Raw genomic sequence first — 143,823 nt, 5'->3', positions numbered from 1 at the left:
GGAAACAGCACGACGGTGCGGCCACTCGAGATGCTGTGGCCCACTTCCTGCAAAACTTCCCATCCCTTTTGTGTTCTTCTTCCTTGCTGCCCACCCAAAATCGCTTCCCCCCTTCCCCAGTGTTGTATTTTCCTTGTTCTCGTGCTTGGCGTGCCGTGCCGTTCCCGTCATTGCTGGTGGTCCTAACGGTGATGTGCGTGGTCCGTGTCTGTGTTTTTTTGCGTTCCCAGTTCCCCTTGGCTTTGGTTTTTTTTTGTGAGCACGCACAGCTGTGTGCACTTGTCCGCCACCCCTTTTGTTTCGTGCCGTTTCGGGGTGGTTTTTCTTCCGGTTGGTTGCTTTTGTTCTTCCTATGTTCTTGTTCGTGCCTTCAATTTGGACGCTGCTGATGAGGAGTAATATTTATGTTGCAATATTATTCCTGTGCGCTTTTAAGGATACGTGTGCGGCTCGTGCCACGACTGCGGGTGGCCTTGAATGATGGTGGCTAGAGAGGGAGCACAGAAATTGAAAGGGGTTGCCAGCTTCCGGGAAGGCACTAACAAACACACAAAAACTTCCTTTCTCCCACAAATCAGTCACGATGCACTGCGATGCTGGGCTTAATGATAACAAACGCCTGCTTCCCAGCTCGCCGCACGTGCTTATCGCGGTGTTTAACCAACAAGCACCGGTGTTCGTGTTTTCACGCGGCATTTGGTAACCAGTCGCGGCAGCGGAGCGGAGATTGATCGTGACACACTTGGTGAAACATTTGCCTATCCGCTTTTTTTTTGTTCGCTTGCTTGGGGAAGAAATCTCTCCATTGAAATGACTCACTTAAGTACGCCGTTTATCTGTTTAGCGGGTGCTTGATCGATAAGCGGGGTTTTTATGTGAACGCTCATAAAGCGTGCTTTTTTGTTCTCTTTCCTTACAAATTGTTTGCTTTCGTGTGCAAGAAAACAAACAAATAAAAGATGAATTAAAATCAATTGTAGTAACGTAAAAGAAAGAAATTAATTTAAAACGTAGCACGCAAACGTAAACGTTATATGTGAGTAGCTAGTATGAGAGGTATGTTATAATTGATAAAAAAGGTAAAAAAATACTTCTAAAACTCCACTTTTAAGCATTTCATTTTCTACATTAGTTTTTTCAATAAAATTGCAAACAAACAATTCCAATTCCAAATATATTGTATTTTTATCAAAAAAAGAACATATTGTCCTTTCTTTGCCTTCTAGAATGGCAAAATCAAACCAAAATTTTACTTAGAAACAGACTTTGTTAAGCCCTTTCACATATGTTCCACTGTACTTTCTTATCTTTTAAACACAATTTCTCCATCCTCTTCAGGACCCCCCACCCTCCCCCCCCTCCAGATCGCCGCACAGTAACCGACTGGCAGTTCCGGCCGAACGTTACGTTTGCGTTTAATTGAGCATTATTAAACCTAACGATGTCTCGCGCCACGACGGATGGCTTCGAACGGATTATTAAAGGGTGATGCGTAATGAACGGCTGGTGCACTACAGGCCCAACATCCTTCCCATTCCTTTCCCCACCACGCGCGAGTTCATCAAAATGCAACACAACGTGTTAATGGGCTTGCGATAAAGCATAAGCGTCTGACCCGCAGCACGGCCGCAGAAGTGTCGCGTAATTAACTGCTCCGGTCACGCGCACGTCCTCCCCGTCCGCACACGCACATAAAACGCGTATCAAAAGGGTGTTGATGATTTTCAATTCGAGATTTTTATCATCAAAGTGTCGGGGGATGATTTAATGCGTGCTGCAGCGAGAGAGAGAGAAATCAAGAGGTGGCATTTCCTTCTGCTCGGTGGTTTACTTTCTTTTCGCAGAACTGTTACATGAAAAACACACATTTACAGTTGGATCATAAAAGTGCATCATGTGACGACCCGTTGTAATAACCCCCTCAAAACAAGCATGACAACAGGAGCAACGTTTGTGCTGATTTTGGTGTGAAATTTGATCGAATGTTCGAAATTCCCTTCGCTATGGGACAGTAGCTAAAGAAAGGGAGCGAAAAAAACATATAAAACAGACGATGTACGATGTCGCGTACTTTCTCTTCCAAGAAAAGGGTATGTTCTTGGTAGGACCTGCTTCGCTACTAAGGGTAGCAGCACGCCAGAAGCACGAAAACCCATGTTGTAATACGACCCTGGACAAAGTAAACAATGTCAGCAACTCTTTTTAGCTTTTTTAACAGGTTCTTAGAGTAATTTATTTAACAGTTCAAATGAAGCTGTTGCACGTTACAAGTGAAAAATTATTGATTTATTGAAACAAACCTTTTTTTACACGCATGAGTAAGTGATAAGTGCAACAAGTTGTTTGAATGTCTTCGTGGAAAACCACAAAACATCAACCGTGAAAGCATGCTGCAGCGTGGCCCCGCCGGTTGGAAAAATGGAACCACCAAAAGCATTATTTAAATTTATTACCATTTTCAGACCGGCAATTTGTCGAGACTCCTGGTGGCTGTGTAACTGAAACACGCGGAGAACGCGTTTCGTAAAATTCTCTTCAATTACACTTTGGCGTTTGGCCGTTCCATTCACAAAACCGTCCGCCCGCGTCTTGGTCGTGTCGGATACCTCACGTATCCGACACCGTGTCTCATCATCTTCGTCATTGCCAACGACGCGTTCATTTCTTGAATGAACGAACCAAACCCGTACAGTGTACAGTGGAATTGTCTCGCTGACCCCGGTCGCCGGTCAATTGGGACGGGAAGTTGAGAAGTCAACTGAGTTATCACGTCACACGACACGACACACAGCAAATGTGATCAATGCGCTCCATCGCGCACCCCCCAACAGGCCCTTTGGCTGTGTGCGTGTTTTATGTCTTACGCAAATCTTTCACCCCACACTGCGGGAAAGCGTAGTTCATTCATAAGGGAAGCAGAACGGTGCCACACTACCCTTACAGCCCGAAAAAGGGAATCGTAATGTTAGGTTGCGATGCTGTGCTGAGAGAGAGAGAGAGAGAGAGAGAAAGAGCAAACAGCAAACGAAGCGGCGAAGGCAACGAAACCTTTCCCGTTTGCAATAGTTTCTTATTAATCTCAATTAAAAGTAATTGTACTCGGCCGCGACATTTTGCTTGCCATCTTCGTCTTTGAAGTGTTTTTTTTTGTCTCGGCTCTCTCTCTCTGGGTTTATTTTTTGCGTCCCAGCAATCACAAGTCTGCGCCCCCAGTGTGCCATCGTAACAGAACGGGACGCAACGTGACCACATACACAATGCGTGATGTAATTTAATTGAACCGGAACAGATTAATTAATGTACGAAAGGTTTCGGTTGGGTCATGACGCCCGGCTGTCTTTCTTCGGTCAACACTTTGTGGAGGGATTTTTTTTTTGTTTGTCTCCTCCCACCCCGAAGCTACCGAATAAAAAAACGAAAATCCCTTTTCACACACATTTGGCAGTTTGATTGTTTTTGGGGTAAATTGTTTAAGAAACCGACCGGCAGGAGGCAAGCAAAGCAAAAGGTTTCGCAGTTCCGCAAACCGAAGCCGGGCACAATAACCGTGAGAGTTGTGGGCAGTTAATTGAAAATCAATTTTCAAATCCCAATTCCATTGCGGTTCGGTTAATCCTTCGAACTGGTTTGTTTCCGGTTGCTGTTGTGAGAGCCTGTAAAATTTCGGAAGTGCAACCTATAATCCCTTGTCCACGTATTTCCTTTTTGTGTCGTGTTTTCAATTCTTCATTTTTCGTAAAATTTTGCACACTTTGTTGTGTTCTTTTCGGTTTTACATGCAAATATTTGCCCAGTGGAAGGCAGGTAGTGGGACTGTTCAATTAAGTCGAGCATGTTATTTCAACACGCCAAGCTTTGTGTGTTGGGCTAAATAATCAACCCTAGGGTGGGAGTTGATGAAAAGCAAATAATAAATTTATTGAAGAAAAATATTGCACTCTGCATTTGAATGTCGTGAAGCACCTGGAGAACTCCACCGTTCTTTTGAGGCAGGTGTGAATGGTGCTGAAGTTTGAGTTCAGTGATAATGAACTTATTTCAGCCAGTGCTTGATTTAATTGGCACCAACGCACCTGAGACAACATGCAAAAAGGGCTCGTGTGTGGGTATGCTCTCTGCAGAAATTGAGCACATTTTATGCTGTTGGCGTGTGCGCATTGGGAAATAAGAGTTGTGGGATAATGATGCATTGCAAACGAAAAGAGAGCCACAATAAAACGATAAAGAGGGGAGTTCTGTCGCATTTGGTTGAGCAATTTCTATTGAAAATTCCTCAAAAACACGAGAAAGTTGAACGATTTTTGGCTGTATAATTTGCTCATAATTTAGCAAGGCCACACGACACGGTAATATTTCCCCTCACACACACACGTTCCCAGTTCAATGTCAGTTTGTGCGTTTATTGCACTTGGAAGTGTTGTCCTTTGAATGATATTTTGCATACAATTTGTGGTATCATAAAATCATTATTTAAATTTATTGACTTTGAAAGTAATGTACGAACACATTGATTCCACAAGCTACAGAGTTATCCTTGCCTGTTCCCTATATGCACGACGTCCATCGCCAAACCAAACCTGTTGAACCTGTCCACTGTACTCGTTTTCACACATTATCCTTAACGAGATACCGCATCAGCGTTCCAGCAGCTCAGGTTCATAGACCAATTGCCCGTCTGATTGGTCGCGCAGGGACACTAAATTATCGTAGCCCGAGCCGAAGAAGCTGCCCGCTCTCCTAGCGACCATTAAATGTGTTGAGCAAACTTGTTTTCGAAACCGGCGGTCGAATTACAAACACGCGCATTTCTTCACTCGCAAAAGGGAAAGCAAACGAAATGCTTATTCAATATGATCGCCCCAACCAATCCAACCTTTTACTACGGCCGATACTGCTGCTGCTGGCCACAGTTCGAACCTGTAGTTGTGATATTAATTACACTTCGCTTCTGTTCCTGGCTGGCGACATTTGAGACGTGCGCGCGCGCTTCTTTACGCTCCTAATCATCTCTCCTTGCGGGGACACTCTCGCACTGGACCACGAAAACGGCTTCCACGAAATGGACCTGGGATTGGGTTTTTTTTCTCCCTTCAGTAGTCGAGAAATTCGACCCCGATCCCGGGTGACAAATGTGAGATTGCTGACAAACGGCGGGACCTTCTACGCTCGCTAGACAACGTTCGAACCTTTCGGCCCAAATGCATGAGGCGGGTCAAACGAGTCGTGCAGGACATTGCTGGTTTTTCTTGATGTGTGTGTTTTTCTTTCTATGATAAGATCGGTACATTTCTAAGGATGTTCGGGAGGCGCGACAACAGGATTCCTATGATTTTGTAGGATAATTTTGTGTGTCTGCTAGTTAGGGTTTGTGGAAGATGCTATTACTCTCTCTGGGGGGAAAAAGTCCTTTCTTTTGTGGTGCTTCTGAGACTCTGAGGATGTATCAGTTTCTGATACACGGAATTGAATTTCTCGTTTCACGCATCGATGGGCGAGAGTTGTCCGTCTGGCTGTCAGTTTTACGACCACAAGTTGGAAATGGACAGGATCGAATATTTGTTGATGGTTGCTGTGGGCTGTGAAAGTGTCACTTGATCAAAGGACATTTTCCGACCAGCAACTAACTAGGACTTCTACATATGGTTGAATTTTGGAGATATTATTGTTTCAGGATAAAATCAGTTTTCGTGCTCGTTGTCATGATGTCTTCATTGCTTAACTTGGCTTCAAAATTTGACCTACATTTGTACAAATCCACACATCCACAAATTGAACGACCGTTAACCGGTATGTGTAATAAGCGTTAAATGAAACACTGGGGAACATGTTGTCATTTTGATGCCATCGTTCAAAAACTCCAATTCATACTCATTAAGTATCTATTAGCCCCGGAGTCAGCTAGCGCGAGGAAGATTCATGCTAACAAGAATGTGGAACCGCAAACATTTTTAAAACACACTCCCTTCAATATGGCAATGACAGTGCATTCTGTTGCCTGGAAGTGGAAACCTCTCAAAAACCTCTGCAAAGCCAGCAGAACGTCCTCCAGTGGTACCCTTATGCCTTGAAGCACACCAGAACACACTCCCTCGACGCACTGAAAGGCAGGACCTGCATATAGAGCCAAGAGATTTAAACACATCAATATGAATTAAAGTACAATAATAACAAACCAAACAAATGACCATCGTCTATTGCTAAGTGAACTTTCTTTCGGACAACGTCCCTTTGAAACCTCACTGAAACGTTCCGTTTTCCCCCTTCTTGCCCTAAGGTTCGCCTAATGATGCGGGTTCATTAGCGGAAACCGAGAGACAGAGCTGACGGTGATGGTGTTTATTTTTCCAATTACAATCATATTGTGGCTTTCTGGTGCTGGCCATGGTGCACGCAGTTCACGGAACGGGTATCGGACGAAGCCTCATACGGCCGTTTTCGAACCACCGTTTGATTCGATCATTAGCCGCAAGAAGGGCAACCACGACAACACCACACAGTCACCACGGAATCGAATTACAGATTTTTAATTGAGAACTCCATCAAGACACTCGCGCGGGTTCCCATATCGAAAGAATCACAGCCCTGTTCCTTGTCACATGCAAACGTCCAGTGGCCAGCATGTGTTGTGCTGATTGCCGGCATGTCGGGATGTCCCAGCGCTTGTTACTTGATATCCGAGCACCGACGAAAGAGTTCCGACCGATCACATTTGACTCTGAAACTGTGACGGTTAACTCTTGACGCCTTAACACCCCGCTGGGGGCGATGTTCATCTCACGGTAATGAAGTGGCGCAGCAAATGGTGGTCGTAAAGTTATGCTTGATTTGGGAATTAATTTCTTAGGCGCCACTCTTTCATCCAAGACGGGCTCTCGCTGTGACTGGGTTTCCTGGCTTATTAAAAACTAATAGTTACTAAAGATCACTCCACTCTCCACACTCTAAGCATGGGAAAAACTAATAAAAAATCAATTCTCCCTACATAGAACATTGAGTTGAACACGGCAATCGATTTAAACGCTACCCAATTATTCTGCCGTCCCATTTGCGTCACATTTAACGAGCACTCGAGTGAGTTTCAGCTTTCGTCGAGCAGGAAACCTTCACAGCTCCACATACCAGATGCAGAGAGAAAAAGAAAGAAAGTGCAGTGGAAACCCGGGGGAAACATCGATTCATCAACAAACAATCGGGAGCAATATTTTACCCGCATTGGGCCGTAGGCCAGGGAACGGTTGGGCCCATGTGTGAGCACTCATAAATTGCACCGCATGGATCTTCAAACTCCAAAGAGGCCGCCACCAAGTGTCAGCTGATCAAAGCTACGAACATTCGACGCTGGGGCAGATCTCACTTTTGTGGAGATCATTTTCGTAACCGAGATTGGTGTAGGACCTTAATTTTTCCTTGGTCTCATGCAAGAAGTCGTGGAGCGCCGTACTTCAAGTGAAATATGTGTAACCCACACTGTAAGCGATTCGGCGAATGGCGGTAGTTTTTTGATTTGTGAACAACATTGGTAAACATCGATCGTGTGCGGAAGGCGATAAACAAAAACTCCAGCGGCAGATAGCTGATTTTCTTTGATGCGGATCCGAAGTGTCAGGATGACCGATCGAACTTGGGATGTAATCATTTCGGGGAAGCAATCCACTTTGATGCTAATGGTTTATTTATTTGAACGAATTTATTAACACCTTTCGCGTGCATTCGTACAAACAAAGGTAGATAGATCTAGATGTTTGGCTCTATTACAGGGGACATTCGCTGTGTTTCTTTGTTGTGTGTATTAAAGCATCGTTCTCTCCATTAAACTCAAGTAATTAAATTTTCTTTAATTGTTTTACTATTTTTTAAAACAAACAATCCGTTGCCCCAACACCACGACGCGCGCTCGCAACCCAATCGTAAGCGAAGTGAAAACAACTACACCCCGAAACGAAGCGAAACATCAACAGCACAATCGTGTTCATTGATTATTTTCCCTGTGCTCGAAGCGTACGGAGAGGCGTTTCGGTGTGATATTGCCCAGACGCTCCCACGCAAGCAAGTTTATTTGAAAACCCATACCCATGAGATTGATTGCTTCAAGTGATGGGGAGTTTCGGTTGGGCCCGCTGTAATGTACACAAAGCAGTACGCAGTTTTCCAGCCGCGATCGAAGATCGAACACAGGATCGCGGTTTGCTTGCCCGCGTGGGGTGTTTACACGCATCATAAAACCGATGAAATAGAAGATTTTTCTTTGAAGTTTAAATTTTCCCACCAGCCTAAACCGTTTAGCACACGGACGGGACGGACGACCAGGGGAGGTCCGGTTGTTTTTTGTCAGATTGTAAACGCGTAACGCGTTCGTTTAATAGTGATACACTTTTAATTAATTTATTGCCTTCACACCCTTCACGCTGGAATTTCTTCTGGTGCATTGGGGGAAATGGTCTCTTTCCAGGTTCTAGATCGTAAACCTATCTCAGAACTAGCAAGATTGTAGCGTTTTTACAGGCTCATAATTTGTCACAGAACCCGTTTCCAGGATTCAACAATGCACAAAAAACTGCAGCGCGCGTCTGCACACACAGCCAGACAGTGTGACGCTTAAGCCGAAATACGATGCTGTAAAACTGTAAACAGGGCAACCTTCACATACTAAAACGGGGCGCAACGCAATGGAAAAACCACTTGTTCTGCCACATTTTTTCCCAGAACAGTGTCCTTTCGCCGACGTTGTTCGAAAAGAGCTTGCTTGATTTTTGTTCCTTTGCCTTATGAGAGCAGCGTAAATCCCTCACGCCAGACAGTGTGGCTCCCACAGCGAGAAGATCGTGCGTTGCCAAGGAAACGGATGGTTTATGATCGCGAAATATGACGCTAAACAACGGTAGGGAAAAGTTCTCAGGAAGGATTAAATGGAACAAACATTCCTATCAGCACAAAGCATGGGGAATTTTACATCCCGCACTTTTGGTTCTTTTTGAATTGGAGAGTTCCAGCATAATGATTTAATGGTAGCGTCTCTCAATAACGCGCGCTCATCACGTAATAGCACCATCAAGATAACAAGCATGATCATTGATCAAACGGTTTAGAGCCATCCCATCGCACCCAGCCCAAAAGCCCATCATCACTTTGCTGATCCAAACTGATCTTACAAATTTATGCTTGTCACCTAGCTAACGAGACACCGCCCAATTCTAGCGCAACATCACCACCCTCGAGCAAATGACCTTTTAACCGCAGTCCTCGAAAATAGAAAACCACACAAAGTGGTTGTAGTGCAGCGCCTAATTAACATCCAATTAACACCATCGTAAACAATTTGATAAATGAACCCACACCGCAAGCCCACGCTGGCTGAAGGGAACACTCCACATGCCCCCGCTCAAAGACTGGAATTGGTGCTACCGAGTGGATACTAAGAGTACAACTTCCAACTCTCCCCACCATGCCTTGGCGCGTGGCTAAACTCTTCCGTGGCGGTGACGGTTCCATGTGTCCCAGCCCTGGAGCAGTGACGATGGTAAAACATATTTATGTTATTGTTTTTTCTCTCTCTGTTCTCCTTCGGTGGAGGAGTGTCGAGCTGGAGGGTCTAAAATAATTAACTTCTTCATCATCCCAAAAGTGTTTCTACGCGGCATTTTCGGAACACCCTCGAGCGGTATGAAACGACACGAGAAGAGCATGCTTCTTCAGACCTGATGGGCCCTTTGCCCGAGCCATTGGGAAAGGGAGGGTTGAGATGTCGTTTGCCTTATAAGACTTTCATAAAACTATAAATAAGTTTAATCGGTTGTTTTACATGGTACTTATGTGTCTTGGGGAAGAATCTTCCCGAGCAAGTTGTTGATCGCAAAGCGCAAAGCTAAAGTGCTCTGCGGAGCTCGTTTTGATGCGACCGCAAGCAAGTGAGATGTGTAATTTATTGTACCCTTTTTGTTTAATTCTTGATCATTGTTGGGTTGTTGGGTAAATTGGCTGTACTTAATCCTCCACTGTGAACGTCACGCCCGAAAACAAGTGACGAGTGATATTATGAGGAATTTGTCTCCCACAAAAGGAAGCAAGCCCTCCGGGCGGTGCGTCTTCAAGGTCTTGGCTATCTTTCGGTGGGAATCTTAATTTGTGTATGTCGCATATGTGTACTTCAGTATCGACACTTGTTGTTGAGCAACTGGAAGATAGGGACTCTCTCTCTTCGCTGCAAGATAATCCCCCCAGCAATGGGACGTAATAATTATGCAGCAAGGAATGGGAAGGCTCAAGTGAAGTGGGAAAAACTGTCTTCCGGGTTGCTCGGTGAAATGTCATCCCCACAAACACGCAAGTACACCAATTGAGGTCAGTAAGATGTTGGTAATGATATGTGTACGTACCAGTTGAGCACCGAAAACTTGGAAACAGCAGCTCGGTGTTAATTGAGTAATGATGAGGATGTTTGTAGATAGAGTTTTATTCAATTGTACCAACCAAATTGATGTTGATAGAGCAAGCTATTGAAAGAAGGCACACAACATGCCCCCTAACAGCTCACATTGCTTTCTTGTGAACAGATGCCACAACACACCTTTTCCTTTGGCCAGCTTGCTTCACTGTTGTAACTGATCCAATTCACCCACCTGCGCGGCGGTACCTTCTCCGCAGGATGCAAAACAACATCCATTCTTGCCGTAGGGCTGTGTTTAGGTCCTTCTGGAGAAGCAAACAACGACAACAATAATGAAACACACTCCCCGAGCGCAATTCAAAGCCAACTTAATTTACTTCCCGACAAACGAGACATTTATCCTTTTTACCGGGGCGTGAAAGCGAGGCCGTCTTGGATGAGGTTTTCATCCTTGTCGGAGTGAAATTGAGCCGACGTTAGCCATACGTCAGTTGACAAACGGTCGGCTAGGTCCAGTAACATAGAGCCGTCGTATGGCGCACGTGTGTGTGTGCTTTGTCTGGTCAGAAATTTGCTGACATTTCGGGAAACAAATCACGGGACAAGGCAGTGCTTTAAACAATCGTTAAAGAACAATCGATAATGCGTTCGTTCCTTTTTTGGTGAAGCTGTTGTTTGTGGTGCGTATGGTGTCCCTATTTTTCCTCTGTTTTTGATCTGCTGTGATTGCGTCCTACACTCCCTTTTACGTCCTACGCCAAAGTTCTCTTTTCACCATTGTGGCGGCGCAGGGAAATAATGATAGGACATTAGCGCAACCCAACTGCCAGTGACTTCCCGGTACGTACCATGCCAGTAGTTGTCCTTTTTTTCTGCGCCCTCACTCTCGATCACTTTTGTGTAATCCCAGTGTTGTTTGTTCGTTTTACCGGTGTTTGCTGCTGCTGGTGTACAAGCAAAGAGAACAACAACAACGCACTGTGTTCATTTGTTCACCCCAGGATTTGAGGGTGAAGCTGAATACTTCATTTAGCTGGAATATGAACGACGGTACAACAATGATCGGAACGCCGCTGGTTCGATTGTTCTGGGACGCCCGAAATGGCCGATTGGCAGCCGTACTATTTTTTTTTTCACAAACCAAATGCTTGCCGGCGGGAGGCGTGCAGCTTTCCAGCAGGTTTCAACGTATCCTGTGCACCCAACATGCACACACACCGGTGCATTGTTTTGTGCGCTGTTGATCCCGGGTTGGATATCCCGACGGGGTAAAGAAACCCCCGACGGTGTGCTTGGATCATAGTAGCCTAGATAGTAGCACAGCGACGGAAGGCAAGTTTGACGTTTGTGCGTTTGTGTTGTGGTGGTTAGTTGACGTTTCTATTTCAGTTTTTTCAGGAGTACCGTAGCTGCCCAAGGACATCAAATGCCTCTCGGCCTCTAAAGGAGAGGTTGAACATTGAACCAAAAGTGGAATGAATCGAAATAAGAAATAGTTAATGATTTGGCTTTCAGCTTCACCTCACGGGACGCTTTCGTTGGAAGGTTGCAGAAGGTGCCCGCAGGAGACTTAAGCCTAATGAAGTCCTTGCCGGCTGGATCGTTCGGCTTCAAGCGTTGGAAAGGAAGAAGGTAAACTACTCAATTTACATCTGCTTACCCATGTGAGTTATTTTTTTGTGATCTTCACCGAACTGTAACTGTTGAAAGCTGCATCAAAGTCTACCAACCAAGTTCCTAACATCAACATTAACAAAAAACCATGTAAATCGGTTTTACGATCAAACCTCCAAAGTAACACCCAAAGAGGTAAGAGCATCGATTTTCACACGATTTTAATGCCGCAGCGGCACACAATTTTTGGGGCGCCACCCCGGAATGGTACACTGTCAGCGCTAAACCCCTTTCGGAATCGCTACCACATCCAGAGCAAACAGAAAAAATACGTTGGTCCGTTTTGGCTCGTTAAAATCTCGTAAAATCTATCGAATTTTTAATACCGATGTGTCTTTTTCACCTTGACGATGCCAGACTAGGGCGTTTTATTACAACCGTTAATGGGCGTTAATACTCCCTTTCGGGAAGAACCGACAGGCCTGATGCGATACTTGCGGCACTGGTGTACGAAGAGTTGATCTCACACCTTACCTCTCACGGTGTATGAAAAATATCAACGTAAAACATATCGCCAACCAGACCCCGTGCTGGACCTAGTTCGTTCGGTCACGCCGGTAATGGCTCTATTAAATCGGCCCGAAGTTGAGTTTTAATTTGGAGCATCTCTGTTTTACCTCCGTGTGTTTGATGATTGCCGTTAACATGTCAATGCTGCCGTGTCCGATGGTTAACTTTATGGCAAACTGTCATTATTTTCTATTCATTTTTTCAGCTATTATTGTTTGATGCGTTCTTTTTGTTTGCCGCTTTCAGCTTAAGGCGCCTGTAGCTCATCGGCGACGTTAATAAATTTCACAAAGCTCACAGCTTCAATCGTAAAAATTAGTAACTACTTTCCCAGGCAGTCGAGAACCATTAAATACAATTGTTTGCTGTTTGCTTTTGTAGAAGAGGCATGTGTCTTTGGCGTAGACGGCACACAAGCAAAACGTGATCACATCGTTACGTTTATTTGTTGCAATGTGAAGCGATGGTAAAGGGTTTTTTCTTAACAGAGGGGGCCCTACCTCGTTTGATGGGTTGTATGTACTAAGTGTGCACCATGTTACAGTTATTTCTAATGATGGTAGGCTGTTTTAAGAGCTGCAAAGGCAGCAAACACACGTTGGGACTTTTATTGATTGTACAAATTACGAGGCGATGCGTTGGTTTTACAAGCTTATTCATGTTTGATTGTCGTTAAGTTTTTATTATTGACAGCTCTGTGGTCATTTTGAGAACGTGAATGGTGCACTAGACACAACGTTTATCGCCTGCTATACAATAAGTAGTTAAAAGCAGATGGCCTAGGTGGCAAAGGTGTACTTGTTATGCACAATTCTTAACGGTCGATTTACTTGAACGGTGTGGTTATTTTAAAAAGTTTATAAATATTGTTCAAATATTAACTACAATATAATAATGCTATGTCTTTTTTAATATTACTTTTTGGTTGAGCTTCAACTGCTAGTGGCTAGTTAAATACTTACTTACTTACTTATCCGGCGCTACAACCGCTTTGCGGTCTTGGCCTGCCTCAGGAGTGTCCGAAACCGCTCACGGTCTCGCGCCTTCGTCTGCCAGTCCGTTATCCCGGCCTTAATGGCGGACGCCTCCACGCCATCTTGCCGGCTAGTTAAATAAAACATGAAAATATTGATAATGTCTTATATGCATTTATAACAATACGGGCTGAACTATGAAACTTTACACATCATACGTGAACTATTTGAGTTCTTCAAATGACAATAATAATTTATAATCAAATTGAGCTCTTCATCACTCATATTTATGATTGTTACTCCGAGTTTTGTATGGAATTTACGAAGAATGAAATTAATCATAAAAGTCACATTAATTTAATTGGAAATTAAGTTTACTTTTTGGAGAAGTATATGATCTCTCGTTGGATGCATAAAGCATTAAAAGGTTAGAACATTTGAAAAGAACTATGTGAAGCAGGCTCTTTCGGAGAGCCTACAATAATGTGAAGTTGCAGACAGGAATCGGACGCGCTACCGAATTGTTGTAGTCTGAGCCATATTACGCCATGTCTGAAATAAAGAGACAAACATAACCAAAATGTTTGTGTAACTTTCACACAACATTTGGCTCACTTTCTCTAGCTTCTTAGATATGATATTGAGTCTTTAGAGTCTTCAGTATTTTACATGGAATTAAGTGAGCTACCTTATCTCGATGCGATGATGTAGTAGATTGCCTGGGATGTTTTGTCCAGTAGTAGTGGAATGAAACTTAAACATCAATAACATAAATAGTTTCTTAATTTCAATAAGGAGATTCTCTTTTAATATGCCTTTCTCTTCAACGTGCTTGATCGAATCATTCATAAGAAATAGATTGCAATCAATATCACCTCCCCGTATCACAACACCCGTTCAATGTCAGCCGATAATGAGCAGTAGCTACCCCCATCTATTCTAGACTATTCTCTGGAAAAAAAACCCGGCTCAATATTTATAATCACACGTTTTGTGCTGCCTTTATCCCGCGGGATAATAAATCATCTAGCTTCCAAGGTCTTGCCTGGGGTTGAGTGGATCATCATCAAACGACTAAGCATCGAACCTAATCGACAGTTAACACTCAACAGCAACATACCGCCAGTAATGAGCGTGTACGAGACGCGTTCCCGAACTCCGTATTTAAACAAACATTTCACGTTCACAGAAAACGAGAAGGCACTCCTTTTGCCGATATTTTTATTTGTTGTTTCGATACCGATTTTGAAATACACACCCATTTCCACGGTTTCGATACACAGAGGCACAGGCACAGGCAACCGGCCAGAGTGCCAGTTACAAATGATTTATTTTAACATTCCAATCAAACAAATTGCCACTTTCCACCAGGACGCTGGAACTGGCAACGGCAGTACGCGCCCGAATGCAACGGCCACAGCCAAAGCCCTGCTGACAGGATTGATCTTCCGGGAGTCGCCGGTGGAAGTGTTTTTCTTCCGTCACGTTTTCCACCCTCTGCTGCGGGTGGGTTACTTTCTCCGTTCCAGGAAAACCGAGTGGCATGTTGAAGGTTAAACAAACAACATACCGAACGGGCGTGTGCGTTTGAGAGACTCCCTACCGACCGGCGGTGGCGGTGGTCTAGGCCAACATCAGTCCCGTTTTTAGGCGATTGCGGCACACTTTAAAGATTGCTTATTAATCGTGTTTATTCCGCGTGACAGCAGGTGAACGAGGTGGATTGATTTCACATTCTCCAAAAGCACATGGAACAAAAAAGAGCAGGAAACAAATCGGTGCTTCGTTTGATGTTCTTCCCTTCCGGGAATTCCCAGTGCTCGGATCGGGAACATTTGAAGTGGCTCTGTCGATGCGCGCTCGAGTGTACTACGGTGTGTAGCTGCTGTATTTGTGGTACCAAACAAAGCAGAAGAGAAAAGCATCTCCCGGCTTTGCCAGACAAATCGTCTCCTCGATCCCGGGCGGCAATGAGAAGATCAATATTTTGTTCCAATCTTTGTTGGCCTGCTGCCTTTTCCAATCTTTCCCTCCTGCTTCGTGCAGGATGCATCAGCGGATATTTCGGAAGTCGTGTACTTTGGTGCGGTTTGTTCGTTTTTTCGCCCCGCTGAACTAAACTTCATTTCTGCGAAACACCACATAAAATGCTGGAAGCGGAATTTGTTTTGTTTCGAGTGGGAGAGTCAGTGACTTCACTGTAAGTTGGCGTTTTGCTGGCACTTTCCCGATGGTTGCGCTTCGGAACACGGGTACGTGTATTTTCTATCGCACCAAAGCAGGCTACCACCAGCGGGAAAATCGGTGCTTCTGGTGCAGTTCGTGCTTAACAATGTAAATTCTATCCAATCGAAGCGCACGTGCGCACGGTTGCAAGGGACGGTTCGTCAACGTGGGCTTTTTATGTGTGTGTGTCTGTACCACACCGCAAAGTGTCATCGAATCGGCTGCACTGACATGCTGGTGTGTGTCCCCCAGAAGGACACTTTTTGCTGATACCTTGTTTGAAGAGGGATGGGCCCGGAAACAGGAGAAGTGCAACACTTGAGCGCAGCTTCCGGTGGTGAAAAGAGAGCATGCGAGCATGGAAAACAACTTTTACAAAATTTACATCCTTCAAAGTGTGGATTGAGTTGAGTGTGCTCTTTTTAGTGGTGTAAAATTATAAACTAATAATTCCTACGGAATTGCTTACAGGAACAAAAATTGCCGTTTTTATTTCAAATTTCAACAATTAAAGCCATTAAGACCATTGGATGTTTTCAATTAAGGTAATTTGTACGTCTTACTGCCACCAGCGGCTCATTAAAGTCAGCAATTACTTCCCTCTGCTAGTCTGTTCCTTCTTTCTTTCCTCAAATGTCACAACTCAACAAAAAAACCATCTCACCAATATGTTTCTAATTACCGATACTGCTTCTACGATCACACGATACCCTTACCTTATGTTTCTTATCACAACTCCTGTCAAAACGTTCCAGCACTAATCCGAGCGGACGGCGGAAGTTGATCCTTAGCTAGGAAATTGTTCCAGCTTGTTCGCGGTCCCTACCAGGGCCACGGTAAATCGATACCGTGTAGCAAGACCGTTGACAGTTTTGCTGACGGTGTTTGCTGTTTATTTATGCTTCATCACCACCACTACAACCACCACCGCCTCCACCACCGCCATCGATCGTCGTTTGTGTGGTTGTTTTCAAAGATGATACGCTTCAGCAGCATCTAAACTCACAGTCATGGTTCCCTTGCGGTCTTGAGTGAATCATTCGACCCTCAGTCTGCAAGTTCTGATTGTCTTCCTTTGTGTGTATGCGTTAGGGAAAACCCAACCAATGCATGACCTAAGAGAGCCCACGCGTAACTACTAGACGCTCTAAGAGGCATCTCTGACTGTGTTGGGGAATTTTGATGTTTTGCTAGCTGCTTACAAGATCATTGACAACATCCGTTGTTTGGTGGGAGATGTTTGGTAGCAGAATGATTGGTGTTTGTTAGTATTACGAGTAATTTAATAGGAGCGAAACCAGTTTACAAAGTGGCTTGTCTTCATAATCAGTAAATTGATTCTTGAAACTACTGTGTAGAGGACGAGCATGAATCATGAATTGAGTGAGTTATTTATGAATTCTGAGAGGTAATGAGTAATGGTAATGGTAGGACTAGCTTAACATCATAGTCGGTCTAGGCTCAAATCCAAGATGACCAAACAAATGAACTGAATTGGTTGGCTCAACGAGGCATAGATAGGTAATCAGACCTTATAATAGCTCAAAGGAGGTCTAGACTCGATCACAGTTTCCCGACTCAAGTATATCAAAAATATAAATCAATTGAAGATGCTTATAGTTTCTGATTTCAGAAAAACTTCATTAAATCCATTAATTTCTATTAAAATTGAAAGTTCATTTATCTTTTTTTGAAAGAACCTTGAAAGACATTAAAAACGATTTGAATTGAAATCAACTCATGCATTTAGATTGTCTTTCCCTGGGAATGGATGTAATGCTACTACACAAACTCATTGTTAGGATCAGTAATTAACATGTTAGAATCAAAAGTAATAATTTTATATGCTAGAGCCTTAACCCTCTTAGCAAGACGTCCGTCAATTTGCTTGTGCTAGCAATAGAATCAAAAATATTGTAGTGAAACCTACTTGAGCCTTTGCCATTGACATTAAAGGATTGAAATCAAATTTCCATACCAACCGCTTGATTGCATCAAATCGCTACCTCACCCATTGCCCACCTCTCTTCAAAGAACGTCCCAAGCACACCACAAAATTGCGCCAAACAGCCCGAGCGCAAGCAGCTGAAGTGCTTGCTAATATTTTGTCAATTAATTAAACAGTTTCTCCCCATCGGAAGCGTATTTTTTAGCGTGTCGATTGTTTCCAACCATTGCTGCCAGTTCGTCAACACAATTGAACAGGATTGTTGTTATTTTTTACCTCGTCTTGACTACTTCTAACGCCTTTTTACCAACATCGACGACCAAAATCAAAGGCCAGAGCACCAAAATGTGCCAGTAGTGAGCGCGAAAACGGAGTTAATTAATCCACCAATTTGCTTGCTTGCTTGCTTGCTTGGTAGCAGCGAAAGGCAGCGAACAATGCATGCATACGCACACCATACAATCCACTAGAGGCACCACAGAAACAGACCACACACACAATTTCCCATTGTGATTGCGCTCGGGGCGCTGATGACTTCTTCCGGGTGTTACCGGGTGTTTCGCGGTTTTTCCAACCCCGACTGTCGGCCGGGGCATTCCCTGCTGGTTACGGGAAATCTCCCCATTGTGTTGCATACCCGATATCGTACGTTTGCGCCAATTGGTGACCCTTTCGTCGGTTTCGTTCGGCTTTGACTTTTTTTTTTAAATAGGCCGTTTGTTTGCGTACATACACCCGTGCCCCCGTTTGGGAAAATCTGACCGAAAACTGCTGGCAACACAATCGATTTGATATTAATACAGCATTCTGTGGTCTGTTGTTTCGCTTTTGGGAGTGCATTTCAATTGTTTTTTGGTGCCGTTTTTCCACCATTGCCCTTTGGCGAATTAGGGGGAAAAAACAGGGCACCTAGTCCAGATTCCTCAGGGATTCTGCCTTTGATGAGGTCTAGCTAACAGCCAGGCCGAATGTTTGAATTGAGAAATGCATTATTTGCAGCTCTTTTTTTCTTCTCCTCATTCTGTGTTTTGTTTTCGCTATTGATTGTTCTTGTGTGGTTGTTTTCCACCAACTATTTTCCACTTCAAAGTCGACGCTGTTGCTGCTTCCAGGATTTTGGCGCGCATTTTTTGTAGGTATTGTTCTCAACTAAGTTCTCCCTGTCACACCCAGCGCCAGATGAGAGTGTTGGCCCTTTTTGTTAACATTTCTCAATTGATGAGGTTTGCTGTGTATTCTTTAAAAGGCCATGGCGTTACGAATATACCCGCCGGCTTTTGGTTTGGAGGTTTTGCAGCTTAATCTTGCCTAAACCTCACCCCCCTCCTGGGGCCAGCGGGCATGCGATGAAACGATCCTTTTTTGCTCGCCCTTACGCATTGAGGTCAGCCTCCCCTCGGGGTTACTGCATGGGTAAATGGACAGTTGTGAATCGATTATGCTCGAGGTTGTGAAATTTTACATTTTTGCTTGAAAAACCAAAACCTCCTGCAATGCGGCTTAGAATGAGCATCTATCTATCTCCTGCCACGATACGTCCTTCATCGATCATCTTCCTGATGGGATGAGATGACCTAAAGGAATTGGTTGAGCATGTTCCAGGTTTCTAGTATGAACCCCACCGGGCGATAGAACCAATTGGCAGACATTTTTCCTCGTCCTGGTCCAAGGAAACAGAGACAGAGCCAGTCAGTCAGTGAGAGGCCAAAGCGGAAGAGGCCACTCCCGCCAGCACACCATAATGTTTTTATCGATTTACAATGAAAACAAACCATTAACAGAGCAGTAATTAGTAATTGCTCGTCCCGAAAGATCCTTTGGTACGTGTTGCCCTTGACCCGACCATGTGTGTGACGATTATTGGGTACCATAAATGGTTCCAACAGGCGAACTATGCAGGATAAAGGACACTGAGGACCAACCAATAGATCCCGTCGAAGAGAATTGCCTGTTTTTTTGGCCGATCCCTTCGGGCAACGGTATTTACTTGAACACAAGGACACTGCACGAAGTGAGTAGAGGTGTTGGCATCCTTTACACCCTCCAAATGCAGCGTGTGTTGCAAATGTAAGAAATAAAATGTATCTTACTTCCATAAAAATGATAATTCCTGCATTAACTCCACGCGCGTTTCGCCCGTCCAGCGTGTGTGGCTCGTGTGGAACCGTATTCGCGTGACTGCAGTCTTGTGACTGCAGTTGCTTGGGCGTACGATCTGCGTACGCATCACACGAACGAACGCCACGAACTAGCACCCACACCCGAAAGGGCCAATAAAATCAGATCAGAGCTGATTGTTTTACACATTTAGTGGTTTATTGAGGAAGCCGATGGGCCGTAGCGATGGGAAGAAAAGGGCTTCATTATTTAAGTTTAGCATCATAGCTAGACATGTCATATGTCGTAGGTCCCGTTTGCGTTCAGGTGGATGCATTAAATTGTCCTTTTTTGGGTGTGTGTGTGTACTGTTACCAACAAAAAAGGGACGAAAACTGTAACAACATAATCAGATCGAGTCACTGTAATGTAGAGTAAGTAGGTTTTTTTCTATGGTGCGATCCTATTTTTTGTTTTTGTTTTGGAGCGTATGGGAGCGTAGGTACCATAAATGACTACATTTGTACTTTGTTTTTATTAAAGAAACGTTAACCTTCTTCTACTAGGCCAAGCAATCCTTTTTTATGTCACAGAAATGCAATAAAAAATTATATAGAAGCTGTAAAGTTGACAAAATCTGGTCTTTTTTTCAATATTTAATGACGTTCCATGCATTTGCACCCGGAGTTCCGTTACGACGGCCCAACGAGATGGTGCAATTTCAAGTGCAACCCTTTCACATGATCTCGTTTCGGTACGGAATGTGTAACAAACATGTAACAAGTGCAATAAATGCTCCAATAAACCGTACAAAAGCAACCCATTTTGAGAGAGCGAAAATAAACAAACCTTTGCCCCATAAAGTGAAGAATCGAATGCTCCAGTATGCTTTTACTCCTTTATTTATGATGCCTCTGTTACGGTACATTGTTTTAGTGTTTTTCAAAAATATAAACGCCAACATTGTCCTTTTTGTTTGTGTCGCACGGGAAAGAAGAACGGCTTCAATTAAAACGCTGCATCGATGAAGCCCTTGCTGTGAAGTGATTCATTTTTCGGTCGGACTTCCTGTTCCAATTCGCTGTTGATGAATTATTGCGAACAACGTTGGTTTCGGGCACACAGCCACAGCCTCCCCATGCTGCAACACAACGGTTAGACTGGGTCCAATCCCAGTCCTAGTGACAGCATAATTGCTTCAATTGACGCATAAACACGCATTCGCAATGGCATGGGTGGCAAGCAGCTATGCAGCCGCGGAAAACCGAACGGCGCAAGTCACGTCCTTTTTTTCAGGACGGGGAGGCGAACAAAAAGAAGGGGAGCAATGGAAGCTCCCATTCTCTCGTTCGCACTCAAACTGTCCCCATTTATCGGTCCGTTTTATTTTTTGTGTTGTTCTTTTGCAAAACAAGCAAAGAGTTGTTTCCCTATCGCGAACGAACAATATTTATCGTTTATCCTTGCCAACCTTCCCGTCCGTGTAGTATCAACCCTTAACAACATTCCCATCCCGAGATGGCGTGTGAGAGAATAGTACATTGCACACCGATGACGATGATGATGATGATGCTGATGGTGGGTGGAGCTTTTCTCGAGATGGCTAAACAAAACTCGAGCGAAGAGTTGCGCCACCAAACCGGGAAACCAACGCCAACGGGGGAGGTAAAACTGGGGTGGATAAAAATGCAAACCCCAGGGCTTTTGCGCGGAAAAGGAGGGCAGGAGGGGTGGACATCAGGCAGGGGAAAACTCTGTTTCCCAACACTTACAGCAGCGTTATAGAAACAGTTTGTGCTGGCGCAGTATCAACAGAGGCAACACTTTTTTTTGTGTTATCAGTGATTGGGAAGTGATTTGGGTACGGTGGACGAAACGGATGTACGGTAATGGTCAAAATTGGAAAAATTCTTTAGTTTAGATTCGGTATGATCATTACTTTTGAAACATATTTCTTACATCACGAAAAGTTATTATTAAAATTGAAAAACTTACAGGGTTTTCGAGGATTATATAGACATGTTCAGCGAGTTGTAGATTCGTTCAGGCATATAATAGACTCTTTCAGCGAGATATAGAATTGTTCGGAAGTAGGCGTTGACATGTTCGGTTATACGAACGAATCTACAACTCGCTGAACATGTCTATATAATCCTCGAACACCCTGTATAGATAAAGTTATATGCTTGAATTCATTAAAATGTTTTAAAATGGTAATATAGCGATTCAAACAATACACAATCGATACAACTATTTATTTAAGTTTGAATTTATCAAAAAGATCAAAATTATAGTTTTTTAAATAAAACAAATTACTTTTTTCCGGTTTATACAGACCACACTGTAAATTAAATACAATAGTCGAAATTCGACATCAAAAATATTGAAATAAAAAAAAGATAAAAATAATTTCCTGAAATTAAACTTAATAAACTGTGAACTTCAATAAAGCAACTGAACTTAATGAAGCAAATGTCCGTCAGGCTGTATAACACTAAATTAACCATAAGACAATGACAACAATAACAGTAATGACACTTTATAAAATCAGCAAAACAACACAATTATAATTGAAAGCATATAAAAAGACTATTGTAAATTATGAATAGTAAACACTGTTATTTAGCATCCTAAAATCTCGATCAATACAACGTGTACGCTCGTATATTCACTTTCACCACAAAAAGTGCTTGCCCAAACAACCATCAACAACAGAAGAAAGCAACAATAAAATTTAAAAAAAAAAACTGCTCGTTATGCACATTTTCCACCGAACAACTACGTGACCTACTCGCAAAACGCCAGGCACACGCTGGTGGCAGATTTTAATGAGGACAGGGCGTCATATTCGCCCATCCCTATCCCCATCCCCGTGCCGTGCCGTGTTGTTGTTATGCTCAATGTTAGCACAAACTGTTTCCTAACTGTCTGACAACATTTTCCAACAGTTTTCACGCTGGGTGTCGTCCCTCCCACTCACTCCCTCCCCGTCTCGTTCGTTCGATCGTGATGTGGGTCCCATCTGTGGGCAATTCGTGCTTAATGGCCAACCCCTCCCAAAAACCCATCAACTTCATCGAAGTCAGCACAATTTTCCCAGTGATTTGTGTGTGTGTGTTTTTTTCTTCCCAGTCCTTTTGTAGAAAGTAAGAAAAAAAATTAGAAAAACATAAAACAACGTTTCTTTTTTCCGCGTGTTCTCGTAGCTCGTAACTCCGGGTTTATGCGGGCTCATCAACGGCACCACATCACGAGTGGTGGAATGCTGCTCTACGTGACCTGACAGACATACGGATCACTTGTTAAATAGGAGATTTATTTGTCTCCCTCCACCAATTGGTTCACCTCAACCACGGTGTCGATTTCCTATTGAAGCATGCTATCACCATGGAGAGAGCGAGAGTTGAGTCGTGTAAGCCTTGAAGACAGTGCCAAACAAAGACCACCTCCGGTTTGGGAGAGGGAATAATCGATGCAAATTGTACCGTGAGAGGTGCAATAAACGGAACATTAGCGCGAGTCTCTGATTGATACAGGGAAAAAGGAGAAAGAAAAAAAGGATGAAAGAATCGATGCAAAGGCCCCAGGCAGTTTATAGCTCAGCTGTCCATTCAGAAAGCGGTTACCACGGAGACTTGTGACCTTTCTGCAAAGTATTCCAGCCGTGACAAAACACATTAAAAGAAGCTCAAAATTGAAGGAAACTGAAAAAAAATGACTCAATCAGCAGGGAAGGATATTACGTTTACATCTTTATATAGAAGATCACAGTCAGTGTTGTGTAAATAATTGAACACAAAACCAAGTGTCTCTCTAGGAAAGAGATGGCAAGCTTCCCAGTTTCCACATGCAATGCGTGGATTAACGTTGAAGCTACCTTATGCAACTTGTCAACGCACTCGCGTAGATCTTAATTATGACAAGGATTAGCGTGACACGATCATTGACACACAATCTGGCCAAGAACACTCCCCAAACCGATATAAACATAAATAGTACCACCGTTTTCTTCACTTCCTTTTGCTCCCCTCAAAGTTTGCTGGCTGTGTAGCTGGAAGATGGAAAATATTTGGAAAATTTGTTGGCTCAATAGCAAATAGCGAAGCGGGAGAAAGCTACTGCCATGCTGGATCTATGCGCACATAACGATAAATCAAACAGAGAAATGCGACTCCCTAACGCTAGCGTTCTGTGGAGCGGAAGAAGGAAGCAAACTATCGCTAGGCAATAAAACATCGTCAAATGGTTTACGGAGTTTTTCTGGTAGCAAGCAAAACCAGATAAACCACCAGACAGACAGGATTAAGTTTTTGTGCGAGCAGACGTTGAAGTTGACGAGCGCCATATGGATGGCGGGCGTGTGACACAGTGTTTAAGTGATACTTTTTAAGGGGAGAGATGTACAAACGAACCATGGGAAAAGCGGCATTCGTGTGGCTTGGTAATTTATGTTGTCCTCAAGGTGATGAAGTTTGTGGAAAGATCGTTTATTTATTTAGAGCTCGCATGCGCTTGTATGATGCAGTATGATCAGCAAGTTGTGGGTGAGGATCACTCCTCTGGAGGACCGGGACGCAGCTATTTGTAAAGTGATCTTGTTTTTTGTATGAAGATATCATTGCATTGTTGTATTGAAAAATGAAATTGAGTTTAAAGCAACTAGAGTTCTATTTCTATGGGAATGTGTTTCAGGTATTCCAACTCAGAAAGATCGACAGGACGAAAGAAATTTGAAACTATTGAAACAGTACCCAATCGTCATGCTGCCGTGTTGTTTATTGTGCAAGACAAGTTAGACCGTGATTAAGGCAAATGAAGTGTACATCAGTACTTCTGTCTATTGGATCTGTTAAGCTTTATAAAGCTGTCGATGAATTATACTATTCAATACAAACTATGTCCAAGCCTCATATTATTAGGGTAGCCTTTCATATGATGTTCTAAAACTTTGAGTCCCAATTTATATTTCAAAATAGTAATGTCACACTGCCAGTGCATCTCCCGGAGCTGCCCGACATCAAATCGTGCCTGCTCAGCCAATTCCGTCGCTGATGTGCTTTACACCGTGCTAATGGGTTCATCTTTACCGCCTAAATAGCATTAGAAAAAGCTTTAAAGGACTAACCTGTTATCCCTGGGGCAGGAAAAAGTGGCTCTCGGTAACTCGATAACGAAAACCCAAATGGGATCATCGCTCCTTGGCCCTTGGGTCCGGGGTTTGTCATCCATCCAACCAACCAACCTTCGATGATCCCTTCGACAAGTGATCAGCGGCTTCAACACGCTGCCCTGCTCAACGCTATCTCCTCTCCGTGCTTATAAGCTTCGCTCCGTAAGGTGAAAGTATTTAAATATTTTGATCTCATTAAAATTAAAGAGCCCAGTTTAAGGTGCCCCCGGTCCCCTTGTGGTGCCGCTTAGCTCGCAAAGGGAAAGAGTGCGTTGCCAACCACACTCGTCGATTGAGCTAACCTTTGGGACCGATTGTCGATCGGTTTGTGGAACCTGAGCACTCACACGCTCAACAGCACGATAAAGCTGTTTGTTCTTCATTAAGTTCTTAGGCGCAAATCCTTTAACCTCATTCACGGGCAAAGATGGGAGAAGACGCAAATCACCTGCCCTGCCGTTTACCGAGCACAAACCGCTCGCAAGCTTAGGAACATCGGTAAAATCTGTTTATTATTTCTATGCAGCCTAGTCAGGCGGCTGTGGAAGACAACGAAACTTCTGTTCACTGCAAGAAAAGACCGAAAAAGGCAAGGCCCGGGGTACAAGAATGCACCCATTGTACGTCGAAGGAAAAGATCACCAAAGAAAAGGATTATAATATCAACGGGCATCGGTAGAGAGAGAGAGAGAGAGAGAACGAGAGAGCCAGTATGCTAAAGTGGCAAAGTACATTAAAGGTCAGCGCAGTCGAGCGCAAAGTGCATTAGCTAGCCACTTGCACCTAGGCTGATGGGATTGGTTTTTATTGAAATTGTGAAAAGATAGAGAACGGTTTGCTTATGCTGTTCCTGAAAAAAGGACAGTGAGAAGTATCGATGGGTGAGAAACGTTTCTTGAGGAAGTGGTGGGAATGATAGCGATCACTTTCTTTTTATCAGTTAAAGTGATCATATTCCTTCGGGAGGAATTCGGAACATTCATTCAAGAAACGCACAATGTGATCGTTATGAATGAAGGCGATAACATTCTCAAATCTACAAAAACTGCTTCAAAATCCTGTTTGAATTACTTCCCTATTGTTTGTTGCCTTATAAACGCGACTTAACTTGAACACGCAAACCATCGAAGCATGATAACGAAGACAGCTGGGAAATTCCCTCCACAGATTGGACAAGTAAACAAATTGCTATCAATCATACAAAACAAACAATTTATTACACACACATACTCTCACACCGAGCATAGTCAACGAAAGTTATCATCTGGGTAAAAGCCACATACAGTTAAAAATATTCCAAATCACAAACGCGGGATCCACGCATTACATCCACGAATCAATATCATTCGTCATATCCTCCGTCTGGAAGCTGTCCAGATCGGTAATGGGATGGTCCGGCAGGGCCTTGGCCAACTTCAACACCTTCAGCTTGTAGATGGTGGAAGCCACCTCAAACCCAATACCGTTCGTGGCGTAAAACGCATCCACCAGCGTCCGGTTCCAGTCGATCGCGGGCAACTTCTGTTCCAGCTGCCCTGCCACATACTGGTACAGCTGCTTGGCATCGTACCGCGTCGGTGTTTCCGCACTCAGCAGCAACTGCTTGGTACGATTGGCCTGGCACTGATCACTGACCTCGAGCAGAATCGCTTCCAGCAGCTTAATCTCATCCTCCAGCCGCTTATCGTTGTCGGAAAGGTTTGCAACGGCGGTAGTACCATTGCACGAGCTAGCCTTTTCCGTCATATCACCCAGCAGAATGCGACTTTCTATTGTGGGACGAGAGCAAAATGGCGCATTAGAACGACTCTCCCCTTCAAGATGGCACATTTCTTCTCACTTACCTGACACGTAGAAATCGTTCGATCGGGACACGTACGCCTTGCCGCTGGTTTTCTTCACGATCGCATTGTAGTACACGTGGTCCCGGCTGCGGATCACGGCGTCCTCGCTGCGCAGTATAAACTTGCCGTACGACACTTCGGTCGTGTTGAGACAGATATCACACACCGGCGGTGTGGACTCTTCCTCACTCGAGTCACCCGACGACGACGGTTGGTTTGCCTTGTTGATGAAAATCTCGATGCCGAACAGTTCCATGCCGGCACGGTACGGGTACCACACCATCACACCCTTCGGATGGTAGATCTCAATATTGACGCCCTTCGGTCGGCGCGAGGAACGCTTCGAGCTGCCCCGGCTTTTGCGAGCGTCGACCGATTCGAGCAGGCAGCTGGCGGCCACCAGCCATAGCAGGGCAATCGTTGCTAGTAGATGATGCTTACGGTTTACTCCAGCCATCTTCACGGTACGAGCTGATCACTGTTACTGGCGCGGATGAGGCGCGAGCGATCGGTCTGGCTTGATCAGCCGGTTTGTGTGACGATTACGAGAGATTGGAGAGAGTGGTGTTTGTTTGACCGGTTGCTGATAAGAGCACGGAGATGATGGGGATTTTTTCCTAGAATCAATCGAACGTGTGAGGCTGTAGTGGTGGCATCTTCCGTACAGATTACGTTGTGCAGCAATGAAACCGCTTCCTATTGTACGAATCGCGGAACAAATATAATCAAACGACGAGTCATCGTGGACAAGCTTCAGCATATCAGTGGTGGGTAAACTTCGATGACTCAGTTATTGACGTACAACGACTGTTGGAAAAATTTCATGCGCATATCTGTGCGTACCAAAAACTGTATCTTGAAGCTGTAATTCTGTAATAACAATATATGTTTAACCTTTTATATCATTTCACTTGCAACGAGAATTATAATGGAATTTTTTTTTTGTACTATTTTTTCGTGTTAAATGCATTTTTCAAACCAAAATCCTTAATAGAACGAAAATACATTCAGAAGGAACTCAACTCAACGAAAGCGAGTCGCCGGCCTCCTTCACGTGCTTTGTGAACGTGCTCCATCGGTGAACATGATGCGCATTGCATACCACCAGGGGAAAAGACAGTTAACGAAGAAATAGTACAGCAGATTGCATACAACCAGGCGTTACAGTGGATCCTTTGAACAGTTTCGTTATACAGGAGCATTTTCTAATAAAAAAATTGAAAAATGAAAATGTTGCCTTACTACTATAATCATGTAAAAGAATTAGGGAAAAATATTCGAGTGTCTCAAAAACACAACAAAACTCATACATTTTTTTGCATTGCCTTCCTACTCTACTTTATTGCTGCCTTAAAACATTACTTCAACTACGCCCGTCGTACTCTCATGCTCGTCGTAATCCTCATCAAAATAGTCGTCACGATCGTACGTCGAACGGGCCTGTTTGTCATAATCCACGATGCTTGCGGCTGCCTCAGCACCTCGGACGAGGTGAAGTATTTTCAGCTTCATCAGTGCCGTTTTAACTTCAAAAACGAACCGTCCATTTGAGCGGTACACGTTCTCTACCGTACCGTCCCATTCGACCGAGGGAAGTAGTGATTCTAGCTGACCTATCACATAACGTTTCAGAGCCTTTTCCGACTCAATGTCCTGATAGTTACCCAGCAGGATAAGCATTTTGGTTGTTCCAGCAGCCTCACAGGCTGTTAGCAGTTCGTTAATTGTGTCCTCTAGTAAGCGCTTTTCAGCGGCATAATTGATTTCACGGACTACATTGCTCCGCGGAGCATTTTCTGGACAATGGCGTACTGCTGGATGCGAATGTATCATCCGATCACCTAAAATAAAGACGAGATGAGTATCATTAGCTGCTGCGAATCGATTCAACACCAAGACAAACTCACCACTAACTCTAAATTTACAGCTCAATTGGGCCGGAAGCCCATTACGGTAGCGTTTGGTAACCGTGTACTGAAAGTTATCGCCCGGAAGCACCAGCACATGTGGCTTGTTAACCTGCAGCAGCTTTCTTCGTCGACCCGACATCGTAGCATTGGCGCAAAGGTCACACATCGGGTTCGATCGTTCCTCTTGATTAATGTACACCTCCATCTCGAGGCCAACTAAATTTCTTCTCATGCGTTGATTTACCACCACTCCTTGGGGACGATAGATACTTATCTGTCGGTTGAACTGTTTGCATGCTGATTCAATCGAATCACTTGATACAGTTATCGTCAGTAGAAACAGCGTGCTGATGAGAATGATTGTATGTTTCATGTTGCTTCAAAGGTTGTACACTTTCTTCTGAGGATGTTCACAAATAACTGAGCCGTGCTTGCAACTTGCCACTGTTTTGCACACGACTATTGAACGAGTGTGCTGATAAGAGTGTAACAAAACGCACGCATACAAGCACGAAATGACGTGATAAGAAGAGAGGGAATCTTCCTTCCTCGATGACGTTTACAATTCAGGAAAAACCCACCATTTTATAAAAGAAAAAACAATCAAATGGTTCAGAAATCACAAAGTGAAAATACAAAATATTATTTTTTTTTTAATTCACTTTTGTTTTATTTTTTACCTTTGTTTTTCGTTTTCATTTTTCTTGTTTCGTTTTTTGTTTGTTTCACTACTTATTTGCTGCACTGTTTTCTTCTCTCTCCCCTTCTTTTCTTCTTCTTCTTCTTCTTGTATTTGTATCCATTAGTTTTGTTCGTTCAGTTCCAGGTTTGACCCTCTTCTTTACACACTTGCTCGTTAAATTTGACCATTGTTTGTTGTTTGTTAGTGTTGTGTTCACGTTTCGCTTATGTGTTGTGTGTTGATATACTGCCATTACAAGTATGATGCAAACTGTTCCATCAATGGTTTTCCACTTTCGTGATTCACTTCATTTCGTTCTCCGTCTTTATTAGTTACAAATGTGTGTGTTTTATTCGTTTGTGTTTTTTCCTCTCCCTTCCATTGAGTTTGAGATAACTTTACATCTTCTCCGATGGGGACAAAATTAGCAGAACAAAAACTTCGTTAAATTCGTTACAAACTCAGTTGCAGTTTGAGGCAACAAAAAAAACACTATTCGCTTCACAGCTTGTTTGCCTGTAGTAGTGTAACAAAACAAATCATATCACTTAATCCACTTGATGAAAGTTGGATTTTCTTTTTTGCTGATTTTTTCATTTTTTTTGTTTCATAATTTGTTTGTAATTCAATTCAAACAAACACACATACCTTTTTTAATGTTTAGCATTAAGTGTGTGTGCAGAGTGTTTAACGACAAATTTCACATTATCAACTACCGTTCAATAAACTTCATCAAACTTCCTACAATAAGGGACAAAACTCCTTCGTACAATACAGCCAATGACAACGGAAAAGTAAACAACAAATTAAAACCCTCATCCAGTAACTCAATCGCCTTCCATTCCTTCTATTCCGCTATTCTTGCTTTTGTGGCCATTTTAAATCCAGTCCAATAGTTTACTTAATTGTGTTACACAGTATTAGCTCCTTTTACCTTCACTTCTCTTTGCTCGTGTTTGTGTGTATGTGTTTGTTTCTCTATTTCATTATTTACTTCACCGATTGACTGATTTTACACCGCTCATTTGGTGATTGGTTTATTAATTCAGTTTCGAAAATTCTACAAAAAATCCATTTCAAAATGCACGTCCATTACGTTTATCCGCTTTCTCGTTCGTTTTCGTCTCCTTTAAGTGTTCACACATCACACGTCCTGCAGCGTTTTATTGTGCTCCCTCCTGTTCCTGTGCATTTCGTTCCTCCGCTTTCTCTTTCCTTTTAATGCTCACCTCCTATCCTTATCTTTACCAAATGTTTGTTTTTTTTTTTTGTTGTTGTTGTTGCTATCATTAATATGTACATTTGCCGTGCAGAGAAAAAGCACACGGTTAAAATGGAGCTTTCGCGTGTTTGTTTTTTTCCTTTTTTGTATTCCAAATACTCCTCCTCTTTCTCAATACCACTGTTCGCCCATGTACGGCGCCGCTTCAATCAGTTCACATTCACAGTAATGGGTGGCTTCTTTTTGAGTGGGGGTAGTAAAAAAAAAAGAAGTGAAAACCCCGGAACCAACCTCACCAATCTTCAATTGTATCGGGCACTACTAAAACATACAGGAGAATATTTTATAAAAAAAATAAAGAAGGAAAACAACAACCGATGACTGATCCTTGCAAACGTCGCTGCTTCTACCAAATAATGCTTCCTTCTAGTGATTAGAGTGATCGTGTTGCACGATGACTTCCTTTACTTTCACGTCCTTTTCTTTGCTTTACTACTTATGCTTATGGTTTTTTTATTCGGTTGTATCTATGTCTGTGTGTGTGTCTGTATGTGTGCGATTGTGGTGCAGAGAGTCTTTCATCACCGTTCTGCCCATTATTCGATTTGATTAATATGTTCACAAACACAGTCCCCCACCGAGAACAACAGTCGGAACTCTCCACTCTCCCTGGGGCTTCAGCAATTAATTGTTTTGTTCAGCTACTTAACTTACAATCTTAGTGTTTAATTAACCTTCGTGTAATGATGTGCACCCCAATTTCTGTTTGCTTTGTCGGTTTGTTGCCTGGATGATGCTAGTTAGTGTCGCGGGGGAGTTTGTTTCGCGCTGTAGAAGAAAAGTCGTTTGTTCTATCGTTTGTCCCTCTCAAAAGTGTGAGAAGGATGAGAAAATGTGTTGTGTATGTGTGTTTGCACAGTCAATGGTTTTTTTTGTTTTTTGTTCCTCTTCTTCTGTTTGTATCCCTTCACCACAAGAATGCTCCTTAAAACACACCTGTTTGGTAGGCTCGTTTTTCGCTCTCTCTCTCTCTCTCTCTCTCTCTCGCTCTCTCTCTCTCTCTCTCTCTCTCTCTCTCTCCAAAACTGCCCTACCTGTTTGCACAAACAATCGAGCCGGGTCGATTTTATCTAAATTTATTTTCTTAATTTGTTAGTTTAGCTTAGCGTATGATACAAATTTGTAAAACCTGTCCTGTCCATCGCTACGCACTGTGTGTGTTTGTCCAGCCCCACCCAAATCGGGGATTAAATCGGCATGCTAAATCGAATACTTCCCAGCCACATCGATGTAAAGATTGGCCCATCAAACACACACACATGTTCAGAATCACGTGACTTATGGGTGGAAAAATAAGCCTTCTTTACGGTCATAAGTTTCCTCGTTTCAATAAACATTAATAAAGTAAAAAAACAGCTCAAACAACAGCATTACAAAGTAATGAGAGGAAGTGACAATTAATGAAAGCTTTTTAAACGATTCGTTCCTTTCCTATCCCTGTTTAAGCCATCATTTTAAACACTACTAATGACACACCACACTCACACACTACAGACAGAGCCACAATATCATGCTCCAGGCCCCCTATTCCATTATTGGCACACTGCCCACCACACATCACGTGTTGCGCGCTACTATTCATCATCCTCATTTCTTAAATGGTTGAATAATGGTTTAAACACGTTACCTTAATTAATTTGTCACTATTTATATATGTAGGCGTACGATACAACAAAACATAAAGCTCGCTACGCTCGCTGCTAGTTTCACCGAATTCCAAACAAGTCTCCATTTCTCATCGTTTTTTGTGTGTGTGTTTGTTCTCCTTTTCCAATTGGGAGGATTGGTTGCTTCTTCCTTACTGCCAATGTTGGGTGCGCTTTTTTTAATTTATCTTTGCTGTATCTAAGTTTCGTATTTGCATGCTAATTGTTGCGCGTTTCGGTAGAAAAAAAAAATGTACTTCTACAATGGTTTTGTGTTCGTATGTTTTGTTATTGTTTTGCGTACTAGTTAATTGTAAAATGCTAGTTTGATATCCTTCTTATTCCCTCTGCTTTCGTTTTGTCGCTGGTTCTAACTGGGTCTGCTTAGTATCGTTTCCCTTTTTCCGTGTTTTTCTTTTCAAATCTTTCCAAATTGGAATCCTCTTTTCAAATGAGATGCTTGCCTGCCCTTTCCGACTAAGATTAGTACCTTAAAATGCACTTTCTCGCCGGGCGACGACGATCTTTACTGTTTTGCTTCTAGCGAACCTGCGGCCGGAGAGGGGGATGGCAGTAGTTGATGTTAAACGAGCATCCTTCCTCTTTTCTTTGCACAATGTCTATGTCCTTCTCTCGTGTACAAGAAAAAAAAAACAGGAACCACAATCGAAATAGAACATAACAATAACTGTAGGTTAATTGGACGCGTGGAGCCGTTTTTCCGCTCACACAAAGAACCGTCCTGGTGTACGGTGTGTTGTGGAATTGTTTTTTGCCTTTTCGTCTCGCAGTTGTGTACAAAGGAACACTGTTTATTCGGCACGATGACCACACAAACGGGTACGAACGAACGGAGTTAACCGGTGATGTCGGGGTCGTGATTTCGCACATTTAGCGGCAGTATTATGGCTTGTGTTATGTTTTATTTCCCCCAGTTTTTTACCAGATGGATTATTGTAACGCCGTTTTCAATAAATGAGTGTCTGTTTGTAGAATTTTAATATACTTCTTTATACATGCACACAGATTTACAACAACGTGTTGCTGCTGGTTGCTGCAGCACACGATCATGAAGATGGTTGATGGTTGATGGTGACGATCCCACGGTACGTACGGCAACGTGGCGCGATGGCGAGAGTGTAGGTTGGTTTTAGCTATTAGTTTCTCTAGTTTTGCCGTCCCCAATGTGGTCCGGGGCTTGGGTCGAATCGGCGAACACATTTTTGTTTTGTAAGTGGTTTGTTTTGCCTAAAGGTGCCGATCCGCCCGCCTTACCACCTGAGACGGCTAACGCTGGGGTTTGTTCTGTTTTCTTTTCTTCTTGCTGTGTTGTGTTTCTCTATATTTTTCTATTGATTGATGTTCTACTAGCGTACGTTGGAGTACGTTTGGGATTTGTTGTATGTTTGGGGTTTTGTTATTATTACGCGCACGCGAACATGGACCATGGCAGGTATTGTTTTTTACTTCTTTGTGTGTATTGTGTTTGTAAATGGATGTTTTATGTGGTTAATTGAATGGCTGCTCCTACCCCTGTCGTGTCTGATCGATGTTTACACTAGCATGTGCTTTTTCCCCCAACCAGCGGAAGGAAAACGGTTAAAAATGGAGCTGCAACGCTTAGCGCATTATCCAGCGCTACTACTGCGCGCTGTTGCGTGTGCCTCCGGATGATGATTTTTGTTTGTTTGTTTTGCCCTATTGTCCTATGTTGCACTATGTTTGTTTTGCTTGCTTCAAGCAGGTGCTCTTTCACTCGCCCATCCTCCCGCGCCAGGATTGCTTGCGCGGCGCCCGTTCTTTGGTAGCGTTCGGTACTATTCACCTAGCGCCAGCTGCCAATTCTAACACTTCCCAAACGCCCGCTCCTCTGTCCTGCCCAATTGCATACCCTTCCGCCATTTATTAGCGTGCGTGTGTGTGTGCGTGTTTCGTATGTGTATGTCCCTGAGAAGAACTAGCTCGCTCTCTCTCTCTCTCTCTCTCTTTCACTGTGTCTATCGTCCTAATCTCCTTACTGGTACACTGGTTTGATTGGATCCAGTTTGTTTCCAGATTGACTTTTCCAAAAATAAAACAAAACAAACACGCACACACAGTAGTAACGCTAGTTCCTTACGATGCTTCCCGCACAACTGTTGCAGAAAAGGAAGAACGGAAAACAAGGGTTCATAGCGGCGCACAGACCTACGTCCAAACTGAGAGGAAATTGGAAAGTACATCTATCAAACGATCAAACTTAATACACGATATTGCTAACGATTAAAATCACAAAATTGCTTTGAAAATGTCATTAAGTGTAAAGATAGTTTTAAAAAACAAACAAACAAAACACACACACAAACACAGTATCCCTTAATGTGCACTTATACACACACACACAAACACATGTCGCACGCTGTGTGTGTGTGTGTGTGAGACGATTCGTCGAAGAAGAACACGGTTTGCCCGGCCGTGTTTGGGGCCTGCTCCTTCTAAACTAATATCTAAAACTGTTTGAGCCGCACGCAGCCAAGGGGACAAATCAACGGAGCGAATCCTTTTTTTGCTACTCCTTTCCGAGTACAAAATTGAAACAAAGAAACGCTTGTACTATCACGCTCACTAACAAATAAAAGCCCCCCTACAGGCAGCGACCTGATTCTGCCGCTTCGCGGGTGCCGCAAACTCGTCGTCATCGTGTCACTCGCTGCCGTCGCTAAAGGCGGCCAGAAACTACAGGAAACACACCACAGCCACAGCCAGGATTGGACAGCGCCGCCCGTCCTCCTCCAGTAATAAAACCATCGCCGACCCCACGTCGGGTCGGTTCGATGCAAACACGCGCTCGTGTTGTTCCGCTTTCCGCATGACAACTCCTCCTGCTGGTGGCACGGACAGCCCACGGCACAGACAGTCCACCGCCATCAGGATGATGGCGGCGGCAACGCTGGCGGCTGACGGCCACGCCCGGCGGAGACTGTCCTTCACTCATCATCACCAGCAGAAGACGGACAGCTCGCCCGAGTGCTCGTTGCTGTGCCGCCAGGTGGTGACGGAGCGTGCCTTGAGCTAAAAAAAGGGAGAAACATCCGTTAGTAAAAAGGGCTTTGTTCGGACCAAACGTTCCAATCCGTACCTGTTGCATCTTGTCAAAGTCTAGGCAGGGCCTGTGGGGACGCTGCAGCCGCTGCTGCTGGTGGCGGGGCTGCCGCCGGCGCGGCGACACGGCACAGTGGAACATCTTCGCCGGTGGACTAACGGACCGGCTCACGTCCATACTAGTTACTAGGGGGGTGGTGGTGGTGATACTGCCGCCGCCGCCGGCCGGTTCCGGGCTGCTGCCCGCCCCAAGCCGTACTAGCGAAGCCGGTGCCGACGACAGGGACGCCGCCGCCCCCGATGATGATGATGATGACGTTCGAGTGGTTGTTGTACTAAGCCCGGATCCAAGGCTGCCGGTGCCACCGCCGTGGTGTGGTGGCGGATTGGTGCTGTTGCGATGGCACACCGCAGTCAATGGACTATCACAGCCAATGGGGCGTCGGCCGAGGCCGAAACGAAGGCCACCGGCACCACCACCACCACCAACACAACTTCCTACGGTCGTACTAGTGTTGCTACCGCTGCAGCTACTGTTGCTACCGGTGCCGTAGAAACCGCTAATGCCGGTGGTGCCACCGCCGAGCGACGACAGCGACGACCCGGACGAGGGCCGAAGCCCGCTCGGTGCGGTCGGAGCAACACCGGCCGCACCGCACCCCTCGCCCAGCACTAGCGGGGTCGTCGAGCGCTGCAGTATATGGCCACGGTGTGGTTTTAAAGCTTCTAGTGGTGGCGATGTGCGGAAGTTGACCGGCGCCGACAGGGGCGCCGCCTCCTCCGGCTGGAGCTCCTCCTGCTGCTGTTGGTGCTGCAGGTGGTGGTGGTGGTGGTGATGGTGGCGCAACGTATGATGATATTGATGCGCGAGTGGATGATGATGATGATGGGTCGGTAGTTGCTGCTGCTGCTGCTGGTTCGGTGGTTGTTGCTGTTCCAGCAGATAGCGTACCTGAAATACAAGAAGAACACGGTTAGAGCCAGTTGAAGCTTCTTTTTAGTGGTGTGCTTCCAATTCCATCCAATTTTACTACTATTTATAGTCCGATTTCGTCTCCGGTAAAATCAGAACCACTAGCTTCTCCAACTCCGGAAAACTCCGGGCGACTCCGGCCGACCCCAGACAACTCCGAATGACTTCAGACGACTTCGAACAACTTCGGACGACGCTGAACGACTCCGGATGACTTCGTCTTAGGACGACTCTGGATGACTCCGGATGACTAAGGATGACTCCGGACGACTCCGTATGACTCCGGATGACTTGGGATGACTTCGTCTTAGGACGACTCCGGACGACTCCGGATGACTCCAGATGACTCTCGACGACTCCGGATGACTCCGGACGACTTCGGATGACTTCGTCTTAGGACGACTCCGGATGACTCCGGATAACTCTGAACGACTCAGGATGACTCCGAACGACTCCGGATGACTCAGAACGGAACCAGACCATTTCATACGCCTCTGGATAATGCTGGACGAACCTACTTTCCAGAGTCGGTTGCCTAATTCTCGGAGTCGAACCAGGACTTTTGCCAACTTTACCCAACACTCCTTTTATCACTGCGAACATCTTACCTCATCATCCGAATTGTGCGCCAGGGAACGTTTGCGCTTCTCCAGCAAGCTGCTCACACTTCCCAACCGCTTGCCGGCGGTCGCCGCCGATGAGATCAGTTTGGTCGCTAACGGTGCCGATGCAAGCGGCACCACTGTCGTCGCCGCCGCCACCGTCGTCTGGGGGATCGCCGTCAGACTCGACAGCTCCTCGGCAAAATCGTCCAGCGGCTCCGCCTCACCGTCGTCCTCGTCAGCGCCGCACGGCCCGATCACCATGAACTCCCGGCCCCGCACAATACTGCCGCTCGTATCCATGGCGCCGGGGCCACCGCACTGGCCCGCCGTACTTTCGCTGATTGTCGCTGCTGCCGTTGTTCCCACCGGTGCTGCTCCAGGTGTCGCCACGTAATCCTCCTCCTCGACCTCGTCCACGATACCTTCGGTCACATCATCTTCTTCCTCTTCTTCCTCCTCTTCCTCCTCCTCAGTCTCCTCGTCCGTGTGAGGGTTACTCAGAATGGGCAGTCCGCTCAACCGGCTCGGCACACCGCTCACGCTGCCCACCTCGACGAGATCGCAGCCCCCGGACCCGCCACCTCCATTGATCACCTCCAACTCCTCCTCCGAGCTATTCTGATCGTACGCCAGCAGGTGGGAGGAGGAGGAGGGCGGCCCGAGAAAGGCGGGCGATTCGGACGAGCAGGCCGTATCGGTCGGCGAAACCGTGTCCTGCCGGGAACTTAAACCTAGCAGAAGGGCGAAAAGAAACACACACACAAAAAAGGTGATAAGTAAGTCGTCGTTAACATACGTCACTCAATCAAGCACGCAAGTTTGTATTTGAATATGCGCAAATCTTCTGGTGCGCAAATGTCCCAAGCGCGCGTGTGCCTCGACGCGTATGCATCAAACACACGGAGGTTCCGGCACATGTTCGACACGCTCGGGGCTTAGGACGCCATTTACTAATCGCATCTTTTTTAAATTCCGATTGGACACTAAAATCCAGTTCCCGTCGGTTTGTATGGTTTGTTGAGGGGGGGATGCAAACGGACACACACACACAGATAGTACACACACGGAACACAAAACGTGCAGATAAGGGAGATAAGTCGGGAACGATAATTTACTTGTTAACACCTCGTCCCACATGCTGCGCTGCGGTGGCATTGCCGTAGGGTTTAGGGAGAACCGAGAGACACACAGCAGACCAAGAGAGAGAGAGAGACTCTCTAGAGAGATGAGCGTGCTGTTAGAAGTCACTAGATTTTTCCTTCCAGCACGAGATCACACAGCAGCAATTGAGCCACAAACACACACTGAGTCGTCTCACGTAGTTTTTTTCTTCTAAACACACATCCACTTTCTTAACTTCTTTGTCCCTTCGTGGCACACAAATTTGTTTGTCGTTTTGAGATCTGAGGCGACACAGAAATTGGCTTCCAAAACAAACGCACTGCTCACTCCATCCTCCAAAAAACCGACGGCGGTTGGGGCCTCACAACGACCTCCCAAAACTCGTTCGATCGAGAGCGCTGCGTTACGTTACCGAACACTCACACGCGATGGAGGAGCGCGATGCGTTACCGGCGTCGTGTAGACCATTTGTCGCCTTCGGAACGTGCGGCCGTACTGCTTTTATAGATGTGAACACACATCATCTGTGTGGCAAAGGCGCGGTGTGTGCGCCCGTGGGATCGGTCCGCAACGACCACTACCACCACCACAGAAAGCGGCCCAACGCAAATGCGCGAAATGGTACGACGACAAGCGCAACAACGCCCCAAAACGTGTAGACGGCGGCATGTGTTAGAAAATACACACTACTGCCCTTTTTGTGCATAGTGGATGTGTGCGTGTCTGTGTGTGCGTGTTTCTAATGGGGTTGGAGGGATCGCGTACCCCCGCGAGGCTGTATTCGTTCGGCGCAGGGTGCACCGATGATGATGATGATGATAATTGTCACACGTAAGACGGTAGTGTGTGCGTATGTGTTGGTGTGTTGCGCGGCGATTACACGTATAAACCCCTCTCTCCCTTTCACCACCCCCTCCTTTGCCGAAACAGCTGACAGTGAAAAGAGTCACGACGCGCGAGGGCCGGCCGGCCGGCCGCGGCCCAACTATCGCAATGTCGAGGTGGCGGCGGCGGTGATGCGTCCCGGCACTCGTAGAATGAAATTTATAACGACACTTATCAGAGCACAAAGAGAGAGGGAGAGAGAGAGAACGAAGAGTCGCATTACATGGCTGGTAGTACCCCTTTAACAAAGGAAGCGCCTCTCGGGTCGCGCCATAAGGTCTCGGGGCCCTATTTTCCCTTTTCCACCTTCAGACGATACTATTTTTATACACACCCCGACTGCGTTCTTCTTCATCTTCTTCTAGAAACACACAATTATTGATTAAAATTGGGTTCGCCGCTTATCTTTATCGCCAAACCACCATTCAGGGACGGTATTTTTGCTTTTTGCCAGAGCCCTCTGCCTGAAGTGATTTACTGTCCAAGAGGGAAGGGCAAAGATAGCGAGATAGCGAGTGCCGGGGACGATACTTACTGTGACACGTTAGGAAGAATGCATCCCCACCATTCCTCCTCGTAACTACGGAAGGGATATTGACTTACACAATTAGCATCAGAGCTTATCCCGAGCTTACATTTTGACGCATTTTGTTTGATTCACTCGCTTGCCTTCCTCTTTCCGTCTAACAAAAAATCAAATAAACAAACAAACATGCTGCTCCCCACCACTGCTGGAAGTGCTAGTGCAACTTTGTAGCAAACAACACCATTCCTCGGTTCCGTTTCTGCTTGTGTGTGTGTGCTTGCCCTCTTCTAATGTGTGCATACACAAGTATAGCATTCATCATAACTTCCAATTTCTTGTTTCTTTTTTCTTCTATTTGCCACCCAATTAGAGCGTGGCAGAACGATTTTCGCTCTTTACTCGTTTTTCTCCCTCCCTCCCTTTCCTGTGGTGTGTGTGTGTGTTTTGAGCTTCCCGTTCTTTTTCCGTGACAGAACCATTAAAACAACATGAAAGCTCGCAGTAACGGAACCACTCAACTCATAAAAATCGCCCGCCTTCTGTCCAACACATCGGTGTAACTGAAATTGTTTTGCATTGCCAGTTTTCTGATATGGAGCGACAATACACACACACACACCATTTGCACACCATTTGAAACAACTAACAGTGGAGAAGACGAAACGAGAAAAAGGCGAACCATTTGAGTAAATAACGGTGGCGTGGTGCTGCTGCACAGTATAGAAAGGGGGGCGAATCAGAATCTCTCCCAACACCCAACGCGGGCAGCGTTTCGGCGGGGTCACGCGAGCACAATCGCGTGCCACGCCGGAAAACATGTTCAAGTAGGAAAATTCTAAAGCATAGTATTACCCATCGAGCACCAGTAGGTTTCCTATTACATCAGGCTGGCAGGTCAGGTCCGGGTGGCCGATATCAACGAACCCGAAATATGTAAGGTAACCGAAAACTCCAAACACCACTTTCCACTGTCCAACAGCAGTGGGGAAATGCATTTGCATGCACGCAGTAACGCAGCCGCATAATGTACCGGAGAGAATGCACCTCCCTCACAATCTCCCTTCTCTCCTGCTCTCTGTCGTGTGCCATTTTTGCGATTACTTTGCAAAGGATGGCTGTAGTTGGGCGAATCAGCCAACTTACACTTTGTTGCAAAACGGACAAAATCACAGTAACGGGCCGACAGCGAACCACGCTTTTTATCCGCCACACTTCGTTTGCATTTCCATACACACACACACACCCAGTGGGAAACGGCAAGCGGCGGCAGGTTTGCGTGACCCGCCCGAATGATTGACTGGGAGCAGTGCCGGAAAAGGGGGAATTTTTCCGCATCCCCGCGGAAAGATAGTAACGCCGTTGGAGGATCACAATTCGTGTGTTGCAACAATGTTGCAACGACTGCATCAAAAACGACCTCCCCGGTGCTTGCTGTCTGTCTGGGCCACGGTTCGTTGCCGATTGCTCCCGATGCGTGCCATCCGCTTTTGAGCGGGGTTTTTTTGTGCTACTGCTCTAACTGTCTCAGTGCCCACATTTTCCCAATTTGCTGCACTCGCCCATACGTACATACGGGGGACACTTGCTGTAAATGTACCCATGTGTCTGGTGCATTTGTGGAATGATTTTAGACGAAAACGGTTTGACATGTGCGTGTGTCATGGGGCGTCGTAAGCGCCCATCGGGTTTGTGGGGAGTCTGTTCGCTTCTCCATGACATGGGAAGCGTGTGTGAATTTGTGCTGCAGAATGATGGAACAGTGCTTTATTAACAGCGAGAGCCTGTCTGAGCAGACGAAAAAACTGGGAAACGCTTGGATGAACCTCAACAAACAAACATCACTTTGTGTCACTTCGAATAAGAATGGCTTTTAAGGGAGCCACGGGACGGTGGGCAGAATAGAGCAGTTGGTAAGCGTGCAATACACATCAGTGTGCGACACGACGCGCCCGACATCGATTCCACGTCTCAATTACAGCCGCGAATGGATTAATTGGAAAATAATGAAAGGAAAGGTGTTTTTCTTGGTGTGCACTCTCCATTGTTGTACATTGACATTGTTGTTCGCTCCAGGAATAAAGAGACAATACTAAGCAGTGTGTGGCGAGGGGGAGGTAGGTCATATTCTTGCAATCTCCTCTATTAAAGCAAACCCATTAGCGAGGGTGTATGTATGTACACATGTACTATACAAGAGCCGGGGGATGATGTAACGCGCATAACGACGTCGTCGTCCGTCGAGTTCTGAAAATCAATCCCAATCAATTAGTTCGCCCCTTCCCGCCGTGTGTGCCTCACGCGACCTGGGAGGATCGCCGCCGGCCCTCCCCAGCGCGAGGCACAAGACGACGAGCCCCCTTCTTCCTTGTGTCGGGGTGTGTGCTGCACTTGAAGCAGCAGCGGCGAATGCAAAACCAACACAAACTACACTGCCCCGTTGTACAGTAGTGTACAGTGTGCGTGCAATAGACGTGCGAATATGTCACTTTCCCTTCCGGTGCTGTTGCGGCCGCCACTACAGCACGAATGAGTGTGTGTATTGGTGGACACTGCACTTTGCTGCACACTACTGTGCACACTACGCTCGCTCCCTTCCCTCCTCTGTAAAAAGGGATGTTCGTCGAGCGACTGTCCGGCTGACCTTGAACGAGTGCAGTGCCTTTTCTAGCGCTATAACTAACGCTCGGTGCTGTCACTACATTGTTGCATCTAAGCTGCGCCGCATCACCCGTCGTTTCTCCCTTGTATGGGTTTGAGCGTTGGGCGGAGGGATGGGCGGCAGTGTTACAGGTTACAACGCTCCATCTGGCGCGGGTACAATGAGTGTACCATGTCAACGTGATTTTTGCCGCCGCCGCCGACGCCACCGCAGCCTGAGTAAAAGTGGCCTTCGTTTGTGTGTGCAATCATTCCGTTGATTAGTTTACTTAGTCAGGCGACGCTCCCCAGTTTTCCCCCCGCAAAAAGCAGCTGTCCAAGTGCGGTGGCAGTGGATCTAGTCGATAAAGCGATTATAAATAGTGTAGGTTAGGGAGAATGGGAAAAAAACGAGAGACCATTTTGCAGCTGTAGCAGTGATCTCGCCGCTCCCACGGGAACATTACTGAACGGGACCGTACGGTAGTGTGTAGTGCGCCTACATCCATACAAAGATGCATTTTGCTGGTGGTGGACAGTATCTATCGACGATGATGATGATTAGATTTCCCACTCCCAGCAGGCAGGCAGGCGTTCCCACCTCACGTGTGGCGACACCTGAAGCAAGACATGTGAGTTGGGCAGCTTGACGGAGGGCCACAGCCACAGGAAGGAAGTGTTCCCTTTCGAAGCAAACTCGAAATAGCCCGAGAATGGGCGTTACATGAGTGTGTCTGTGTGCTTTCTACCAACCGACCAATGGAAAGATTATATTCCCAATCATTCTTTTGACGCGATCGCGATCTTCCCGATATTCCTGCACTTGCGCTCGGGCGCATTGCATCATCGAGCCGGGTGCATCGATCGATCTAATTTTATAATATCCTACCCACACACACACACACAAACATACAGGGCAGTGGCATGTATAGTGCCTTGCCGGAGTGCTATGAGCAATCGAGAACAGAGGGGGGCTGACCGATTAAAACAAAGCGCAGCGAGCAGGCGGCCCGAGGCCACAGTTTGTGTAGTTTGTTTCATAATTCATCCCTTTGGTGAGATCATCGCACCCCATCGAACCAGGACGGCAGGGGCCGAGGGGTCAAGGGCACACAAACACACCAATGGACACTTTATTAGTCACTTAAATAGAGGCACCCTTTTAATGGATGACAGTTACGGCGTCTCGATGCAAAACCATTTTTGCAGTGGGACTACGAAGGAGCGTGTTTTTGGTTGGTTGGAATCGGGCAAAAATATGGAAACGCTTTTTATTGTATAAATCGCACTTCCTTAAAGAGATAAGAACGTGTTAGAAAATGATAACAGAAAAAAACAATCTGTATACACAAAAAAGAAATGAAACAGACCACAACAACAAACCTGAAATGAGATGAGCCTAGGTGGGGCGATACGCTCCACCGCCTGTCTAAATTTGCAAAAACGGTCGTTAAAATCGGTGCCAAAACGGAGAATAACAATCGTCTAGCGGGTGTGGTTGTGGTGCTTGTGCCGCTGCCACACACACACACACACACACACACACACACACACACACACACACACACACACACACACACACACACACACACACACACACACACACACACACACACACACACACACACACACCTGTTGCTATAATCAACTATCTACTTTTTTTATTTTATTGGACGTCTGTTGTGTCCTCTTAACTTATTTTTTTTGGGGGGGAATGGTGGTAGAGTGAACACACCAAACACCGAAATAAGCACCGTCGTCCTCGAGGCGCGCCCCAAGGTCGAGAACCACCCCGTGCCATTGTGGAGAAGGTTGTTGGGCAAGCGGCACACCGACGAGAAGCACACGCCGGTAGAATATTTAGTTGCTATTTTGTGAATAACCAGCGCCCACCACCATCATCTTTCGTTCGGCAGACGACGACGACGACGACGCATGGATGAAGAAGCCGTCCAATCTCTCGGTATAGCCGCACTACACCGAAATCGGCGCATGTCGAACCATCGAACAGTGAAGTAGCTGCCACAAACCGTGGCCATAAAACTGCTTTTTCTATATCAAACACACGTCCACAATGGGGCACACAGCGAAAGCGAATGAGGAGGAGAGTGAAAGAAGCTTTTTATTTCTTGAATAATAGCCAAACCAAGCGGATCTCTCGTTTTGGAGGCGCGCGCGCGGTGTGTCCTACTGAAACCCCCATCAAAATAGCAATCGTATTCAAATGTCAAAGTATTTATATCTCGCTTTCAGGGGACGACTGAGTCTCTGGGAGTCCTACGTGACGAGATCAATTCTTGGCCGGAGAAAAGGCGAAATGGCGAAAGCAACGACAACAGCAAAAAAAAAAATAAGCTACAAAGTGATCGATGGAATACATTTTTGGAACCAACCAACCAACCAAAGCCCGTTGGCGAAAAGCGATGCTCTAGCACCACTGGAGGCTTCATTTTCCATTTCATCGCCTCGTACAATGCATACGCGATCGAATGGAGCGCCGAGGGCGAGGCAACGCCAACCGAAACCATCCCTGACCCACCACTGCCATGGGTGTGTGTGTGTGTCTGTTTGTGTGTTAGTAGCGATGGCAGCAGACTGGAAACTGAAAAATTTCCATTTTTCGCCCTTTTGCCCCATTGCCATTGGGAACCGGAGCAAGCGCGCTGGACTGGAAAACGGCGCAACACACACACACACACACAACGTGCCTCATGCCACAGAATCTACCGGCGGCCTGCGCTGGAGATGGAGATCCGTCCCGAACCGTCCGACAGTGAAAGTGTTCGGCAAAAGGATTACCCTCTCCCGTGGGAAAACTTGGACGGTAGGGAGGTGGTGTCGCTTCTAGGACCTGCGTGTCTTCCTGCTGTAGATCCTGCGCTCAAGGTTAGGGCTAGCGAGCTGGTACATTCTGGGAATTCCAAATTTATAACACGGCGTGTGCAAAGCTTGGAAGAATAATCGGCCGAACAATCGAGACTGGTGCCTCTGTGCTTGGTCCATCATAGAAATAGGGGAAAGGGGAACAAACGAGTACCCAACACATCAGACCTATCTCAAACTGAATTCCCTAGAAATTGTATCCTTTCTCGCCTGAAACCGGGGAAAGGCCTAACCAGGCCTAATTCAATGTCACAGCTGGTCAACTCCACCCAACGACCCACGCACACTTGCGGCGTCAGAAGAAGCCTAGCCTAAATCTACCCTTCCCCGTCAGCCATCAGCGGCTGCTAATGCTAACAGCAACAGTGAATGCATGCAAATATTGCAACACCGGCTCAACACGCTCTCCGCACCATTCCTACCTAACCCCACGCACTCACTGTCACCATTGGAATCTTGTTTATCGATGTATGCAAATTTTTGCTACGGAGATACGGCGCGCGTCGCCTACGGACTGCGATATTCCCTTTTTTTTGCCCAGAGCCCGTCTCTCCCCTCTCCATGCTGATGCTATTGCTGCAGGTTTGGGTGAGGGAGAGGTTTACGTACCCGTTCAAGGTTAACTTTTCGCAAAAAACTATCGCCCACCTTCTTGCCTAGTGTCTGAGAGAAAGAAAGAGAGAGAGAGAGAGAGAGAGAGAGAGAGAGAGCAAAGCAGCCAATAGTACACACATCCCTTGCTTCCCACTCTCTATGAATTTCCTACTGCAACTCTGTAGTACGACGCGGAATGACGTAAAACACTCCAAAACAGCGACAAACACAGGCGTGAAAGAAGATGGCGCTCCACTCCAACCAGACGCAACCGTGGAGCGGAGATAGTAAATAGTAACGGCCAAACGGAGGGGATGTGTACACGTCACTCACACCCTACTAGAATGCATCAGCGTGTAATGTGCAATCGCTGCACACTATACCTCCTGCCGAGAGAGCGAGCTTTGTGTATCTGTGTGTAATGTGTAAATACCTGCAAACAGGAACTGGGAAGCTTCGAGAGATGTCGCGCCACGATTATCACGATTATTTAACCATTATCTAATAACCCGCCAGACGGGTTACACATACAGTGAGCCACAGACAGCACCAGACAAACGCAAAAAAACACGACGTGTCCATCCCTGATTTCCTCTACCAGCTCTCGGTGTCTTCTTCTACAAACTTCAGCAAGAACCTCAGGCTCTAATCGAATGTCCGAAAAACAAGAACTCTAGAAGATTCAGCCGAATTTCGGCTCGGTTCATCATCTTACGATGGAATTTTCCTTTCCCCAGTTTTGAAGCGGCATCGGGCCCGGCTTATCAGCTGCACAGGGCCGAGGACTAAGGTTGTGCTGAAAATTTGTACACCAATTTCATCAGCTGTTTCGTGCGCCGCGCGTCTGAAGCGAGCACCTCGTCGTCTTATCTTGCTTTTAACGCAACGAACAGCAACGAATGGGAAGGCGAAGGAGGGAGAACGGGGCTTAAACGCATCCGATCACTCTTACGCCGGCGTCTTCGGGGATGTATCATTCAAAACAGGCATGGGCAGCCCAGTTCCTCGCGCAAGCAATATTCCGGGAGTAGCTGCTGCGAAGAGGGCACAAACAACACTTAGAATCGGACGAGGGTAGGGGTTTTTTGTGTTGGTTCAACGATGAAGATGTCTACCCAAACCGTGCTACGGCGAACACAGGCACAAACGCTTTCTAATCACCAGCAATCGTAATCTTATCAGCGCAGCTTTGATGTGTGTTTGGTGCTGTGTTTGCGTGCGAAATCAAATCTCGCGATGGTAAGCGCAGTGGACAGGCCCGGCCCGGCAGATAAGGTGGTAACGTACTCCACCGGCCACTGCCGGTGAAGTTGTTTACGATTCGGCGCGAGTAAACAGCGTGTGTAACTCGCCCGACCCCGTCCCGGGACCGTACGATAATGGGGCGGACGACATGAGCCCACCAGTTTCCTTGAACCTGGCCTAGCACAACTTTTAGACGGGCCCCCCGAGTCGTGATGTGGACATGGTAGTCTCTCGTATGTGGTTCGCCGCACAGCCCCGTCGTGTAATCTGCATCTTTATCGAAGTATATATTTTTGGCACAAAGAAAGAAGGGAGGTCGAAGGGTACCTCTGCTTGCCTCGGAGCAACAAAGCGACTCTCCCAATCGGCACAAGAGTAATTGCTTCCAAACTGGTCTACCACGATTCGTGCCAACGGGCTACCCGTTGACGGGTGTGAATTGACAGATAAATCATAACCCTTGTTTGTTGTCGTTCGTCCACTTATCGCGTGAGTTATAGCGGTTGTGATAGGAAGTAGGCGATAGCTCCACTTCTGTTGGATCCCCCAACGCTCGGGCGATGCATCTCCTCCTACAACTCACGTCTGCTTATCATCACCATCCATGGGGGGATGATTGGATTACATATTGGGTTGACCTCCTGTAGTGAGTGGTGGCGGCTTCGGGTACAAACACCGCCAACAACATCGTCGTTAAAATTGATGCAATCTTTCTGTGCGTCTTGAGAGACTGGAGTACATTTTCTGTCCGTCTAAGCTGCATTAAATCAAACAAACAAACAGCCAAACAACACGACAAGAAAAGAAGAAAAAACGACTCCCAGCCCCGAGGTTAAATAACAACAGCCGCCTTCGCGCTTTGCCCGATCGCACACACGCGACGCATGATGATCGTCAAACGGGAGCGTGATGGAGCCGCTTTCTAACCTTCCATGCCACTTCCATACCCAGCACTAAAGCAGGCGTAAAGCACAAACACAGCTTATAATAAATATTAGCCAGACAATAAACCCATCCCTCGCTCATGAACACGATCACTCATGTTCTAAAGACGTTTGTTTTTGCAAAATGGGACAGGAAATTGTAGCGAGTGTACAAACACGCACGTCACCGCTTATCAAAAACAGCTGATTTTCGCTGGTCCATACACACACACACACACGCGGAAACCACACCGCACTGAAGCAGAAGGAGAGAATTAATCGGTACACACACACAGGGTGGTGGAGGGGATGGCGTACACGAGCCGCGAGGAAGTGTGCTAAAGGCAAAGTAAGCATTAGAAGTTAGCACCCTGCCAGGCCCCGGGGTTTCCTTCCTTATTATCGTAAAACGCGTAAACACCTATTGCAATAGCGTCATAAAACGGTATTTATAGACCAACAAAACACAAAGCCGCATACAGCTGTATAAGGTGACGAGCTGAGGGGGGGCCCTGGTGGTGTCCGGTGGTGTTGGCGGCACCAAACTGTATATGTTCGTTCGGTGCACCACCGGCACATCATACCGCGGTGGGAGCTGTGTGTTCAAAGTGTATTTTAAAAGCAATTTCTCAAACTCAAATCACTCGTCGTTCCATCAACCCCCGTCAGCTGCCGAGTCATAATCGGCAATGCCGCTGAAATGTAGCTCGAAATGGAGCCAACGGGGTACGAGTACGAGCAGTACGTGCGAATGCCCAAGATTTGTGCATTCAAATATGCATTATTAGCATAGCTAGGCCGTTTGATTTACAGGCTCGTTCATTCATTGTCTCCGGTTAATGGTTGCGGCCGGGCTATTATTAACCGTAGAACCGGTTTGTTTTTTTTTTAATTATACACCGACGATCAACTCTTTCAAAGGAAACCTTTATTTAGGGAAATAGAATTAAACGCAATGAGTCTGTAGGCATATATGCAACGGATACTCCAGAATAGATTGAACTGAACAATAGGTTATCACAACTGATGTGTTTAACGTTACAAAAGCATCAAGATTAGCTTCATTTCTGGAAGGGAAAGAAGCGATAGTTAGCTCCTTGGACGAGTGTTTGTTAAGCTTTAAATCCATCCGAAAGTTTTAATGGACGCGTAAATATTTAATCGACCCAACAAATCAGAAGCGTTAGTAACAGACTTGGTTTTACGCATAGGCAGTACCACCGGTGGTAATCCTTCTGTGTTTACGCTGAAGCGATTTAATGTACATCAATAAACCTTCAGGGGGCGATTACTCGGAAGTACTAATCCGTTGGAATGTTTAGTTTAGAAAATGTCTACTGCTAATCCATCGTAAAACTGGCCATACCTTCCTCTCTACTCAGATTAATCAGATGTCTATCGGAGCGGTTCTATTGTATTTACTACTAGATGGGCTGATGATAGTAATACATTTTCATGGATTACGGTTTTATAAATAGGTTTAAAAATACATTTTAGTGGGCTTATAAAGAATGTTAAGGAAATGAGCGATTTTTGAAGATTATTTTTTTACAAAATCCATACCATTATCGCATTTTGGCACAGGATTGGTCTTGCATGAGAGTGTTTACAATTATTAATAAGGGAAGAACCAGATCAGATCATTCATTTGTAATAGAACTGATCACGTACGTAACCTTTTATCAATCTAGTTGTCAAAGTAACTCGTTTAACCTGGCTTTTTGACCTTGCTTAAGCTGCAAATAGAGATAGTGTGAAAGTTAAACTAACTTTTTTGTGATTCTAAAACATGTTACAACATAAAGTACATTGTCAAGACTACGATCAAAGATTTAGAAGTTATTGAATTCCCTGTAGATTTAAATCATTCTTGTCAAATTATACTCTGTAAACGACTATTATTGGCCTTCTCGAATATTACAAGGATATGAATGATCACTGCTTCATGAAGGAATCTGTTGCCTCTGCCTTACTTAGCGCCTGAAGGTATGCAATATACTGTTTACTATTGTATTAACAGCAAATTTTACCATCTTTCGTGAACTTATTGCGTGCTTTTGGTAAGGATAAGGGAGGGAGGGGCAATTAATGTCTCGTACTATTGGACTTTTGGCAAATTGATTTAAAACACACAGCACGGAGAATGGGAAAGAAACTTTCGCAAGCTTGCGCATCAAACCAGTAAACCCCATTTGTTGAGCTCGGAAAAGCCTGATTCCTGATTCCACCTGAAAAATAGCTCATAAAAAGAAACATCACCCTTGCAGCAGGAAATGAATGCTTCCTATTGTTCGGCACAAACACACACACACACATACAGACAGAAGTTGAACACAATTTATCGATGGCCACAACTGGCATCACCTCTCACGGAATGGATCCGTCTTTTTCCGGCCCATTCGCAGCTCGCGCACACTACTCGCGACAATACTTTGTAGCTATTGACCACGAAATTAATGGGCTACCCCCCGTGGCAACCGGGCAGGCACATAGTCACACATACACACCAAGTGGTCGGTAATTTTATTCGCCCTTTCCTATGTACTCTATGTCTCTCTCTGTCTGTTGTGAAATTACTCCACCGAGCGCATCCTCTATATACCCTGGGAGGAGACTTTAATGGGGTGCTTTGCTGCTTGTTCGATTTCCGATTCCGGCGTATGTGAGTGTGTGTAATCACGATGGATGGCCGTCGAAAAACGCCGCCCCAAACCCTCCCTCGCCTGCATTCCTGGTTGTCTGTGCCATCCTCGTGCGTTCTTTAAAAGGTATTGGCATCTATATTTTTTTATTATTGTTGCTGCTCCTGGTAGACAAAGGTTGGGGCTTCATTTGTTAATGAAATGCTGAAACCGCGGATCGGCGTGCAGGAAAAAAATAGCCAAACCCATCCAATGATTTACCGTGCACGCGGCGAGAGTGAGAGATATCCGGGGCCGCTTATCCGATTATGCGCCCCATAAGTGATTAATCCACGATTTCGACATTCATTATGATAAGTGTCGTTGCGCGAGAGAGGCACGGCAACCGGCCACCCATCCACCATCCACCAGACGAAGAGATTGAAAGTTTTATATTTGCTGTTATGGCAAAATTTGAATAATGCAATCGTAGTGCAAAAGGGACTACATTTTTTTTTCTTCTGTGCACACACAATGCACACAACGCGAACCATTGGCAGCAATTTGCATAAGGTTAATTTGAAACGACATCATTTGCAAATAAAGGCGCACATGCACAGCGACATCGACACAGGCGGTCGGAGGATTCGCCCCGATCGCGCCATCATGAGGCCGTGATATGCGTGAAGCCGCCTTCGGATTTAATGAGATTGAGTCTTCCAGCACCACATATTCGGATGGAGGGGGATTTGCCATTAAATATGAAACGATCCGAGCGCCGCGATCGCTATCGGGTGCCGAGAATGCAATCGTACTCTATTGCCACAGTAATGACGGCCGTGCACCTTGTTCGGGTAATTAGTTCAATTAAACGCAAAAAAGGAGAAGCCATCCGGACCAGCTACCAGCTGAAGCAGCCGTGCTGGAGCAGGTTCCTCCGCGGTGGTAATGTGCAACAAGCAGCTTCGAATGGTAGTACCCCGAACCTGTCCAACATTGCACTTCAAACCGAACGGAACGATTCATTATTAATTCGCACTCGAAGCTGCCAGCAAAAGGACAACGCTCCTAAGAGCCATTACGAAAGTGTTGCCCCCTTTCGCCAGCCGACAACTTTTGCCACAGGGATCGGTCGAGTTTTGTTATGATAGAGGACACGCTTGTCCGGTTCGATTCGATTCGTTGCATATACAATGCATAAGCTGCAACTTTGTTGTCCGTCGTCGGAAGTCGTTGTTCTGTACCGGGATGGCGAAAAAAGCCACCCATCCCCTCCTGTGGTTGACTTCAACCTCATGTCTCTTTGTGTTTGCGGTTGGAACTAGCCCGTCTGCACCATCGATACAACCACCAGAAACTACTTCAAAAAGCACAGAATGAAAGCCTCCGCCCTTCATGCGAATCTCTTTTTCCCCCCCTCAACACTGTCTGCTTGCCTCATACGTTGCCCTAATGGACTGGCCAGGACACCAGGAAGGCTTCGGTTCATTCAGTACGACAAGCGACCCAAAATCCGAGGACCACCACCGAGGCACCGGGGCGCGACGGTGCGGGCAAAGTGGACGCATACATATTTCATCAGCTCACATTTTTATTCCAATTAGACAGACGACGACGACGACGTCGGCGACTACGGGGTGGCGCTTCTGTGCAGGAAGGTAAGGGGAGAAGAAATTTAACGCCCACGCCTTACTCGCCCAGGGAAGTGAGAGCTACAGCGGGAGAGTGTGCGTGCCCGGAGCGGCGGGCACAGTTTTGCATAATCCGAGGGACATGAATTGTAACAGCGGCGGCAGAGGGCGATATCCTTCAATACCCGTCTTTCGCCAGACAGTAACATCGTCTTCGGGAGTTTCTGTCCTTCTGCCTGCGTTCTCCTTTGGTGCGTATGTCAGAGAGTTTACGGTTGTGCGAGCAAAAGTTGCCAAGACAATGGCAAACAAAACAAAAAGAAAAGAAATATGCATAGACCAGGAACATAAAACCGAACCCTCGATAGGTCGCATCGGAGGAAACGCTGCTCGACGCCTACGGGCTTGCGCTTGATTGATTGCTTAATCGAGCGGCAGGCAATGGTTTCGGAACCGGGGCCGATCTCTTTTGCAACAAATGTAATTGGGTGGTCAAGTGTAGAATACCGTCCCATCTGATAAGATTACATGCATGCACATACATCAAATACACACACACATATCCACAAATCATGCGTGTGAAATTCAGTTTCGGATCGGTTTCGAGGCCGACGATTGGAGGAAAAGTTTTGTAAAGTTTTGGAAGATAAAGTGAACAATTTCTAAATTGTTTGTTCTAGAATCTAGATCCTGGAACTATATTTCTGTTGTATGAAAAACAGTAAATATGTTTGATAACAAAATGAAACTGTTGGCCGTTACTTGAGCAAGTTCAGCTACTATTAAATGATCCGGCCACACCAAAGATCTAGAATGTAGGTTTACCAGTTGCTGTTAAATAATGTATTCTGTTCAAACTTAAAATAGTTTGATGTTTTGAGCCATCAGTTCTGAATGACTGCAATAACGCTGCCACCGACTTGTGATATATCATCAAACCTTGGATAGCAAGAAACCTCGTACAGTAATTACAGATTTCAATGTGCTGACTACAGATGACATCTATCTAATATGGTTGCTCTGAATTCGGAATGCTTTCTCTTATATAAACATTCTTGTCGGACCTTTCAATACATGTTGGACCCTTATGCCTGGAATACCGCTCAACTCCACCTTTCATTTGAATTCGTATCTGCAAACGAGTTAGAAGTTTCCAGCTAGAGCTGCCGTAAATCGAATGCGTACAACGTCCGATTCTTCTTCTATCTCAAGCTCTTTAAAACTTTTCAGCTTCTCCAACGTGTCCAACCCCTGTTTATGCGAAAGCTACATCAGCTGGCAGATAAGAAGCAATTACCGTTAATTTTCTGCATAAAAAGGGACGAACAAATTGATTGCAAATCTTGGAAGTCACTTCGAAGTCGTCCTTTCAGTCAGCTAATGGAACGATTCTCGTGAACGTTGTTGTCGGGTTAGGATGCTTTAGTAGATACATTTTACAGTATCATGAATGAATTCTTGTATTTTCTTAATGAAATCCTTGAAAAAGCAAGAAGAATCGAAATATTGCATAAAAACCTCATCTAAACAATTCTTAATGTCCCGTGCAACACACAACCAAGGTAATCAATCCGACCAATAGTTTATTAAATTGTAACACGGACTGACGTTCGTCTAGCATAATTTATCATCGCCCACCTGCGCCAAGCGTAAGGGACTGTGGATATAAAACCGAACGGAAACAGATTGTTCGAAAGTAAATGTTCCTGCCCCCATTCGAAGAAATTCATTACGGTAGAACGGTAGGAATGATTGAACAACTTCAAGCACTGCTCACAAATACCCTTGCCAGACATTTGCCAGTCCCTCACACAGCGGATAATCAAATGAAGCGAATACACCCGCTTTCGATCCTGCAGCCTGGTTGCGTTTAGTGGCAACATTGTACCAACAAACAAAACGCTTCACTTTCGGCATGATTGCGCAATCATTTTCCCTTCGCTCGCCGGGTTTGCTGCTACACCGAGCGCCCTTTCGGGTCTGTGCCGGCTGTCTGCAACAATGTCACCAGGGTGCGGCGCACACGAAGCCAAACTGATTTGGAGGGAGCCCCGTTCTGTCATTAGACGGTCCAAATTTTTCAGTTTGATTTGCTCATCAAACTTTCAGCCGGTAATTCTCCAGTCAATCAGTCCCCGTAAACTTCCCGGTGCTCGGGCTGTCATTCGGGCCTCCCCGCCCAAAAGACCTCCCCCCTCCGACAAGTCAAGTCAATGTCATTACGCGCGTCCTTTGGTCGGTATCGTTCCGCAATACCATTACCACTCTACCTCCAACTCTGAAAGGATGTTAAGGATTGACATTAAATTTCAAACGGAGGAAAATCGCATCCAACCAGCGCCATCGATCGCGATCGAAGAGAGAGAGAGTTAACGAAAGAGGCTTCTAAAAAGACGCACACGTTCGTTTGCATGCAAGCAAACACAAAAAAGAAACGTGTCTAAACCTATTTGACGCACAACGAGAGTTTCTTACAAAATACAGACACACGCAAACAACACAAAGTGGATATTTTTTATGAGCCGTGAATTTCGCGTGAGTACGACTCGATAATCTTTGACCCGGGGCCAAATCTTTGGCAGGCTTCTTTTTTTTCTGTTCACCTTTCCACAGCAGGCAGAACAGGAAGAAAGCTTTGCCGAGTAAAGGAGCGATAAAAATTTGCCCATAAACTTTTTACCGCTTTGCCGCCGCGCCGGACGACACGCAGTTTAGAGAGCTTGGCTTGGAAATCGCACCGGAAAGCCGAATGGGATTTTCCAATAAAGATTTCGCACCGTTTGCTTCTTCATTAAGCTGAGCCTCCGCCAATGCATCACCGATGGATCAAGCCAAGCGCCTGTGAGCTGGCAAAACCTCTCTAGGCATCAACAACAACAACAACAGCCACATCCAAATCGGGCATTAGGTATGCTTGGGCAGGAGGATTTTCCTATTTCCTCCCCCTACCGGCTTATATGTTGCCGGCCACACACAAACAGGCACATTTACGCACCCGATGGAAAAGTTTACTCGTCTGAAGCTTCTGGAATCGAGTCGCAAAAAGCAGCAATTGCCACCGAGCCGCAATATCGAAGCGAAGTTTTCGGCCAAAGAATGTGCTGGAAGCCGACCAACGGAAGAAAAATACATAACAGCCGAAAGGGAATCTTCCCGCGTCTTACCGCCCCATCCCCGCGACCGGAGCAACCACAGCATGGTGTGAGTGAGTTGGCGGAAATTTAATTAACTTTCGGTTAAGTCCTTGACCAGAACAGTTTCCACACCATGCCAGGACACCGCCCATCGGGCAAAAGCCTGGCAGGAGGGGAAAGACCATGGTGTGTGCCGTACACGCCCCAACATCGAACTTCCGGCAAGCAATCGATGCTGGGAACATATAAAACAGACCAGGAAAAGGATCAAAGTTTCTTAGCCTGATGGAAAAATCAAACTACTACTAAGATTATTTAAACAAATAAGGTGAAATAAAACCAATACATATGCTTTCGTACGTCGGTAGTGGTTGCTGTTGCGGCGTAAACTTCCACAGCAAAATCCTTAAATGAATGAATTTAACAACAGTTGCTTTTAATTATGCAACGGCAAATGTCCTTTTTCCGGACCCATATTACCCAGACACACAGCACAAACCCTGATCGCTGGCCGTTTGGTGTGCAAGGGTGCAACGGATGCCAGTGTTGCGCTCCACACTTCAATCCATGGCATGCTGGGTGGTGTCCCTTTCCCACGTTGGAAGATCAAAGACCCGAGCGGACCCGAGTGGATCCGTGTGTTGTTTGCTCGGCGATAAAAAGGCTGTGGAAAATAAAATTTCCATTCCAGCTGCTGTCCATTCCAGTGCTGGAAACGGAGCGAGCGTTCCACTACTACACAGCTCACTCCTACTAACCCAGCAACGGTGGCAGAGCAAACCAAAATGCACATCGGGACACCACCACCATCAGCGGTGCGGCGGCGATGGCGGCAGTTGAGAAACGATAAAAAAAGTCAACTAACGCGAAACAAGCGAAAGCATATAATTGATGTTAATTGAATAATTTAGTCACCACCGTTGCCTGCAAAACCGCTAAAAGCAAAACGGGCGAAATAATGCTGTCATCCAAGGTGGGCGTGAAGGCGTGGGGTACGTACCCCCGAGGAAAACACATGGTGATGATGGTTCTCCGGGTCCGGTGCACATTTCTATAGAGAAAGCGCACACAGCCCTCACCGAACCGATGGTGAAGAAGCCATTCGATGTTCGGTATGGGCGGTTACGAGCGTCGTAATGTAATTATTCGTAATAAATATTAGCCGCTTAGTTGCGCTTCAATTTGATCGATCAAAGGTTTTGTTTGTTAGGGTTTTCTTCATTCGTTTTTTATTTTTTCAAAACCATTTTCCTCCTTACCTCCTGCTGGTAATGGTTTCCAATGGGTTTGTTTGCTTTCTGTTCCGTGCATAGAGAGATGATTTCCATTACTCGCTTAATAACGATGCAGCACTAAATCGTTTAGCTAAACAAATATCGAGCGCTCATAGGGCGAGTGATTTTAATTAAGTTTAGTGATATTTCAGAAAGCATTATGAAATTAGGAAGGAATGAATTTATTTATTTTGATTTTCCAGCAAAAGAAGTTCGCATAATTGATAAGCTATAACTGCGTAATAGCTTCGATTTCATAAAATTGATAATAAATCTACACTTGATTAAAAGGTGTATAGATTTTTCCAAAAGTAGATTCTCTGAAGACTTTTTTAAAATTATTTTCGTTTTGCTGCGTTGCGTAAGAAAATTCGATGGAGACGCCTGGCCCTTCACACGAAAATGAGTGGAAAATATGCTGCGTTTCGCAATTGATCGGTGTAACTGAATCGAAATAAGCTGTAACCTGAATCATTCGCAGCACAAACACTTGATAATGATGCTTGTTATTGTAAGCCCACCATTACGGGTTGAGATTTTTTGGGAGAACGAGTAATGGAAGAGGTCGGAAAACCGTAAAACCAACCATTCACCTTTAAGGAAAAAAAAAAACAACTCTTCACTGCACCGTAATGTTCATTTACCTGAACCAAGGTAACCCAGAGAGCGAAAAGAAAATCTTAAATTCGTGATAAAAAACCGAGAACTTTAGAGTAAGTGCCTTTCGCCGTCCCAGCGTCTTTGCCCGCTTCTCGGAATATCAATTCTATTTTTAGATGAACAAACACACACACACATTCACAAACAATCGCAGTTGGGCAGAGTTCTGGCTTCCTTCGGAGGGGGGATTTGGGGGGGGTTCACTCCTCACTGAATGCCACAAGCCCAGCCCAGAGAGATGGAAAGAGGCAAAGAGAGAGAGAGAGCGAGCAAACAAATCCATTCCAAACAGCATCACCCGGGAGTCATCGCCGGAGGGATCGGTTTTGAAGGTTAGCCGCCGACCCAACGGCAGGAAACGCGATTGCCCAACGGAGAGGAGGGGGTGGTGGGGACGATTGGGAGGAGGAATTTGTTTTCTTTTCCATCGCCTTTTCCTAGCTGCAGAGAAGCCTTTTCTTCTGCTTCCCGTCCGGGCTGGTTTCGCAAATCGTTTCACAAAAGTGCTTGCTCATCGCGAGCTGTTTGTGTACTTCGTACGTGTGTATGTGTACGCGTGTGTGTATATGTGTGTGAGTGTATCTACTAGAATACATTTGTTTGACCTTTTTTTCCTTTCCTAATCATTCTTTCTCCTTCAAACACCACACGAATGGTTCTCGTTTTTGCGCTGCCTCTTTTCGACACCTAAGGGCGAAGGAATGTGTTTACGATAATATTACGCGAAAATACCAATAAAAGCAAGCTTCCCGTTCAACGTTTCCACGGCGTCAGCAGGATGTAGATGGTCGTGTGAGCGAGCGAGAGAGCGATAAAATAGACAGAGAGAAAAATGAGAGCAGCATTGCGAAACGTACGAAAATTCGGACTTGTACGGGCAATGGACTATGTGTCTGTGTGTATGTGTATGTAGTGTACAATTTCTTCGGTTTTCGGGAATCCCTATTACTACCTCCCCCCTAACCATTCCATTCCCCCTTCATTAATGCACCCAACGCCGTCGGTCTCGTTTCGCAAAAACCAAAAACCTGCGCCTGCGCATACAATTTCATCGTAATGGCCCTACGACGGCCATACCTTCGGCAAAGCAGTAGCAGAGCATACCGCCACCTCCCCCTCTAACATGCCTCCGCTGCCTCCCACACCGAGCGCTGCCCTCAAAAAAGCCGGTGTGGAGAAATGTGAATGAACGAGCGGACGCATGCGCCCCTGGGTGCGCGACCGTACAGCTACGAGCACGGAGGAATTTTACGATATCGCAAACCCCCTCCTCTTTCTCCTTATCCTCCTCCTTCGCTTCCACCACACTTTCTCGCCACGAACCCCCACACTCCGCTCTCTCCGGTGTACGGACGACGCTCATGCATAAAGAGTAGTTTTTGCTTAGACGCTTCCACGGTGCGCTCTCACTGCAGCCGAGGCACACGCTCTCTCGTGAGGTTCACAGCATCGTAGGAAACAGGGTGTAGGGGTGAGGGGCAACCTTCAAGCACAGCTCCCCCGTCCCCCCACTCCCAATTCCGCCAACAAAAAACAACCCCGTCGTGGGGGTTGTTGTACAACATCGACCCCAAGCTCTCACACAACCGGCCACACACTATCAATGAACTTTGGTGTTGGCATCTCCAACACACTGCGCGGTAACTCGCGTCACTCAGCTCGGGCTGGCGAGTGTGGCGGCGAGTGCCACCACTCAGCACGATCTGGTATATCAGAGCAGAGTGGTCAGGTGTAGTACTTTTAATACAAAAAAAAGACGGTACAACACACGGCAAGCTCCCACCGAACTGTGAGTGCTCCTTTTTACGATCGTACGCCCTTTTACACGGAGGTTACCGTTGGATGGATGGCCGGGGTGCCACATAGCCGGGGCCACGGTCACGGTTGTGACGAGGAGGTGTGTGTGACCGATGGTGGTGGCTGGCGTGCGTCAGAGAAATTGTAGTGTTTTTCTTAGCGTAAATGTGCGCTCCTTTCTTGGTGGATTTTTTTTTCTTTTTGTGATGGTAATGCTCACAGTCTTGCACATAGAGAGTGAGCGAGAGAATGGCTTTAGAGCGACACGTTTTGCTCGTGTGAACATCCTCATGGTACGTCTTATTTCGATTTTCCTCAGTTGGAAGTTGTCATAATAGGTCCCACAGAAAGGATATGGCGAAGACGTTTTTGGTAAGGAATAGGTATTTTAGCAAATGTGTTACAACTTTAATGCCTTTTAGACTTTATGATGTCTCATGAAACTCAGATTAAAATAAATGATTTTTTCCTAAAAATGGTGGTAGCAGAGCAGAGCAAACCTGCCAAATTGATGAGGAGATTGAACGTAAGTAAATCCAACGATTATGAACTGAACTACAGGACTTGTAAGATCATAAGCGATGACAGTTGTACGAAATGCAAATACAAATTGAGGTGGAGTAATGTAAGAATACATTCAATCTGACAAATTTACTGTCATCTGGTTATGTGGACATTTGACATACTGGTTACATTTTTATTGCTGTGAGTGTCTTACATTGAAAATTGGCAGTAAGTATCAGATAGACTGTCGGAGTTAAATGCTTGGGAGTTCACTAAACACATCTACAAATCTGTATGTCGACTAACGTGGAACCAGGGTCATTGTTAGACTACTAAAAAGAAACAAAACTTTTAGCAAGATCAAAGTTGTTTCAATTTGATCTGCGATGTGTTAGAACTACATAACATGTTTTCACATGGACACATGTCTAGATCGTTCAAACTAGAGATGTGCTCTCTGGAGCGCACCCATAACTTCGATCCGACTCCGAATATTGTTAGTACGACCAACTCCGGTAAAATGGAAACCATTAGTTCCGCCCGGAGTCGAAGTCGTCCGGACGACTTCGGACGACTCTGGGCAACTCCGGACGACTCTTAACGACTCCGGGTTACTACGGACGACTCTGATCGCCTCCGGACGACTACGGATGACTCTGACTCTGGGAGACTCTGAGAGACTCCGGACAACTCCGGGCGATTCAGAACAGCTCCAGACGATTCCAAACGACTCCTGATAATGAGGAACTGAGCGGAACTACCTTCTGGAGTCGGTTCCAAAATTATTGGAGTAGGACCTGAGTAGAAGCATGCTCAAGTTATCCATCACTAGTTCTAATACAAAAAAATCATGTTTCATTCAATAATTAAGTGGACCGATTAACGTCCCTGTTGCTTGTATTTCATACAATCCCAAAGAGTCCCCATGTTTTCATACTACAACTCGCCCTGCAATCAATTGAATAAATCTAAATATTTGCTAAATACGCTCACCCATTATCGCACCAGAAAAGAGAGCACTCAAAGGCAACGATCGTGTTACATCATGCACTAATCAGCACAAATAAGAACACCCCAGCAGCCTACTTCCTCCCATCCGGTAGAGTTCTATTAATATCCTACCTGCCAGCAAAGCAATCGAATCAATCCTTCTATTTGCATCGTTTGCTTGTTGCGCACACTAAAGTCTACGCGTCGTACACGCGGCTCGAAAAGCAGTCGAGGAAACTAACACGCGCCTTTGCGTAAAGGTATTTGCAAGCAAACGCACAATCATAAACACTCGTCAATGCAAAGTAGAGAACGCATGTTGCAAAAGCACGAAATTGATTGTGCTCATTCACCTGATTTAGCGATAAAGTTAGGAGTAAAAACAACGTTTTTCTATCATAACTTTATCTCCTTCTCCAAATCGATCATGATCATCATTAGCACCCGTAACCCTTCTTAAACGTGCAACCATAAAGTTACCGTTTTTTAAATGCCTCTCCTTCCTACATTTTTACCTTTTCCACAACAATTTTGAATATACCACCCGCCCTAGAGCCGTTAGAAAAGGACGTCAACCCCCGGGCCATTAGAGAAGAACAGCATTAGAGAAGTGTACACCTACACCGAGGACGAACTGTTGTGTGTTGTAATAAAATGTAATAAAAATGAGATGCGATTTGCAAGGGAGCCGGGTTTTACCCTTTGCTCCGGCGGCCATTAATTTCAACTATATTGCATTGCGGATTATGGTGCCCATAATAGCAAATCACCCGTCGCTGCAAAAGCAAAAATACAGACAAAAAGATATACACTTCTTCCATCCTCGACCTTCCTTGTGCGCCTAATGATATGATTTGAACCGTCGTTTTTCGGTGAGGGGTCAAAAGGGGGCGGAGAGAGTAAGTCAGTCATCCGGCAACACACCCCGTCGGTCCGTTTTCGGTACCGGTCGTCCTTCGAGTGTCCTTTCAAGGTTCCACCCGAGTATAGCTTCACAGCATTTTTCGAGAAAACAAAAACCGGTAACTTACCCCGAAGAAACAAAAGCAAAAAAAAAGGCAACGAGAATCATTAGGGCTCACGGGGAAAGGGGAGCTTTTGAGAGAATATCATTCTTTCAACCAAAACCCTTTTCTCCCCGCTTAGCTGTCTCCCCGGTGGAGCTGTCTGCCTACACCTACCCATCATCTTCGCTGGTAAGGTAAGTGCTGTAAAACAAAAGGCTATATAGCCTTTTTACACAACAACAACCGAAATGTCTTTTAATCCGTAACCCTGTCGTGTCTCTGCCGCTGCTGCGTACAATCGATGCACACGCACTGATCGGAATGCTGCTCAGGCCCAGCGAAAGGTATAATGGGGCGGTAGTCGGGCCAAAGTAAACGGTGTACTTAACGAGGGATCACAATTCAGCGGCGAGAGAGAGAGAGAGAGAGAGAGAGAGAGAGAGAGAGAGAGAGAGAGAGAGAGAGAGAGAGAGAGGGCAGCAAAAGATACTCTACAGATGACAAATTAAAAGAAGTAGTAGAAGTTCCACCTGCCAGCCAACCCGTGCGCCGCATTTCGCTACTTGCTCGGAGTATGCTGAAGGCTAACAAAAGGCTTTTACTGCTGTCTCCTCCCCCTGGTTGCTGCTGCTGCTGTTGCTGCTACCGGTACACTCTTGCTCGGTATAAAATACTACCCAACCCACACAGCCATTTGTTCTGCTACAATGAAAAATCCATTTCCAGCGCTTCAGCCACGGCACTGCCTTCGCAACGCACACGGTTTCTCGGGCCCCAAATACAGACAGGCCCCAACACACAGCGCACCGAGTTACCGAGCGTCGACGACAACGGCGAGACGGCGAGGACGACGGATGGAAAAGGATTATATTCTTGGAAAACACCTTCGCAACCGTAAAGAGGAAAATATATCATAATTAAAGGGAGTTATTTCACAGTCAAAAGAATGCGATCTGCGTCCCCACCACCCGCCTTTTTTCTTCCTTCCTCGTACACTCAAAGTGCGCACAGTTTTTCCCCTCGACGTTAAGGGTAGAATTCCTTCCACACCTTCTGTCTGTTTCTTTTTTTTTCGTTGTTCAACCCAAGCAAAACCGGGAAACGATCTCAGGCGCAAACTGTGGTACCGGACAACACGGGGTAGCACGGGACAGCACAGGACGCTAAACAAATTGTGCGCTACAAGCGTGTGCCACCGACCGTGGACCGTTTCTATTTCCTCAGCAGCAGTTCGTACGATGGGGCAATGAAAATGTGGCATTTTCCTTTCGCCAACGCATGCTAACACTCTCGACACACTGTCTGTGTGAAACGGGGCGGCGTAAGAAATCTTTATTCTGGACTGCACACACAGACACACACAGTCTCAGCCTCACACTGCCAGCCAGGATTGCCACCGGAAACAGCACACAGCACATAGTGCCCGCCGGCCCAACTACGGCGGCCACAGCTCGCGTACACAAATCTTAATTACGAACAAACGGTTTTCTGCTTCCGTTTCTTTTAGCAAAGGCTAACGACAAAGGCAACAAAGGCGTCACAAAATGCTGGACACACACACAAGCACACACTGCATCTACTGACGGGAGATCCTTCGTGATGAAAACCATGGCGACTTTGCGAAGAAGTTGCCTGCCCCAGCCGTTGGAACAAACATTCGCTACTTTCCTTGCCTTTTTAGTCTTGAACGGAACTGCCCGGACAAGAGATCTTTCACACAGGCACACACATATCGACACACAGCTTGACCACACAAGCTCCCCCGGGGCGGACAGAGAGTCTTAGAAAGCAAGCTTAGGCACTGCTGCTGCTACTGCAGCTGTAATCATCCCCATCCCAGCCTTCGGAATGGCCACAGCCAGATACACTGGGCAGAAATTGTTAGCGTATGTGTGTGTGTGTGTGTGTGTGTGTCTGCCACTGGATGTGTGTGTGTGTGTTTTGGACGTTTGCTTTAATTGCAGCAAATCAACTTCAAACTCACTCGACCCGTTGGCGCCTATCGGAAAAGGCCGGGGGGCGGCAGCGAGAACCTCACAGCGGAACGACTGCGCAAGAGGGTTTGCCAGCGATTTTCCGCTGAATGTCAAACACATCCGGGGACAGTTGGCCGGTACGGGAGATTCTGATGCCCCCGTTTCACAGCCCTCACCCCCTCGTTCATTCACCACGCTCCAAAAGATAAATGGCGTACTGCATTGCAATTTTCACGCTTCCGTTAAGAAGCCCCACCAGTTGGGGGAAATACTGATGCTGCTGCTGGGGGAAAATGGGGAAGCGGTCCGAAGCACAAATTGTTTCGCCAACCATTAGCAACAATTACCGCCAAGATGAGTTTGTTTATTGAGGCGCCGCGCCGTTGGGGGCTGCCGGCGCTCGTGAGTGTTTGTGAAGTGGAGATTGCGCCAACGGGCGGGCTGATTGCGGGGAGGCAGCCCTGGCGGAAGAAGGTTAATAATTTTGAGAGCAGACTGCTCGGACTGCAGAGTGGCCCCGGTCCTAAGTTAGTAAGGTTCGAGGGGGAGGGAAAAGATGTGTTGTTCGCAAAACCCCGCGTGCAATGGAAACTTCCCACACACAGCCACAAAAGTGACCGAAGCGTATTGGCGCTTTGCAGAGCTCAGATCCTACAAAACTTTGAAAAGAGCACCATTTTTTGTGCATGTTTTTATGACAGCTGCGTCATGCGACGCTGAGAAGTTGAGAGGGAATGAATTTTACATTCCTAGTGGACAAAACCAGCAGGACATGCGCGTCTCTCTGTTGCATGCTAAAGCCTGCTCGATTTATTAAATAGTAAGTGCCAAATTGCAGTCCGAGTTCGTACGAGCAGTCGCTCTGGAATGGGTGTTATGCAACGAGTAAACCTTTCCGCTTGGCCACTGTCACGCAATTTCAATGTGACAGGCTGGACCGAAGATAGTTTGAGGATGGCAGTAAACAGAAGTTATTTGATATTTGATGAACCAAAAAAGGTTTTCATTCTATATTTTGTATATTTTTCTTCAAGAAAGATTAAAAACTGAAAAACAATGCCATAAACATGTTATAACCCTGGTCAAATCCGGTTCGAAGGACCAAACATGTGAGACCAACACAAGAATGTACGTATACGATTGTACAATTCGTTTTCTTTCCAGAAGTTCCAGAACACGTGTGCTGTTTATGAAAGAAATGATACTCGTTCAAATATTTGGCGATACACAACTATCAATTATAGTCAACTCCATCAATTTCAGTACATGGATCTAAAGTGGTGATCGAAAAATGACTAATTCTCTTCAAATACCAGCTCCAAGTTCCTTGTAAACCCCCAAATTGATAAACTCAGCATCAAAATGCATGATGGTACTGAGAAGGGTAAAAGAGCTCCCAGACAAGGCTTCCAAGACTAATCAGATATTCCACACAATCGGACAGTCTAACCCTTAAGATCTATTGGGCCCATTCAATAAGCACTGATATGAGGCGGGTTGTCAAAAAAATCACAAATCTGCCAGTGATATGCTCCAAGAAATGATGAATGCTTCTATAGTTCTTCAGAACTATATCTAATAAACTAGAAACTATCTCCTCTCAAATTCAACGGTAAGTCGAAAGAGAATGCGCATGATAAGGACATTAAGATTAAATCCTAAACAGATAGCGGGATTTAATCTCAACAACCTATTTCGATTCGAATTGAACAATCAACACATCTTGCCATTGACCTTCTAGTACAGTTACTAACTAAAGCCTATCCACATCACACGAGCGTCTGAATCACGTGTGGTGTGTGCACATTTGCACAACCGCTAACGAAACATGACCCCGCTCCACTATATATCAGCAGCTGCTATACCAAATTATCCAACACTTTTGAGAGCGTCAAAATTTGAGCAAGCTGGCGTTTTCGCACAATCCACGAGCGCAGTGTGGGTGACGCAGCATTTGGCGCAGTGTCAGTTGATGCAAAGCCATTCCATATTAAAAAAAAAACTCCCGCAAAACAACGACGACGACAGCACTGGCGTGCTGGCTCGTTAAAAATAACTGCAAATGATTGCAAATAATATCTACTTCTTTCAATTCACCACAATTCCATCGCCAACAACACCATCGCTTCCCCGTTCCATTTGTCTCATTCAATTTCGAGTGGTTGACTGAAAAGGGTAAATTAAGGCCCATTGGAAAAGAATCAACCCAAAACTCTGACACCGTTAGAAGGCCTCGAGAGTGTGGCGCTCGCTGCCTACAGCAAGAGTAATTCACACGCGCCAACCGGGGCATGGATCTTCCGCCTTGAAGCCTCAGCAAAAATGGCATGCTTTTTGTTTTGGTTTGTATCGTTTTACTTCCCCGGACCCATTCCCATTGCCGAACAGGAGGGAAGTTCGGCACCATGATGGCGTAACAAAAGTGGCACTCTTTTGGCCATTTTGGGACACAGCTGATGCAGATGCAGCTCAGCAAGTGTGCAATTTCAACGTGTGACGGTATAGGCCAACCCAATGCCGAATAGAAGCGACGACGTGTGCTCATACCGGGCGCAGGCAATTTTGTGGTAACAGCCTAATCCGCCACACCCCTTGTGACGTGGAGGATGATTTTGCTAGAGTTTTCGGTCAGCACTTTTTATCGACTGTTTATCGATTGTTCGTGTCACAAAACATCGCGAGTCAACTGTTTAGTCGTTAGTCGTGAGATGGGAGGTTGACTTTTTTTTGTCTGACAAACTAACAAGATTTATTTTGCAGGTTAGTGGTAAACATCAAAATCTCATTGACTCCCGTTTTTTTAAACAGGAATTTTACTGGCAAACGCATCATTATCACAATGACTGGCACAAAAACAAAAACGGTGCCTCGTATCATCCTGTCGAATCACACCATATTCAAACCAAGCACAGGCATGGTTTGTTGATCATATTAGTGGCAAGTTTAACTCACCGTAACAAAATTAACACTTTTTATGATGTGTCACAGACCAAATAAAAACAGAACAATGATTTCCAAATCGTCCAAAGTCATTCATATGTTAGCGGAACGTTAATTATGCCCCGTCTAGCCTTGTTTCGCCGGTGCAAATTTGTATCATCCAAATAGTTCTGTTAGCATACTGAAAGCTCGAATCAAAAATAGAAGAAAAAAAAACAGAGCCATCAGCAACGAGTCAAACAAACAAACAAAAATCCTAATCACATCTATATTCACCTTTACAGTGGAGAATCACGTCCCTAGCGAAATGGCTCATACTTTTCATCGTTCTTCCCTGCTGCTTGGATGCATAAATTTCAAAATTACATATTACTGACGGTTTTTTTTTTCTTTTTTGTTAACATTACCTCCCCAAAAGCCAACAGCACACCTTACACAGCACCCTTGGTGGAGAAATTTTCTTTTGGGGTTTGTACGGCAAGGCACATACAATTCATGCGCCTTATTACATCCTGCCAAATTGTATTCCCAAGCACGTGCCATAAAAATGTGCCGGGCAAAGTTACGCCAAAGGACACACACACACACAAAAGCGGCACACAAACGACGGGGCCAAAAGCCTGCCAGAGCTTTTCTCCTCCTCCTCCGGAGCAAAGCAAACGGAAACGGGGCACGCTACGACAAAACGTTGCAGTCGTCGTAAAACTGAAGCAACTTAAACCGGACCAGAAAAGTTTGATGCTGCCTGGTGTGTCTGCCGCCCCTACACACGACGGTAGTTGGAGGGAATTTTCACACAGGGACGATCAAAGAGAGAGAGAAAGAATAAGAAGGCGAGAGGCGGGGAAAAAAAACAATGATGTAAAAAAAAGCACCGACGCTGCAACTACTTACTTAGCTCCATTTCGTGCTCCTGTATCAGGTCGTCTTCCTGCTCCAGGTCACCGTCCGACTCGGTGCCCGAGTCGTGACCGTCAATCTGTTGGGGGAGAGAGAGTAAAAAAAAGAAAAAAAGAAGAACGTGTTAGTTATTGTCCTGAACGCGGGCGGGCTTTTAAGCAGACAGCGGCAGCAGCATCAGCAGCAGTAATGCTGCCAGCACCTGGGGTACGTGAGCATGGAAGTAAATGCCAAACGAGGAAGCGCATTACTTTAACTGAAGCATAGTGGGGTGGTAATCGCTCCATTCTTGGCTCGTGCATCGCTGCCGCCAGCTGGAGCACTGCCAGGGACAATTGTAATCATGAGGCGGTGTAATATTTCGCCTTTACAGCATTAGCCGTCGAGTGATGCAACACAACCGGCGCGCGAGGGGACGACTTTGTCCTTCGGTTTTTGTGTTTCTCTTGTTTCTCCTTCACACCACACCTCCGAAGATCCGTTCCGACAAAAGTTACGTAAAGTTTCGTCTCATTGGGTAAGCTTAATCTCCAAGCACCTTGGATTCAGTGGCGGATTTAGGGTGTTGGAGGCCCTAAGCGTTAAAAGGAGTGGAGGCCCCCGGTTGGTGTCGAGCGGGGGGGGGGGTGCATATAGTTGCATTAGGTTTTAATCAAACACAATTTCATGGTTTGCTGGGGGGGGGGGTGCTCAGAATCCCTGTTCTGGGCCCCTATAGTTTATGAGCCCCTTCATCCATGGGGCCCCTATCTAGCTCTTGCTGAGACTACTGTACACACTGTTCTATATGCTGGAATTACCATACACGGGGCCCCTACATTGACGGGGCCCCCCGCGGCCGCTCAGTCCGCGTACCGTTAAATCCGCCACTGCTTGGATTACACACACACACACACACACATCCACTCCCCGGGAGTCTGCTTGCTAGATAAGAACTGTATGCAAAAGAACACCTTCTCGTTTGCGGGAATAATTCCTCCAGTTTTCGCAAAGATCGATCGGGTAGAGGGTCGGATGACTAGAATCCTGCGAATTCCAAAGGGTCCCAGGGAACTCCAAACTTTAAAACCGCAAACACCGTCATCATCTCTAGTGCAGGGCATGCGGCTAAGGAACGACAAGCCATAGCTATTTGAGCATTGCCGGACAGGCACACTTGGACCTGGAGCCTCCTCACTTCCAAGATACTCAAAATGTTCAACACGATGCTCTTCTCCACCACGAGACACGGAACACGGGGCGGGAAGATGGTGGCCGATTACACATTCCCGGTGCTCAAGTGTTTGACTATCATTCCCGATGCAGTAACGGAATACATTATATTGCCCCGTATTTATATTTCATTTTGAGTCGTCACGGTTTATTTACTTACGGTGTTGGACCCAACACCGCTGTACAGACACATACACACACACACACACAGACAAAACGCCAAAGCCGGTTGTCGCTCTCAACAGTCTTTACAACACTCCAAGAACAGCAAAAACCTACGGTTCGGCACGATCAACCTTTCCCTTTGCCGGGGAATACGCCAATAAGGGTGAAGAGAGAGAGCGATATAGAGAGAGAGAGAAAGAGATATAGAATGGCATGAACGGAAAGTAAAAAAAACTGAATCGCAAGGTTGACTCGTGAATTTTATTTTTTTTTGGGCAAAGAACCAGTTCGAGGCGTTCGCGGTTTTGCTCTCGCCGGTTCGCGTCATTACGACTTACGCGCTGCAACAAACGACGGGGAAAGCAGCCCCCCACCTCAGCACCACCTGCACGGCACAGCAGTTCTTATGGGCTTTTGTTTCCTTGCTATCCACTTTTCACCTAATGCTCTCCTTCAGTCCACCAGCCTCTGCTGCTGCTGCTGCTCACTCGAGTGACTTCTATTTCACCTTTTCCATTTCGCGGAGCGAGCGGAACGGCTCGCGTTCCTCCAGAACGGAACAGAACCGCTTTCGAGTGTGCTACTCGCCGAGGAATTGTGCTCCGAAACCCACGTACTACTCTCGCTTTGGTTGTACTTTGGTCGGCTTGTTTTTACTACGACCCCCGACCACTAGTTACTACAGCAATGGAATGTAAGTTGGCTGGCCTTACAAACCGAACACTGCGCCGAGTTCGCTGTGAAACTTTTTGCCGGAGACGAAGACAGTAACAAAAACACACACACACACAGAACTGATCAGACTGGTAAGATATAGGAAAGACTGCCGTACCAAGAAAAAACTCTCGCAAGCACAATCATCTGTTCGTCCGTTTAGCGCACACTCGTACTCACGACGCTGCAGTGTACCGGCGCAGCATCCGCGCGGTAGGTTCTCGACGTGAGGCCTTACGTTTGCTAGTGGGAGGCAGTAGTGTCGCCGTTCGAGAAGTCAACCGCACCAAAACCCCACAACTCCCCCCTTTCAAAAGCGTCGAATGACGTCCATTGGAAAAGGAGAAGAACGACGGCGCAATGGACGAAACGATAGACAGTGGAAGCAGCCGTTCCAAGTGCACCAACCTCAGCTCGGTGAGCATTCAAGTAAGGCCGGTTGCTTCTGCAAGACGAAGATGAATGTACGCTGTCTGTCGGTTGTTACGGTTTGCATGGGCTGTGAACCAGGGGGGGGGGGGGACTGGTCTCCTACCGCTATTTGGGGTTGATATTTTAACAATGTCAAACAGTAAATTACTGTTTTCGCTTGGCGCAAGGTGCTACCAGAAGGTGCCTACTGTGACTGCTTGAGCTGTTGCCATAAGAGGTAACAGTATTATTTAGTATTATTATTTAGTATTATTTCCTTTTTTTTTTTGAAAAATAACAACACATAGTATCCCGAGTGGACTGGGATTTTTTTTTTCTATGAGATCTTGAGGGTTTAGATAAGTATTAATATTTAAATAACTTTTTTTTGCGAATATTAGTCACTTTAACTTGCATCAATTCCCCACCATTCAAAGCGATATTCTGTTCTATTAAACTAGCTTCTTACCATCCGTATATTACTTATCCTTCATTTTGGTTACTTCTATTCTTTGTTGATTTTTAGCTTAACTTATTGTTTATTTCGTTTACTTTCACGTTTTTAAACTTCTTTTAGCACTTCAACGTTTTTTAATCTTTTTATAATTATCTTATTTATGCAAAGGTTTTTAATGTATGAAGTTAAATTGAATCTTTTTTATGTTCTTTTGTACTAGTATTAAATTCAGTTTTTTTTTTCTTATGATTGGGATATATTATCACATATTTTCCTTTCAAATTCCATCTTTACCTTTACTTTACTCTTTACTCCCTTTCGTTGCATATCTTATCGTTTTTTGTTGATTGTTTCAAGAGTGTTCATAATTTTGCACTGTGAAAGCTCCAGTTTTGCTACGAAAAAGTCCAATTGCTCGCTTACATTAACTGTTACATCGCTGTACCACTCCCAGCCAAGACCAATTAACTTCCTTCCCAAGGACAGTTCGGTGCACAGCATCATTTAAATGGTACACCACCAAAAACTCGCACAAAAGCATAGCTCCATTTTCATTCCTTAACAAGTAATGCAACGCGTGCACCCTTTCACAAACCGACCGCGTTCATGTATAAAGCGACAAACTACATGCATCCCGTGCAGTCCAGCACTGCACAGGGGTCAAGGTTAATGCGCGTTTTGGCACGGCTGACCCTTTTTTCTTGCTTGTTTGTTTGTTCGCTTCGCTGTGAGACGGTGTGTGCATGTTCCATGTTGCTCCGCAGTAACTCTCGGCTGCATGCTGAGCACACAAGCACAGCAATACGTAATGGAGCTTCGCTCTTGCCTGCTTACGGGAAATGCGGGTCATTTTTCTCGTCCAGCACAGCGTGACCGGGCTGAAGTCACGAGCAGACAAACAAAAAAAGGGGTAGAAGAGCGGTCATACACCAGCAGGAGGAGTATGTAGATTGGCAACTTTTACCACAACTCGTGTCAGTGCACCACACCCGGTCCCAGTGTGGTGGGCAGCAGCATCGATGTAAAATGTACAACAATAGATCGCTCCCTCTCGCCACCCTGCTCAACCATTTTTGCATGGGAGTGGCCACCCCCGTTGGATGCGATTGTACACGATGGTTCGACAGTTCTTAACTGGCTGTGTGCGGATGAGACCAGCCACACACACACGCTTCACCGTGTACCGGTGTATAACTCAATGGCTGGCGGGCTGGTACGTACGCAATTTTATTTACGTGCCGGCATGTCGGTCCACTTTATCGACCGATATGATGATCATCTGTACACGATCGTGCAAAAAGAAAAACCCCCCGACGAGGCTCTGTGTATCATTATGCAGCAGCGGCGAGACGACGACGAAACCATCGGAGCCTCCTCCGTCTCATCCACCACGGAGATTCGTGTATTATAGTCATTTGATCGGAATGCTGCTACGGAATTCTACTTTGCCGCGGAGGTTTTCTGCTTCTTTGCCACCATTTACTACGACTGCTGATACTACTACTATACCACGCTATGATGCTGCTGCTGCTGCTGCTGCTGCTTCGTTTGGCACGTATCCATTCGGCCGCGTTCCGAAAACGATCATCGCTCACGCAACCGGCGTTCACGCAAAAAAAAAAAAAAATCGTGCGCACTCGCTTCTTCGCCTACATCCGGGGCGTAGAGATTGAGCGAAAGCGCGAGAAAAGCTGGTGGGGCCGAACATGGGGGAACAGAAAATAGCCGGCAACTGACAGGTAATTATGTTACATGACGATACACGGTCGGGGTGGAAACACAGCTGTACGTACGGTTCGTTTGGCTTGATTGAAGAGCTCATAGCCAAAGCGATGTGTTTCCGGGGGGGAGGGCGCGATTGTGTTAAGTAGGAGTAATGTTGTGTGTGATATGATAACAATTATTCGTATTCATGAAAAGATGAAAAACGTTTGCACTAAAATAATAAACAACAACTGTCGTTTTTTTATGGGTTTATCTTCACCCGTACCATCAAAACGTTAATTGCACTTTTAATAATGAAGCAAGTGAAGCAATCTTCGTTTAGCACAGCGTGCGCTAGCAAAGAAAGGCACCACGCCATCAGAAGAAAGCCATGTTCTGAATGGCTGACGACCCTGAGCGACCTGAGCTCCCAAGGAAGCTGAAGATCAATGCAACCAGGAGGTCGATGCAACCGGTCAAATAGTGAAAAAATACTTCGTGAAACTTTAACATATCCACTATTAGGCGTCCGCTAATTTCGCAGCGGCAAGCAATGACGACAACATGATGCAAAAGCCTTACTCGAACAATTTTGTCACAAAACCGGAAGCGGAATTGAGAAAAATCGAAGGTGGGCTTTAAAAACATGTCTTCGTCCGCGAAAATTCCGGATAACTGACGGAAGATAGCCCACAGAGACGTGGATTTATTTTGACAAGTAAGCTTAAATAATTGCCTTTCAGAGGATGTTTATGTTCAATTAGGTGAATGATTTTTTTATATTCATACGAAAAAAAAATTGTTTTTCTTCAATGAAAACGTTTTGAAAAAAGAATGAATTCGTAAAACACAAAACAAACACAGTTGTAGCAGGCAAAAGATAAACACCTTTTTTGTTTATTTTGCTATACATTTGCGCATCAGTATTTGTAGGGGAAAGTGGGGCAAAATGGTTAGGTGCATTATTAGCAAAATAACAGGTTTATAATGACTTATAATGATTGAACTATGTGTTTTTGACCATCTCGAAAACAAGATTTCGTAAAAAAGATGCGTATCCAGTCACATGACATTCGTCTATAATTTTCGAGAAAAAAGCAAGTATTTTAATTTAAATTTACAGCTTTTCAAGTTTAAATGTGTACAACAATTCTCTTGGGGCAAAACAGTCGCTCCAGCTTGAGGAAAACTAATTCGTATGTTTTAACAGGGACAAAATGATGAGGCTGAGGTGTAAGCAAAGGTCGCTACAATATATTTATTTTTACATAAGTAAAACTATGCTGTCTGTATACTCTACCGACAAGAAAATATACTGATAACAAGGGCATTACTAAAATATTCCAGCAATTCACTGAATTTTTTTTAACAAAGCACTTTCAAACAAAACATAATTCTCTAATCTTACAATTTCACCTAGCTGCTTAAGGGCTTAAACCAAAGCACAAAGTACAATGTTGTGGTCCATTTTACCCCGTAGCGAGACCATTTTACCCCGCACAATAAATTTTTATGATCTTTAATGATTTTTTTAAATTTCATTTCATACATTTATATTTGTTGTTAATACGATTAATACTGTTTGCCGACAAACTATCAGTGTAAAGTGGTTTACCTAATGAGGTACAGAAAAAAATCCTTAACAGTGCCATTTTGCCCCGCTTTCCCGCTACAACTAACTATGCCTATACCATTCAAAGCAACCTTTCTCTGTCTGCAGGAAACGAACGTACGGTACAGCACTTAACACACGCACGTCGACAATTGAATCGCATTCACAATTGCATTTATTACACAATGCACACACATAAACAACACCCGCCGTCCGATCTGTATCAACACCCCTAACGATGATGCATCACGGCAATCTTTCTCGTTCGCTATTTCTCTCTCTCTCTCTCCTGTCAATACTTTACGTTTGCACAAACATGAAAGGATGCATCAAGAAAGAGCAGCAATCCGCTAATCAATGCACCGACCGACCAACACCACCATCACGAAACGGGGAACGAAACGATCCGCTGGGTGTGATGGATTTACTCTCTAACGATGCATTTTCGTGTCAGAAACGATTCCGAAGCAACAACAAAAAAAACCCCAATTGGGTTGGGTTGGAAGGAGCAATTCGTTCTGTCGCTCTGTTTTGCTTATTTGCCCTTCTTTTGCTGCTGTTGCTCTGACTGCGGTGGTATCTACCAAGAGTCATCGGAGCGTTTGTCACAAACCATTCAACTGTCACACAACATGGTGTTGTACCTTCGAACCATCGAAAGGAAGTACCGGCAAACTTACCGTACGTTCTGCCCTCACGAAGTGCAGACTGTTAATGGGGCATGTGAAGGGGGACGTGCGTGAAGGCACTTTACGTCCACCCAACCCGCTGTGTCTCTTCGGTGCAGTTGGCAAAGAAATAAAGCATACAGAACAACCTCACGCAGCCGTTCGACTTCTCACCCGGTTCGCCTTTGTAACAACTGAGAAGAGGCATGAAAGAAAACTCAGTTTTGCGTCTTCTAAGTGATGATAAGTTTTTATTTATTATTCCACCATTCTCTCCTTGCCATGCCATGCCTACTTTGCTACATGCTTGCCACTCGAACTGTCTTTTACACGATCGTTCCTCAATCCCACATCTCGCCATTCATATGCGGTTAGTTTCGTTTTTTTTTCTTCACAGTGCCACATTCCTTCTCTCAAAAAAAAAACCCCCCTACCAGGTTTTCTTTTCCTCCGCTGTTGTTGATGTTATGCGGTGAAGAGTGCATTGTTACGCGAATGTTACGATTTTTTAAAACGGTAATTAATGCCTCTTTACTTCTCATTCTCATTCTGCCCAACTGAAAGAGCGTTGCTTGTGTTTTATTTGCTCCATCCCATCCAGGTTTGATTCACACACATGATGGATCAGGGCTTGTGTCTCGCCCGGCCCGGCGCGGAACTGGGCCGTTTTGAAGCGATTTGTGGGAACGAGAACGAGACACACGGCGGGGAAAGGAACCTGCCCTTTTCGAGTGTGCGAAGCAAAAATAACACAGTTTCATCCCCCCCTCCCAAGCCCACCATGGCACACCAAATAAGGCAAACAAACCCATGCCTTGGGGTGTACTGCTGCATGGTCGGACTCACCGGAGCAGCTCGGAAAGGGGGTTGTTTGTTTGTTTGTTTGTTGTCTTGTTGCCTTTTGTTTCGGGCGATTATTGTACGATGTGTAAATATGTTTCATCTTGCATCATACATCGCCTCTTTCGTTTGCTTCAATTCATTCAAGCTACTAAAGTGGAGTTTCACACACAGCCACGCACACTTTTGCTTTGCTATCGGCTCTCCAAGTTCCATCAACATATCAATCACGCCCTCTCGGTCATATCGAACCATTTTTGCTGTGTATATGCTTTGATATTGTTGCGATTTTCCTCTCGCTCTCTCTAATTACTTTCCACCCATTCAGCTCCATACTCCCGGGTGGCCCAAACTCGCCCGACCATCCTCCGTCCAGCGGAACCGGCGGAATCAGACGCAAACACATGCGTGAAACACATTTCGAGCACATGTGGTGGTGCTTGTTGTTCTGCCCCGCCGTGGGGTTGCGTCAGCTTTACTGTACTGCGAGACTGCGAGGAGCAAAATCACACACAAGTTCACGTCGAGCTGCCCCAGCGTGTCTCATCGCACGGGATCGCAGCGGAACGATATGGCCGGGCCGTGCGGGTGATCGGCTTTATCGGCGTACCCCGTGCACCCATCATCATCGTGGTGTTGGAATGATGTTTTATGAGCCCCCGAGAGCGGTGTGTGAGCTTATGTTCATTAACGAGCGATAAGTGGGCTGCCGATAAGATATGATTTTTTTTTCCTCTCGATTTTTTCGAACTCTTTCGAGCGATCCAGTGGGGAAGCGGGACGGGGCGGGAGCGATTTAGAAGCGTCTGCTTGGACCGATTAAGACGCTTCCGATTTCCCACGCCGATATGATTTTTGAAAACGGCTCGGGGCACGTGTCAAGGTTGTGAAATAGGAACTGCTAATGTGCTAAAGGGTGCTATCAGAACTGGCGTTGTTGTTGCCAAGCATTGCTTGGTGACAATTCTGTGCCCTTGTGTGATTTTTGACTGCGTTCAATATAGATTTGTTTCATTTTGAATAAGATTTTTAAGCCCTTCTTTAGATTGCTTTTTTGATTCGGGCAAAAATACATGCAATGATTGTTTGCAGTAATCCAATCGATGGAGGAGTTTTTAGACCCCTTTTGCAATGTTGCATTTAACATGTTAAAAACTAACAATTTTCTTGCGACAAAAAAAGAAAATAATTATCAAAAGCATGTTCAGGTGTTATTGGACTGGACATTCTTCATTAAAATGTTGTTTTTTTTATAATATTTGTCATTATGTAGAACTGTGATTGAGCTGTTACGTAATTATTGTGCCAAAAAAAAAATACTGAAAACATTACTTTTGTAATGTTTTGTTGAATTTAAGAAACTATTATTATTTCATTTCTTGAATTTATCCGATTATTGTGGCAAATGTTTAGCCGTTTGTGCAAGCATACTGTGGAAGTTTGCAATGATATAATGCAATGTGTCAAACGAATAGGGGAATTTTGCCAATTGGCTGTGGGGCTTTGCAGTTGACTGTGGTAGACGGTACTAGCAGCCAACACCATTTCAATTAATTTTCAATATCAATAGTAATGTTTTATTGTAGCTTCGCTGCAGGATTTATTTAATTTATCATGTGCACATATGAATGTCACGAGATAACTGCTTAAAATTATGTTTTCTTAGAAAACAGCATCAGTACCACTTTGAAAGTGTTTTCATCGAAATCCCATAGAAGAACTTTAATATCCACTGTATGCTTGTGTGATCCCCCTAAACAATTAAAACACTACTCCAAACGATTGAACTAATCCATCATTTTGTGCTCCATATCATCGTATTATTATCATTATTTTCATATTTACAGCCATTATCGAAGTTATTCAGTTTATTCCAAAAAAATAATATAAAGAGCAGCTAATCTATAATTTTTTAAGGCATACAATTAGGTTGAGTAATTATTTGTATTTTTGAAAATGTATGTAAAGAAACAAAATCATCTCGAATCAATACTGTCAATCGTTTACATGAATTTAACAGCTTATGTAACATGTTTAATAGCCCCACGCAGAAACGTCAGCCATCGGTACCGTAAGAACATTCCAGAAGATTCCACCACCGGTGGTTCGTGTATCGAACAGATCGCGAAACGGAGAAGCGATGGCGAAGCGCGAAACCAGCGAACGATCTCAACACCGGTCACGCGCGTTTGTTAGTTCACCGTCAAAAAGTCTGCATCGATTACGCTCCTCCATCATGCACACACAAACACAGAAGCACGCACTTAACGCATGGTAAAGTTAAGGTCACCTTACCATTTATTCATCGTGATCAAGCACGAGAGAGGCATCACCACCACCACCCGGAGGGGCAGCTAACCTGAGGGTCCTGCCTTGTACGTGACGATCTCAAAACCCTTCACAACTCGGCATGTTCCCCAAATGCATCATTCATTGATCGGACAACTTGCCGAACCCGTACACAAACACACACACACTTCACTATTATTCATCGGTCGACGGTTTGGCGAAAAGAATTTGAAATTCTGAACATTAGCCCGAAAGCCAAACGTGCAATTTACAAGTCGACGTACAAGCGTCTGGGTTTGGGCACTCACACCTGGACTGTGTGCAGGAGGATGGAAATGTGACAGAACGGCCGGTGCCAAAACACGATGGAGAGAGCTAGCGATCCTTGGAAGCTGATCAAGACCAGCGATGATTACATTGCGGTTCGGCTGTAAATAAAACCTTCTTGAATATGGTTAAGAAGCTGAGCAATACAGAAGGTCTTACGACCCCTCCCCTATTCTGACAGCTCTGCTGAGTGATGTTTAAAGATTTTACTACCTCAAAATAGGTCAGAAGTCGGATACGGTTAACAGTAGCGCTATGAGGTCTGTTGCTCTTTCAGTAACCCCACCAGAAGTACCGGTTTTTGCAAATGAAATGAAAACATGCACAACCCCTTGCAGAACCTGATCCGGTGCAGGTTTTGGGTGTCGATTGAAACTACTCCACGTTATCGACGTCCGTCGTGTGCAGGCAAGCTTGTAACCGTGTAACCGTTCAAGCAAAGCAGCACCCGGAACGTGCTCTACACACAGTAGATTGCCTGATCGTTTAATGCTCTGCCAGCCCAACTTGGTAATAGCTCGGGTCTTCAGGATATTCACTGGCACCACCACACCTAATCCACTCCACACAATGCCGAAACCGATCCAGACGCTCCTCTGGCACAGTTATTGCAATCGTCGCAGTCGTACTACCGCGACTTTTCTGGAAGGTACGTCGTGTGTACGCGCGGGATTGCTCTCACGCGAGAAAGCGCGCACACCAGAACATGAAGCGAACAAAAAAACAGGATATTAACGCAAGAACGCATGACTACACGGTCGTACCACGAGGACCCATTGGGCGATGGAGGCAACTGTGGCGACTGTAGGAGTACAGCACGGGAGTACCAACTGGCAACACGTTTGCCGACCGCAGAAAGAAAAAAATCGCAAGAAGAAATAATGGCCACCTCCCACCCACCTCCTTCTCCCCTTCCAGAGGCAATCCCCACACGGACCATACCGACCACAAACCGTAATACACAACCACAGGGCACAGGAATCCAAGAAGCGGTGTAAAACGCATAAATCATGAACTCAATCTCCCTGAGCCCTTCGCAAACCCTTTCTTCTTTCCACGAGGGAAGGGCGTTCCAGAGAGAGGGGAAAACTTGCAACGAAAAACCTCCGCTAGAACCCAGCCCAGCTACCCCTCCTCCCCCCTCTTAGATCCTATTCTACTTGCTCCAAACTCTGTCGGTCTCTCTCTGCCTTTTTCTGTGTGAGTTTGTGTGTGTGTGTGTGGTTACCGATACCCGGGGTACACCACAACTGGGTGGCAGCGATCTGACGTGCCACCAGAATGCTCCCCCTTCTCCCCCCCCCCCCTTCCAACATCGCACAGCCGTTTTTTCGCTGCCTCGCTTAATGTTGTTCTCCACTCGACGTTCGTTTTGGTATTTTCGTTTCCCTTCCCTACGCTCATTGTCGTGACGCAAAAAGATATTCGCGTACAGCCGCAGCCAGCCAGCGACAGTCAGCAGAGCTGAGCGGGGCAGCTTAAGCAAACGAGCCCAGAGTGGAGCAAAAACCGGGAAGGCAAGGAGCAGCAGCAGCAAGCCGTCTTTGGTTGATTTTCTGGTTTAACTCGTTCGACAATTGAACGCCCTCCACCCCGAGGGAGACCGGGCTCGTTAAGGGGTGTGCGAGATTTCGAGGTTAGGTAGAACCCGTACGCGGTCACGATTATGTTTTACGTGTGTGTGTGCACACGCAAACCACCCCCCCCCCCCTTAAAAGGGTTGTAGAGCAGCGTCCAACATTTTGCAACTTCTCTCTTCCTAACGAAAAGGAACGGATCTAGTTGTAAAAAGAGTCCTCTCCACCGTCTTCCCTGCTGCTGTCCGCGTGCGTGTGTTCTTCGGACGGTGTGTGGTGTGTGTGTTTGGCCGCGAATTAGATCCGCCCGCGGCCAAAGTGTCTAGTGTAGGGTAAAACCGATACACACCGAGGCAAAAGCAGTGGAAGAGAATTATTCCAAGCCAGCCGCTGCCAGCGTAACCGGTTTCTTGGGGCTCGCGTAGTAAGCCAACCGCTGGAGTAGGCACGTAAGAACGTACCCGGCTCCGCAGAAACGGAAAACGGCGGAAAGAAAATTGCAGCATTTACCAACCACCAACCAGTGCGAGGAATACAGAGAGAAGTACAGCCAGCAAGCGCGTAAAGGAACGAACAAGAGGGGTCCGGGCACCAACAACGCGTTCCGCCACTTACCTCGCGGTTGGATGGAAATGCTCACGAACACGGTGCGCTTTGATTTGATTGAGAGCTTTGGGGTTTAACCTTTCTTCGTCCTTTACTGGCTGGGAGTATGGTGTTGGCAGCCGTGTGCGCGTATCGGCGATGGATTGCCGGGTACTTAATCAGACAATCGGGCTATAAGGAAAACCCACGCACCGTCTTCCATTCCCGTACAAAAGCAGACACACACACATACTGCCGGGTTCGTTGCTTACTGCTCGTCTTCCGCGCGCAGAGTGCAATAGAAGGAACAAAGAGAGAGAGATTGCAAAGACCATTTGCGGTAGGTGCGCACGCACATGCATACATACAATCACAAACACGCTGAAAGTAGTTTTCACATTCTTTTGGTCCCGAAATTGTTACGATCCGATCCTGAGTTTTTGTCCGGTTTGCCTCGACACTGGCCACCCGAAAAGGGCCACCTTCCCCTAAATGTTGTCCTACTGCTCAAAAAAAATCATCAAACCCGTGGCACTGCGTACCGCCGAAAAAGCCAAGCGAGCGCGAGTCTCGAGTCAAGCTTCGACCGAGCCGTTCTGCCACAAACCGGAATGCATGCGCGCATATTTTATGCTTGCATTAAGCAATGGCTCAAACCATACCATATCGAATGGTTACTGCTGCTCCGCAACAGCTACATCAAAGCGTGCACGGCCGTAATTTTCATTATCTCTCTCTCTCTCTCTCTCTTTCTTTGCTTTGGTGGGCAAAACCGGGGCATTGGGGGGTGGTCATGATCGTGAGGAGATTTCCGTCATACAATGTTGCTTCTTTGTCGGCAATGGTTTGGGGGGGGACGAAATGTTTCAAACAATTTATTGGCTTATTAACTTTATGACACTTTTTCCACCCAACCGCTGCCGTCGCTGCTGCTGCTTCTGTGCGTTCATTATTCTCTTTTACACACACGTACACACACATGCAAGGGCGTTGCTTGTGGGGAAAATTAAACCACAAACTAATTGCACCACACGCTAAGCAGCGATCAATAAAAAAAAGCATAACAGCATGAGAAACATTGACTGCCCCCTCCCATCAACCCACCAGCCAAGCACTCATTAATTACAGGTCCGGTGTGCAAGCACGATCGAATGGTACGCTTTTTATCGCACACTTCTTCAAAGCATCGAGCATACTCCGTCCTTTCTGGCTTTCCCTTCCCCCCGGGGGCATTCGCCTGGCACATCAAAGTGGAAAATATTATCAAACGCGAATTTTGTGATAACAACGCAAAAAAATAACAACCCCTGCCACACCACCTATCGATCTCCCACCAGCCCTCTCCTCTGTTCGATTCGCACCCTGTTCCCCTTCTCTTTTCGTCAATCGGTGGGGTGTGCTGTAATAATAACAACAAAACAGAAAAGGTCGGTTATTAAAATTAATTAACCGTACTAAAAGATAGGCTTGATGTCGCTTGCAAACACTGAGGAGAGAGCAAGAGCGTTTAAAACACATACAACCCCCCCCCCCTCCTCTACCACTGTTACCGATGGACAGTAAGTATCCTTTACAACGAGAGCCCACCGCACTGTTCCCCTTGTGCACACACGGACCCCCTCACACTGTTTGCTCCTTAGGGTCCGATTTGTGCTCGATCGAAACACGATCAAATTTCCGACCGGGCTTCTGTAAACCACCGCTTGTCCGTCCACATCGAGATACCCACCCCCTCGTTGACTTTGCAAAAAAAGCCGTCCATGTTACTTGTTCGTCTTCTTCACACTCCCACCACTTCCGATCCTCTCTTCCTTCTTCAAGGGCGGCAAAAATCGATCCCCTTTTAGGAGAGAAACATAGAAGCTCGCCACGTGTCCGCACCTTCCGACCTTCCGAAACGTGGGACAGAGAGGGAGAGAGAGAGAGGCAGCAGCAGCATAGATGCACGTTATTGGAGCCTGCTGCCAATAACTGCTGACCGTTTGAGCAGAAGGCAACTCCCAGCAGCAGCAGCAGTAGTAGTGGGTGGCAGTGTAATAAACGATTATGTTACCAAGCGGACAGAGGAGAAAAAAAGGGCAAGTTTAGGGGGCCTCCGGACGGACCCAACGGACACGGACAGCTGGAGACGGCGAGCGTAAAAAGGCCCCCTTGCGCCGGTCCAGCCGATCCTGCCGAACTGGGGGGGAGAAAGCTCCAAAAACCCGTGACATTCACGGTACGGTAATCACGAGTGAAGTTAAATTTCCTGTAAACTTTCTTGTCGTTGGTCGATGTTTTTTTTTTTGTTGTCGTACTTCGTTCCCTTTTAATTTTCTTTCCCTGCGCTTACGTGGGCGTGTTTGGGTAAATGTGTGTGTGTGTGTGTGTGTTACTTTTTTCTCTCCCTCGTGGAACATGTTCACATTTAGCAGCGTTACTGCGACGTGCATTAAGCTCAGCTTTTCTACATAGATTTTTTGCAGCGTGAGAGAAAAGACCACCCCATACGGGGAGGATTATCCCGTTTTCCTAATATTACTCCGGACAGGGATTAGCTTAAATGTCGTCTGACATGGGGCACCGGCCGAGTGTTACAATGCGTGCCAAGAGAAAGCGAGACATCAGGGGGGGGGGAGAGGAGTTCAGGAGGTGTATGTTACATCGGATCGGAAAAAGTATCCATCCAAACCCTGGCGTACGCGCGAGCGAGCGGTTCCATGCTCGTTCCCAATACGCATGGTTGTGCACCACGGAAAGGGACGGCACCGGGGCTTCACTCAGTACTGGCGCCACAGCGGCCAACACTTGGAGGCTTAGCTGCGAAGCAGCGTGATTAATTTTTGAGCTGTCGAAACATTTCTGCGAAAAAGGATGAAGAGGATATTAAGCATGTAAAGGAACGATCGCAAAATTGACTTAATGTAGTGCGTAAAGTTTGCATTTAAAATGTCTATTTTGTAAGCATTACAATGTAGGATCCTTAGGACTTCAGATTTGTAGAGCTGTTGAATACTTCAAACTGTATAACGGACTTGTCGGATCACTTGGTATCTTTTAGCCATCGAAAGCTCGAACACATGCATAATACAACATTGAACTACAAAGCTAGAGATGTAATTCTATCGTTACTGGTAAACATATCGAGTTACTTTTTTTACACAAGCTTCTCAAACTCTGATCAAATTCGTATAACATCAACAACTAGTAATCCGATTAAAAAGTTATGTTTAATGTTTAATTTTACCTTTCATTGATTGGAAAAGTGCAGCACCACGACCAGTTACTTTTGATGAATCATTAGTAACTAGTAATAGATAACTAGTTATAAGTTTACAAGTTACGCTTATCTATTTATTTGTTTTCAAAGCAAGGACGAGTTACATGTAACCAGCTGCAACTAGTTACTGGTAAATTGTTATTTTAGTTTGTTACTTTGAGTCATGCGCTCCGTTGTCTACCGACATCTTACCGACATGCCTTTTGGTAAGCTTATCGTGGAAAAGTATCTAATAGTGATGAGCTAAATGGGTCTTCAGCCGGATTTGGGTTGACCCGATTCGGACTGCTTTCGGAAACGATTCCGCATCAACTCTGGTGTTAGTGAGAGGGAGGGCTGTTTGTGATGGAATAATACAGCCTAAGCAATGTTCAGCCTTTTTTTTAAGTTGTTGGGTAAATTTCAGCATCCCTAGCCAATTACTCAATACAATTAACTCATAACTACACTTCCTAATTTACACTCCTTTATCTGCACTATCTGCTATGAAATACGGCAATGGGGTACTTTCCGTTTTAAGTTGATAGGCTGAAATTTCAGCCTGTCAGCTGTTTGCATTGTATAGCAGTTTTCGAGCAGCTATCTAAGTGGGCTTATCCCAAGGTGTATGAATTTAGATAGCTGATTTTTATTGCTTCTGCTTCTGAATGAAGATTTTAAGAGTGTTTTATGTATTCGTCAAGCCTCCAGAGAGCATGTTTGAACAAAAAATTTCACCCATCTTGTCAAAAAGTGGTATTCAAATTTGGTTAAAAAAATACCACGTGGACTACAAACACTTTGATTCTGGATTCCATCACCAGATCCCTTTAATGCAGCTTGGGATAAATGTAAACACCACCTCGTTCTGCCATTTTTCGAGCAGGTACTCGAATCTAATTCTCGCTTTGATGCTAGAATAATCTAGACTGAAAATTGCAGGCTAGTTTTCTGTGCGGTTTTGTATGGAGTGTTGATTTCAGCCTCCAACTGTCAAACTCCATACAAAAAACTGACTAGAATCGTGAAGGCCCCCAATGTTAGTTAGGAGGTAGGGTTGCTTGCAAGCTAACTTTTGTAGTGTAATATAAATATTTTGCTCTACGAATTAAGCACGTGTAGAAACGGATTCAATAGGAGCCATTTGGATTCGATCGGAGTAATCCGGATTCAATCGAAGCTTATTGAATCTGTATTCGTTCGGAGCAGCCGAATTCGAAGCCATATTTATGTCGGAGTCCGATCTGGATTAAGAATGTCAGAGTCGGAGTGGATTCACGACTCCAATCCGGAATTCCCATCACTAGTATTTAGTTACGTTAGTTTTTTTTTTATTTCGAAACATCCCATCTCTACCGCAGACAGTGCCATCAAGCGTTACATTTTATGTGTTGTGTATACTCTACCTTACTAATGTGACATTTTCATTTTAAAACCATGTTTCCCTGTTAACACTATTCCAGCACCACAAAAACCATCGCAAACCATCTTCTGGTTGGGTACTACGTTGCTCGCCCAAAAACCTCTATTTCCGTGCTTCTAAACTCACACACAGACAATCAACGAGGAGTGTACAACGATCAATCTGGAAAAGAACAACGTGCATCAGAATAACACACGCTCGGCGAGTCCATTACTACTGTGTGTGGATCTCCGTGTGGAGCAAAAAAACAACAACCTCCAAACAACCAAATACGTAACGTACAACCGAAGAAAACTAACGTCTTGCAAGAAAGAGCATTCCAGCAGAAAGAGAGGGAGACACCCTCCCAGAAAGAGAGAGAGAGAGTCGTACGAGAGAATCAGTTCCAAAATTTTCCACCAGTCGGACCATACACATACACACGGTGTTGTGGACGGGTCGATTCATAAAAAGGAAAAACTACGCTCTACGGAACTAGAGCATTACGGCTGGAGTGGTCCGTGAATGAACTGGGAGCCACGCAGCACAACCACCGCCGCGCGCGCACACACTCAGCGGGAGGGTTCCGGGAAAGGGTGTGTGTGAGTGTGTTGGTTGTACAAAAAGAAGAACGGCCACCACCACCACCATTCCACCAGGTTCTTGTTCGCTCCCGGATTGGGGTCGTCGTCTAATGCTGAAATAACATTTTCTACGCCATCACGTAGTATGCGCAAAGCGCAGCAGCAGCAGCCGAACGCCCGAGAACCCGAACCCCGAAACATCGGGCACAGTGTGTGTGTGTAGTACGACGGGGATGACTTTGAAGTCTCCTGGAGAGGTTGTTCCCACCTCGAACCTTTCTCTGGGCGTTCGTCGTGTCGTACGCTTTACGCTACGCTTCTTACTCTACGCTACACGCGCTTGATGGTTGGCCACGAACGGGGGAAAAGGTCCAACGCCGCACTACCTACTAACCTGCCATCGATCAACCCCCCTTCTTCACAAGCTCTCCTTTTCTCTCTTTCGCTCTGACTCATCCGCGTATTTCAGATCCATCGTCCCCCCCACATGCACACACACACCAAGTACGCCGAGAAGTTGCCGGAAAATGTACTCGAATTTCTCTTGCGAACAAAATAGTCGAACACGAGAACGTCTTGCGGCATACACGGATACACACACACACACCGAGAGTGGCGAAGGTGGAATGCCTCCCAGGGTTCAGGTCGATGAAAGATCCTTTTCTTACATCTATAACCCCCGGCAGCTCGTCCACACCCGCCCAACAGCTTGAAGGCTTGAAGGAACGTGTTCAAGAGCACAAGATTCGAACATTCGATGTGGAAATGCTACACCGCTCCGCTCACTACTCTCCACTTGTTCCTGGGAGCTGTGCGACCCAGGTACGGCTCTAATCTTCGCGGCCGCCGCCTCGAATCCTCGAACCTCCCCACAATGCTACTCATTCTTTCACCCCTATTTCACAGACAAAATCACTGTGAAGCGTCCCTGGAGCTGGAGGTAACCACAGTAAGATTCTCCAATTCTGGGCGTGACGCAAGAATTCGCGGAGATCTCCAATGGAATCGTTCCTGGCGGTGGTCTTCTAGCTACAAGGTCACCGTGCAGAACATGAATCTCCTCTCATCATCCCCTCTTGTTTGGTTCGGGTTCAGCATCAAGCAGCTGCAGCACACAGACACACGCACATACATCAAAGCCGTGATCGATACTTGGAAGTGACATTCAAAGCAGGGTCGCTTGCAGAGCGAGATGTTTTCCAGGCAATCTAGAGGCTTCAAATTATACCCAATTACTTGTAACCATGTTCCTGCTTCCCGGAGTCGATGTTGATATCATTCTTCTACAGCGAATTTGCACAACTGCAAGCGGTCGGGCGTATTTGTTTTGCGTAGGCAGTGCTCGGTCCGTATCTCAGCCTCCATTAACCAAACGCTTGTAAGCTTCGTTTGTAAGTGACATTGACGAAGGGGCCTCAGACGAGGCACATACGCACACACACACACGTACGTCCCATCACAAAACGCTAAGTGTGTTCTAATGTTCCTCCGGTTATTGCATGAAGATTTCACTCCTCCAATGTCACACACTTTTCGGGCAAAAGGTAACGAACTCCGGGTAACTCCGTCGCAGTCAAGATATCGCGAGATGTTCTCCGGGAAAAGGTTAACGTCTTCTTCTACGCAGCACCTTTGAGCCCGTTTTGATTAGATTTGGACATTTGGGTTGTTTTGAAGGGTATCCCACACCTCGGGACAACATTGGGACCTCTTTCAAAGTGCCCTATACTTACCCTCCGCGATGGGAACAGGCCAGGCATTTTGCAACCACAGATTTGCTTCGGCCTCCCCCCTCTGGAGCAAGTAGTTTCGGGGCCGGAAGGCTGGATGGAGCGCTCTAGTAAAACACCGGTATGTGTATATGTGTGCTATACACACACACACTCACAAACACACACAGGCACAGACCACTCGACACTTCCAAAGTCACCTTCGGCAAACAACAAAGAATAGTAGGAGTTTGTTCTCACTGCACGCTCACCAGTCACCAAACACGCTCTTCGATTTTCCTGTACCGCGAGCAACACGGGAAGGTGATTCTCGGGAGTGTGTGTGTAGCAGTAGTAGTAGTACCGTGCTATTCTCTAGCATTCTCTTTTTCTTTGTCCATCATCACCAAATATACACTAGAGAGCACGGTTTGCTACTATTGCTGGTCGATCCTTTCCAATTCTTACAAAGTAATCCCTACGCAGGAATTGCGCACCTACTCACACACACGCTTCCTGGAGCAAGGAGAATTGCACACACTAGACAGCAAACTCACAGCTGACACACATTGGAGCAGGATACGCCGCACCAAGTAAAGCCCTTCACAGCACGGGTGTAATAGACTTAGAATTCACGCTTCAATTTTCCGGATATCCACTCAGAGTAAAATATCGTGCCCCCATCGTTCTCGGGCTCTCGAATCGACCGCTGCCAGGCCTGGTGATGGTTTCTTCAAAGACTTCCAAACGACATCTTCCTCCAGACCTGGTTTAAGGAAAGGTTCCTTTTGCTCACCAACGGTAATGTGTCCCGATGTCAGTATCTATCGCTCGTGTTCGTGCTCTTTCTCTCACACACGCTTTACGAACTTCTACAACGCTCTCTCTCTCTCCCTCTCTCTATCGCTCATGCTCGTACAAACCTAGAACCCGACGATTCTCCTACGTACATCTCTCGGCGGCGGATTTGACACTTTCGCTTTCGATCATCAGCAACTCACACTGGATGACCTCCGCAGCCAGCCGCACACACACACACACACCGAGTAATCATACACAATAATCCCGGAAAAAAGCGGGTAGTATAGGGGGGGAGGGAGTGCTTGAGGCAGGAATGCTATCGGAAATTCGACATCGATCGGGAACTTGCTGCTCACCCTGCTACGCTTAGGAACTTCTGTGGAGGATGATAACACGCCACCACCGCACACGCAAAGGCACTCGGTATAGGGCTAGTGTTGCAGCAGCGTCAGCTACTACTCAGCATACTTTACGAGACGCACACACACACACATACACACATATCTTTCGCCAGGTTGCACTCTCTACGCGCGGTCTAGAGAATGGTTTCCTGTCCCGGCACACCTGGCAAACCTGGCAGGACAGACGGGGCGGTTGGTGTGCAATAGGCTGAGTCTGAGCGATAGGTAGGTTCCCTCTACACGAGCACACCGCACTGCACGAGTTCTCGGCACACGACTGACAGCGTACGCGAGCCCACGGAGCCACCGGGCCCAGCGAGCGATGAAGGCAGAAACCAGCCGAGTCGAGTTGATGCCATCGATATTCTACCCAGCACGATTGTACAAAAGGGTCCTCTCACCCTCCCGTTCTTATGTGTGTGTGTGTGTATGTCAGGGTTTTCCTTTATAGCAACCGGATTTCTTGGTGCTACAAACCCGCTTGCACACTGCACGCGCTCGCCGCCGCACCGGAGAAGCGAAATAAACGATCAAGAATTCTGTCTCTTCTGTTTTTTCTGCAGCACGGGAACAGAACACAGACGGCGTCGTCCACAGAGAAGAAACGGTGCCCGTTTCTATATTTCTATATTGTGTTGCTCTTTATAAAAAGCTTCAAGTTTCTTCCGTTCCGGGGATGCTTTCCCGTTGAACGGTCCGGACCATACTGGAAGGACGAACACCCAAATCATTGTCGTCAATTGCTGCTACCAAAACGACGTGCGACGACGACGAGGACGAGGACGACTACGTCCCTCCATCCATTTACTGAGGGAGACTCGCTCTCTTTCTCTCTATCTCTCTCTTTTCTACCAGTTATTTCTGTCCGCTACCATTACACGGCAGCTCACACCATCCCCCAAAACAGACCCTGAGAGATACGCGGCGAGATATACACTCTCATTCTGGTACGGTTAGCTTTTGGCGTTTCCGTTTTTTTGCTTCCTTTTTTCGGGTTTCATGAGTATGTGCGTGTGTGTGTGTGTTAGTCCGCTTTCTCTACGCTCGTCCGTTTTGTCCTTGCTCATTCAACATTTTTATCGGTCACTCACCGTGGTGGGGTTCGGTGCACCACTCCGGCACTCTTCCCGCTTCTTCAACGTCACTTTTTGAGCACCCCCACCTCCCCCTCCCTACGCACGACGGAGGTCCTGTGAGTGATCAGTGACTTTGTCACTCACCGTGCGTGCGAGCTTTAAGCTCGCGGCATCACTCTTGAAGCGTAAAGCACCCCCGTGTGCTGCACAAGGACACAGGCGCGCGGGGCGACGTTGATGGCACTCGCGAGTGTCCTTTGTTACAGGAATTGCTTTTCGTCGTTGAGTGCGGGGGGAGATAGCGGTTCCGGTGAATGGGAAACGAAGGGACGTTTATTTCCGGAAGGCAGAAACTCGATGCTCTGGGTGTGCTGTAACGATCCTGACATAAACGAGCCACAGAGAGAAAGAGAGAGACCAAGAGTAACAGAGCAAGCTAACGTTTTCCGTCTCACTCAGTAGCATCCAGCGAACATAACTCAATCGCGCCACCAATACGGTAAAACGCCGAGCGAAACCAGTGTAATATATTGTTGCAAAATTGCCATTTCCCGTAGCCGGAGCTTTTCCGAGCTTCGGTGTTTGCCACGGGAGTTGATAGCTGTCCGGAACAGGGGCGGAAATCAGGAAGGGGAATCTTCCACAGTAGTAGTACGTAGTTTTGTTCCCCTCGCCCCCCGCTAAACCACCCACTCATCAGAGCAATGATCCAGTGTGTGTGTTTGTGTATTTTTTTTTTGTAGCTTTTCCCGTCTTTGTTGGGTATTACACTTGGGTCATGCGCGTATGCGGTGTAGCCTGCCGTCGCGTAACGTGATTGAATGAAACGCACCTCCATCCGAAAGCTGTTCGCCACTTTCACTCCTCACAAGTCAGTGTCCGACCCTTCGCCCTTCCCGGTCCACGCACGTACCAATATATCGAGCTCCATCGACCGGACACACAAAGGACACAAAGTAACTCACTCACCACGGGAAGGACCTCCGTTTTTCGGTTCCATAGCCAACCAGAAAGCAGGAACAACTGGTTCGATTGTCTAGGGAAAACACACACACACACACGCACTAAACATGGAAGGTGTAGGTAGTGGAGGACAGCAGCGGAATAGGATTCGATTTCAAGGATTCGCTATTGCGAACTCTCGCAGCAGTCATTGTGTAATATGCACAACTAGCCAGGACACACAGCCGAAGCTACAGAGCGTGTAGCTCAGACGGGGCTCGTCCTTGTGCACACTGGCAAACGAACAACAGCAACAACTAACGCAACAAAACTGAAGGCCAACAATGGCATTCACGATGGGTGTCGCTCCATGTGTGTGTGTGTTGGTGGCTGGTGGCTAGGTGTTATTTTTGCACCGAAGGTTACTGGCTGGCCCGTAGGATAGGCTAAGGGTGTACCAGAGGTTTCCTCGAACGTTTTTTGCCAGTTTGCACAAAAGGTTTCTAGTGACTATTTGCCACTCGTTAATTGGAAGGTGTCCATTGCAAATGGAGCCCGCTTCCGATGAAGTTGTTAGCGAGGAGCGAACAGATTCACAAAATGGGAGTAAATTTACTGGAAACAAGGTTCTAGCCCAGTTGTGGACGAGTTTTGTGTTGTTAAGACATAATCTGTAGGCGATATATATCTGGAAGGATCGCTTGACAGTATCGAAAATCATTCAAAATAATGTAAAGTCAACTTCTGTCTATCTCAGCATAAGGCATAGATATATTTTTATCACATCACATATTTCTATCCAAAAAGCATAAAAAGAATGAATCCTCAGTGAGTGTGTCTGAAGAGAAAGGCTCCCCTGATAGGAATCGATTCGCTTTGCTCTTTTCTAAGTCAATACGGCCTCTAACCTTCATGAACATTACCTAGAATCTACTGTTAAAGCCATGACAAGCCAGGCATATAAGAGAATCAAACTCACTAGTGACGGTGTACAAAGGCACGTTTAGGCCTACTAAACTATAGTGCGAAACGGCAATTACTGATGGTTAAGCGACAATGTTTGCCGGAGTGGGATTGATCCGATTTCGGTCCATGTTGGAGTCGGAGTCGGAATTACTCAGGCTTTTGACAGCGTGGGAAGAAGAGTGCGAATCGATTCGGGAGAGTCTAATTTTGATCTAGTTTGGACTGGTCTGGAATCGTTTGAACGCAACGACTCCAGAGTACTCCAGACTAGTGATGGGTAAAGTTGTCAAAAATCCGGAGTCGACTCCGATCCGACTCCGATAAATACGGAATCAACTCCGGAAGGTAGGTCCGCGCTGCAATATCCGGAGTCGTTCGGAGTCGTTCGGAGTCGTCCGGAGTCGTTCGGGGTCGTCCGGAGTCGTCGGAGTCGTTCGGAGTCGTCGGGAGTCGCCCGGAGTCGGAGTCGTCCGGAGTCATTTGGAGTCGTTCGGAGTCATTCGGAGTCATTCGGAGTCGTTCGGAGTCGTCCGGAGTCGTCCAGAGTCGCCCGGAGTCGTCCGGAGTCTTTCGGAGTCTTTCGGAGTCGTTCGGAGTCGTTCGGAGTCGTTCGGAGTCGTCGGAGTCGTTCGGAGTCGTCCGGAGGCGTCCGGAGTCGGAGTCGTCCCGAGTCGTTCGGAGTCGTTCGGAGTCATTCGGAGTCATTCGGAGTCGTCCGGAGTCGTCCGGAGTCGCCCGGAGTCGCCCGGAGTCGGAGTCGTTCGGAGTCTTTCGGAGTCGTTCGGAGTCGTCGACTCCGGACAACTCCGGTCGACTCCGAACGACTCCGACTCCGGGCGGATCTAGTTGTTCCATTTTGCTGGAGTCGGAATCGAACTAACAATAGTCGGAGTCGGATCGGAGCCGTGGGTGCGCTCCATACAGCACATCACTACTCCAGACGACTCAGAATGAATCCGGACGACTCCGTTCTCGTAATAACTTTTGACAACTTCGGTTGATGCTGTACGACTCCCAACGGTTCTCAACGACTTTTAACGACTCCAAACGACTAAAAATGACCCCTTAACAACTCCAAAAGACGTCTCCAGACAACTCCTGACAACTCCAGACAACTCCGAACAACTTCTGACGACTGCAGACGACTCCGAACGTATCTTGACAAGTCTTTTGGAGTCATCTAGGGAATCCGATATTGATTAAAAGTCGAATTCAGTTTTCGAATTCAGCCGAAATCAAAATGGCTCCACGACTCAACTCTGGATTTTCCATAACTAGTAACAAAAGGGGCTCTCGTAAGAGATTAGCAACCCGAAAGCTATAACATCACATCTCCAGCCATACAAATCTTTAACCAAAAGGGTCCCATATTCAATATCGATATAAATAATCCAATAATATTCTTCAATTATGCATCAAATAAATTCAGCAACCGACAAACAGTCCCGAAAAAAGCACTCTAACCTTCCATACATTGAAACCATATTCCTTTGTTCTCCCATCGCGGGTACACACTCCATGAATCAAACCACCCATACAATATTCCGATGCTCCAAATGTAACCCTAGCGCCCGAAGTAATAATAACCTTCCCGTAGCACACTTCCATGAATTACGCACAAATCTACAACCGGCTCTCTTTATTGGGGGACAGCTGGGACCGGATTTGTTGTCGTACTCGGAATGGTATGGATCTTTTTCCAGCAATAGAGAGAAAGAGAGAGAGAGAGTCCGCCGTAGTACGAGACCCACTTCCCTCGGAGAGGCACATGACAGTGCACATGTTGACTGCCCACGCTATTGCATATTCCGGTCCGGTGCTGCTGGTTAGAAAACCGGTGAGCAAAACGATCGGCACCGGTACCAATCGGACAAGCGCGCTGTCCCGTACGGCGAGCTGGGTGAGAAATGAGAGCAGTTGTAACCGAGAGCTGAGATTGCAAATGGAGTGCAATCTCATAACTCACGCAGATAGATAGAGGGGCAGGATAGCGAGAGACCATGACCCCGTGTACCAAACCGGTTGCATTAATGGGTGCAAATGATGAAGGGGGCGAATTTTCACCTAGCGGAAGGTGAACTTCATCCATGAATCAGTGAAACGTCATTTCTAACCTAAACTGGGAATGTGTCTAGAATTCAATATGCCACATTTCTTTATCGCTAGAAGCATGCAAATAGCACTACGAACTCCACTTACCTTCTCATTGACCTGATTCTCATCGTTGATTGATTGTGTGCGGAGCTTGTGCGTGAGATACTTGAGCATAGTTTGGTTCGCTGCTGACCGCTTGCCCGACGCCACCTTGCACCGCCGCCTCGCCGATCTCGCTGTGCCTCGCTGTGCCCCTCCTCCACCTGCTGCTACCTCACCGGCCGTCGCACTTCCGTCACCGCCAACGCTTCCTTGCTCGCGGGCGCCGAGACCGCCAAAGTCCTGCACGGTGAAGATACACTTTGACCGTCCTTCCTTGTGCCGGCGAACGCGAACACGCTGCTGCTGCTGCTGTTGCTTCTCGCTTTTCCGTGTGCCTTCCACTTCCACGGTTGCCAAACACTGCACGGCCACAGCTTCGCTCACACACCCGCGGTGCGGTGGAACTTTACACTGTACGAAGACGACGACGACGACCACCGGCAAACCAGACGAGCGTGCTCCAGGATCATAAGACAGCCACGACGACGACGGCGACGGCGACTACGATGGCCGCGCTCACTGCACATACACACACACACACACGCTCTCTTTTCCTCTCTCTCACGCTCTGCACGAAGGACAGGAGGAGGGATACGATTGCGAAAAGTTTCTGATGGCACCGGCTAGAGTAAGGGGTTACGCGAACTGCCACAATCTGTGCATTTCCGGCAACTCCTTCTTCACGCGCTACTACTAACAACACTTCACCGTCGCTCCGAACGATTGCTGCTCACTAGCGCACTCTACAAGGAGGGAAAAGAAGATGGTTGGAACCATGGAAACACAGCACGCCATCTAGGGTCATATCTCCCCCCCCCCCGCCTTTTGTGACAGTTACGCCGTGACTGTGACGCCCCACAACAGAGTTTGACAACTGCATCAACGCCACCTCCCCCCACCATCATTGTACACCCATTGTCGGTGGAAAATGTTTCCTTCCACAGGAAAACTTCCCCCCTACCTGCGGAGAACGGCTGCTTCCCTTTACCTTAAACAAATAACAAAAAAACGTCAATCGGTATCTTGACAGCTCCCGTGTGCTGTCACTGTGTGACTCCATTTCAATTGCTTTCTGTGTGCCCTCGACAAAAAAACATTAAAAAAAGCAAAAAAAAAAGAAAATGGCAACAAGGTTCAAACAAAGCGGGAAAAGATATTCCGGGAAAAAGGCATTTCCAAAATTGCATCTAGCAACAGAGCAACAACGTTTTATTCTCCTTTCTTTCTTTTTTGCAATTCTCAAGGAAGAAAAGAACAAATTGTTGGCTGCTGCTGCCAATGTACGAATATTCTCCAAAACTGCGTGTCCTCTCTCTCTCTCTCGCGCTCTTTCTCTCTAGCACACACACACACACAAACGGGCCGAAAAAGGATACGCCAGCGACACTATAGTAACCTGCTCTCGCTTGCTCTAGCCGTGTTAGTAGCATTTGTACTACGGACTTTCTCTCGCTTCTCACTTACTCACTCTCATCCCTCTCCACGCTCCCTCATGCCGCAACCCACATTTGCAAAAAGCCGTTTCACAAGCCGGCCTAGAGCCGAGCCTTTTGCTCTTGGAGCGTGTCTATCTGTGTGTGCGTGTGCATGGAGTAGGCAAGTTGCAATAAAATGTTATCGATTTTTCAATTTTCCTACGCCAAGATGTGCTCTGGTGGTGCAGGCGCTGCACTTTTCTGCAACCCGAGCCGTTGCCGTTTGATTTATCGACAGCGCGTTGGGTGGAAAAATTTCGCAGCGCGGAATTAAACGAAGAGCATTTGCTTTCCTCCAGTTTTGCTTACACACAAAAATAGGCACCGGTTAAAGGAGCAAAAGCCAACCAAGGGGATTGTTAGGCACTCTATCACTGATCCTTTTTTTACAGGGGAGGGGAAGCGGGGTTGACTAAAAAAATGCCACTTTATGGAGGGAAAAGATAATCTTTCTTGCTTAAAATGAACACAAATGCGTTGCAATGTTTGAAGCAGCGATTAAACTATCAAGTAAGCGCTGGAAATCGTCCGGGGAAACAACCGTCTACGCGTACTTGGATGCTTCGTCCAGCTTCCAACTTTTCCACACACACACACACGCCTCAGGACAGGCGATAATTAAGCCCGATTTCGTCCCGGGTTTTTCCGAAAACTTCCAATTCCAATCACCTACACAACCTACGACACACATCACCACCCTGCCAAAAAGCCTACTGAACGTGTGCGCTATCCGGAAAAACCACGCCACCGCGAGAGACCACCAACAACAACAGCAACAACTGCAACAACACAAAAGGGCCACACAGGCCACACACCACACGAAAGCAGCCACCGCACGCCGCGCCGTCAAAACACTGCTGCAGCCACTACACCATTTGGAGCATATATTTTATTACCAAGCTCGGTCAGACTAATGGGTGTGTATGTGTGTGTGTGTGTGCGCTTGTGTCCTTACTTGCTCAATACACACTTCCTTGTGACCGGAGACGGAAGACGAAGCGGTTCGTTTTTTCCCATCTTCATTTTCCCATTCTCACGCACGGGCCCCACCGGAGAGCTTTCTCACGCGCAAAGCTCGCGCACACAGTTGCTGCTGCTGCTGCTGCGGTTCTCACGGCTCACTACGATTTGTGCGTGTGTGTGTGTGCATTTGATAAATATGCTCCATGTTGCACATGTTGCCATTCTTGGGACTGGTGAGATAGGGAGGGGATAAGATAAGGAAGCAACACCCACACCACTACCCTCCCTTTTTTATCAGGACTTTCTCAACATAATTTCACTTTGCGCACACGCGCACACGTGCGGGGCGGCCAAGAACCAAATTTTACTACCCCTCCTTCCCACCCCACCTTCCCTTGCTCGAGAAATCCATAAATCCACCGATACACACGTTGTACTTTGGAGTTTGAGGCAGAGAGAGAGGAAGGGAAACTGGAGGAGTTGTTGTTGGGAAGATTGTGAATTACTGAATTTGGAAAACACCAAAAACATTCCACGCGTGCACAACACGGTGTGCGTGTGGGTGTGTGTGTGCGATAAGATAACGCCAATTACACACAGAGATTACACCGAATTGCATTTGACAGCTCTGTCACTCTCTCCCCCGAAAAACTTCATTCTCGATGCGCTTCCTGATCTAACGGTGTGTCTGTGTGTGTGTATTTCTATGTCCACTCTAAACGCACACACACACTCTCTCTCGCTCTGCCTTTGCTCGTCATTAGAATGCAACAGTAGCAACAACAACAACACCAATAACACGTCACCCTCACTACCAATCAATGCAATCTGGCCATCGACGGGTGGAGGAGTTCACAACACACGACCGACCGTCCCAGTTCCTGAACCACCCCACGCACGGCACTGTCACGGCCATTGCACTCTTTCGCGCTGTGCTTTAGGAGGGGGGGGAGGGATGTTTGGGCGAACAATAAATTCGCATGTCGCCCCAATGTTGGTAAGTCCCCTCACCACAGCAAGAAAAACTACCGCGCCGTTCGTTTTGGTGGGATTAATCTGGTAAAAGGTGCTACTACCATCACCACTACTGGTCAGAACAGGTTTGCCTCCCTCCCACCCCGAAACAAGATCGAGCCTGTTTTGTGCCCGCGATAGGATTCGGAAGGAGAACGCAAAGAGAAGGGCAACGGGGAAGGCATTGACAAAAGTTTGACTGTTGCCTGGGGCAACGGACGGAGTAGGAGCGGAGCAAAGTGGGGAGAGGGTTTATGTTGACGGCGAAATGAAGCAATCTTATTTCTCCCATTTTTTCCCCTTTTCCCCATGGCCCGTAAAAACTAGAATTTCCACCGCGTCCGAGTTCCCTCCCTACTCACTATGACCACCTACCACCCTTGGTGGTGCTTCTTAGTCCATCAATCCATCAATCCAGCACGACAAAACTGACCCACCAACCACGGTGCTCGGCGCAACTTCTTCACTTCACTTTACCCACAACAGAGCACAACAAAAACGCACAACCCCCGCCTGCCGGAAACACTAACCACCAGCCACTACTACTCCTCACACGCACGGTGGAGCACACACACACACACACACACACCAAACGGCAAACGGGCAAAATACAACAAACGCCACGGGCCGGACACACTTCCTCACGCTGCTGCTATTCAACAAATTCTGAGTAACGCGAACGCGAAGCAAACGCGGCTATGCTCCGCTCTGCGTGTGGTGTGTGCTATGAGCATGCTTATGTACACGGCACGGGTGTCGAGGGTGCACAGGGGGTGGTGGTCTGACAGGGTGTACCGTCTATGTATTATTTGGGGAATGGGAGGCTGTCTGCAAGTGTGTATGTGTGTGTGTGTGTGTATGTGCATAATACAAACACTACCGTACTGATGTGTGCGCGCTCCACAAAAAGGTATCACAAATCAAACCCTTACAACACAATATCGTTGTTTAATGCTTTTTTACATAAATCGTGCTTGCCCTTCCTGTTCTACAACCCTTGCCATCCCTAGAAACGCTTCACGATTGGTCAAAATAAATAAAGCATTGACAAAGGACTGGCATGAGTACTGAACACGACCAGCTAAACCCGTACGGCTGGCTGTCTCTGTGTGCGTGCGTCAGCAAATCAAAACGTCAAAATTTCGATTTGTTTACATACACGTGCGGGATGCGCACGGGGCAAGTTCGGGCTAATTTCTTTTAAACTTTTCGCACGTACTTTCTTATCAGTAAAGCATGCTATCTACTGTAAGGTAAGTTTGTTGTTTTGCTGTTAGATTTGTGCTTGTTGTAAAGTATCTTTTGTTATGTGTTTTGGTTTCAGGATGGTAAGCTACGGCCGAGCAAGATACAGAAATCGGACACCGCTTGCTACGAGTGGGCTCATAACAAATTCTTCAACAAATTCGAAGCGCGGGGCTAGACAACGACAACCGTGGCACGATCCTATACCGGTCTCCCCAATTTCTTGGCTTCACGGATGACATCGACATCATCGGCAGGACAACAGTGAAGGTGTGTGAGACGTACACCCGACTCAAACGCGAAGCAGCAAGAATTGGATTGATAATCAATGCGACGAAGACGAAGTAGCTGCTTGCCGGAGACTCAGACCATCTGGGAAGCAGTGTATTAGTTGACGGCGACAATCTCGAGGTAGTTCTGCTAGCTCGGGACGGTCGTTACTTCGGACAACGACATCAGCAGCGAACTCCAGAGACGCATTGTGCAGGGGGATCGTGCATACTATGGGCTTCACCGACCGGTGGTTCTCTACGGACACGAGTACTGGACCATCCGAGCGGGGGATGCAAACGCTCGGGGCGTGTTTAAGCGACGCATCCTCTGGTCCATCTTTGGTGATGTGGTCGAGCATGGAGCATGGAGGATAAGGATGAACCACGAGCTTGTTGAGATGTGCGGCAAACCGAGCATCCCAACGGTGGCGAAGGCTGGGACATGTGATGAGGATGCCGCCCTCATGCCCCATGAAGAAGATGTTCGACAGCGATCCTCAGTTCGGGATGAGACGCAGCGGAGCACAGCCGGAACTCGATGGCTGGATCAGATGAAGGTAGACTTGTCTTAGATCGGATGTCTACATGGATGGGGGGCTGCAGCCAGGGACCGTGCATTCTGGAGAATGATTGTTGACCGGTCCATGTCACACCGACGTGCTCTATCGTAAGCAAGCCAGCAAGAGATATAGAGAGCTACGGCCGAGCAAGATACAGAAATCGGACACCACTTGCTACGAAGGGGCTCATAAACACCTTCTACTCCACAAGATGCTTACCAAGTTTGCTATGATTTCACAATGGTAATAGAACGAGAAGAAAAAAGAAAATTTGCTGAAGAACTAATTTAATGTTCAGCGACAAAAAGTACGAGATCCGGCCAATGAGAGACATCAGAGGTATGTAATTGTTGTCTTGCTCGGTCCATCATTCGGATCTAAAAGATGGTAGCTTTGCTTTTGGGAATCAATTGGTATTGGGAAGCTAGAACCATAACGAGCTAAGTGCATTGTTCAGAAGAGTAGGTCCTCTAGTGGTTCTTTGTTGTTATCAGCAGAATTTAGGTGACATGTGACCTAATGATCATACTGCAACTGCCAAGATCGAAGCAGAGATCATTCAGATTGTCTTCAAACAGTACAGTGAGTACTGTAGAGGAATATAGTCTTAAAAACTATAATGACGAGGTACTGCCAGAGGGTTGGCTGTTACATCAGGTATTGCCAGTATGACGTACGCCCGATTGCATATCCTATACCGGGGGTCGGCAAACTTTGCGACCGAAAGCGTAAAATTCTACAAAAATACATTTAAAGTACCACCTGAAGAGCCAAATTGATAAACCAAGAGTTAAAATGTGCTGCTACCTGAAGACGTTTGGTATTCTATTTACGATTCGCTTATAGTTTTACTAGAAACCGGTGTGTCTACCACTAAATTCCGGCTCGTCTGAAAAATATGAATGAAATTCGGGGCTTAAAACACACAAATTTTTCGATTGAGAAAATCTTGATCAAAGGTTTAAACATTTACATTTCACTAATTGGTGTGAACATTACACACGCCAACCCAAGTGAGATTTGTTTGTTCGCACACCGCATCACTTTGCAAGTCATTTGTTTACACACGCACACTGTAGGAAGCGAGCACCGGCTTCGCGTGAAATTGATCGAACAGGGCAAAATAAACACCCCTTCGCCAAACAAAAACCCTAATTCCCTGTCCTCCCAATCGAATTGTTTCGGCTAGGAATCGAATCATTTCACAATTTTATTTTCTAATCACGATACACGTGCGTGCTCCCCATATTGTGGTGGTGTCGAATTTGCATAAAGAATTCAGAAGAAGTGGATAAAAACGGAATTTGAAATAATAATCACTGCACGCGGGGGCCCGTGTCTCCTTTGGTTGCTTCATTTCCTGAAAACCAAAACACTTGGCATAACAACAGCAAAAAAAAACACCTCTTTTGCATACGTTCTCGACCTTGAGGGCAGCAGTTGTGTTGTTTTCGCAATCACCAGAAAAGGCTAATATTAACATTTCTGGCAGATTGGAGCGCAGATCTCTTCTTCGTGGGATGCTGTGGAATGATAATTCCCAAAAACAAAACAAAAAAGACGGTCACAAACGATCGAACGACAATAACAACCGAATTCGAAAAGAAACAAAAAATCAAGTTTTCGTCTTTAAAACATTCGCACATTTCAGCAGTGTCGATGATCTAATTCAAGGCGGTTTGGCGCAGTCTGGCAGTCTCATCATCAGTGAGCGACAGTGTGTAATCGAAGCATACGCAAAATCTGCATGCGAAATGTAATATGCCGCTCATGTATCGTCGAACTGGCTGAGTCGATCAGAAGCATAGCCGCAGCTTGCGCATGAGGAAGGATTTGATTTTTAGCTGAAAACTCGAGTATCAATGTAACAGTCAATAGTTTCATTTAAATTCAATAGGCAAAACACGTGCTTAAACATTCATCATCCAACATACTCCTCTTGGCTATGTTGCTTGTTTTTATTGCGCTGAACATAAAATCATTCCATTAGACTACATTAACCTAAAACACGAACAGTTTAAAAAAAGAAACGCATTCAAACACAACAGTGTTTCGTTGATTTGTTCTACCGTAATTCCGTTTATCGTATTGTGGTGTATGCTTTTGTCACTTGACGATCGATTGTCATTTAGTTAATCAGAACATTAACACGTACTTAAAATCAATTTCCCACTTTTAAAAACATTTGAACAAAAACACATGCTCCTATTGAACACACGCCTTCTCTATCACGCAGATGATATCACATCGCTTATCTCGATGTGAAACTGTTGAAAGGGCGGGGAGTTTTGTGTTTTGCCTTCATTGGTCATGGAACCTAACAAGAACCCCTACGACATGAAGGGACAGTAGTATATTTGTGCAGTATGAAACATTAAGGCACCACACAGCAGTCAATTTGCTGGTGCATTACGCTTTAGGGATTTCCCTGTCCATATCACGATTGTCCTACTGAGAGATAGAGAGAATGTATATGCACTGATCCTCTCGCCTTATCCCTTACCTTTCTATAAACGTTTTCAAACACAACGGCTCTAGCTGCTTACGTATAAAAGCACCTGCAAAGTCACTATAACCGCTCTCTTTCCCTCTTTGAATCCTCATTTTGTGCTAACCACTTTGTTCGCTTGGTTCGTTTTTGATTCGCTAAATCGTTCGTTACCTTACAAAGCTAATCCTGTACAGTTTCGTTTACAAAACAAAATATAGAAAGCAGCATTTGCAAACTAATGCACACACACACATCTGTCTGTCTTACATTGCAGTTTCGAGTGGTTGGGAGTAGCTGCGACTGTCCGCACTCAGCACCGGCTGCCCGTCGACACCGGGCGTACCGTCGAAGTTCGTCTCGAGCAGGGCTTCCGATTTGGACCGTGCGTAGTTCGACCGCGACCCGCCGGCCGGTGGCATCGATGGCGCTGGCTCCAGCTGTTCGCCGGACGATTCGTACAGTGTCTTGGGCCGCTGCTGCTGGCTGTCGGTGCGTGGCGGTGGCAGTATGGAGTCACGCTCCCGGCCCGGTGTGGCGTACTTCTTGACCGCCTTGATGTACGAATCCGGCCGGCGCATCTGCTCCGGCTCGGGCGGTGCGGGCCGGCGCACCTGTATCGACGGTTGCTGGTACACGTGACCCATCGGTGGCACGACGGGCGGCGCTGGCCTTGCCGGTGGGCTTCGCTGCACACTGTACGGGATGGCGGCACCGTTCACACCACCGACCAGCGATTCGGTTTGCGAGCTGCGGGCCGGCTGAAAGCTGCTGTGGCTGACGGAAGCGGTCGGCGGCTCGTATTCGGGCAGATGCTGCTTCAGCTCGTGCAGGAAGGAAAGCTTGTCCTGCACGCGCATTGGCAGTGTGCTCGAGTTGCCGTAGTAGTCGGAGCCGGTCTCTTCCAGCATCTCCTCCTCGCCGCCCGGCGCATGGATGATGGGCGACTCCTCGTTGATGGCAGTGCTGAGCGAGTTTTGGCGCGTCACGCCCGAGTAGGTGGTGGACGTGTCCCGGAAGCCTTCGTTGCGGAAGGCAAGCTCTAGCGCGATGCTACCCCCGTGGCTGCTGTACTCGGGCAAACCGTACACCTTGGTTTTTGCCGGGGCTGCACCGTTCGCCTGGCTCGCCTGGATGTACTCCGATGGGGCGCCGTTGCTTTCGCTGTAGCCGAGCTGGCTTTTCAGCTGCTCGGCGTACTCGTTGCTGTACTGCTGCTTCTGCTTTTGATCGTACACATCGTAGCTGGTTTCGGTGCTGAGCACGCTCTTGTCGACGGACTCGATTGAACCGTTCGAGGCCATGCGTTTGTAGTCGTTCGTAGTGGCTGTTCGCAGTGTGTCGGTCGATCGTGACATTGCCTGGTAGAGAAACGGGGAGATGTGCAAAGACACAGATAAAGGATTAGAAATGTTGAGCAATTCTGGGCATTTTAAACCTCCTAATGGGGACATAAAAGAACAAGCAAAACAGTAAAAACACTCGCAAACATTCCAATAACACATTCTAATAACTGCAAAGCCGTAAGACGAACAACATTTGCACAGCAAAACACAAAACCATTCACTTACGACAAACGTTAAACTGCTGTTGGCTGCGCCACCGTTTGAGCAAAAACAAAAATGAGTTTAGTGATATAAATTAGCATTCTTAGAAGTCCACACACCGACCATGAATTGTCTTAAAGTGGCTGAACATCCCCACAACACCACTCCCGGCACGATGAAGCACTACTTACATAATTTCTTCTACGAAGCGACCCCTGCGGATCAATACTGTTCAAGCTGCGCATGCTCTGGCGGATGCTGTTGCGTCGCTGCAGCCGTTGCGCCTGGCGGTAGCGTGACTTCTGGCACCAGCAAACACACACGATGCAGATCAGCACAATAACCAGTGCCAGCGCGACAATGATTCCGATCACCTCGATGCTAGCCGTCCAGTGCAGTGGATCAATCTCCACCTGGAAAGCGAGAGGAAGAGTTAGCTTTGGATGCCTTTTTGCTTAAACGCTGCTGCCATCCCATCCCTACCTTTGGATCGATTTCGCACAAGAATGCGTGCCGATTGTGGCACTCCTCCACCTCGACGCTCTGGTACAGGAAGGAGGTGCAGCGATCGATGTAGTTCGCATCCTGCACCCAAACCCGCTCATAGTTGCGCAGATAGCGTGACTGCTGCTCGATAAACATCCACAGCGCGTTGGCATCGCCACTGATGAACGGCAGCGAGGCATTGTCCGATCGGCAGAAGTCACGCGCCTCCCGGAAGCTCATCGGTGCACCGACGTACATGTAGCAGGTATCGATGAGCAGTGTCCAGCCGGGCGGGCACTTCCCGTCCAGCACCGTCAGATTGTTCATGTGCAGCGGCAGGAAGGACACCTCCAGCAGCTGCGGATCGTCGAAGCGATCGCGGATGCGCGAACTAACCGCGAGCGTTTCGTTGTAGCTCCAGTAGTTGTGCCGGGCGTCGATTTTCGTCTTCCACACGTCCAGCGTGCTGTTGGAAGGGGTGCAGTAATGCGTTTAGTAATTGTGATTTTGATTAATTTACGTCTAAATACACACACGATTGCTAAGAAACTATGAAGTAAGCGAGCCAACACCAATTTGCGAATGAGCGAAACAAACAAAAAACAGTAAATATACACAACTGCACCTTACCTATTCCAGTACTGGAAGTCAATTCTGCCAGGACGCACGATTGACGCACGGTTAGCGCAGAGTTGCAGCAGTTGCAGGAGTGGGTTGGAGGTTTTGTTTTTTTAGAGAAATACAGACAGGGAAGGAGTAAGAGAAATAACGATCATCAAAATAGCATGCAAATTTGGAACAAATAAATACAAACAAACAAACGCCAAAACTGAGACACTTCCGGCTTGCTAGGGCATCGCATCTGTATACCGCTACTACTTACTACTCCTCTCTATCTCACAATTGTTTCTGGCTACTCTGGTTAGTTGGTTTTGAGGTCAGTTTTGGGCGTACTGGACAGGCCTATTACTTACATCGAACGATTGACGGTGATGATTTCGTAGTCGTTGTCGGGGTTGGCGAAAATATTGTCCACGTAGTGCTGCCCGGCCGTACCGGCGACGATCGTTGCCCGTCCCTCCCAATCGGTGGCCACGTTACTAAAAAAAAGGGAGAATATTTTGTCAGTACTCATCCGCAAAGCTTCCTATTGGATCTATTTCACTTACTCATAAAATCCGTTGTGTGTCGTCGTTTGGTAAATGGGCAGCCGTACACGATCGAACCCGGACACCTGCACGATCCGCAGTCCCCTGTTCCGGTGCACGTAGTTGTAGGTGAAGTTGGAGACGACCTGGCGCAGCACCACCACATCCCGGAAGGTGGCATCGTTCTGTGTGATGTAGTTGTTGTGTATGATCACCTCCTGGTAAGGGGAGGACTGCCGTCCATCGACGTAGATCGCCGGTCGGTTGCGGTTGCGGGCGAACAGGTTGTGATGGATCCAGCCACGCAGCGATGTAGCTGACCCCCGAGAATCGGCCCGAATGGAGAGACCACCTTGGTTGGCCTGGATTAGATTGTTCTGAAAAAAAGAAGTCATCCATTAGTGCCTCGGAGAAATAAATGGCTTTGAAGAGGACCTACCCTGAAATGTAATGATTGCATGTTCTGAACATCGATCCTGATGGCAGACTCGCACGAAGAGAAGTTCCCGTACAGCTGCCGACAGTTGTTCATGATTCGGTTCCGTTCCAGCGTCAGTATTGGGGACACCTCACCAACGGACGTGTACTGCAGCGCACCACCGACACAGCCCTGTATCTCCGTGTTGGAAATGTTGTGCTGTGCGTCACGATCTGTAAGAAGAAGCAAAGCGGCTTACTAACGTTATCCTAATGATCTTAAGAAGGCTCCACTTACTGAATCCAATGGCCGAAATTGGAAGCGTTACCACCTCCGCAATAAATCCATGCCGTGCCGGTGCTCCACTAGCAATTAGCCGCACGCTCAAGGCTGGTTCCCTCGTACGGAACAGTCGCTTCTGATTGTCCGAATCCGCATCGACCGTCCCTATAATGCGCGCAGACACATTATAGATATCACCATCCATCAGCTGGATCATGTCCCGCCGTCCATACTCCTTCGAGTGGTTGAACAGATTGGACTGCAGCAACCGAAAGCCTAGCGGCTTCACCCGGTACGCACTCTTGAAGATCTTCACACAATTAACTGGATTGTTATCATACTTGTAGTACACCAGCACGCGCTCCTCGAGCGTAATTTCCTTGTTCGTGTCGCAGATGTCCACCAGCGAGAACAGATTGTATGGCAGATCGAGATCCTTCAGCGGGCTGTAGCTCGATTCGTCACTTTCGCGACCCTCACCGGTCAGCGAAATCGCATTGATGCCCTGTCCGAGGCTGCGCAAGATCTGCAGATGGTTCAGATGGATTGCATTGGTCGGCGAGATCAGATTCACGCCGTGATGTGCACTGTCCCTGATCGAAACTGAGCTGATGCTGGGGTTCTTGGCAATCGTTTGAACCGCCGGTGACTTCTCACCGTGCAGCAGTCCCGCTCGCTGGATGCGCACAAAGTCCATCACGCTCTCGACTGGTCGTGCCGTCGTGTGTGTGTGCGTATCGTGTAGGCGATGTTCGTACATGCTCGCTTCAAAATCTTGATTAGCGAAGCGTACTCCTCCCCAGTAGTTGCGCTGCTCTGACTCCCCATTGCAGCTGATGAAGACAAACTCCGAATCCCACTGGCATTCGTGACGGCGGCCGTAAAGCTGACCGTTTAACCGCTCGGGACACTCCTCCAGCCGCAGCTCGTCGCCATGACACTCCATCGGTTCCACCCACGACCAGATGCGGGTCAGCGAGTTCGTGTGGAACTCGATCCTCCGATCGTGCCCGAAGAATACATCCAGCGGATCGTACCCAAGCTCTCGGCAGACGACCTGTGCATTGCGCTCCGTAAACCGCCGATCACAGATCGGAATCCATTGCAGTGTGGTGTGATTGTAGTATTCCAGGAAGCCTTCCTTTGCTCGTTCGCTTTCGCCCTCACCTTGCGAACAGTTCCGGTTGGTGCAGAGACGGATCGAATCGTAGTTGACCATGTTCTCCAACGATCGTTCCACACGGTGCATTCCTTCCGAGGCACTTTCGATTGGTTTCATCACAATTTCTGCATCACTGGTACCACGGGCTAGCAATGTTCCAAGCACCAGAATACCCACATTCGGTGCAAACTCCATCACAACACCTGGGAAGATGCTTAACGTCACCCCGGGCATGACGGTAATGTCCGAACGTATGACATACGGCAACTCCCGTCGGAAGATCGATAGATCCTCCAAAATTCGACCACCAAGCGCATTCAAATCGACCGGCGGACTCGGACCCTCACTCACCGATACACTACCATCGATGATGTCCTCGATCAGGTACGGCCGGTACAGTGCCTCCGCGTGATTGTTCCAATCGTCAAAGTCAAAGATCCGCTTGCGAATGTGCAACTCGTCCGCACTACCCCACCAATTCTCGCGAGCATCTAAATAGTTCCTCAACCGGGCGGACTTCACGCCCGCAATTAAATCGTAATCCTGCTGATTGTTCGAGATCACATTGCGATAGATCTGTACCTTCTGCACTCCTCCAAACCCGATCACACACGTCGGATCATTCGCATTGTTACGTTCGCCCCGGATGAAGTTGCGCATCGAGGATCGCGTGTCTTTCAGCTCCTCGTTGCTTTCGATTTGATTGAATGCCAACAGGGCCGGTATCTCGCCCAGAATCTCGCTCTGACTGTCCGACCGGAACTCCACCATATAGCTGCCATAGTTCCTCGTGATCCGATTGTTATCAATTCTCATCTTCTTCTCCATCCCCCGGAAACCGATAACACCCTGCGCACACACGTTCTCCGTAAAGATGTTCGACGAGATGTTAACCGCCGCATAATGGCCATCGATTAGGATGCCAAACTTCCGATTGCGGGCCCACGTATCATTGCCCAGAAACACGGAATGGGTAAAGTTTTCGTTGTACTGCCACACATAAGGTAGGCTGAGTTCCAACCCACCGTACGAGTTGCTCTCGACCGTCGTGTCCTGCAGCACGTAGTGGAACAGATTGTTGGACGAGCGCAAATCCTTCGAGAATTGCCGTATGCCACGCCCATTGTCCCGCACCAGACTGTTGTTGATGTGTACCGTTATCTCGGAAATGTTGCTCACGTGCACATCCCAGAACGGTGAATGGATAAACACGGCCTCCTCTCGGTTGTGACTGATCTCGCAGTTGATTAGCTTGATCGATTCGTTTGCCTTTCGGAGATACAGTTCGCCCGACTCGCCCAGATAGCGATTGTAGTACGTGCCCGTAATACCGCGGAAGTTGCGCTGTATCTTCGTAGACGTTATCTGAAGCGTTGGAACCGGGCCACGCACAATACGGTTGTAAATGTTCTGTATCGGCGCTTGGATCGAGCGAAGCACCAAAACGGCACCACCGAGCGCGTTGGTACCGCTGCGATACTGCAAGATCGCACCGTAGCTGCTCGTCGTCAGCGGGAACACCGAAAGATCACGCTTCACCTGCCAGATGTCCGACTCGGTACTGCCCGTGAGCGAATCGTGTATCCATATGTTCTCCGTCGATCGGTTCTCGATCGGGTTCAGCAGCTGAACGCCGATTACGTACCCCGGCTGACACTGAATGATGATCTTCCGCTCCACTGGTTCGCTCGTGCGTACCGGCGTCGTGATCAGATGCTTGATCTGCCACTGGTCGATGTCGATGTTGGTGGTGCCACCTTCCGGCACCAGGATCGGTCGGTAGTCCGAATCGTCCACGTTAAAGTCGGGCACCATATTAAACCAGCTAGTGATTTCTCGCTGCTCCAGCGACGACACCACCTGATCGTGATTGATACCCGACCCGCGATTATCCTTGATGATACTACCCTGCACCTTGAGGCCGAGCTGCTTGATGCTGATCCCGTTGCCTCGGTTGGCGGAAAATTCCGAATTCTTCACATTGTTCACCGACGATCCGGCGTAGATGTCGGAGTAGATGATGCCCAGCCCGTCCTGGAGGTTCTCCACCACGCGTACACTGTCCAGATTGTGGCGAGCCAGGTCCATCTGCAGTGCCGGTTTGAATGTGTTGGTCACGTAATCGAACAGACCAGCCTTCTCGATCGTAACGTACTGCAGGTCCGCCCGTTCTGCCAGCACACCGAACCGAAGACCAGCCCAGGCACCTTCGTAGCATCGTACGCCGACGTCATTCTCATGTCCGCACGAGTTCTCAAAGTCACCTTGTGATGCACGCTCGGCACGACACTTTGTAATGTCGATATCATGCTCGGTACAGCGTACATTCGACAGTAGAACATCTTCCGTCGTACCAGCACCAGGAACTTCGGAGCGTTGTAATCTCCAATCCATCGGATTTAACGCCAATCCAAGCTGATGACAAACCAACGCCGCATTTGTGATGGTCCACCCGTAGTCACACACCGTACCCCAGACACCCTCGGTGTACACCTGCAACCGACCTTCGTGGTCGTTAGCACCACCGACGAGTCGGACGGGGACTTTCGGAGTTTGCGGTTCGTGCGGTACCTTTTCCACGATCGATTCCGTCTCGATGTCCATCGCAAACTCTTGATCATCTACGATCGCTTCGGTCGTTTCATTTTCCAGCATTACCGCTTCTCGCTTCAGCGTGAACAGAATATCGTCTGGAGCGCGTCCTCTAGCTTCCAGTTTTCCCGTCACCATCATACCGACGCTCGGTGCAAAGTTTAGGATTACTCCCGAGTTCAGGATTAACTTTCCACCGGGTCTCACATTAATGTCCCGCTCCACCGTGTAACTCCCTGCGGGCAGTATCTCCTGCCCATCTACTTCACCTCCAATCCGCTCGCTGCCCTCCTTGTGGAAGAACGGGACAAACTTTTGATACTGTGCGATCGTCTGCGTGCCCGGGTTGGAGTGGTGTAAAAGATACGGGAAATACTCAATCTTTGCCAGATCATACCGATCCTTCCGATGGAACAGCCGGTCGTAGATCTTTTCCTCGTCCTGATTGCCCAACCAGTTGTACGTCACGTTCAGTGCCTTGCTCTGGTCGGACAGCTGCGAACCGACCTCGTACCGGGACTCCTGGTTCGAGATGATGTTCCGGAACACGTCCACATTGTTGGAGGAAATTACCACCGGTGCGGCAACGCGCGATCGTGGATTCAATCGTCCCTCTCCGCCAAGTCCTTCGCCTTCATCTTCCAACGGTCCAAACGCTTCCTTCACGCGATTCCCCTTCACAAAGTTGCGCGTAAACAGCATCCACTGCGTTTTGCTGTCCGTGTTCGGTGACAACCCCAACGATGCCACGTAGATGCCCTCATTATTCATAAAGTGATTGTGCTGCACGATCAACCGCACCGGCAACGGTCGGAACTCCTCCAGTGGTTTGTTGCGCGTCAGCAGTGCACCGTATCGTCCGCGTGTGAAATGATTGAACTCGATTCTCCCGTCCAGGTTCAGGATCGGGTTAAGCACGACGGCAATGCGCTGAGAGTGCTCGAAGTTGTTATGTCCTATCTGCAACCTCATCCGTCTTCCGTCCGGGGTTTCAAACCAGCAAGACTGTATGTCTACCGCATCGCTCGCACTGTCGTTGAACAGATTCCCCGTCACGTTCACCCAAGAGTCTCCGCAGAAGTTACCGTGCAGCACCCCAATCTCCAGATTGCGCACGATGTGCGAGTACTCGATCGTAGTCGTTTGATTGAATTCCAAAAATTCGCGCCTCTCCTTCGTTGTTTGATTGAGCCACACGGCAAACCCATGCCCGCGGTTCGATTCAATCGTGCTGCGCGAAACGTTCCTATTGCCACCGTAGTACGTGATGTTAATGCCATCGCCTTGATTGTAGTTGATCGTCGAGTGCGTTACGTTAACGTCACCGGCACCGCTCGTAACGTGCAGCCCAGCCGCATGCCGATTGTTGCTGATCGTCGTCTCGTGCACATGCACCTGGGATCTTAAATTATCCACCGCAATGCCACGCCCACCATTATCCACGATCGTACCCTGCGTTACGTTCAAATCGTACGCCTTCGTAACGCCAGACGTTACACGGAAGTGGGCCAGCACAGCCGATCTGGGCTCAGCCCGCAGCTTGATGAACAGCTTTTCCCGCGTGCTGGTAACACTCTGCGGGCGCGTTTGATTCCTCACATCCCACGAAGCTAGCAACCGATCACTTTCCGACATCCCATCGTACACCGAGATCTGGGCGGACTCGTTCCGGGCCAGCTCGAAGTACACGAAGTGCATCGTCAGCACGTACCCGTACGCGGTTTCGAACGACCGGGCGCACTCCTTCGCCGACAGTGCGAACGGTGACTGCTCGAAGGACAGTTGCAGCGGATAGATCTGCCACGCCGTTGAGGTGAGCGTACAGAAATCAAACACCTTGCTACGATCGGTCCGTTCGTCGGCGCGCAAATCGTGCCCCACGTACCGTATCCCGTCCGCACCATTCTCCGCCACCGTAACACCCTCCAGATGGGCCGATCCGTAGCTTGAGTTCATGAAGATACCGAATCCACGGCTCCGGCGTACCGTTACATTGCGGAAGCTGAAGGCAGCATCGTGACGCGTCACATTGATCCCGGTGTAGGACGAGTGATCGATCGTGACAAACTCCAGTACCGGCGGGACACCCATCACACTGATCGCTGCTTCGGCCGATCCTCCACGGCCCGTACCAGCACGCACAATGTCCACATGCCGCAGCTGGGACAGGGAAATGGAATCGTACAGCACGTGATTGTAGGACAGCGTCTCTTTGCTTTCGGCATTCTCGAACTTCAGCCCACGCCAGTGAGGCGTCACCTGGTCAAACAGTGGCAAACACTGCACACCAATGTCACTGTGGTAGTCGCAAACGCCCGATCCGACCTGCCTCGACGGCCAGGCACAATCGAATAGCGAACCTTCCGTACCGAGACAGCGAGGCTCCTCGTACAGTAGGCGCGGTTCGTAGTTGGCAATGCGGTCCATCCAGTTCCAGAAGCGACCGCCCTTGAAGCCCAACTGCCGGCAGGTCGTTTCATAGTCCGCAATGGTCCAGCTAAAATGAAGAACATTGCAATGAGAATCTTGCATCTGCTGTGGATAAATGAAAGGAACTTACTTCTTGGAGTTCGAACAAACGGATCGCCATTTGCCGTTGTTGAGCAGCTGCAGACGTCCAGCGAGTGGGCTGGGACCATCGACCAATCTCACGCCGGCTTCCCTGGGATCGGAAGGCACATCCTTGTAGCCCGTGTTGAGCATTGTGGTGAGTGTAATTTTATTCTCCGCATTACCCTGTGGAACAAAACCGCAAAGCACCAATTAGTATTGTTCATTTTTATTATTTTACTGAAAAAAGGAACAGCCTTTTGTGGTCGAAAAGAAAGAATTTTTCCATAAAAGTCTACCGTAGTCACAACACCGTCACGAGCATTTGTTTGTAAAGTGTGAATAACTGTCCCTCTGTACCTTTTTTTATTTACACGATGAACATAATTATATGTCTGACCGACATACAAACGCAATTAAAACTCACTGAACATACAAAACAATGTGTTAGAAAGGTTGGAGCAAAAAAACAAAAAGAATGCAAAACGGGCATGGAATTAAATATGCCTTACATCGTTCCTTTTTTTTTATTCCTATTTTACCCAACACAAACACCTGCAACACCCCCTTTTACCATTTCTTTTTCATTTGATGCGCGCCAGTATGAGTCAGTTCCGTTTGCGCACAAACGAGTAGGGGGTTGCGCGTTTGCCGATCATAATGCGCACTGCCACCATCGTCACGCGTCGCGCGCTCACGCAGTTGCATAATGAAAACGGGCAAATTATTGTGCTTTGAATGCAAAAAAAACCATAAACAGACGATGGTTCCGTTGCCATTCAGGTTGAAAGGGTGGCAGAAACGGTACTGGTCAGTGTGAGCTATACCGGTGGGAATAGGGAATCAGTTGAACCGGTGTCTGAAAATTAGGGGAATCAGTTTTGCAATGAGACAGGAAGAGAGTTGAACTTTTAAGAGTATTATGATTTTATCAATAACTGTTGTAAAACAGATCCTTTCTAGTGTGGTGCAACTCAATTTCTAAATTATGATCAAAAAATAAAACAACTAAGGATCAGATTGTTTCGGTAAAATAAAAAATAATTAATAATAAAATTATAAAACTTAACAGGCGCTATGTATAGTATATACCATTTTATAAAATAAAGAATAATCCAACCCTTCATTTTCATCTTTGCAATGAGTTTTGTTTTAATGTTATTTTATTTCAATAAACACACAACTACTCCTACCACTGTAATTGCTGCAGCAACTGAAATTCAAACCAAAAAGAAAGTCTAGCGAAATCTCTGCCCCCGCCTTGGACGTAAACAAGTTTGTTAACAAGCTTTTCAGCTGTTCGCTAAAGCTGCCTGAATAATTGCAACTCACACCTTCCCCTGCCCATAATGCATCTAAGCTACTGTTTATGTTGCACCATCCCCTACCACGTAGCTGCAATCGGATACTAATTTTCACTCTCAAACCTGCAGCCTTAGGAAAATCCCCCCCCCCCCTCCATGTAGAGTGGTACATGGAGCCGCGTACAGCACATTCCGAACAATTCTATTACCAACGTGCTTCTCATCGGTTCGGTTCGAATTGCGGCGTCTCGACGGCGCACCAAACACGGCTCTCTGCGGCACACAAGCGCGTTAATGTAGGTCAGTGGAGAACGCTGTAAAACGATACCACCGTAAAACGTATTCCGGCGCCATGCTGCCGCAAATGGTGTATGTTGCCCCTTTCGCTGAGGTAATGCTTCACATCTCTCGGCAAACGGGTCGTTTGGCAAGTACATACAGTCGGCGTGCAGAGCTTTAACCGCTTCAGACAGAAGTTTTGTTTGTTTGCATGAGAATAGTGCGGCTTCGCTGTATGTTTTGGGTAACAGTACCTTTTCGCTTTTTGTTGAACCGTGTTTCGTTTGGTTTTTTGCCACTACCGCAAACTGTTTAACCATTTAAGTGTGAAAGATCAAGAACTATTAGACAAGCCACAGAACGAAGATCCGCCTTTACGGGCGTCACGCAAGCAGAAAGTGGTACATTTATTGCATGCCGTATACCGAACGGAGGAAACCGAGAGGCAATTGTTTTTTTTTTTTTGTGTAAATGCTGGTACGACGGTGAATTATTTGTGGTGATTTTTCCCCCCCATTACCTTACGCGTTACGCGAACCAAGCTGAAGGAGGCGGCATATGCGTTGCGCTCAACCAGCATAATGACTTGGCTATGATTGTTTCCAATTTAGCGTGTAATGATAAACCCTGCTCGCTGTTTCTCATTAACAAATAGCAAAAAAAAAACATGCACATGGAAAGGGAAAGGATAAAAAACAGAGGCCAAATTGGTTAAATTGGTATGATCAGTTTGCTCGCATATCACAGAAAAGACAAATGTGAACCCATCAATCACGAGCAGGGGTATCTCTACAGGGAAAAAGAGAAATAGAAAGCCTATCCAATTATTTATTAGAAATATGTTTCATCCCACAAAACAAATGTAATTTGAAACGTTCATTCCTGCTTTCTTTCAGCATGATGTTGTGGCTTAAAACAAACAGTACAAAGTGGGATGGTTCTTTTCACTACAAAAAAAACACAATCTCACAGTAGGAACGCCAATCCAACCTTACTGACATGCATACATCAGCCATCAGACATAGCAGAATGCACACAAAAACACTATAGCAAAGCAGCTTCAAGTGCTGCAACAGGTGGCACATCCGGCGGAAAACCTGTATTTATGCTACAAAGCACACGCACTCGCACCTAAAAACCGGTTCTCCGCTTAGTGAGCGGTTTTGCGTCGGCTCTAATGCAACACGAATGCAGCCTTTGCCTGGTGTGTTAGTGTAGTGACACAGACATTGAGCATAAATATGCATCGAAACCATATGGCGCCATGCATCCATGTCACGACGGAATAGAATGCAGTAAGGCGGTGACGTTTAGGAGCGGGAAAACAAACTAACCTACTTGTAGTAAGAGAAGCTAGAGAGACTCAAATCATATTTAACGTCTTCACAACTACTACTAAAACCTCCTGCGCGAGATTAGATTACCACAAAACTAAGCTTTTTCCACGAAATGAAGCAATGAATCATCATGCATAGTACACACAGTGTAGTGTGCGCCACCATTCATTCAAACAAACTTCAACAGCCACTTGTTTTGGGTGGGGAGGGATGAATCATGGTATCTCCTCACTGCGGATGACTAACGCTGACCCGATGACGATCATTTCCGCTGCGAAGGTGTTCGAACTAATAGCTCCATTGACTGGTCCGCCTATGGAACGATCAGCCTGACTAGGCCAACGCCTAATTGACCTGAACGGACAGACACCAGAATCAGCTGTCTTATGGGGCTTATGGAGCTCTATTGTAGTGCGATTGTCAATTTTCCGTTTCGAATGATGATGTGTTTATGGCACCGTGTTCGCAGGCAAACCCGCTTCAATGGGTCGTTTTATTCGGAGGCACGCGAGTTACGCACCAGTGATCATCATCTGTTGCCCATTTTTTATGTAGTTAATGCACAATCGTGGTAGCCAAATGTCTGGTGATGGTGAACCTCAGGTGAACAACCTCCGCGCGAAGGGGCGTCATCACCTGTCTGGCGAAGAGGTGCAGTTCAGTGCTGCGATCCGCTGCAGGAACAGGTCAACATGCGGGGGGGGGGGGGGGTGCAATTTGGAAAACAATGGTTTGTGAACGAGAAACAACTGCAGAATGGACTATACTTTTCCCATTGTGTTTGCTTTTTGGGAGGAAAAAACAGACTTTATGCGCCTTTTCGTCTCGTGAATGTTCCGTCAACCATCCGCCAAAACAGTGAGAATTAAAGTGAAAAATATGCACCGCATTTGCCAGAGAAAGAGGAAAAGGTTTCGATCTTAATTAACGACCCTTGACCATTGTGAACCCCGTTGGATATAATTAAGCAACCGCTTTGCCCTTTTATCTCGCTTCGTGTAACCACAGCCACAGGCAATTAGATGACCATTCCGTTGCAAACTACGCCCCATTTGATAAGCCCTACAGAGCGACGCCTTCAATGAATTCAATCATCTGTCTGTCTTCTCCAAGAATCTGTTCCCGTGCTGTTCCTGATCGTTGTCGTCGTTGTCGTCTGCGTGTGATCATCCCCCTTGCCGATCGACGAATTAGCTGGCATTGCTGCCACACACCCTCGGAAAGGTCGCGCGATAGGGGTTAATTGATTAACAGCGGCTATTGCACGAACTTCCATTTACTACTACGACTACGGCAAGGCGTAAACACTGAACATTTTTATGAATGAAAATCCAAACCCTCAACCCGCTTAGCGGACGGCTATCGTGTGTGAACAAGTGTGTCATTTACTCAGCCGTGAACGAACCGTTGTTGCTGGACAGGAAACGGACTTCCATAAAGCGATGATACCATACTTTATAGCATCGTGAAGAGTTTATATATAGATTTTCCAAATAAATACACTCCTACAAATTACATAATTTTGCACAACTTACCCCCATGCGCTTCTTCCCGAAAGAATGGAACAATGCTCCGGGAGTAATCATCGTTACCAAATCTTGTCAGCTGGCAATCGAAAGCGAGCGTACTAAAAAGGTTGTGCGCACTTTCCTTTACGCTCGTCATCTTCGCAACAGCCACCAAGCCAGCCTCACAAACTCTCATTCGCGATTACGACGATCAGAAAATAAGAGGGCAAAAAATGCGCGAAAAATCGACACCGGCTGGCTCGCCGGTAAAGGTTTTAAGCCCCTGCGGGGCATTGTTTCCGCGGTAGCACAGCATAAATTGGCCGCGGAGAAGTTCGCACTTAATCACGGTTGTTTTTTTTTTGCTTTGCAGTAGATTAAATTTCACACACCAGATGTGAAACGCGGAAGCGCTGGTTAATGTAGTTCGATTTTACTGCACAAAAAGCGTTTTAGATGATGTTGAAAAGCGAGCTTCAATTTGAATTTCATTAGATAATAAAAATGAGTAAAAGTTTTTTTAATTGCTAGCTTTTCTTATAAAAAAATGCGCTTCAAAGTATTAAATAAGTTTAAAAATAACTTATGGAAAGAAATAAAAGCTTCTACTTAAATTTTTGTATGTAGTTTACTCATGTTTTATAAGACAGACAGTTGCTTTTATAATGTACCTTAAATTGTGTGAAAAAAAACTGCAATTTTATTATTTCTTTTTTTAGCTCCGTTTCATCATTAAATTTAATTCTGAAAATAACACATGTAAATAACACACCCTACAAGTGATTCTCTTATAACAAAAGATATTGGTGTCGCTATATGCAAGTGTTGCGCTTCCTTCAAAGGATAGCACTCGATTACCGCCAACAATTACTTAACCCCAAGGGTTAACCGGGTGGACCATTTTTAATCTAATAATCACCACCGCCATAGTAAGAGATCACATTTCTGTCCTCCATCCACAGAGGAACGAAAGTTTCGCAAGAAGCACATCTGTTTGTTTAATATGATATCGTGTTTGTCTTCCTGTGCGCGTGCTGGATGCGAACGAATGCGAACGAACTCGCCTGGAAGTCATCTTCCAGCCAGGGGCTAATTAATTAATTTTATAATTCCGAATTCATTTACCCCGCGTACATCACTCCACCGTTTTACGAGCAAACTCCATGGGGAAGTCGTCAGACAATACCCGAAGATAGCTCGCATTTGAACTGCTGGATTGTTTCGTTGCTTGGTACGCACGTGCCGAGAGACTCTGCTCGCTGGGCAGAGTGTGAATAATTTCATGCTTTGCTTCGTGCGCAGAACTCTACAGCGATGAAATCGTAAGGCATTTGTCTCAATGTTGAAGTGAAATTGTACCAGAATGTTTCCCCCCTCTGGCGATGGGATCGTTCCACAATGCTGGGAATCATTCATGGAACGTTGCCCGAAACGATCGTAATAGATGGACGTCTTTTTTTTCGAGAGTTCTTCCATCGTCATCGTCTGAAACAGCCATAAACGCGTGTGCTCAAGAATGTTGAACTTTATTTTGACCGGCACAACACCGCGCCGTGCGCGTGTGAACTGCGCGTCGTGTCACTGTGCCGGAAGCCTGCGCCGAAAGTGGATCGACGCGTGACGGTGAGCTGATTAACTGCACCACCGCCCACCGGCAAAGGAAATGGGGCATAGGTTCTTCGGTAGGGATGAGTGACTGTACACCGTTGGTGCACAGTTCCGAAACCACCTGGCCGTATTCTACCCATGAGGTGACATAAATTCTGTTTACGCTGCAGTGATTTTCTGGAGAACTGAATTGGATCATACATTTTAATGATCATGAAGTAAGAGTACGTCACGGAATGGAGTTTCCCTAGAATTGTAACGTAATGTTCAATGATATTGTGCAAAGTAGCTTGAATTAAGTTAAAACTACTTCAATTCTTATAAACAGACACTGCTTATAAAGATCACTTAGGGCGGTGGTTTTTAACCAACCTAGCAGTAAAAGACCGTAGAACTCTATAGGGCATCCTTTCCATGAAAAAGTCAAATAAGGAAAGCAAAAAAAAACATAACCTAACGACTTCGAGGTCTGAGTTCAGTAGAAGTTATTCCAGCAGCTCGATCAGACAGAATCAAGGTAAGAAAGGTTCATTATCGTTCTTGGCTATATGGTTGAAATATATATAAATATCTAGGAATATGTTTTCCATCTCTATTTGCCGAATGTGCATGTATACATCAACATTTAGTATTTTGAACTCAAATAATTCAATCAAGTTATCAATTCCGTTGATATTACACGTGACAAACAAATAATACAACTAGTCAGACACTTTGGAGAAGCAAGATGTTGGATTTTTCAATATCATATGTGAAATATTGCTATTGGTAGGGATCACTTTGGGAATCGCTAACTTATAATATCAAAGCCTTAGATGTGTCATGAAACTGCTTCCAAACAATTCTCAGAACATCCAAGAGTTGTTCTGTAGTAACGAAAGCCAGCCATCATTCTTCTGGTTTAATATACCAATCAAAGATGGAACTGATAACGTCGTATTGGAATAGATCAGTTCAACAATATTTGTACAGAACCATCGATGACACATTTCGTGAACCTTTCCCTTTCATTTGTCCGCTTTGCTACTTCTCGGATAAGGAAAAGTGGCACGCCCCACAGCAAAAAGGGCTTTATTTGCGTACAACCTGTTCGTTTGTTTGTGTGTAAATACGTACAAAAATCATGATAAAACGCTCGCAAGTTGTGACCAATGAAAGGGACTGCATTCCGACCCTTCCTTATTCTGTTTCGGGTAAGTTGAGCGATCGCATATGATAAAAAAAACGAAACATGTTTGTGTGTGAAATCTCTGATAACACGCTCACTGTTGAGGAAGCACCCGAGGCTCCGTAATCAGAAAAAGTAAACGAAACAGGTGGAATTAATCAAACATTGCTCAACCGCCTCACCAAACGGGACGAGACGGTGTACGAGCTTCCCACATAGCCCAGGGTCCCAGCGGTCCACAACTCAGTCAGCGATAAGCAGATAAGATAACATAGGAGGAGAGTTGTGTTGAAAAGTTGATCGGCCCTTACCATTGCCACTACCGAGCCGCGCACCGTAATGCCGACCATCGGTGCAAAGTGGATCGTAACGCCGGCCTCGATGATGAGTCGCGCACGCCGTTCCACCTCCAGATCCGTCCGCATCGAGTACGGGCTTTCCGAGGCGCGGAGAATCTTCTCGCCCAGCACCACATCTCCGCCAATTTCGGTGTACCGTCCGCCCGGTCCGTCCACACCATTCTCGCCGTCTTGATAGTGTGAATCACCAACACCCATTCCCTCCCCGTCACTGTGGTCGGTTACGATGTGATTCGTGATGATTTCTTTACTGCTCGGCGCTGGCACATGCTCCACATCCCGATCGGGATGATGCAGCTGGTCGCCGAAGTCATCCACATCCTCCAACTGACACTGACCCGGTAGCACAAGAACACTCGCGTATAGCACCAACAACAACACTGGCAGCAACTTGCCGATCATCATCGCCGATCGATATTTTAGACGATTTTTCCACTGTTTCACAGTCCGCGTGCGGCTGTGGCTCTTCATTTTGAGGGGGGGTTGTGTATTGAGCACTCTATTCACCACTATCGCACTATCACACTATCGGCACACGCATATAGAGGCAACTGCGGTACCCTCTTTCAACTGCAAAAAGCGACGAGAAATGTAACACTGTTTCACCTGCGAGATACGCAAAACACACCAACTATTGATTGAACACCCACTGAACAGGCCCTGCGTTCACTGGCAACATTCCCACGGGATTCGAGATCGCATCGCACTGGCACAACACCTGCTAACCTCGCTGTAAGGCACAGAAAAGCACACTACCCTTGGAGTGTCGTCACTCCGGGAACACTCATCAAATCGTAGTAATCAACCCACACGCACACACCTGTATCCGTGTAGGGTGTGTTGGTGGCCTGGAAAGGAAAGAAAAGAGATGGAACAGAAATTAGAACCACACATAGATCTCGCACACACCGTTACGATAACGTAGCAGTAGTAGTAGTAACAGTAGAACAACACACGTTTAACCCCCCCTTTGGTGGCACGATAAGTTGCGGCACAACCCTCTCTATTCCAGAGCACGATAAAGAAACAAACACACCCTGGGCTAGGCTGTGGATTGCACGCGGACATACACCCCAAAACGGCGGCTCTCAATCGTGGATGTGTGCCACATTATGCGCCTGTGCTGGTGAGGTGTTGTTGGCTATGGTTATGATGCAAGACCGTGCCACTTCCATTACAACCAAAGCCTACCACCACCTTCAACACACATCAGCCAAGACGGGGTGAAGATGTAAAGCGTGTCGATCGGGAAAGCGAGTAAGAAATAACCAAAACCGGTTCACCGGTAAGATGCTGACGGTGAGGGTGAAAAGCGTCCATATGAATCGTAGAAAAAAACCAACATCAAGCTCCCTTTTACGGTACCCTTTGCTTTGCAGGGCGAAAGGTGTAATGAGTGAAGTGATTTCATAATTTACTCTCACCCGCGCCCACACCGGAAACCGGAATACCGGTAGCGCGCTGTGTTTACAGTATAAATTATATAGCTGGAAGATGTGAGAATGTGTGCGTTTTTGTCAGTTTTCTGATGAAGATCCAGATAGAAATGAATGCATTAAGGTACGGCGTAGGGATATTGCATTGTCATTATAATATATTAAGACACTTTATTGACAGTGATGATGCAACGTAAATGGATTAAATTATGAAGTTAATTGACTCATTTCACTCCAAGAACCCATGAGAAAGTTCAATCCATGTTGAGTATTATTGTTTTCACTAGCATGGACTGAAAATTATCTTTTTATATATGCAACGATCGTCTCATGCCAAGAATGTACTAATGGTGTAGAGACAGATGCACCAGCTCTTACAAGAATTGTCGTAGATCAATCCTTACACGGATCGGTATATGCTCTGGTGTGGATTAAACTAGGTTATAGAGAGAACCAGGGCAAATTCAATTAAATTGGATTGGTATATTTGTTGTTATCTTCTGATCTGTGAAATAGCCAGGGTTTGCGCAAGAAATAATTAGAAATAACTAAAAACCTTACATTAGGTAAAACAGGTGCAGGTTCTTAAAACATACAGATAACGTCAAAACGACAAATAGACCTAAGTATTATCGATCACCTAGTACATTCAATAATCTGAATGTTTAAAGTAATGTTTCAATCCCATTCATACGAAGTGACACACATTAATGTTTGGTAAGTTAGACACGTCCATAATGATATTGAACTTGAAAATTTAACCTAATTTTCCATTAGAAGAAGAAAAACGTTGGAGAACCTTAATAGATCTGGCGTGATCTGCTCATATTTTCTATTCAATGACGGAATGATCTGCCATGGATGTCAAGATAATTGGTAAATATATTTCTTTAAAAAAACTACGCCTACAACTAGTGCTGCCTAAGATACAGAATGAACTCCAAAAGATTTATTGAACCTTTTAAAAGTCTATGCAACAAATTTTGTGACATATCTTCCTATACGTGAAAATGTGATCTCGTCTTGCCTTCAGCAAATAAAAACGAACAGCTAACGATCACTGTTTACCAACCCCTCAACCTAAAGCAGCTAAATAAGACTCCTTCCCCACGCTCTGCACTAATGTGCTCCGATGTGCGACAAAAATAATTAGCCCTTGAAGTGGAAGCAAACACGGTTAACCAGCCAACCGACCAGACCGCAGACTCAATGTAGATCATCGTTTTGCCATTCCGTCACCAATCCGTTATCCATCCAGCCATCGGTTGTGCTCCCTGCTGGCAGACTTCACTTTGTCACCACAAAAATCCCTCCACTCTGATGGCGACGCTTCGTACGCTTTGCTAATTGCGACTGTTGTTGCGGAGAAGATTATGATGATGGACGGCACGATTTACGCCCCGGAGCTCGAGAATCACCTCTCCGGTCTCGGTCTCTAATGAGATCTTCCAAACGAGCGACGGTAGCGAGTCGGAACACCTTCAGGCCACGTGGTGGAACGCAACTGTACGCATGTGTTTGTTGATGAATATTGAGATCTTCATCACCTTTTTCTTGCTTTCTAGGTTACGTGAAACCCAAGCAAAGTTGGTATTTGTGCTGAGATGCACTTCAAAAGCTTCCTCTCTTCCGGAGAGGGGGATAGCGCAACCGAAACCCAAAACATTCGTTTCCAGTTATTCCAGGGCAGGGTGGTGTCAGCTTGACCTGATTCCATCCGATCAGATCTGACGTCGAGATCGAGATGGGGTAAAAGGAAAGGGGGTGAAGAAACCCGTGTGGAAAATTGATAATGGCCATGCAATTTTAACGCAATAATATCGGGTGCGCATGCCGAGTGGCGTTAGTGGCACAGAAATATCATTTCCCAGGTCCCGGGCGTTTTGTGGAAGGTTGGGAGATTTCTATGGTCTCTGTGGAGTGAAATAAAAACAACTCCACTCCCGCAATACCTTGACGGTGTGGCCTGGCAAACCATCTCAGCCTTCCATTTTGTTGTGCTTTCTGGTGAGGCGCTAAATACGATCGGCCGAAGAAAATGGGCATGTGAGTGGATAAGTGTGAAGCAAATGGATAAATATTGAGGAATCTCGCGGGCAGCTTTTTGGGTAAAGTGATTGTGAAACCGCATTGGAGATCACCACCACGCTTTCACACGCAGGATGCTGCGTAATGTCTTGCCGTAACTCAGTCTGTGAACCAATTTAACTAACCGCAGGCGAAACCTAACCAAAATTGATTAAGCTTTCGGAGAAGAGATCGTCCGTGGTCCGTGATGTGCTTTTCTGGAAGCATGAGTGAAGTATTGTTGACAGTAGTATGACAATCATGCCCGCTAACGAACCCGTGGTAAAGGTGATAAGCAAAAAGTGTGAGCGTATGCTTTCGACCAAACGAAAATGCCATCCCATTCGTTTCAGTGACCATTGACGGTGAAAAATCAATTCGAAGTACTTCCACACGGGGCTTTATTTCGGGGTTGTTTCGCTTTCGACGACTTCAATGCACTTTCAGCTTCAGCAAAGACCACACAAAGCCATACGATCATGATACGAGATGGAAAGAAACGGTGGTTTGGTGGGAAACTAAGAAAAAGCCACAAACCAGAAAATCGTGTTAAACTCATGAACTTTAGCCTAAGCCGAAAGAAAGTTGGCTGGTAACAGTCACAACAGCTGACACTCTGGGCCGAATGAAATCATTTCTTTCTCCAGTTTCCATCCTCCACACCGGTGATCTTGCCAACTTTGGCTTTGCAAAAAGAAAGCAAACACAGTGCACCAACAAATGCACATTACCACCGCTCGATGTATTCATCACGATTATCACTATCCGCAATAGAAACAAAGGCGAAAAATCGAGCAGCAAAAGCGTTGCAATGAAGAGCGCCCGCGATCGTGAGCGCGCTTACAAAAATCCGTACAATGAGCTAATGAAAAGCTACCGGGGCGTATGGGACGGGGGAGTGTTTTCGGCACGGAAAACTGTACGATGAAAGCTGAAGCAGCATTTGCCGACACAGTAGATCGAGGAAAAGATTGCAACTAAATGCTTGAAAGCCCTTCGCAACGTTTTAAAATGTGGAAGACGACTCTACGTGGAAGTGCACGTGATCTAATCTTGAATGAAGGAAAGGAAGCTTATACTTTTAAAGCAACTTTTCAACGAAAAAGAAATGTATGCATTTTAATTTTTTGTAAATTTCTTGGAACGTTTCATTCGAAACCATTCCGGAAAGTGGCTGAAAATTTAGCATAATTTCCGCAGCAAATTAGCTTCGCTTGCGTCTTCTTTTCGTCGCTCGCGTAGGGAAAGTCATCCAAATGAAGGAGAGGGGGGTTATTAGTGTTTCCCCGTAAACAATTCGATTTGCATTCGACGATAGGTAGGTACGTGCGTCCCTTACACTGGATGGAGCCATAAAAACTCGATCCAGTCAAAGGAAACGGATGCCCGACTGGGACCAAAGGCGGTGGATCATGTTTCTTCTCACGCACGCAACGACGAACGGCGGCGGGCCGTGCGTCCGGTAACGAATTTGTAAAATTTCTTCTTTCCTGCCTGTGTGGGTCATCGTTTCCCCCACAGGAAGACACACGATCAGAAAACCACACCCAACGAGGTCTCGTGGTGTCCGTCTGCATAAGATATTGGAAAGGCAGAAGACGTTGACTTTGTAACACTCTCACCCACCAACAGTAGACCGAGCTGACGAGTGTCTGTTGGGTGCGCGTGATGGAATGTTATCATTTCAGAAGTTCTTTATGCCTCGGGGACAGACGCGCTTTTGAGCTCTATCAGCTACAATAAAAGCTACATTGTTACTGCGAGATATAACATACATTCACCTTTGCCACTGTTCCGCCCTAACGTGGACGTGGACATAGGGCGCGTATGAGTAATAAGTCCCGTGCCATGTGTCCACGCAGTGCAACGCTTCATTCCGTAATAGTATCGCTTCTTCCCTCACTCGTATTTCATCGGCAGCCCGAATGTCTGAACGCTGCACGAAAGGGATGAATCAACCTCCGTGGGACGTGCCTTGGCAAAGCGGGGAGGGCCTATTCCTACATGATGGAATTAAAAACTGACACCAATGACCTCGTCTACTTCGTACCTCGGATGTCTGGTACGGAGGGCGAACAGTGAAACTAACAAATGCCTCACGATCGTACCTACAGCTTGTGACAATTGTATTGGATGCTACGAGAATTAACGTCTTATTGACACGGAGCAAACATTTGCAATTTATTCTCTAAATATTTAGTTCCACCCAGCAACGATTCGGAGCACCATTTGCTCCAGGCACATTCCAGGCATTGCTGGCAAGTTTGTGCAAAACCAAAAAAATACATCAACGGATCTCCTACAACGCGCGCCGATCGGCAACGGTTATTGGAATGTTTCGGTTACAAACATTCAAATTAATGTATTCCCGCGTTGCAAACATGTTCGTTCCGTAGAGAGCATCTAAGAAGCAGCAAGAATGGAAGAAACGCTCGTAAGAAGCTTGATATAGGACGCTTTCTTGGTGCGAAGGGAGCGTGAAAGAGAAACACGAAACGGTCAAGAGCGAAACAAGTTATGCGAAGGCCACAACAAAGGGAGACGGGACGTTCTAGAAACGTGTTTTCAAGCAACGGACTTGGACGTTGGCCATTCCCTGCCCTGCTTGCTGGTTCGAACGTTGGTTGCATCCAGCACACACACACACACAAAGCTTGCCTGTACGAGGTCCGTCCGGGGCTTGAGGCGTGTGGTCAAGGAACGGGTTGCCCAAGAGGCTCACACTTTGCATGCGCAATTACGAACGCGCGCCCGCGCGCAAACTTGTTTTAAATTGCCTGCGGTGCCGTCATTATGTCCGTTAGGAAAAGTCCGATTAGAACCGATTTGACCGATGCCCGCTCAGAAGACTCCGGATGGCATCTAAGGCCTTTGGTTAAAGGTTAAATGGTTTCTGCTTTGTTTACCACAATCGTTCGATGCTCAATAATGATCGGTTAATGATTTCGGGTTGCTAAAAATAACTGGTAAACACCCTTATATAGAAAAACCTTCAATCTTCTTCAAACCCCCTCCGCCACATTTGTTTGGCTTTTGTTATTTTGTTTGCATGGAAAATTTCGCTAAGCATAGAAAGCGAAGGACAGTAAATGGTGGTTGTTTGTGCCAGTGCTTTCATAACGCCGTTAATGTTTACAAAGAACTGGCGGCCATCGCCATTCTGCAATGCAGCCGTTCATTTACCGTGGACGACTGTAGGGCTGGCCCAACCACCGGGCGCTCGCATCGGGGCAGAAAAGCAACGGGAAAATGCCAAAACAATACCCATTTCCGTTGAACACATACTCACACACAAACAGACTGATGAAAGCTACTTCCCCTGTTTGCGATGGAACACTTTACCGCTTTTTTTTTGGGGAGGCCTTTGTTTTTGTTTCTAGGGAGTGAAAAGGTTTGCGGCTCTATGGGAAAGAGCTGAAGCAAAAGGGAAAGCCGGTGGCATCGGTTAGTGGTGTCTCCAAAACTACCTGACCGCAGTGAATGCTTTTGCTGAGGAATCTATTTTTATTTGCCGTTCAAGGTTCAGAGGGATAGCCAGGACTTAACGCAATCGTGAGACAACGTGGTTATCTTGAGCCTAAGTAGACTCTTACTAGGCCGAATGTGCTTGAATTCACAAAATTTTGGCCCCCAATACTCAGAAATTCTCAGTCCCTAGACACAGAAACGGCCAGAAACTGACAAGCCCTAAACCAAATATGAGAATTATTCGGTCAAATACGAATCAATCATCAACTAATTACTTAAATCATCACACTAGATATATATGTTGAAACATTTTGTTGTATCACCTATAGCCATATTCAGGTCCTTGTTTTTCCAACAATATTGTCCTGATGTCTCTGTACTTTGATAAGAATACACGCTATACATGAGGCACATGGGTTGATGTGTATCAAAACAAATGATAGATTAACTAAGAGGAAACAAAGATCCAAAAGTATGATGGCAAGTAATGGCCTATGTAAGCCATGAGTTTCCAGCAATAACTATGGGAAGATGTCAGAGACTTTTTTTAACATTTATACCGTATTCTGTTTTGAGATTCGATATTCCAATAAAAATTACGAATATAAAGTGTTTAATAGTACTTCTTGGAAAAACCACACCACAATCCTTATACAACATTTCTTCCATTCAACATTTGCGCAAATCAGCTGTAAACACACCATGACATTCCCCGTAGATAATTACGTCGTTATTGATTTTTTGTGTGTGTCTGCTGGACATTCAATGCGCAACGACCTAGATTCGTTCACATCTCCATAGTAACGCTCAATAACTCCCTTACTATCCGAACGTTGTCGTCGTCGTCGTCGACGTAGACAACTGTGATGCTTAACCGCGCGCATAGTATATGTGGTGTGACTCTGACTCACACACCGCGCGACACCATCGATCCAAGATTGGCGCCACCAAGGTCAGGACTGTCGGGGGCATCACAACAGCGTAACAAAGACACGGTAAGAGTGGAATGTGGAAAGAAACACTCGCAGGCATACGACGACGGCCATTCTCCCCTTAATACGTTGCTGGCATGACGTATAAATCACTGCGGGCACTGACGATTGCACGGTTTGCAACGTGTTTTGGGGTGCGGTCGAACTGTGAGGTTTTTAAACGGTGGTGGGGCGCGAAAATTACTCGCGGTTGTACAGAATCCGAAAAAGGGCTTTGTCTGATGATGGTAGGTTGCGAAAGCACGGTTAAAAAAAAAAGACACACGCTGCTAATAAAGCTACAACACTGACACTAAGCGACACGGGAGGTTTAATCCGGTAGACATGGTAGACAGTAAGCGACGAACCTCGGTAAAATATGTTTGTAAACCATTGGAAGCTTTTTTTCAACTCCACAAACTCACACAGCCGTCTTGGATTATTTTTGGAGACAAACTTTATTCAACCCGTTTTTGGAAGAACACGCACACACTCACACACGTTTGGCGTCACTGGTGGTGTTCTTTTGCTGAGCGTAGATTTCTTCTTTTACCCCCCCCCCAACCCCACATACACACACACACTTTAATCTTTACTGCATCTCCAACAGAAAAGCACACACATACACACTTAGAGCCACAACAACCAAGATCTTCTGAAGGGCTCCAAAACATGCTGGACGGTTGGATCACCACAACATTCCGAACAACACTGGAAAACCTGTTCTGGTCCTGTCTCGCTCTATCGCAATCAACGGGGGGGTTGAATAGAAGAAAGAGAGCCACCTTCGTAACTGACCGCAAAAAAGCACACACACACACACAGGTATCGGGAGGGAACACAATATAAAAGCAACACCCTTTCACACTTCAAGCCCACATACCTCTCCCCACCGACAAAACTATCCTCGGCAAACGCCAAGATGATGCTTTCATTCCACCCCATTTCTTCCCATCTTTCCAGCCATCCTCTCCCCCCTTTTTCTTTGGTGGAATATCGTTTAAAGATGGAGGATCAAGCTGTAGACGGCGTTGTGCACTTACTTTCCGCTCCCTGCTTTATGAATTGCGAAGAACACGTTTGATCACTCACTTTAGTTACTGCTCGTTACTTTTGTCAATTTGAATTTTTCCACCCTTTTTTTTCTTTCTAATTATGGCTTAAACAAGCTCACTTGCGTCTTCTGAGCTATCCTCCACACACAAATCGTAGTAGCCCCTGTCTGGGTACACTACTGTCACCTTTGCCCCTAGTTACCGCGTGTCACTAAAACGGCGTGCAGTTGTGCGTTGTGGGTGCGGTCGTCGTCATCAAAACAGCAACAACCAGCGAAGGCAAGTGGCAAGGGTGAAACAAACAGAACAAATGCGCGTGTTGGCACTCACACACACACACGCGGTCTACAAAGTCACAAGGAGGAACGAGATCCGCAGGTACGTACGCACCGCTTCGCTGAAGCAACTGAAATAACGTTACGTTACGCTACGTACTGCACACGGACCCACGGCCCACACGGCTTCTAGGAAGGGGATGATGAGCGTCGTTCGTGTGCTCTCCGGACTCCCGCTCTCTTTCTCTCTTTCTCTCTTTTTTCCAGCAAAAGGGGAGGCTTTTTGTTTTCAACCCTCCACTGCTCGGGGGCTTAAGCCACTGCGAGACACGGCATGTTGTGTGTATGGGAGTTTTGTTGGGGTTTAGAAAAACAGAGCGAAGCGAAAAACAAAAGAGAGGAGAGCACATATGTGTATGTATGTGTGTGTGTTTCGTGAACGGAATTGGGGTGCATGGGGGGATGGGTTGAAAACCACAGCAAGCGTTTGGATCACGTCATCGCTGTCTGTTGCAGTTGTGCCCGCCAGTACAGTACGCTACAAAACAAAATGCACCAGGGCCCACAAAACCCTGAAACAGTGTATGGCAAACAATTTAAAGCATTTTAATACTTACACAAAACTGCTCTTAATTACCTTCGAAGCACATTTTTCGGAAGTGGAAATTCAGTTGCAAACGTCGCACCACAACGTGTTGTCTACACGGCACACGCTCGGAAGGGCCTCTGCCATCGTCGTCCCGGGTCGTCATTAATGAAAGGCATACCTTTATTAATGTTTCCCGCCTGCGCCATGCGCACACAAACGCGAGTCCACAAACAAAACGTCTACGGCGAAGGAAAACCCCAAAGCGGAATGTAAATATGATGTCCTTCTCCTTTTCACAGGTGTGTGTGGTTGCTCCCAGCGTCGTCGCTGTGGCTCGCCGTTGTAAAGGAAGGTTCAAATGAGGTCAACCGAAACGACCAACTGCGGCGGCGGCGGCAGCGGCTGGTTCGAAAATAGAATCCAGCGGTGTCAAACCCCTTATTCATACCATATTTGGAACGTTTTTATTTGGGTAATAGGACCGTCCATAAATTACGTAACGCTTTTAGGTAAGCGAATCGTGACGTTTTCTAGAGTAAAGGATTAGTTTTCTAGAGAGGGCGTTGTAAATTTAATTTAAAAAAAAAAAACGTTAAATTAAGCTCAAAATCTCTTCATTGTTCGTATTTCAGTTAAAATTTAATTTCAGAGATTCTAGGCAATGAATTTGTGACATCATTGTCCGTTTCTGGGGCGGTTTCTTGAACATCGATTACTTCCCGGTTTGATGATTTGTGTCTAAAGATGTCCTTTTTAACGTCACATAATCCATGATTGGCTCCTATTTCTCAAATTGCCACATTTCTTTCGTTTCGATTGTTATTTCTGTACAGAAAAATAAGGTCACCAATCAGGAGATTCTATTCTATTTCTAGGTATTATGTTTTTATTTATCTTTTTTTCATAAATTTTTGTTGCATTTTTGTTTTTACTCAGGAAGTGTGGATGATGCACTAAAAAGTACGAGAGATTATCTGTTTTTTTTTTCTTGTCCACAACTAGTGCAAGAGGGGAAGCCACTGTGTGTAACACCATTTTACCTCCTTCTTCTTCTTCTTTGTACGACCGTTGTACGCAAGAGTTTGTGAAACGAGGACAATTTTCCTACTTATTTCCCTCAAACTATCGCTCTTTCACATTACACGTGTCGGAGGCGGTGGTTTTATCAGCACTTTCTTCCTCTCTTTTTGTATTGAGATCCAGCTGGCAGCAAGAAAACTCTCCTCGAGTGCGCACCACCCGCAACGAGTGGTGATGAGTATCGGATGAGAGATTTAGATCACACAACATAAATAATTTAACCTAAAACTGTTATAAGATTATCGATGCGAACATACACACGCACCACACTTTACTGCTGTTTTGCTATTGCTTTACTTTTTTCCGCTTCCTTTAATCGGATTTTGTGACTGCCATAGCCAAACGGTGTGTTACATTTGCCTTTTCAAAATAAAACACACATGTCAATCTATATTTTTCAGGAGAATATCCTATTGCTCTGGCGAAGGATTGACTAAGGAACAAACTCCTCGTGACGATGATCTACACACCCTGTGGGGTACACATCAATTGAACGTAATTCGACTAAAACAAGTGGTCTAAACATTCGAGCCAATTAGTAAACGTAGGTTTCACGCCTTTTCCTAGTGCGTAAGGATAATTTCATTCTATATAATTCAGAGTATGAATCCGATAATTGTAATTACAAATGGGGGAGGAGAGTACAACAGTATTTGTTGTCCATACGATGGGTGTGTGTTGTTCACATTTTGTGGCGCTTATGACAAATGTTTACAAAAATGAAAGTTGCTTACATTGCTAATATATATTCGCTTCGCACGTTCTGTGACTTGTTCATTGCCTCCAAGCTTCGAGACACTTTGTTAATGGGGTAGGTTCACTAAACACAGACTCATTGCCTAAATGGTTTCGTCGAGACATGTGGGGCGAAGAGGAATAGATACTGGTGTTTGTAGTAGAGCATGCCGGTCAGGCTATTTCCGTTCACTTCTGAACGCTTGGCTTTACAAACAATCTCTAAAGATCTGCTGGTGTAGCGCTTCGTTTGTAGCTAAAATTGTCACTTTTAAAATCCTTAATCTCCTTTCGAAACTGAATCATCGCATAGTTTAGCTTCTACTGCTATCCTTCGCGTGCCCCTTTTTAGTTTGAACTTAAAACATACAACCATAGATCCACATATATATCTAGAATAGGGTCGTGCTACTGTGGGGTAGGCTCTCATTTGTGTGTGGCCTTTGTGATGCCACTTGTCAAACCATATACACAACAGTTCCATTAGTTTGGCTTAAATGCTAATTGAAATTATTTCTCTTTAGTTCATCATTGGCCTTTTCTTGTCTTCCACACACACACACACACACATGAGCCTGTGCCTGGCAAACAGTTTTAAGGGAGAACTTTGAACCACCAAGCGCCCAACCGCCGGTCGTCGGTCCGGTTCCGCCTTAATACCGACCACGACCACCAACCGGCGACCGTGAACGGAAACGTCCGCCACCGCCACCACCACCGCCGCCGCCGCCACTGCTACGACCACCACCATAACCGCCACCGCCTCCGAAGCTGCCGCCACTGCTGCCGTAGCCACCGTCGCGGCCCCCATCCCGACTGTACCCGCTCGAGCGTCCACCACCGCCGCCACTGCTACCGTACCCGCCGTCAAACCGGCCGGAGCTACGGCTCCCGCCACGGAAGCTGCTACCGCCGCCGCCACTACTGCCGCTCCGGTAGCTCGAGCCGCCACCGTCCCGGAAGCCACCGCGCGACCCATTCCGGAAGCTACTGCCACCGCCACTGCCACCGATACTGCCGCCACCGCTGCCCCCGTTGCGGCCCGGCGGCCCGCGGAAACCACGCGAGGCGCCGCGCGGGTTGCGCCGGCCCTTCGAGATTTCGACGCGCAGCTTCGAGCCGAGTATGTCCTGGCCGTTCAGATTGTCGCAGGCCGTTTCCGCCTCCTCCTTGTTTTCGAACTCAATGAACGCGAAACCTGGTGGATTGAAAGCTACCCAGACAGAGTTCAATTTACCGTACTTGGTGAATTCGCCCTCGAGATCCTCCTTCTTCACTTTATCGGTCAGGTTGCCGACGTAGACGCGCGTGCCCTTCGAATCGCCCATCGTTATTTGCCCTTGCTGTTTTTACGGGGAAGAGGGTTGCTGCTCTCGCCTTCCGCTATCCGCTGCTGCTTGTGCTCGCGTGTGTACCGGGGTTCGTCGCTGAACGCTGTTTAAATCAAATCAAACAGTGTGTGGTTTTTGTTTGGTTTGGTTTGTTAGACAGTTCCCTATGCTTCGCCCAAAATTTCGCCTTCTCTCTGACTCAGTATTTCCCACCCCTCCCAAAACAGAGACACACAGACAATACGTATCGTCTACTAGGTGTAGAGGATAAGAGCTTTGTAAGTCGCTAGTAAGGTTTGCTTACACGCTACAGGATCGCAGACGATGGCTCTGGAAGATGCGTTGACGAGGACGACGAGGACTGTGAGGAGTGTTCCGTATCGCACGCTCTCTTATCTGCCTCTCTCTCTATCTCTCTCTTTGTCGACGATGCAACTGTTGCTGTTGCTCGAAGAAGCTGTCGCAGAAGATCGCGCCGTTAACTACTTGCTCTAGAGCACTCGCTCTCTCTCTCTCTTCCTTTCTTCCTTCGAAGAACGTCGTAGCGCACACGCGCACAAGGAGGGCACAGAGGGACAGGTTGAGGTCACACTGCCAACTGCGCGTCGATGCAAATGCACAGCGCCCTGCACTTTGCGTGTGGTAGGAAGTAGTAGTAGTAGCGCAGTAGTAGTTCGTCGACGTGTTTTACTGTGAAATTGATCAGAATAGTGGTTCGTAGCGAAATAGATTACTTGTAAGACAATGGCTAAGGTAGTAGTGGTAGAGATGATGAGATTTTTGTTTTTTTTTTTTTGTTTGTTTGTTTGTTTTTAGATTTGATTGTTGGTTGGGTATATTGGGCAGGGTAGCTTTTAGAGTTCAATTTTCTAGGTTTAAAAGCAATGTCAATACGTGTGATAAAAGACGAGCAGGTTGCGGATTTCGACATCAATTCGTATCACGCCAATTCTGAACGGCAAAGGTAATGTTTACAGATCAGTTAAGATAAACGAAGAATCAAGAGTAATGTAGGGAAGTTACAAATGCATTGCAAATTATGAAGGGAGCGTTACGAAAAAGCTAGGCACTGAGTACATTCCAATTTGACGCTATCTATAACTCTTATCAAATCTCTTCTCATACAGATAATAGGTCCTATTATCAAGCATGCAGCACACAGAGTTATCATAAACCATACGATATTACGACTATTTTTAAATGACCTGGTGCATTCTTTTTTAATGACACTTTTTTGCAAAATTTAATGGAAAACATATCGAAACAGATAAACGATAATGATAAACTACTCAAACAAAAATTGGAATTTTACTTCAAACGCAAATCTTACAAATGGAATCTTTCTGTCTATTAACATGCGAACGGTAACACGTCTTCTGAATAGATTAAAACGATGTCCTTTACAGGGATAGATAACGAATAATGATACATGATGATAAGCTTTTCCGTGTTTAAGGATAGGAACGCAAACACTATCTAGAGGACGTAGAACGTAGAAATTACAGAAGATGTAAGTTTCGTGATGAGTTTCATGGTGCAAGCGCTGTAGTATAATTTGCGTAGATAAACCAATACGTCGAACGAAAACTGAAGATTATGCGGTGGTAGAAGAGAAAGAGAGAGAGATTGAGAGAGAGAGAGTCGGATAGAGCGCGCTTGTAGGCGTTATCGTAGGTGCGCAGTACTCCTGTTGTTGTAGCATCTTCTCCAAGGGGGGTCTTTTTTTATCGTTACAGAAAGCAAGCAGCCGATCACGCGGATAAAAAACGGATTGTTGGTTGGGCGAGAGCAATGCGATTGTGTGCTGTTGAGGACCATAAATGAAGAATTATGCGCGAGCGCGGTATTTGTACACGGTTCCAGGAGCGAGATAGGCACAACAGCAGGAACATCTGCGCCAACCAGAAGGCCAGTTTGGTCAAGCTTTTGTCGGAATCTGTTTTTCTGAAGAGAATTTTCACTGCATCATCAGAAGGATAATGCAATGGTGTTTGGAGCATGGTGCGCAATATTTGGAGATTGTTTTCTTGAAATGTTCGTCCAGAACTAAACTGCAACAAACTGAACTGGGTGTGTTTCGAATTCTCGGTACTCGGCGCAGTGATGGATGAATATGAGCGGTGGGCAGTTGTTGTTTTTTTTTTTTTTTGGCGTTTGGTTGCATCGTCGTTTTGTGTTTGTGTGTGAGTAAGTGTTTGTTGACTTGCATTCTACGAGGAAGATAGGAGGAACGCGGTTCTAATTGTGCACAAGCGGCTTGCTCGTTCTCCAACACCATGCATTGTTGTTGAGTTTGACGGTCAGAGGATTGGAACGTTGTGTTTTATATGTCGTCGTACTGGCGGGGGCCTCATGTCATCCTTATCGAACGTCTGGGGGTTCGTCGTTTGCGGGTCACGGGTAAATTAAACGCATAACAAAACTATACTCGATGCATAAACGGTAACGAAACGGAACGAACGAAAGTTAGATGCGATGTAGAAGAGACGGTCACACACACACACACACACGCGCACGACGGTAGGATGGTAGGATCTCTTGTCGAAGGTGCTCTGGAGGGAGATGTGGCGGAAGCGAAGGAAAGCTACCAAAAAATCGTAGTGTAGTAGTATAAGAAGTAAGTCCAGGGGTCGGCACGACTGCCCACAACAGTAGTAGTAATAGTAGTAGCAGCGGGAACAATTACGCATTTTAATCTCTTCGCTTACAGCTGGGAAGTGTCTTTGCAGTGCCCATTCAGCAGGAGAAAGGAAGCATTGAAGAGAAGCGGTATAGCAACACTCGGAAGGTATAGCGCCGTAAAAAATGATAAAACGATAGGACAGCAGGCAAGCAGGCGGTGGTTTGTTTTGTTTCTTTTTGGCTATTCACTTGAAGTTTATCACGTGTCTACCACGCACACAGTCAAGGCATGCTCTTTCGTGGGTATCGTTCTAGTGGTTCGAAGAATTCTCCAATCAGTTTTAGGATGCTGTATATTCCAGAGAAGATTTTTCCCGAATGGTTTCGTAGCTTGTTGCTTTCCAACGGGAGTCAAATGCTTGAAGTAGTGCCAGCAAAGGTAGTGCGCTGTAAACGAACAGTGTTCAATCATCTGTGTCGAAACTGCGCCAAAGTAACACATAGTAGGCAGGGCAGGGAGATGCACACGTTCGAAAATAGATTTCTTGCTCTGGTCATCAGAGCGCGCAGCCCGAGACCTGGTTGGAAAGCTTCTGGTGGCAGATGCCAACCATTAAACAACTCTCCGAATGTTGTGCACAGGAAGGAAACCGGTCAGCCAGACCAGTTTATCACACGCAATAGGTAAAGCGAATAGACGAACCAAAAAGGAACGAAAGGAAATTAAATGCAATGGAAATGCAATGAGAAAAACCAAAAAAAGGGAAAAGACCGAATATTATTTCATTCGTCACACGAACTTCCTCATCACGAGCTGTGTTCGAATAGTTAGGGGCGAAAGGGGTAGGAAGAAGGTCGTTTATGATAGTGGTGTGTGGCGTGCGGCGCTTGCGCACAAATCTCACACAGATTTTCGCCGCAAATGCGCTGCAAAACGCATTAGAAGCAAAGGGGGTAAAAAATAGATTGAAGCAATGGGTGGGGGGGTGGAGTGTCAGGCCTAAGCCCTCGCGGGAGGCGTTATGAAAAATTGCATGTGTGACCCGGGGACGAGCGTGCACACATACACACGAAAGACCGTTATTTTAAGAACAAACACCCGGTAGAGTGTTGCTGCTAAGTCACGTCAACTCAGCAGCTGCGACCGGATGATACAAAAATCTAACCAAAAATGTTCCATTTCAGGAATTGTCATTTGAAAAAGAATTTTCCCTTCGTCCTTGGGCAGCGCTTTCGGGGTATTATCGAATCAATATCTTTCTCCCCAAAAACTCAATATCGTTACAGCAAGCACGCGCAGTGGGTGTGAGTAAAGGAGGGCGAGGTGGTGATTGCCAATCGGGACACGGAGGAGAGGTAGGTAGCATTTGGCCTGTTCGTTCGTCTTTTCTCCTGTCGTTAGAGCGCTTTTAATCGAGGAACGGACGGGAACGGACAAAATCATACAGAGGATAGTAGTTTTCTGGTGTTCGGGTGGTATTTTTTTTTTTTTTTGGCTGGGCGTTTCGAACGAAGAGAAAAACTAGATTTTGCGTTTTTTTTTGTGGTGGTGGAAATGGTTACCGTCGTCGTAGGTTGGGCGATTATCGTCGACGAGCGGGCGGGCGCACGGGGCACGGCTTAATGGCGCGCGTAGAAGGGTGGATGTGTGTAGGTGGAGCGCAGCGGAGCAATACGTTCGATGTCGTCGGAAGCGGCCGAAGAAGAAACGGAGTCTGGGCGGCAGGTGCGATGAGTTCCGGACAGTTCCGGACAAAACAGTTGGTTCTATTGTTCGTTCAATAACCCTCGCTCTGTGCGGGTGGGTTCTTTTTCCTTTTCGTGCTGATCCGATGTGTGGTGAAAAATCGATAATACGCACCACCACCACCACAAAGTGTGTGAAAAAAAAGATGGCGATGCTTTGCTTTGGGCTACCCGTGAGTGTTCACTTTTCTGTGTTTCAATTTTTAGCACACTGAGCAGGGTCAGTGTGAGCTGCGGTAGATCACAAACTGGTTTTAAAACGTTTCGAGATGGATTTTGAGAGTATTCACTGCTTTTACTCGATGGCAAATGATTTTCAATGCACTTTTTCACTTGAAACGTACGGAGCACTCTTGAACATCGACCGAACGCTTGCCCTCTTGTTTGGCAAGTGAGAAGGAAAGTCTACACTGTCAAGGGCGTCGCTTCAACAACAACTCTACACAGCGACGGAGCTGTCTAATCTGCTGAAGTGCACGCTACACGTTACATTTTGCTAAGCGTAGCAAAACTGAGCAACATTTGTTGAGCACCGGTTGCAAATATTTAACTTAATTGTGAAGTGATAAACAATTAAATTGCATCAATTATTTACTTACATAATTATCCGGTGATAGAACTGCTTTGCAGTCTTGGCCTACCTCGGGAGTGTCCGAAACCGCTCACGTCTCGCGTTGGTCTTCGTCTGCCAATAAATTATCCCAGCCTTAAGCCCGTGTCTGCCCAAGTATCACAAATCAACTCAGCGACCATTCAACGGATTCTAAACGGCTCAAGCTCTCAACTTAAAGGGAATCTAAAAAGAGTTCGTTAAGCAGACGGTGCACGACTGATGCATTCTAAAAATAGCAAAAAAAAAGCTGGTGGCGCCATCTGTTTGTGAGATACCCAACCAGTGGAGCTTCCTCGCTTGGAGAAGAGCTTTCTCATTTCCTCTGTACTGTTGTATGGTTTCGCATTGAAGTTATGCATCTTTAGAACTAGAACGGCGATACGATTGTTTAAATACTAAACTCCAATTTAAACCACCAGCACTGAAGCAAGTGAGATTTGAGTAAAGGTCGTTGGTGTTGATACCCATGTATCTGACCACACGACCATTCATATAGATTTTTACTCGGAAAGATAGAAGGCTATATAGGTCATGATTAGATGAAACTTGCCGAAACACATTGCAAGAAAAGGACAACAAAATAAAGATGGGTAGTAATACGCCATCTATTGAGCAAACAAGTGAAGCGCTTTCATTTTTTTTCTATGGATATTCAATTTTCCAGACGTTTAAGCTTAATCTGTGGCGCTTGGGCATCTTCTTCTCAAGCGTAGCTAAGAGGGTTTCGTCAGAGTTGGACAATGTACATGTCTCAGAGGCGTATGCGAGTACTGGTACTATCGTCGTCGTACCACCGACAAACCGACGTGACACTTCGAACAAGATGAGCTTGAAAAGCTGCCTCCTTATTTCAAATGAAAATACGTTAAACACTAGCGCCATCTCTATAATGATTCGCTTACTACACTGACACAGAGAAGAAACTGCTAAATCCTTTTTTTGTTTTTCTTCGCAAATTCCAATGCGTATTGTTTTATATACTTCTAACATCTTTTGCATTGAATTGGAAACTTATAAAATGATTTTCTTATACTTATAAAATCTTATAAAATGATGATTGGGTGTTTTGCCCAATAATTCTCACAAAATCTTGCATCACACTTCCTTCGCAATTTGTATTTAGAAAAGTTGTTTACATCGAAGCAGCAGTGAACAGAGCTTACTTTGACAGAAGTGATCGCCTCAGTGGTAAATGTCAGCACTTTCGGGTGGGACACTTTTGTAACGCCAGTGTCACGTCGGTTTGTCGGTGGTCGTACAGTCAACTTCATATAATTTTGATCCAGAAGTTCGATGGGTCGGCTACTGGCAATCTGAACGTCACGCATACGTACGGTTATTTATTATTTATTGGTATGCCAATTACCATTGTTTAAAAGGCAAGGAGATTCGTCAAGATGAATTCAATGTGAAAACATCAACGGCATTTACTTGAAGAACTGAGCTACTTTTCAAAAAAATTGCTCACTTCTCCCAAACGCTTGAACTGTCAATTCCACTTTGTGTAGAGTTGGTGCTGCCAAAAACCGCAAAAACAATATAGCTTGCATTTTGTGTACGAAGACAGTCCGGGATAAATTGGAACTAATTTAAGGGGAAAATATTTAACATTTCCGCTTCAAAATGTCGCTCTCGGCGAATATAAGTGTCGAGGCACCGATAGAAAATCAAATACAGGAGATAGCCTACGATGGTACAGAGATTTATCAGCTGTAAGTAGACTTGCGGCGACCAATCCACACACAACCCGCGCTCGTATTACCGTGCTTTTCATTTCTCCTCTCCCCTACGTAGCCCGCCGACCCTCTCGGAACATCTGGCAAAGTGTGCCACCAAGATCGACTTCAGCAAAACCTCCAGCGATATCGATCTGCTGCAGCAATCAATCAAAAAGGAGGATGAAAAGAAGGAAGAAGAATCGAAAGACCCGAAGGAACAGTTCCAGTCGAGCCTGTGGCCCTGGGACTCTGTACGCAACAAGCTGAAGGAAGCGCTGACGGAAGTGTGCGTACTGTCGGACGTACTCAACATTGCGAAGGAAAAGCGCTACATGGTGCTGGATCCGATTCCGCAAGAACCGCCGGAAGTGAAGCAGATGGTGCTGGTGTACGCACGCAAGAAAGCGCTGGCCAGTGCGGCCAACATACTGCAAAGCGGGGTGGAGCGGCTGAAAGCGGTCCAGAGCGACCAGGGCGTAAGCCGCTCCAACTCGACCGATTTCCACATCGAGCTGCTGCGGTTGCGGCGCAACTGGAGGCTGAAGAAGGTTTCCAACACCATCATCGGCGATTTGAGCTACCGGACGGCCGGCTCGAAGTTTATGCACCCGGGCATGTTCGAGGTGACGAAGGCGGAGGACGAAGAGTCCGGTTCGCCGCCGGCCAGCCCGTCCGGGTCGGGGGCCGCCGGGACGGTTGCCTGCCCGAAGATCAACTCGGCGCTGCGCGTGAACGTGCCGACCGAGCTGCAGGGTGTGGCGTTCATCAAGGTCATCACGCAGAAGGACCAGGAAGATCTCTGCACCGCCACGGTCAACATGATGGGCTCGACGCAGCTGGTACCGCAGGCCGGCGCCTGGCAGCAGACGCTCGAGTACGCCCAGAACGTGCTGTTCTGCAAGGAGCTGTTCAACCAGTTGGCCCGGGAAGCGGTCCAGCTGCAGGCACCGATCCCGCACGTCGTCGTGGGCAACCAGATCCGGGCGACGCTGCTCCCGGGCATCCAGCTCATCATCAGCCTGTGCCACTCGACGTCCTCCGATTCGAACAACAGCTCGGAACCGATCAAAGATCACGACCACGTGCTGGAGCACAGTTTGCACCAGCTGCTGCGCGAGTTTCACCACAAAAACACGCACCACCCGTTCCCGCACCCGGCCAGCGGGCCGCTGGGCCCGAGCAAGAAGCGTATGCTGGCCGGGCCCTCGGCGTACGATCGGCACGAGCTGCTCGAGATGACGAAATCGCAAACGCTGCTCGAGCAGATCATTGCCCAGGCGCAGCACATTTTCACGCGCCGCCGCACGCAGTACGTGCTCGATACGGTGGCGCGGGACGTGAAGGATCCGATGATTACCTCGCACTGGAACGCGATGAACAGTCCGACGATGTCGTGCGTCAAGATTAACATCACCTCGCACGGGTACGATGCGAACCTGCGCACCTCGCTCGTTATTCACGTGAAGGAGCGCTCGCTGAAGTGTATCTGTCGCGACGGGCGCATCATGCACATGTCGTACGAGCCGCAGGAGCTGCGCGATCTGATCCTCTGCCAGATTAGCCAGCACCAGATCGTGTGTTTGCAGAATCTGGCCAAATGCATGGCGTGGCAGATACTGTCCAGCAGCAGCCATCTGGGCATTGGGTCGGTGGAACCGCTCGGCAATGCGAGCTCGTGCGTGCTGGCGTCGCCGAACAGTGATCGGCTGATTGCGGTACAGGTGCGGTGCGATTCGCAGATCGATGTGAAGGTGTTTATTGCCCAGAGCCCGGCGAAGGACTTTTTCCCCGGTTCGTTGGTGCAGGGCCGCCACTGGGAGCATTTGGGTGGACATTTTAAGGAGGTGCGGTTGAGGAATGCGCAATTTTGGGGGTTTGAAAGTGAAGGTTATTTAATGCATTTCGTGGTTTTTTTATTCGCAGGTCCGGTTTGATAAGATGGAGGGCAAGAATTTCCACAACAAAATGGAGTTCCTGATGGCAAGTCTCACCAGCCAGTCGTAGTCGGATCCGCATCGGAAGGTGGCAACAACGGCATCATCAATCACTTCATTCATTAACACATTCTTCCATCACTATCGTATTCGAGCTCTACTGAACGCGTAAATTTGTCATTTCGATTCAATTTAAACATAAAAAACTTAAATAATAAAAAAAACAGTAATTTAAAAACATATATTCAGAATATTGAGTTAATTAGGTTTAAACTATCATCTGAAGTTAGGAAAAGCGTCTCATACATGTAGTTCTAGGTATAATAATTTATTTTACAAAATATCCTTCGAATGTGTGTGTGTGTGCACAAACCTATCAGCCTTGAAGGTGAAATTGGAAGGGACGTCTCTCTTCCACCACAGCGCTAAACCCCAAACCCCGCCATTTACGTACCCTCGTAGCAGTACTTCTCGTCGTACTCGAGCTCGAACAGCAGCTGCTGTATTCGTAACCGCGCCAGCAGATTCTTCTTGTTCGGTAGCCTTCGCAGGATCGGTGCACAGGACAGCAGAAACCGTTCGTCCGGATCGGTAATGCCTAACCGTGCGTCGGACTCTTTGCTTTCCTCCTGCTGGACCGGTGGAGGCGGTGGCGGTGGCGGTGATGGTTGTTGCTGTGCTAAAGGTGGAACAGCTGCTTCCTGCTGCACCGTTACCGGGGAGGGAGAGGACGATGAAGCGATCGAAACTGAAGCCGAGGGAAGTTCGGTCTTCAAACGCTTGCTTGGTAGAGATTCGTTCAGCTCCGCATCGTCATCCATTTCCCGCCCGTCGCTTTCCAGGTGCTCCGTGTGCCACTCGAGCGGGTAATCGTTGTGCTGTGGCTGTTGCTCTTCGTACAGCTCCACTTCGTCTTGCTCGGCTTCGTCGTCCGTGGTGGTCGCGAGCAGATACTCCGGGCCGGGCAGTGGACTGTACGGCAGTGGTTGCAGCTGCTCCTGCTCTTCCTCCTCCTCATTAGCGTCCTCGATCTCTTCTTCCGTGTCTTGCTGCATCGTTTCGTCCTCAATGGGCATTTCCTGCTTGATGGGTGCGTGCATCACTTGGAACACCTCCTTCCCGTCGTGCGTTACGTACGAGACGGCGATCGTTCCATCGAACAGCTCGTCGTCACTGTCGACCTCAAGGTAATCGATTTCCTCGTCATTCTCTATACACTGACTGCACTCGTTGCTCGCCTCAAAGTCTCTGCAAAGGGGGACAAACATGACTGTAATAATACCGTTTCGCAAAATCGCACCACCCCACTTCTACTCACTCCTTCCGGGAGGACAGGTACGGCAGCATAAACTCCAGCAGCCGGTAGTGTATCCACGCCTTCCGCTCCGTCTCGTTCTTGTTGCGCACCGTTTTGATGAATGCGTCGCGCATGCTGCGCCACCGCTTCTTGCATTCCTGCTCGGACAGGTTCATTGCCAGCGCCACCTCGATCCAGGCGTCGTTCCGCAGGCTGATGCGCCTATAGTCCTGGTGGGTGGTGTTGTACAGGATCGGGCGCTTTTTGATTTCGCTCACAAACTCCGCCACGTTCACCTTCACAAAGTGGCGCTTCGGGGCGCCCGTCCCGAACCCGTCCAGGCTGAAGTGCAGCTTGTTTGTGTTCGCTATCGTGCGGTACGTTTTCGCCGGCAGCTTTATGTACCGCATCTCTTCTAACATTTTTGTACAGCAACACTGTGGTGATTGTGATTGACGATGTCGGTGTTTCAGAAGATAAACGGCATGTGCTTCCGATGGAATAAAACAAGGGAAAAACGTACAGAAAACTGGGGATGGATTTGTTGTATCGTGTGCACGCGAAAAAACGTAAACAATGCTTTTCGATGGAAACAGAGTGACCAGAAATACCGATTTATCTGTATTCCTACCGATTTTTTATATGCCTACCGATTCACAGATGACCGCCATAAAACTACAGATTTTTCATTTATGCTACCGAAAATCGCAGATATTTGTTTGTTATTTTTTTATATTTGTCGTTTAAGCTTAATCTGTGGCGCTTGGGATGCTATTTCAAGGATTGTTAACCACATTTGTTACTTAACGAGCTGATGCCCCAAGTGTCACATATCCACTAAACGACCACTAAACGGCTTCTAAACGACTCAAGTTCTCTACCTAAACGGAATATAGAAAGACTTCGTTTAGCAGACGGCAAACGACTCATGCATTCTAAAAATAGCAAAAAATCTGGTAGCGCTATCTGTTGGTGGGATACCCCAACCAGCTGAGCTTCATCGCTTGGAGGAGAGCTTTCTCATTTCCTCTGTACTGTTGTATGGTTTCGCATTGAAGTTATGCATCGCTAGAACTAGAACGGCGATACGATTGTTTAAATACTAAACTCCAACGGAAACCACCAGCACTGAAAAGCAAGTGAGATTTGAGTAATGGTCGTTGGTGTTGATACCCACGTATCTGACCACACGACCATTCATATAGATTTTTGCTCAGAAAGTTAGAAGGCTATACAGGCGGTCCCCGAGATACACGGTACCTCTTATACGCGGATTCGGAGATACGCGGTTTTCTAAATTTGACAATTATTTGAGCAAATTGTACTGATTTGACACATCAATTGTAAAATGCCAAATAATTTCCTTTTCGGTTGAATGTTAACCCAAGCGCCACAGATTAAGCTTACACGACTGGAAAATTGAATATCCATAGAAAAAAATGAAAGCTCCACAGCTTCATTGGTTTGATCAATAGATGGCGTATTACAACTCATCATTATATTGCTATCCTTTTCTTGCAATGTGTTTCGACAAGTTTCATCTTATCATGACCTATATAGCCTTCTAACTTTCTGAGCAAAAATCTATGTGAATGGTCGTGTGGTCAGATACGTGGGTATCAACACCAACGACCATTACTCAAATCTCACTTGCTTTTCAGTGCTGGTGGTTTCCGTTGGAGTTTAGTATTTAAACAATCGTATCGCCGTTCTAGTTCTAGCGATGCATAACTTCAATGCGAAACCATACAACAGTACAGAGGAAATGAGAAAGCTCTCCTCCAAGCGATGAAGCTCTCAACTGGTTGGGGTATCCCACCAACAGATAGCGCCACCAGGTTTTTTGCTATTTTTAGAATGCATGAGTCGTTTTCCGCCTGCTAAACGAAGTCTTTCTATATTCCGTTTAGGTAGAGAGCTTGAGCCGTTTAGAAGCCGTTTAGTGGTCGTTTAGTGGATTTGTGGCACTTGGGAAAAGCATTTCAAAAGG

At 46.5% G+C, this 143,823-nt stretch overlaps 7 protein-coding genes across 24 annotated transcripts; 1 reads left to right on the top strand and 6 right to left on the bottom strand.

The window, feature by feature from the left end:
- Positions 1–26,168: 26,168 nt before the first annotated feature.
- On the bottom strand, positions 26,169–27,362 carry LOC120903551. The gene is made up of 2 exons (XM_040313043.1): positions 26,828–27,362; positions 26,169–26,752 (listed from the first exon to the last, which is right to left on the bottom strand). Exons 1-2 carry the CDS (start codon positions 27,282–27,284, stop codon positions 26,307–26,309), a joined length of 903 nt encoding a protein of 300 aa, XP_040168977.1. The 5' UTR covers positions 27,285–27,362; the 3' UTR covers positions 26,169–26,306.
- Positions 27,363–28,138: 776 nt separating this feature from the next.
- On the bottom strand, positions 28,139–29,171 carry LOC120904056. Its single transcript, XM_040313782.1, has 2 exons — positions 28,735–29,171; positions 28,139–28,668 (listed from the first exon to the last, which is right to left on the bottom strand). The coding sequence occupies exons 1-2, from the start codon at positions 29,108–29,110 to the stop codon at positions 28,178–28,180; spliced, it is 867 nt and encodes a 288-aa protein (XP_040169716.1). The 5' UTR covers positions 29,111–29,171; the 3' UTR covers positions 28,139–28,177.
- Positions 29,172–30,649: 1,478 nt separating this feature from the next.
- On the bottom strand, positions 30,650–97,262 carry LOC120900002 (AF4/FMR2 family member lilli). Of its 12 annotated transcripts, none has more exons than XM_040306453.1 (6): positions 97,017–97,262; positions 93,135–93,874; positions 67,250–67,334; positions 37,010–37,737; positions 35,466–36,380; positions 30,650–35,398 (listed from the first exon to the last, which is right to left on the bottom strand). In XM_040306453.1, exons 2-6 carry the CDS (start codon positions 93,201–93,203, stop codon positions 35,324–35,326), a joined length of 1,872 nt encoding a protein of 623 aa, XP_040162387.1. In that variant the 5' UTR covers positions 93,204–93,874; positions 97,017–97,262; the 3' UTR covers positions 30,650–35,323. The 12 variants fall into 12 exon arrangements, with proteins under 12 accessions (XP_040162387.1, XP_040162388.1, XP_040162390.1 ...); XM_040306454.1 differs by having other exon boundaries at positions 97,021–97,262; XM_040306456.1 differs by having other exon boundaries at positions 97,025–97,262.
- A 3,308-nt stretch (positions 97,263–100,570) lies between these two features.
- Positions 100,571–128,302, bottom strand: LOC120900001 (protein bark beetle). 5 transcript variants are annotated; one of them, XM_040306448.1, is made up of 11 exons: positions 127,882–128,302; positions 118,849–119,744; positions 111,344–111,519; positions 105,045–111,280; positions 104,769–104,980; positions 104,351–104,706; positions 104,156–104,281; positions 103,812–103,835; positions 103,179–103,647; positions 102,887–103,108; positions 100,571–102,509 (listed from the first exon to the last, which is right to left on the bottom strand). In XM_040306448.1, the coding sequence occupies exons 2-11, from the start codon at positions 119,365–119,367 to the stop codon at positions 101,415–101,417; spliced, it is 9,435 nt and encodes a 3,144-aa protein (XP_040162382.1). In that variant the 5' UTR covers positions 119,368–119,744; positions 127,882–128,302; the 3' UTR covers positions 100,571–101,414. The 5 variants fall into 5 exon arrangements, with proteins under 5 accessions (XP_040162382.1, XP_040162383.1, XP_040162384.1 ...); XM_040306449.1 differs by having other exon boundaries at positions 127,931–128,302; XM_040306450.1 differs by having other exon boundaries at positions 128,096–128,302.
- Positions 128,303–129,615: 1,313 nt separating this feature from the next.
- LOC120900004 (RNA-binding protein Rsf1) lies at positions 129,616–136,669 on the bottom strand. 3 transcript variants are annotated; one of them, XM_040306468.1, is made up of 3 exons: positions 136,089–136,669; positions 132,208–132,593; positions 129,616–132,006 (listed from the first exon to the last, which is right to left on the bottom strand). In XM_040306468.1, exon 3 carries the CDS (start codon positions 131,898–131,900, stop codon positions 131,226–131,228), a length of 675 nt encoding a protein of 224 aa, XP_040162402.1. In that variant the 5' UTR covers positions 131,901–132,006; positions 132,208–132,593; positions 136,089–136,669; the 3' UTR covers positions 129,616–131,225. The 3 variants fall into 3 exon arrangements, with proteins under 3 accessions (XP_040162402.1, XP_040162401.1, XP_040162403.1); XM_040306467.1 differs by having other exon boundaries at positions 129,616–132,593; XM_040306469.1 differs by lacking the exon at positions 132,208–132,593.
- A 1,674-nt stretch (positions 136,670–138,343) lies between these two features.
- On the top strand, positions 138,344–140,778 carry LOC120902974 (mediator of RNA polymerase II transcription subunit 17). The gene is made up of 3 exons (XM_040312106.1): positions 138,344–138,596; positions 138,679–140,446; positions 140,526–140,778. The coding sequence occupies exons 1-3, from the start codon at positions 138,508–138,510 to the stop codon at positions 140,604–140,606; spliced, it is 1,938 nt and encodes a 645-aa protein (XP_040168040.1). The 5' UTR covers positions 138,344–138,507; the 3' UTR covers positions 140,607–140,778.
- Positions 140,779–140,843: 65 nt separating this feature from the next.
- On the bottom strand, positions 140,844–142,409 carry LOC120902975. The gene is made up of 2 exons (XM_040312107.1): positions 141,855–142,409; positions 140,844–141,784 (listed from the first exon to the last, which is right to left on the bottom strand). The coding sequence occupies exons 1-2, from the start codon at positions 142,253–142,255 to the stop codon at positions 140,983–140,985; spliced, it is 1,203 nt and encodes a 400-aa protein (XP_040168041.1). The 5' UTR covers positions 142,256–142,409; the 3' UTR covers positions 140,844–140,982.
- Positions 142,410–143,823: the final 1,414 nt, after the last annotated feature.

The sequence above is a fragment of the Anopheles arabiensis genome, chromosome 3 (assembly GCF_016920715.1).
Source record: "Anopheles arabiensis isolate DONGOLA chromosome 3, AaraD3, whole genome shotgun sequence".
Taxonomy (NCBI): domain Eukaryota; kingdom Metazoa; phylum Arthropoda; class Insecta; order Diptera; family Culicidae; genus Anopheles; species Anopheles arabiensis.
This window is presented reverse-complemented; position numbering and strand designations above follow the sequence as displayed.

Excerpts from the sequence above, each read along its gene's own strand:
- LOC120903551 (XM_040313043.1), bottom strand. The coding sequence starts at position 27,284 with ATGGCTGGAGTAAACCGTAAGCATCATCTACTAGCAACGATTGCCCTG. Across the intron at positions 26,753-26,827 it reads GAACGATTTCTACGTGTCAG|AAAGTCGCATTCTGCTGGGT; the intron begins GTAAGTGAGAAG and ends GTCCCACAATAG.
- LOC120904056 (XM_040313782.1), bottom strand. The coding sequence starts at position 29,110 with ATGAAACATACAATCATTCTCATCAGCACGCTGTTTCTACTGACGATA. Across the intron at positions 28,669-28,734 it reads CTGTAAATTTAGAGTTAGTG|GTGATCGGATGATACATTCG; the intron begins GTGAGTTTGTCT and ends TCTTTATTTTAG.
- LOC120900002 (XM_040306453.1), bottom strand. The coding sequence starts at position 93,203 with ATGCTCAAGTATCTCACGCACAAGCTCCGCACACAATCAATCAACGAT. Across the intron at positions 67,335-93,134 it reads AGAATCAGGTCAATGAGAAG|ATTGACGGTCACGACTCGGG; the intron begins GTAAGTGGAGTT and ends CTCCCCCAACAG. Across the intron at positions 35,399-35,465 it reads ACTTTGACAAGATGCAACAG|CTCAAGGCACGCTCCGTCAC; the intron begins GTACGGATTGGA and ends CCCTTTTTTTAG.
- LOC120900001 (XM_040306448.1), bottom strand. The coding sequence starts at position 119,367 with ATGAAGAGCCACAGCCGCACGCGGACTGTGAAACAGTGGAAAAATCGT. Across the intron at positions 103,648-103,811 it reads GACTTCCAGTACTGGAATAG|CACGCTGGACGTGTGGAAGA; the intron begins GTAAGGTGCAGT and ends CCCTTCCAACAG. Across the intron at positions 102,510-102,886 it reads CGCTTCGTAGAAGAAATTAT|GCAATGTCACGATCGACCGA; the intron begins GTAAGTAGTGCT and ends TTTCTCTACCAG.
- LOC120900004 (XM_040306467.1), bottom strand. The coding sequence starts at position 131,900 with ATGGGCGATTCGAAGGGCACGCGCGTCTACGTCGGCAACCTGACCGAT.
- LOC120902974 (XM_040312106.1), top strand. The coding sequence starts at position 138,508 with ATGTCGCTCTCGGCGAATATAAGTGTCGAGGCACCGATAGAAAATCAA. Across the intron at positions 138,597-138,678 it reads GGTACAGAGATTTATCAGCT|CCCGCCGACCCTCTCGGAAC; the intron begins GTAAGTAGACTT and ends TCCCCTACGTAG. Across the intron at positions 140,447-140,525 it reads TGGGTGGACATTTTAAGGAG|GTCCGGTTTGATAAGATGGA; the intron begins GTGCGGTTGAGG and ends TTTTATTCGCAG.
- LOC120902975 (XM_040312107.1), bottom strand. The coding sequence starts at position 142,255 with ATGTTAGAAGAGATGCGGTACATAAAGCTGCCGGCGAAAACGTACCGC. Across the intron at positions 141,785-141,854 it reads TACCTGTCCTCCCGGAAGGA|AGACTTTGAGGCGAGCAACG; the intron begins GTGAGTAGAAGT and ends CCCCCTTTGCAG.